The 144,179-nt window shown below is 39.0% G+C and overlaps 1 long non-coding RNA gene across 1 annotated transcript; it reads left to right on the top strand.

Moving 5' to 3' along the window:
- The first annotated feature begins 29,386 nt into the window (after positions 1 to 29,386).
- Positions 29,387 to 136,890, top strand: LOC115264920 (uncharacterized). The gene is made up of 3 exons (XR_009997617.1): positions 29,387 to 30,381; positions 57,511 to 58,027; positions 136,205 to 136,890. It is a non-coding gene; the product is annotated as an uncharacterized LOC115264920 (long non-coding RNA).
- The last annotated feature ends 7,289 nt before the right edge of the window (positions 136,891 to 144,179 follow it).

The raw sequence follows: 144,179 nt of genomic DNA, 5'->3' as shown, positions 1-144,179 counted from the left end.
TAATAAATTTGCGATGCAGAAAAAGATGTTGTGGAAAATTCCACTACAAACATTAAATAACTACCCAAAAAAAGAAAACTCACCATGAATAGCTTGTTATCATATGTTGATGTACCGTTAAGCATATATTATTACAAAGATAATGATTTTTATAGCTAAATTCACTGTGTTTTCCATTCAGTACTCCACAAACTCATTTTTATTTTTAGAATTTGGTAGAAAATCAATGTTTTGATATAAAAATTATATCTGATATATGCCACAAGGCTTTTCTCATCATGTTCATACTCCTAAGATTTCAATCTGTGATTATTTTTTAAGATTGGATGTGTTTTTCATGGCATTATCAAAAAGTTACCCTAAAATGAAAATCTGATTCTCGCTCAAATGAAAAACTTAAAAATATCCAAAATATTTCAGATTATCGAATCTTTCAATTGCAATTGATAACTGATACCCCAGTACCGTAATCCGGGGTCAAATTGATCACTTTAAAACAACTTTTGCGGATAACATCAGTGCCTGTTCAAATATTGCCAAAACAATTTCTGTAAAACCAGTACCCTGTGGATCTCTATGGAACCATGTGACAAAGTTTTGTTCAACAAATTTAAACTTTAAGTTAAAGAACTTCAAATATCAAAATACATATAGGAAATGCCTTTTGGGGCGGGCGAAATTGATCAGTATACAATTAAGCATCGGTTGGAAAGGAAAATTTCCTTCTCCGCTTAATGTTGCTCTTCTAAAACCGAATAACGCATCTAAAATATTACAATTAGTGAATTTAATACTTTAAATGCGAAAATAAATTTTGAAATTTCCTCTGAAACGCCTAAAGGTAGGCAATTTCATTTGAAATAAGTGATTTCTACTACAAAAAATGACTATTTCCTCATAAAATGAACTTCTTATAACTATTTTATGTTCTGATTAGCTGCATAACATCCCAACCAAGGCTCCACAAAAATGTTAAAACAGAGAATTAACGGGAAGTTCTATTAGCAACTGATTGTTTAACAGCAATGATTTCAGCTAAATGACAAATACATTGAAAATTACTTAAAAATAAGGCAAAACTAACTTTTTTCTAAAAAAATAAAAGTCTAGACTCATCTCTAAACATCTACGAATCAGATGACGTAAAAAGTTTAAGATCATTACGACGCTTAAGAGTTTCTAGTATGGAATTACAATGTAGTACCCGAATGATCAATTTCACCCCGCTGAGGGTCCATTCAAATTTTACGTAACACAAAAATTGACAATTTTAGACCCTCTCCCTCCCCCACGCTACAAGTTTTGTATGAGAAATTTTGAAATTTTGTGTGAAGCGTAATTGACACAAATTTGGTAAACGCTTGACACTCCTGGCGGTCATTAATTCTTATAGATATCAACTTTCATTAGACATAACAAACTAAACTGAAGCCATCTAATGAAAAGTCATATTTCCAAATGGCTTATTTTTATCCATGAAAGCTGTGTCGAATGCCATGATTTAAATGCCCAGAGATAATCAACTTTCATTGAGTCTTTTCACTTTGACAGTCTAGTCAGTGCAAATTCCATGAAAGTGCGGCGCTCCAAAGAAAATTAAATCATCACATTTCTAGCTAATCCTCTTTACATTTTCCCAGAGTACTCCTCGCTTGTCTATTCTTTGTCGTGGTTTCTAATTATTACTTATGTATTTATTCGCATTTGTCAATTCCAGCGCACGCTCTTTGCTCGATCTACCGGGCCAGAAGAGCTTATAATGCTTGCTACCACATTGGATCTCTCTTCAATTAGTTCACGTTGAAAGAAACATCATTTGCACCGTGAATATGCCCTTAGCTTGCCAGATGGTGAAAGAGCAGACACAAGTCTAGACCATCAGTGTAAGCTACTTTGGGGCTGTTTATAAACCACGTAGGCCATATTAAGGCTATATCAGACCCCCTCCTCACCTTCGTAGACTTTCATCCACACAAAAAATGAAAATTTGTATGAAAAAAATACACGGACACGTTTAGTACTTCCAGTGTGCTACATATTTGCTCTTTTAAGGAAGCACGACACTAGACAACGGACTAGCATGCAACAACCAGTGACACAGCCGAAAACTTTTTCTGATAGCTGCGGCGGGAATCGAACCCGCGCTCCTAGCACGATGCGACTAAATGCTTGGTGACACTAGCCGCACGACTACGAAGCCACAGTTCTGGGTAAAGCGTAGACCTTGGCCAGAAATCCCCCTCCTCCCCCCAAAAAGTCTACGTAGTTTATGAACGGCCCCTTTACGGTAGTAACCGAAACATCGTATGGAATTAATTTATTGTTTGGATTATATGGAGTGACATTGGGCGACGAAAGGTTTACCATTTATATGATTCACCCAGACTTCTAGGCATTAGTTGCCTTAGCTTAGAATAAGCGGAAAGCCGCGAGTAGGAGCGGATTGTCTTTGAATTCTCTGGTGAATAAATCACATCCTTTGTGACGATAGGGTGACACTGAAATTGCATGGTAGCTTCAACTTAAAGATCGAATCCACAGTAGGAAATTACACAAGTTTACAAAATAAAACGAAAGTCGTGAACTTCTGGCAACGACCAAAATTTTTGAAGCACAATTTAGTGCTGATTTCGAAACCGACCTTCAAAAATTTTTAAGTAGAACAGTTTTTAAGTTTTAGCTTAACATCAAGTTTTGCAACTCTTCAAAATATATAATTTACTAAAATTCAAATATATTGCGTTTTGTTCAACCAATTTCAAATCTTTTTTCATAAATTGAAAGCTGAATACAATACCATTCGATCATCTGAATGCAGGGTTTGCGTCAGATTGTTGAAATTCAAAATATTGGCGAGTTTTAGGGACGATCTTCTCAAATTTTAGCAAAAAAACAACTTAAAAATTCTTTCTCGACGTTTATTTGACATATCATATGTAGGCGAGATACAGTAAAAATTTCAGCTCAATCGGAGCATTGATTACGGAGAATGAGATGTTTGAAGTGAGGGACTTTGCTTAAAAATAGAACAAAAATCGATTTCAAATCATCAACCTTGTATGGAAAGTCGAAAAAATTTCCGCTCTACTGTAATTTTTTTCCTTTGTGTTTTCGAACTCTTGGCATGATTCTACACCAAAAATGATCATCAGCTTACCGAGTTCAAAAATGCTGTAAACTAGTGTTATTAGGCTATTAGGCAACCTTTTGTTTGCTAGGGTGCACTGAATTATATCAATTTTCATTATTTCTCGTGGGAAATAATAAATTTGCGATGCAGAAAAAGATGTTGTGGAAAATTCCACTACAAACATTAAATAACTACCCAAAAAAAGAAAACTCACCATGAATAGCTTGTTATCATATGTTGATGTACCGTTAAGCATATATTATTACAAAGATAATGATTTTTATAGCACTGAACAACACTGAAGTATCTCCAATTTTTTCACAGAGTACAGCTGGAAAAAATCTTACTTATTGTCCAAATTTTGAAGCTTTAAAATAAATGTGATAACATTTGCGATTCTCAGCTTAATTTGCACGATTATACTATTTTTATTCCATTTTATTTTTCAACACCGTTTCACATTTATTAGAACTTGGGAATTTATTCACAACGAATGTCCATTTTTGTAATGTAAACGTTAGTACTTACAGCTTTGACGACGACTGGTTAGTAGACTTTGTTGGGTGTTTTTGTGGCGTTTTAGTCTTTTCGGGGATCAAAAACAACTACATGTTTCCTATTTCCAACGTTTCGATTCTTATTAGATCTTCGCCAGGGAATCTGTAATTTTATGGGACGTTAACATTGGTTTTTAACACGTTACGCAACACGTAACACATACCGTCAAACGGGGTTACTTGCAACATGATGACATACATTAAATGTGAATTATTTTCCCATAATTATGAATGCAAATATGCTCCGCCATTTCGGTTATCAAATATATGTGTAGAGTGGGTCATCGTTTATATGGAAAAATGAAAAATTCAATGGTATCCTATCAGATCAAAGCTTTTTTTATCCCATTTCAGGACCCAAATAAGTGTGCAAAATTTGGGCACGATTGGTTGTGTCTACGATTTGCGCATCGCGTTTGAAGTTTGTATGGGGTTTTACATGGGAAACACACTTTTTTGCATTTCTCTCATAACAAGCTCGAATTTGTCTAAAACCATGTAACCGATAAAGTGAAAACATAGCCTAGAGTGTCCTGAAAAACTTTATCGAAGACCGCCAAGTGATCTGATGCTTATGGAAAAAGTTATAGCGTTGGCATTGCTTGGCGAAACAGCATGATTTTGTTGCTATTGTTATTCCTTTACATGTTAAAACATAAACACATGCATGCGGTTCGTTGGTTATAACTATTTTCACAAGCATCGGATCGCTTTGCGATCTTTAACAAAGTTTTTCAGTGCATCCAGTATTGGTTGAAAAGTTTCAGACCAACTTTTTCAACTTATGACAAAAATGCAAAAAGGTATGTTTTGCCATACAAAATCCCATACAAATTTCAATTACAATGCGCAAAGTGTAGACGCAACGGATCGTGCTCAAATTTTGCACAGATTCTCAGGACCCGAAACGGAACCAAAAAAGCTTTTATCTGAGAAAACGGTTCCGGTGACCCACACTAAACCAAATATCGTTTTTAGTAGAAAAGGCAGTTTTGTTTCTGTGTTTATTGTTAAGGTACACTGTTAAATCGGTTTGCTTATTTTATGCCATAAAAACAAGTATGAAAATCATCCTCTCTCCTATGATAAGTGCGATGACTCTGATGGCCTTTCTGAACTGATAGTGTGCAAGTATTCTTCTTCTTTATGGCTCGACGTTCGCATTGGAACTTAGCCTGCCTCTTAGTGTTCTTTAAGCACTTCCACAGTTATTAATTGAAGGGCTTTCTTTGCCTGCCATTGCATAAATTTGTACATTGTGTGACAAGTACAATGATACATTATGCCCAGGGAATCGAGAAAATTTCCCCGACCGGATCGGGAATCGAAGCCGCCGTCTCCGGATTGGCGATCCATAGCCCTAACCACTAGGCTAACTGGAGACCCAAGTGTGCGAGTATCTTGAGATCAATTTATTTTAAGGCACGAAGCTGTTTTCTTTTGAAGTTTTTACTGGGGAGTTGTATTCTTTTGCACACGTCATATGGCTTATTGGAGAATTACATCTTAGTAACTGGTCTGAATCAACTTAAATGTGATTGATAGACAACAGGAGCGATAACAGAAAAAGAGCAACAATTATTTCACTAACTAACGTGATTATTAAGAGTTTCATTCTAATTTTGATCAATCGTTCATATTCTTTTAATAATGCGATTTATTTTATTCGACAGTCCCATGAAGCATAAATTGCTGTCTGTTTTGATTGATTTCATAAAAAGCGCTGGTTGCGTTTAGTAGTGCTTTGAATTTATGGATCGTTATTAGACGAAATGCGTATGCTCGCGAAAAACGCCATAATTTCGGAGCCCCCAAATATGCCCGAAGAATCACATATGATCTGACTCTCACTGTATTATAATAATCATTAGTGATTCTGTGAACATAAGTGTTAATTGGTTGATTTATAGGGATTATTATGCCAATAATCATCCCTCACCGGACACCCGCCGCCGTGTCGGATGCTTTGAGGCCTATAGAAATTGGAACGGAAACATCAAGACTTAATTAGGGTTCCAAAAAGTTGGAATGGTGAATTTTGCTCGGTCGTAACGAATGTTCTTTTCCCCCCTCAGTAGAAAGGTATGTCTAGTTCATTTAAGTACAAATCGAAAAACATTGTCAGAAAATTTTGAAGCTACCATAATAAAAGAAGAGCAAACGGGCGATAAACATGCGATAACTTTTAACGGCTAGCATGCGTCTTTTATTAAAACACCTAAAATTGGGACCAGTTCAGGCCAAAAAAGTTTCAGTATTTTGTTAAAAAAAAATCAAAATACCAAGATAATGGAAAATAAAGCGTGTTCTGTTTGCAGCCAGTTAAGTTCTTCAAAATTAATTGGATTTTGAAACTACAGTAAGCTCTTTGAGGAAGACTAACAGTCAAGATCTGAAGTGGTAGAATAATCACTTCAGCTATTATGAAAGTCGTATTGATTGCCTGTTCATAGCTTCCCAGCTCGGGCGTATCATGTTGTTCTTCATCGGTGCCTTTTATACGTGTTTTTAACAGGGGTGCTATCTCAGATGCCGAAAAGATGATACCCAAATTGTAAATCAATGCTGAAATCACATAGATAACCGTTCCACGATTAGGCAGCTGCTACTGTTGATGGAATGCAAATCTGGTTTAATGTGATGCTGTAGCGTAGAAGCTCGGTTTTTATTTTTTGAACTTGTGATCGTCTTCTGCGCCGGTGTTATCGATTGAAATGAACGAGTGTTATTTAAACTTATAATCTCCATATGATTTTTAGCTATGATCTTGATTGCATTTCATCCTATTGAATATATAATTCCTGAATGATTAACAATACTTTGCCATTACTCGCACTTACAAAAAAAAATATTAAATAAGTCTCATCACATTTTTCAAAGAATTTAAATTAATATTAGTGTTTGTAAACTTTTGATCTTTTTATTCGTTTTTGCTCTGCTTTTCATTCGTAATTTGGTTTATAATTTAAATTTATCAATTGAAATCTATACCCTGAGATCTTGTGATCTAAATGATGCATGTATCAGGCGGTATGTAAAAGGCAGCAAGCGAAGGGTTCTAAGTAATCTTGACAAAACACGGAGGGGCGTCTAGTATATGAAAGTTCAGTATTGTGACGGCTTCACTTCTTAAAACCCCTCCATTATTGGGCACAGGCTTTACACTTACGCACAATTTGTTAACGCAGCTGCAATAGAAGAGTTTACGTAAGTTATGGAGTCATGACATGACTCATGATTGTTTTGACTAATGCTAAATGCACCTATTATGAAAGTTTATGAAAATGGATAAAAACAAATTTAAAACCATAACTTTGATGCAAAGTGTCTAATATTGGGTAGTAAAACTATCTAAAAGTTCTTGAATTTTCGTGAAAATTTCGTCGCATGCTCTAATATTCGTCTCCTCAGAAGGAAAATATCAATTCATTGAGATGTTCTTACTTACCTTTGCCGATGCCTCATTAGAAGGCAAAAAGACGTAGACTATCGATAGCCACACTCCTTAGCACTGGAAATCAAATAATTATGCTAAATTTCACGTTTCAATTTCACTCCACTTGCGACTTCACATTTTTTTTATCGTTTTGCACACGACGACGGCAACCGCACCAAAGCAGCAGCTAGTCGAGTTGATCTTCAATTTTTACTTTACCAGATGCACTTAAATTCACACCCGACAAAAGCTCTGTAGCACTTCAAAGTTGGATTTAACTGCTGCAGAATGCAGCAAAAGCTGTACAATTAATCAAATAAATCACTTTTTCCCCGTCGGTGGTATGTAAACAACAAGCTTTCATCGTCTAGGGAGGATGCAAGCAAAAGTGTGCGTGGATTTTCTGCATACGGAACATCGTATTTCACAACCACAGAGAATGGTTTCCGCGTTGCACTGTGTTGGCGTATAATGATCTGGAGGGCAAAATTATTAATTGAAATGTTTTGGTCGTTATTCTCAAGCTACATCTACCTTATTTTAAAAGCTTTCCGCTCAATCATACTTTGAAAACATGATTTGCGTTGCGAAGAATTCGATCGACTTTTTGAATAAACACCTACGGTCATATCATAATTTTTGACCATCCTATGTACCATAGTGTCACGGAGAAAGTGTGCCTGGAATTCAATTCAGGTTTCGCCCGCAAAAGACGTGGGCAAGACGGAAACAGAATTCGAGAGACAATTATTCAATCTTATTATTTCAAGGAAATTATAGTTTTTTCACATTATAGTTTTACGTGATATGAAAGCTAACTTTTAAATTAGCAATTGATACCAAATTTGCAATGAGGCATTAGGCGAGGTGCGTTGCGTTGCGTTGCGTTGCGTGGTAACGGAGTAATTCGTAGATTGCATACTGAAAGTTCTCATGTTATATCTTTAATACTCTTATTCTAATTGCTTATGGAATGCTATTAGGGAAGGAACAGCTATCCAATCAGAGGTTGAAGTAAAAAAGACATGAGAACTTCCATTGCCGGCCACGCCCATCTTCTCCGTTACGAGGATAGGAAAGGATGTGATGATATGACACCTACTTTACAAGAGGTCAGCGACTCACCGACCCCCCATAAGTGTCAAGGAGTTGGATATTTGGAATGGGATGATTGGGGAATCACTATAAGCGAGTGATGCGATAAGATTCATATTGGGTAAGTGTATTTGAGTGGATCATGTAGATGTGTTGATGTGAGTGTAAGTGTTTTATTATATTAAACACCAACGTTGGGAGTGACATAGCTAAGAAATTGCGCACTCCATGGGCCTTTTTGCTTCAGGGGTGGGGCACAGGCATTTGGACCATGTGTCCTGGCTAATAAGCCTAGGTTTAAGCGCCATTGCTCGCTCTCTGAAACGATAAGAAACACGTTATGTGGATGGGAGGGGATAATAGGGAAGGGATGCTATCTATTTATCGAGATGCCAGCGACTCACCGACGCTCTCGTAAATAGAAAGGAGATAGGATTTTGGTACGGGAATGGTTTTCAATTCAGTATGATTAAGTTATGCGACTCGATTAGATGTTGTGTAAATAGATGTAAGCATGAAAAACTAAGCATGAAACGTTCTCACCAAATTACCGCCGTCATTCTTTCACTTAAGGAATGAAATCTACAATCAACACGGCATAGAACTGCAAAAGAAAATTATTATGGTGTTCCAAAATAGCATTGAATAAAGAAACCACGGACGATCAATGTAGCAGTGAAACAAAATGTACCTGAAATTATTTATCTTCTAATGTTGATCAGCTTTATGATTAGTTTGCACTTAGTGAGTATATACTGAGCGAAATGACAGGATAAGCACTGCAGCAGCAAAACTATGACTCCACTATGAAAACCAACCGCATAGTTCGCAGACAACAAGACAGGAAAACGCGCGATATTTTACGCATCCATGTGATTCCAATGAAACCTCCCCCTCCCCTTCGCAAAAAAAAACATTACGCTTTACCATTCCGCATAAACCCATTTCAACGAAACGGCTTGAGGATAAAATTAGGGAAACCCTCTAGGGATCCGGAAACTAAGATTAAATAATTTTATGTGTCATGCTTCAAATGAACTTCCTGATTGCCTTACAAAGTAAATGTGGCATACGCAAAGAAAAAAAAATAATTAGAACTCTCTCACCAGCTTTGGGATCCCACGTCGCGTGATGAAGTTGGTCGGTGATCAACCAACGCCGAACGCCTCTCTGCTTCTCTGGGCGCCGTGACTATTCATCACGATCACGATGTCAAAACAAATCCGCTCCAAAACCACCCTTCTCTAAGAATTTCCCTCACAAAAACCACCAGTCGTATTCTCAAATTGGAATATCTCACCAAATTTCTTAAAATAACTCGCTGCCCAGCGATCTTGAACTTTGATCACTAGTATTCCTGCATCTCTAGTGAAAGCCTCGTATCCCAACCGTCGCACTAAATTCAGAACACTTCAAACTCTATCTTGCTTTTCACTTTTTCCCGCCAAACAATTCAAACTAGAATCTTCACCGAAAGATTTCTTATACGGTTCCGCAATCAAAACTCAATGCAGCATTCATATTTTTCTCACGAAATCACTCACACATTACACTATATTCGACCGAATCTAAAATCACACGGAAGCAGAAAAAACTTGACAGCAGACCCAATGAGGCATTAGGCGAGGTGCAAGAATAAACTCGGCCATTATTAGTCGGTGCTTAGGTGCAATTGGTGCAATTGGTTCTAGGTTTACTCCATTTTTCCGCCTAATTTTGGGTGATGCAAAACTTTTTGGCTGCTACAATACTAAGTATTGCAACGATTCCATATTATTGGCGGGTAAAGAATTTACCTTTATTTCAGAGCCTATTGCACAAACTCTTCCATTATTATCGAAACAATTTTATATGCCTCCATTGGCTTGAACTGTTTTTATCTCTAAACATTCCACTCACAGTGCATTGTGCGAAGGCGAATCAAATTCTGCAAAAGATACCTGGCGATAGCAGCAGTTGCAGGCGATTATTTTTTGCTTCCATCACTTACATACAATCCTGCTTCAAGAGTTTTCTCCTCTATGCTGAACGTGTAGCAATGTTGTTCGATTGATCCCATAGTTAACCTTTCCCATATCTTGTCGGAGACGTTCGCTTTAGCTGAAGGCTTAACGATTGCAAGTCGCCAAGTCCAGAGAAAATTGCGATCTAGCTATTATGTAGCCCACACCGCGATTTGTCAGGCCCATAAAATATGGTTCACCGATCGATCGCCCTTAACATTCTAAGCATTCGTCCAAAACCCGTAAGTATGTGCCGTAAGGGTGATAGTGGTTATACATTATTGAGATGCATTCTGCGATTTTGTTGGGTCATCAACAACCGATCTGCTGTATCTGTATACGATAACACAGCGCAACATTTTTTTGTCTCAAGAGCAAACTTATGTGTCTCCGAAGGATTCTGGGCCGCTGAATCCGAATCCGGGCTCAGATTTGCTCTTACACGTCACAATTTTGAGCTATACCTCAATTTATAGGGCAAAATATGCGATTTTGGGCTTTTTTGACTGCAAGCCATTAAGCTTGGAAATATTTTTTATGCAATCAAAAGGTTAGTTGGCCAATTAACATCTAAATTAACGACTAATGCAAAATATTTAATTTTACCAAATCCAATTTGATAGTTTTAAGCATTTTATGTTAGTATGTAAACTTGCATGCAACTTTTGGAGGTTGACTTGTATGGGAAATATCATACCTAACATAAATCGCTTAAAACTATCAAATTCGGTTTGGTAAAACGAAATATTTTGCATGAGTCGTTGATTTAGATGTTAATTGACAAATTAACCTTTTGATTGCTTAAAAAAAAATATTTCCTTGCTTAATGGCTTGCAGTCAAAAAAGCCCAAAATCGCATATTTTTGCCCTATAAATTGAGGTATAGCTCAAAATTGTGACGTGTTAGAGCAAATCTGAGCCCGGATTCGGATTCAGCGGCCCAAAATCTTTCGGAGACATATAAGTTTGCTCTTGAGACAGAGAAAAAGTTAATTTTTGTTACGCTGTGTAATAAGTAGTTGATGGTAGTTGGGCTTTCTTTATGTCGTCGTGGATTGATGTTTCTGTTTTTTTTTCTGTGAAGTTAATGATTATTGATAAAGCGTGAAAGATCGAAGGTTTGCACCGGTTTTCGGTCCAACAGTTGGTGATCGAGAAAACTCGATGAGATATTGATATTTACAATGTAATTCGACATCCGTAACTTACATAAGGGTTGAAGAAGTTCCACCGCCAAGGACTTGCAAACTTTTCTGGCAACATATAGAAGGTATACGATTCGGATAAACTTTTTGAACAAGTACATCAGAGACATGATAATGTCAACCGTTTTACAGGGCCGGATAAGGTAGAGGTGGAGGCAGGTGGTTGCTACACATCAACTATTTTTTTATATTGCTCAAGTATTGTTCAAAAACCAAAGTAAAACTTTATTGCACATCGCATTTGTACCTTCGAGGGGCATCCACATCTGCTCGGGCTCCAGTCCCCCACAATCCTTGATTCGGGCCTGCGTGCTTCACTATTTTTTGTATTCCCCGCTGTAGGCGGTGCAGAGTGTGGTTGCAATTAAGCCCAGAGATGAGAAATGTCATGAAAATGTCATTTTGTTATTAGTATCTCGTTATTACAGGGTGGCCACTAAATTTTAGTTTTTTCTTTTTCCCGGTTTTCCCTGTACGATTACTGAACTTTTCCCGGTTTTTAAAGTACAGTCATAGCACAATTATGGGTCACCCACAATTATGGGTCAGTTGCATATGAATTGCATGGCGAACGGACTGACTAATGATTGTGACAAAGTGACCCATAATTGTGCAATGACTGTACACATTTTTTTAGTAGGTAACGCCTAATTTTCGTTTTATATGAATGATAAGTAGGGTAAAAGCACTAGACTTCGCCACTGCTCTAGTCTTTGCCCCCTCCATACAAATACCATTTTTTATGTACGAAGTGGCGAAGATTAGTGTTGAATTTTAGGGGGGGGGGGCGAAGTCTAGTGTTTTTACCCTACAATGTATAAAATGCACTCGCAATCCTGTGAATACTATGTTCTAGATACTAAATATTTAAAGTTTAACATTATTCTTAACACAATTTTATGGAAAAAATAGAAGTAGTATTCACAAATGATGACATAAAAAACGTATGCGACACAATTATTTACAACACATGGTCATTCAGCTCCAAATAGTGCATAATTCAAGCATTCCCTACCCAACTAGAAAAATATATCAAGTTTATAACACATTCTGTTATGATGTTATGAAATTTTTCTATAACTCATTATGTTATAAACTAGATGCAGGATGATGTTAAAATAACTAAAATCGTAACAAAAAATACACCGGTCTAATCGAAATAATAACCTATTTTTTTATAATTAGATTAAAAGATTAAAATTCTAACACAATATGATATAAATTTTAGCTTCAAGAAAACTAGTTTCTATCATATTTTGATACAATTGTGTAAAATGATGTTCTGAATGTCAAGGAATCAAAACTAAATTATTTCACAATGAGTTATTGAACAACATTTATAACACAATATGATACAATTGAGTTATAATATTTTTAAACACCAAAGATGTTAAACATGATTATATCACAATGAGTTATACATTGCATGGTTTGTTATAATTATGTTATATTTTTGTTAGAATCTTCTAGTCGGGTAACGCATCTTTTTACTTTTTTTCTTGTATGTACTTTAGAAAAAATACAAGTGTCAAAGAGGTAGCTAACTATGATGAATCTGTAATCTGAGATGTACATACACATAAAATCAGCAAAGGTCGGACTCGATTATCCGGGACATGGAGGATAATCGAACCTTTTTTTAATTCAATAGCGTATACTTATAGGTGCCCTAACACAACTTCATTGGTGTTGTTTCCGGGGATACCTCCAGGATGTCCAACTGATTATTCCCCCAAGAACTTTTATCTGGAAATTCTTACAGAGTTTTGTCCGAGTTTTCATCTTTCGATTACTCCAAAAATACTATCTTGGATTCCCTCAGTAACTCTGGTTAGGGATTCCACCTTGTATATATTTTGTGGATTCCTCCAAATTCCTTAACCGTCCATAACTCGCGCGGTTGGCCACCACCGTCAGCACCACGCTAATGCTGAACACAAAAAGTAAGATTTTTTCAACGTGTTATTCTGGAAGTTTCTCCATAGGTCACGACACGACACGACGCGGAACAGGACATAACACTTTTTGTTCTTACAAATAACGAAAAAAGGATATAAATTTACCTTTTTTTAACGACCGGTTTCGGGTTTGTTGTCACCTATCATCAGGACGATGTCCAACTCTCAAAAATATGAGTTCTCCATAGGTTCCTTTAGAGAATTTAGGGTTTCAGTCTGTTGGCAATTAGGGAATAGAAGTTTGGTCTGAGATCATGAATTCGATTTAGAAATTTCTCTAGGAATTCCTGCAGCATTTCCAAAAGAAGCTCCCAAAGTAATCCAATATGTCTAGAAGGTTTCCAATAGAAGGAACCGTTGGAAGATTATTCGAACTCCTGCAGTAGTTTGATTTCGAGGATTCTGGAGCATTTCCAGAAAGTTTTTGTAAGGAATTCCAGGAGGGCTCCCAGAAGAAACTTCTGGATGATTTTCAGAGGGAACTTCTGGAATATTCCCAAAAGCAACTCCTGGAGGGCTCTCATAAGCCAGTCCTGGAAGTTCCCTAAAACAAAATCCTGGAGGATGCCAAAGATCAACTCTTGGAGGAAACGCAGTAAGGAACACTGGAGAAATTCCAAAAGCGAATATGAAATATAAAATGAAATCTCAGGAAGTTTTCAAAATCAAAGTTTCAGAAGTAACTCAAATTTTTTATAGGAATCTGTGAAAAAATGCCTTTCGGAAGGAAACATATGCTTCAAATGTTACGAAATATTTTGTCTCAAAATGTTTTTTTCTGTTTTTGTCAACTGAAAATCGTTGACCGTGTCGACCAAAACGGAACATACATGTTTTTGGGTTTAGCTTTGATTTTGAAGATTATCGATGAGGTGTAAATATTCGAATGCATAACAAGTTACTTTTAACAACAATTTTCCCGGTAATCATCTCAAATTCCCGGCTTTTTCCCGCTTTTTTCCCGGTCGTTTCAAATTCCCGTCTTTTTCCCGGCTTTCCCGTTTTTCGCGGTTCGGTGGCCACATGTTAGTCATTAGTATCTCGACAAAATCGTTTTTCCCATACAAACTTCAAGCGTTTTGAGCGCCCCCTTAGGCTCAACCGATTTTGCTCAAATTTTGAACGTAGCTTCTGGGAGTCCAAAACAACCGATTTAGGAGGTAAGACTTGGCATTTTTCGTAATTTTTGTTTTGTGGGCCACCTTAATGATGATTCTCGCATTTTTTTTTTGGTCTCATGATGTTGAAAATGGCAGCCTATTAATTGCACCCATAAACAAACAGAAACGCTCCATAGAAAATCAAAAAGCGTTCCATAAAGAATAAACACATGTTCCATGAAAATACGCAATGTTACCCATAAATAATTGAAAACGTTCCACACTTTATTGAAAATGCACCGGTAAAACATAAAATTTTCTCATCAAAATTGCAATTTTGTACCAATAAATAATACTGAAATACTCCATAATGAAATACAAATGCTCCATAATAAAATGCACATGCTCCATAGAAAATAAAAACTGTACCCACAGTAAATTGTGTATTTCTACATTGAAAATTGATTTGCACCATAAAAAATTGAAATTGCACCGTAGAAAATAGATAAATGCTCCATAAGTATTATCAAATTGCACCATATAAAATATGAATTACACCATGAAAAATTGAAAATTATCCATACATAGCACATTGTCATAATTTAATTTCGGCAGTGCTGAATTGCTTTACATAACATGAAATTAAACCGAAAAGGTTGAACGAGGATTTAATCCAGGAACCGCTAGATAAACGAAAGTCAGTAACCACTAACATCAAGCGTCTCAATTCAAACGGAATTTCCTTTTAAAGTATATCGTGGGAAGTAAAATAAATGTTCATCAGATTTATTTAACAAATGGAACCAAGATGACATGTTTTCTCTCGAGAGTTCAAGAATTTGATTTCAAAGATTGATTGCATTCATCTAGCATCTCAGATCCATTCTTATTGTGTGACCGACACATACATTTGTCTGGGAGCGTATTTCAACTTGCAGGGGAGCAGATGTTAACATTGAACATTGTGGTAAAAGATGATGTTGACATTGATTTGTATTTATGTGGTGGGAAAAGCATACAATTAGATAGCAAGTGTGTAATAAGCTGGTTTGTATAGTCTTTGGTGAACTGAAACTGTTTCATCTTGATAATCCCACACGTGCAACTGCCAGATTGGCCACATTCTATAGATTTATTTCCATTCGTGAGCTTATTGAAATTTAAACCATTACGAGTCACAAGTCAGTCTATGTACATGAAAATCTCAAAGACGTTTATTGAAGTAGCTGCTTCTCAAAGGTCTGACTTTATGGCAATAATAACATGCGTAATTCGGTAATAAATTATTTTCCGTGATACTGCATTATTTGGTTTCCCTTGGATATACTTTTCTCATTATTTGTAAGCATTTCTCGGGTGCTCTCTTTTCAGAGCGGATGCAGACAAGCTTAAGATAATCTTGCCAACCGTTCAACTTTTTATCAAACCCAATTCATTTCTTCGTTTCGTTTTGAAAGGATTGTGTGGGAATCGGTTGGTGCTTCCCCCATGGCAGGCGCATTTCTCTCGACTTAACCCCAAAGTCGCGAGCGACGGTTGTGAGTCTGTGTGTCGCTAATATAATCACCGCTCCGGTGGTGTGAAACAAGTGAAAACGATCAACGCCTCACCATCGTTTTTCGTGTGTTTTTGGAATGATTTCAACCCATGCTGATATATTTCAACAGTTCACTTATAAAGTTAATGAGAATGTTAAATAGATTTTACAATTGTATGTCGTTGATGAAGTTAATAAATGCCATCACCAAAATATTCGGTCGTTACAAAATGTATGTTCATTTTTTTATAAAGACAAGTTTCTCTTAGGTAAAAAAGGTGTTTTTTTTTCAAAATTTAAATCAAATAAGCAGAAGAGAAACGAAACAATACTTAAGTGTATGCATAAACTAGTAAACAATTGAATAAATGAATGATTAATTGCAGAAACTGGAATTGAAATAATCGATTAAACTGATTGGTTTATACCTCGTTAACTTCAGTACACAGTTTCTTGCGTTTTAACTCGAGGGAAAATGACAGTGGAAGCTCAGTCATGACACATTATTTTTCGGTGAATTGAAAAAGGTGCTGAGATAAATGTCTATGATTTCAAACACTCTGAGCATGTCACTTCCGTTCTTTTTATTCGCGTTTTGCTTTCTCTCGACACGTTTGACCATTAGTTTAGGAAGACGGATTAAGCTGTTGTTATAAATTCAGAAATGACCCCGATGGCGGTCCCATTCAGATCGTGGATTGATAATAATTACAATAATCATGACTGGGCGTAAGTTTGACGGTTTGCCGTAGCCGGCGGCCCAATTTTTCCCATCAATTAACATCGTAGCGGCATTTCCTGCCACTCAGACCAACTATCGCTGCGTAGGAACCCAACAAGCCTACGCTGACGATTTGAATACTTATCGAGGTCCAAGCTTCGGGAACCCAACAAGAAGGTGGGCTGACACGACTATGGTGAGCTTCACATAAAAACAATGTTTCATTGGAGATCGTAAACTTTTCGTCACCCGATGGATAGGAAAATGATGGAAGAGTGCTTGTCGCTTCGACCAGCTCAGTTATGAATTAAGATGGAAAGCGCATCTCAGACTGCCGCAATTAACGTAATCGGTGTGCTACTGACTGAATTAGTTTGTCAAAGTCTAGCACCACGACCGGTTAATAAATTTCCTAGAAATTGCTCTATTAAGTTAAGATTTATGTATGGTCTTGCAAGGGCTGCAAACTACCATGATAAAACATTATTAGAGTATGTTTAAAAGGCCGTTTCTATGAAGATGTAATCAATAACTGATTTTGAAGTTGCATATATTGCATAGCTCAGAAAATGTGGGGATCGGTGTTGTGATCATGTTGCCCTGGTTTACCAACAGATATACTAAATCTTCTGATTAGTATCATTTGTATCACCCTGCAATTATCGATTGCTCTTCATTGAATTTTTCTTCAGATTTTCGCGGGAAATTCGAATAACGCCAATTGGAAACGTATTTAGAGAAATGTTTCGGATCGCGATCTTTTGCCACAACAGCCAGCGTAGTGATTTGTTCTTGTGGGTAATCCAAAAGACTCCACATCGTTGGCTATTATGCACCATGAATCGTACGGATGGAGAACAGTGTATTCATTGTAATGCTCTTGAAACCCTTCAGAACAAGTTCTTCGAACGCCCTAGAGTGCTCGATGCATATAGAAGTCTTCAACAGAAACTGTCAACGGCATTTGTCGGTCAGCGTACATTCCAGTATGCTGATGCACGCTATGTCTGAACCAGCAGATTATAAAAATTGAATGTACATCAGGTTTCTTTCCATAAAACATCAGTATTCAAGCTATATTTTCATTTGCAGATGGTTTCAAAATATTCTATCGGGGAAATTTTGATTTTTTAATCTTTTTGACCGTTTTTCATACAAATTTGCTTGAAATCCTCATTTTCGGTCAATTTCTCTCCCATACAAAATGTATGGAAAAATTTTCACCGATAGAATATTTTGAAACCTTCTGCAAATGAAAATATAGCTTGAATACTGATGTTTTATGGAAAGAAACCCGATGTACATTAAATTTTTATAATCTGCTGGTTCAGACATAGCGTGTGATGTGATGCGGCCATCTCTCAAACGGACTGCAGCCCCAATCAGAAAAATGATTATGAAGATTTTAATTAATTAAACACTTTCATTCAAGAGTGAAATGGTAGAGTATATGTAAATGAATTAAGTTTCAATAATTATGTCGTAGTTTAAGAAGTTATGTGTATAATTTTATATAAACCAGAATGACAAATGAAATGTATAAAAAAAGTTTCATGTGCGATACACGTAGCATAGTATTAGCCGTGCACTTAAATTATGTAATCTAGAATAGAGCTTTACAGCCGTTTGAGATGTTATACTAGAACAACCTACAATTGTTGAATGGGTGGTATTTATTTATACAACACAATGTAAAAAACTTCATAAACCAAGTAAACCAAATCATCGTGGTCATCTCTTTGTGCTGATGACCACAAATTCATCCGTGGCGGCATCTACTGAAAAAAAAAAAACTGGAAATAATCAAACGCATATGAGATTTATTAACCAGTATTAACTTAATTGTGAGAAATATAAACCTTTGTGCTACCTACATGTTTCTTCAAAAAATCTTACGATTTTTTTCAAGGAAATTCTTTGAATTCCTTCGGCAATTTATTTGGACATTTTTTCGGCAATCTGTATATGAACCGCTTACTTAGGAGTTGCTGGATGGATTTCGTTGTGTAGGTGAGTGTGTTCGGGCGTCGGGAGTGTGTTTTGTGCGATGGTTAGACTTGCTTGCAGAGTCAACCATGCTGATGGCGGCCCGTCGCTAGATGGTCATCGTTTATAGTAAATATTGAGCGACTACCGAACACGAGTGGTCAATTGCTTGCTTTCCGCGTGAAGCGAGCAATAGCGCTGCAGTCTGCATGTTATGGTTCAACTTCAAAAGGTCATATAACTTATCAAAGTGAATCCAGACCCAACGAAACCTTCCCGACTATCAAACATTCCATCCTGCAGCCTTTGGTGGAGAGGCAGCGGTAAGCGCGGTCTTTCACAACAAAGATTGCAACTAACATTCCTTCCCTCTCTCAACCTGACTGCAAGGACGTGGTCGGCGCCGATATTGTATCATTAAAAAGAGCCTCTGAAACGTGCACAGTGAGAATGTTTACCACTCCCAGTCAATTATTTAGTTGATTCATTGTGCAACTGTCATTGGTTCGGGTCAATCACGGAGTAGCAACCATAGATATGTGCAGTCAGTCTATGCTAAGCTAAGCTAAGCTTATCTGTATATGAACCGCTTAGGTTATTCCCATAAACATTCCTCTAATAGATCCTTCAATTTTTTATTCTTATTTTTATGAATATCTCCAATAATGCATTTGAAATTTGTTCATTAATTTTTGTTTGAATTTTTCAAAATATATTACCAACTTAATCAGCAGTTTCTTTAGAACTCTTTGTATATTTCTTTGGAATTTTTTTTAATCCCTCAATAATTGAGTTTAGTTTTTTTATTTCTTAATTTAACTACTACTATAAAAAACTACAAATTATAACCACCAGGCAGGGAGGAATCTGAAAATGCCGTGATAATTTCCATTTCCAAAAAACTGCCTGAGGAATTCCCAATGGAATGAGGAATGAATCTGAATGAAATTGGGAAATATTAAAAAAACAATGTGTCTACGAAATTTCAATAGATAGAAAACTTTCCATTTTTCCAAAGAATTTCGAAAAGAATTCCCAAAAGAATTGCACGAGGAATTAAAAAGTAATTTCCGTCAAAGGCAGAGAAATTCTTAAAGGGATGAATAAAGGACTGCTCAAAGGAATAATTAAAGGCGTTTTTTAGTGGATTGCCAAAGAAATCCTGAAAAAAATTCAAATATACATATTCCTGAAAAAACCTCTAAGATATTTAAAAGAGGAAATTTTGATGAAATTCGTAAAGTTTTTTTAGATTCTTATTGAGACTTCTTCAAAGATTCATTTCAATAAAATTTCCACGGAATTGATTGATTGATTGATTTGTCTTTATTAGAGAGACTTTCAGCCCTTGGTTGTTCCACGGAATCCCTTAAACATTTTCATGACTTTTTCAGGAATTCAACCAGAATTTTCTTCAGAAATTTAACCAAGAATTCTTCAAGAAAACCTTCCATGCTTAAGAATTTCCTTCAAGAAGGATTATTTCACAAATGTTACCAGGGTTTCTATCAAAAACCCATCCAAGGATTCCATAAATTCATACAGAGATTATTTTCTCAGAAATTCAAAAAAAACTGTATAATTTATTCTAGGTATTTCTTCAAAATTTCTCCCAAATATTGCTTCAGAAATATTTTTCGAGATGCCTTGAGTTCCTTCTTGAAGGAATTTGTAAAGCGAACTTTCAATGGATTCCTTTCTAAATGGCTCTTTTGATTCAATAAAAAAAAGTCCATCAATTAGGGTAGCGTACCCAGAACTTGCCCACACCCCAGTTTTCGTCCACCTACTAGATCTTTTTTTTTTTTAAACACATTAGGGTAAAGATATGACGAAGCCAAACCTAAAATGTTCAAGAGCACAAATCTTAAGAACCAGATGGCTGCATGCGCTGAGTACTTGATCGATTAGTAACCCGCTAGTGGTGACCAATCGATTAAGTTTGCAGCGCAAATCGATAAACTATAATTAAGATTTGTGCTCTTGAAAATTTGAGGTGTGTCTTCGTCATATCTTCGCCTTAAATCTTTTTCTGGGTGATCAATTCCAATGACAATCAATAGTTTTACATTATTCCTAATCAAAAACATTAAATTGCAACATTTTATTCTGAAATTGATTCATAAATCGTATGTTTAAACAAATCATGCTTGACAAAGCCCTCAGCACATGTTGAATCGCTAGAAAGGCCGTACATGAAAATAGGCATAAATGTATATATAGAAAGTGTTTCTCAATATATTTTCGTTTATAACGTTAAATATCAACTAAATTATGTTTGAAATGCTCTTTTAAGAGGAAATAATGTGATTTACTTCGCGAAAGTCCATTTAAATCAGATGACGAAAACTGGTACTCGAATTAAGACGCTGATCCATAGTTCGCCCGAATGAATTCGCATTGGTAATCAACAAGACCATGCTGAGGATGACGGGTTCAATTCTTGGTCGGTACAATAACTTTTCGGAATGGAGATTTCCTTGGCATCCCTTAGAAAAGACTATTTTTGTATCTGCCACTCGATTAAGAAATGCAAAATGATTATTGTCAGAGAAAAGCTCTTAGTTAGTGACTGTGGAAGAGCATATACAAGCCAAGAAACAGAATTTGTAAATTATCAGAAATATTGACATCTAGCTTCTTGAAGTTTATTCTGCAGATATATTCTATTATGAAATTAATGTAATGAAAAATAAAGTTGTCCATAACAATTTTTAATGCAACTAGGCAACATCTGTAGGTAGGAAACATCTATGTAGATTATTTATGTTGGTTACGAATAACAATAGCTTGTTATTCTGAAGTTTTATACCTATATGTCAGTGCTGCATATGTATAACCATGGTCCTTGTCACATGACAAAGAGTTTGGCCGAACGCCATTTAGCGGAAAGTCATCTGGCCGAAAGGGACGTTCAGCCGAATGCCGTTTGATCAAATTATAATAAACAGATATTAGAGGCGCAGACAAACTCAGGGATAACATTCTAGTTACATCCCGAGCAGAAGAAAATATCAATAAAATATGTTATTATGACTTACTAACTGAATAATGAAATTAGTTATTTTTATGTTATAAGCATAACATATTATGTTATAAACTTGTCTGTCATAAGTGGCAAAATAACAAATATCATAACAAAAAATGTTCCTGGAAGATTAGTTCAATAACATGTTTTGTTAGATCAATTACAACTTAATAACAGGAAGTTTCAGAACTTGTTATTGTTATGTTGTTGTTCATCACATATTTGTACATTCTCTATGGTAGAATAATTACTAAACTTGTTTTACAACAAAATATATTATTCAAATGTTATCATATGGATACATTCCAATAACTTGAACATATTAAAATAAGATTGCTCAACAAAACATGTTATTAAAAAGATATATTTTGATATGTTATCAATAACAAATTATGATATAAAAACATGCTATGTGATTCTGTTGTTATTAATTTGCTATTCTCCTCTGATCGGGATTCCACGCACTTCTACATCACGGTTTTTGAATTTCATTAAACGATATTTCCGGGCTCTTGCTGTCGATTTTGCTTCTTTAGCACCAAATAGTACTCGAAACCTTGGATGTTTTCGATCACCTGGCAATCGTTTGACTCATTTGTCCATAACTCAGTTCAAAAGCCTAACATTGAAATGTTGTGTTCGGCAAAGTTGTAGATTAGTGTTTTTCCTATAATTGCCACTAAGGAAGCCATATTCTAACTCTCATATATACGGCGATAGAGCACTAGTACTACCTACTCATACTAAACAATCGAAATCCGATCGTAGGTGGTATTAACACTTTTACGTCGTAAGTATTAGAGTTGGAATATCGCGTCCTTGGTGATAATAATAGGGAAAACACTAATCTACAACTTTGCCGAACACAACTTTTCAATATTAGGCTTCTGAACTGAGTTATGGAGAAATGAGTCAAACGATTGCCAGGTGATCGAAAACATCCTTGCTCGAAGCTTCAAAAACTGTTTCGAGAAAGTAGCAAATTTCTTGGCGTTCAGCCAAACTTTGTCATTTTTTGCGATGGTTTTCCGCTTCGCTGTATTTCTTGATTTTTCCGAAGTAAAAAGATCCCATCCCTAATTAGTAAGCATAAATTGAATATCTATTCAAATCTGATCGCTTGATTCGCTGGTTAGCGAGTATTTTTAACATAACAATTGTTTAACAAAAGTTTGATTCTCACGCAAAACATAACGCGTGAAATGTGTCCAATATGATACACTGTGGTGCATAATTGATCGGACAAACGCCGATTTTCATACAAAATGGCCAAGTTTGAGATGCTGTACCTATAGTTTGCTTTGGTGGATTGAGCTCAATTTTTGACACGGAACTACGAATATGCTGAATTTTGTGTATACAAAGTATAAAATGTTTTCGTTCACAGGTCTGGGCGTGGCAAGGCGTAGAAAATATTGCAAAAGTGATCGGACAGCGGCACGCGTGTAAATCAAAGGGGTACCGCTGTCCGATCACTTTTGCAATATTTTCAACGCCTTGCCACGCCCAGACCTGTGAACGAAAACATTTTATACTTTGTATACACAAAATTCAGCATATTCGTAGTTCCGTGTCAAAAATTGAGCTCAATCCACCAAAGAAAACCATAGTTACAGCATCTCAAACTTGGCCATTTTGTATGAAAATCGACGTTTGTCCGATCAATTATGCACCACAGTGTATGTAATTAGAAATATTTCCTTCTTTGAATCATAGGCTAACCTTTTTAGTTTTACCATTTAAGCGTTGAAATTGTAAATATTCTTGTCAGTGATTTTCCCTTCTTTTCTGTTCTTTCGAGTTATACTGATTGTGAAAACAGTGTCAAGTTCATCATTCATTTTTCGGTTAAAAGGCGTTCGGCCAAACGGAAATAGACCAAATGTCCCTTACGGCCAAATGACGTTCGGCTAAATGGCATTGTGTAAGAGGCAAGGAATACAAAATGCAACAACGCAAAATCCAGCTCACTACTTCTGATCTAGAACTCCATCGATTGTGCCCTATTTCTGGAAAAAAAAAAGTTTTTTGCTGCACTGGTTCATTTCGATAGTTTTTCAATGGAAGACAAATTTCTGAAGCAAATAAGGCAAACATTGATAAAAAAGATGGAAAATTGACGAAAATATAAGCATTTCTGTCATGTGGGTACTGTGAATCGTGTGTCGGCTATTTATAGTGTATTTTTTAACAATTTCAACACAATAGATAAATTATTTTGACGTCATACATTAATATTTTCGTGCTCCTGCATAAAAATGTTATTATCTTACGCATCAAAACATATGAAGTATGCTAAAACAATATATTATTTAAAGTGAGCGAAAACTGGTTTCAATGATTCCCTTACATTTACCTGGAAACCATTTACCCGAAAGACATTTACCCGAAAACTAATTACCCGAATGTAACATATACCCGAATGCCAAATACCCGAATGTGACATTAACCCGAACGTGACTTTTACCCGAATGCGACACCTTTGATTTTGTGAATAAAATTCATTTGTTTTGTTCAATGCAAAAAGTACATGTATGTACATGTACTGAATAAAACTAATCACTGCAGCTTGATATTTTTTGTGTTTGCTGTTGGCATTCCCTCTAGAGATTTACACTTCTTTGATTCATAAGCTGTTCATTCGATAAGCAAAGAACAGTTTATGATTTTATGAAGAGAAAAACTCTAGTTGAAGGCTGAATGGTCATTAGATCGAATCGATTAGCGAACAGTCCTCGGCAAATCAACATATCATTAGAGAAAAAACTTTGATAAAAAAAATTGTAATTTGTTCACGATAAAGAACATCCTGTTATTAAAAGAAGGGTAGATTCTTAGGTGTAAACCTAGAATCACTCAATCCTGTAAAAATGTAATTTAGAAGAACATCCTATAATCGAAAGAAGAAAAAACTCATATACAGTTAGTAGTTCGAACGCCAAAAAAATATACAGAAGTACAACTCGAAAGAACAGCCTTTGAAGAGAAGAAGGAAAAATCTCCAAAGGATTGCACTAGTTTGGCCACCAAACAATTTAGTGAGGTTAACACTATTTCTGTAAAAGAAACTCTACCAAATTACCCCTAATGCCACGGCCCGAAATCCATAACCCCGAATAGGCCTTTATCTCAAAAGCCATTACAACGAATGGGTCAATACCCCGTTGTACGTAGAGAAATGGATAGTAAGCCCAGCATACTAACCGAGTGGTCATTAGGCCGAAAAAATGATAGATCGATCGATTGGCAGACCTCGAAAGAACAGTCTATTCTAAAAAAAGGATAATATCTGATGAAGTTGCTAATTTGGCCACCAGTCAATTGAGTAAATCTTACCTTGAAAGAACAGCTTATTATTCAAAGAAGGACAAATCTTTCATGGTGTTAGAAGTTCGTCTGTGAATAAATTATATAACATTCCAACTCGAAAAAAATAGCCTCTATTTCCAGTTTGGTCGACCCACTCAGCTACAGTACACAGTTGGACACTGCAAATTCAAAAGAACAGCCTATTTTAAAAAGAAAGCAAATATTAGAAGAAGTGGAGAATATTTGCAGTATGGCTGCTAAATTGTGACCGAGTATATAATTGTATATAAGTAGCTCAAAGCAGTCTGTGTAGTTAAAATGTAATAGCTTGGTAATGAAAAAGTCATTACATTCGAATGTTCAGCTGTGCTAAAAACAGTTCAATTTATCTCAAACTTTTTGGTGACCATTTAGCATTCATCCTCATGACTTTCGGCATGAACGAGTTTTGGCCGAATGGCACGATGTCTTTTCGGGCATTCTCACTTATCAGAAAGCTAGCCATTTGACAAGGTCTGGGGCAAGAATTCGGTACCAAATGAATTATAATGAAAACGAACTTCGTGGGCGTATGGTATAAGATCGTCTATTTGAAAGAACATTCAACATTTAAAACAAGGAAACATTTTAGATTAAACTACTTATAGCTTTCATAGGAATAGCTATAGCTTCGATAGAACAGTCATAGCTTGATATATATAAAAATAATTCTCAAATAAAAACTTCAACAACTATATTGTAACAGCATTTCACAGTTCTAAAGAATAGCCAATAATAAAAAGGGAGATTTATTTATTAAAATATGATTCGGAATTAGCGCCAATAGCAAATGTTTAAGCAAATTTTAAGAGAACACAATAGTTTCAAAAAAGGCCGGTTAGTTAAGCATACCGAACTCTTCAGGATCCATATTTGAATAGACAAAGACATCCTCTTCGGCCATCGGATATGCACACTGAATATCAAGCAAATTGTTTGAATCCTCTCCCTTCGTCACAGTTTTCTTAAATGCATTGCATATGCTTCTTACGCTTCTGTAAACCCTTAATTATTTATTTCTTTTTATTAGGGAATTTTAATTTATGCTAATTCCTCCCTCTAAGTAAACTTTTCATGAATCACAACGTTGTTAAAGATTGCCCAAGGACTATCCATTTCTAACTGATTAAGTTTTATCAACTTCTAATAAATTGTTCACTGTGAACACTTTTTGGACGACCTCCTGAATGGTTCGGGTTGGCGATCGGGCATGTGATGTAGAGACGTTAAAAAAAAACAAAACATTAAAAAATCCTCAAATTACCGCCAGTTACTCATGTACCAGAGTGCTTGATGATCACTTAGCCTGATGATAATTAGGTCTAACGAAAGTCGGCCCGGTGTTATACGCCATAGGGTGTTCCCATCGTTGTGGTAGTACCTAATGTTGGCGTTTGAGCACTTTTTCACTGAAATGTTACCAAAAGGTATTTTAATAGATGTATGGTGCCTAAATTATGAGATTGCACCATTTGTTTGCTGAAGATTTGCCCAAAAACCTATAAAAAATATTCCTAAACGTGTTCGCTGCTGTGTTCCTATTGTTGCGGTAGTGTTCCTAATGTTGCAGTATTCCATATGATTTCAATGGGATACCGCAACATTAGGAACAAATACCGCAACATTAGGAACACAATGTTCTGTCAGATAAAAACGAATAAAATTGTCGTAACAACCTCAAAGTGGCAATATTTCGTTATTTTCCCATAGATAAAGGATAGATTTTATTATTTTCAATTCAATCCATGTAAAAAGTTTGCTTGGGGCGGTACAATTGTGGTTTAAGCATGAACCCAGTGCTTAACTCCTCCATGATCGGATCAATTACCCTAACACATTTATTATTGACAAATCATATGGGGACTATTTTTTTGCATTTTTCGAGTAAGTGTCGCATTCGGGTAAATGTCGCATTCGGGTAAATGTCGCATTCGGGTAAATGTGTTTCGGGTAAATGGTTTTCGGGTAAATTTTATGGAACCAAAAGATTTCACAACATTATTTGTAAATTTTTGTCCCGTAATATATAGAATACATGTGTTTTTACATATTGTTGGAAGAAAATGTAGTTGACATGTCCTAGCAGTATGATTTTTAAGCTGTGGAAGACAAATTCACGCATAAACTGGGCGATTTCTGGGAGCGCTACCCTACGTCACTCACAAATTGTCCATTTTCAACTACAATAGCACACATTTAGTTGGAGGATAAATTAGCTTACGGACGTTCACCCTTTAGAAATTACTCCAGGAATTCCTATCTAAAGTAATCCAAGAAATCTTTTTGGAATTCCTCATAAATTCTGTCAGCGATTCTACAATAAATTTCCTCAAGGGATTTTTTTTCTTATGGAAAACTCTCCAGTGTTTCCATCAAAAATTTCTCCAGTGATGTCTTCAGATATGTATATATAGAGATTTCCAGTATTTCTTCTAGAAGCTCCTCCAGCGGTTTCTTCAATACATCTTCCAGGGATTCCTTCAGTAATGCGTACAGATATTTTTTTTTTGCGTACTCCTCCAGAGATTTCTTCAAGAATTTCTCTAAGGATTCTATTGAAAATTACCGCAGGAAAGTCTCCAGAAATTCTCACAGAAGTTCATTCATGCGTTTCAGTGATTTCACCAGGTATTTCTCAAGAAATTCCTGCCAAAATCCATACAGAGGCTCCTTCAGAAATTCCTCCACGTATTCCTTTATGTATTTACAGAAAAAATCCTCCAGGATTTAAATAAAGTATACCTTTTGGAATTTTTACTAGGATTCGTCAAGAAATTCTGATTTTTTTTTTCAAAAACTTCTACAGAAATTTCTTTGAGAATTCCTCATGAGATTTTTCTATGAATCTCCAGACATTCTTCCAAGGATTTGTTTAAAATTCGTTTACGAATTGCTCCGGGAATTGTACACGCTATGAAAAAGTTAATCCAAAATGAGTAAGATTCACACAAAACTGAGCTTAACTGGAACAGTTCAAAAAATGAGTAAATTGCATTTCCAGCGATATCGCTGACCCAAGTGCAAAAATCCAACCAATTTAAGCCGTATAATATTCTTCACATCAGCAAAATGTGAAAAATATTTATTATTAATTCTTATAGAAATTCCACGAAGGGTTCTCCTTTCTTCAGCATCTTAATATAGAATTCCTTCAAAAGTTGTCCTGGGATTCTTTGGAGTGTCAGCCAGGGATTTCTTTAGAAACATTTCCATAGATTTTTTTTTCATAAATTCATCTAATTTTTTTAATTTTTTTTTTTTGAAAATTCTTCCAAGGCCCAGGGTTCCTCCAGGAATCCCAAGGAAATTTTGTGAGGAGTAATTGAAGAAATCTCTAGGAGATTTCTTTCTGGAATTTCTCTTACATTTCCTTCAGAAAAAAAAACCTCCTGAGAATCTTTCAGATTTTTTACAGAAATATTTGATGAAATTGCTTAAAGAATACTGGAGAGATTTCCCAAGGGGCTTTTGCAGGAATTTCTAAAGAATTCCGTGAAGACAATTGTTTTTTTTTTAAGAAATCCTTGAAAAAATCAACAGCCATTCGTGCAGACATGTGGCGGGCTGGAGAAGAGCATGGCGCTTGATTCTAGCGGCAAATAGTCGCTGTGGCCACCTGGCACGTGGTGGGCCGAAGACGGCGGCGATACTGGCTTCTGGTGACGAATAACCTCCATGATGACGGTGACCGGCTTGGTCGCTACTTTCGGAAACGATCCCACGAGAAGAACAGGTAGGGTTTCGGTGGTTACAAGCCTCCACTTTGCAGCAGCGGTTGTCGGACGGATTCGATTTCAAGTCCTCGGCGTGATAGTAACGTACTTTAACCACCACACCAGCATCGCTCCAGAAAGTGTTTATCCCTTCGGCCTAAGGTGGCATTTCTGTGAGTAATAGTTGATTACGTATGTAATAGTCATGTATTGTTGGGCTTTCTCTTGTTTTTCAGTCAGATTGTGAGATCAAAAACACTCTTATGTCCTATTATTCCGACGTTTCGATCCGTATCGCGTCTTTTTTCAAGTTAACGATTGCTTTTTCGTTATTTAAATTTTATCAATATCTCAACCGTCATTTGATTTTTTTATGGAAACTCGTTTATTTTTATCCAGAAAACCACAATATTAAACTGTGCTATGCCGTAACATCACTGGTGCTGATCCATCCGGCCCCAAAGTCAAAGGTTCAAACGAATTGAATAGCTTCGGCTCGTAAATTTAACCATACTAATATAGGTATGTGCTGATCTACTGATTCTCAATCAAGGTAACTGAAAAGACGAAGGATTTTTCTTGCTCGTGCTAGTGCACGATGTGTGCACGACATAGCGCGTAATAAAGGAGGAAAGCCGAAGCATGGGAAGAACCATCAAGAGACCCTCCATCTCTCCATAAGAGAGTGAGTGTCTGCTCGAATTGAGCTGCCGATGTTTACTTCGTAGACAACAACATGCGCCGAAGCATTTTCCGAGCGATCTGTCTTGAGCCGTGTGCTTCAGATAGTCCCGAGACGTGGATCGATGCGGACGGTTGGCTTTCCGGGAAGGGAGTTTCTTTTGTATCTTGGTTCCAGAATACGCGTTCTATTCATACGGCGACGATGCTGTGAGTTATGCTGTTTGTTTTGTGGTATGCAATATGTGTTTATCGAAAGCCTCATCTCTATAGGGTGTTTTGTATGGGAAAATGTTGTTTTACGTACGTGAAATAATTAAGCAAAGATATGAAGATTTGTGAAGTAAAAATGTGAAATGTGTACAGAAGCGAAGCAAAGAATTGATGCGTGAGCGAAGGTGAGAAAAATGAATCAAACAAAACAAGTGTATCAAAAGGAAATAAAAGTGCTTAAATAAAAAAAAAGTTTCCAAAATGATAAAAGGCAATGTAATAAGAAGAATTTAAATCAAATCGTTGGAGCAGTGGCGGGAAGACCGAGTGCATCGTTTTTTCTCACCATTCGCCTGGGCACGATCAATTGCAACTGCGTGAGAGGTCACGCCGTGAGTGAGTTGGATGGATGTTGGCAGCGTGAACCACTACTGCTGTGGTATATATTTACGTGGTTATCAGTCTTGCAGTTGGAATTGCATCAAATTGGATAATAGCAGATTGGCGGCATAAAATTGAAAGGAGGAATACTGATGCTGATTTGTTGTATGAAGCAAACGAAAGGAAATGTTTACGTTTAAAATGTGTAGTTCTGTAATCAGTTTAGCTTTATCAATGGTTTAAATTAAAACAAATGTTTACGCAATTTTTTTGCACAAAATTGTTGGAGGTAAGTTGTCATTTTTAACTCTGATTATTATGTCATCCAATTATTTAATACTCGAACCACTCAGTTAAAAGGATGCTCTGAAGTAATTTTATTTTCCAGAATATGTCTTGTTTTCTGTGTATTTGGAAGTCATAATTTTATCATATCTTTTGATTTTTTTACATGTGTTTGTTGAACATTAAATTTAGAATTAATAAAATGTGAATAGGTAAATTAAGAAAAGGTGACTGAAACTTTTGTCAATATGTGGTTTTTGATCATTAATAAACCTAGAAGCTTTAAATATATGTAGTAATGCTCAGTGGCTTCTTCATTTAAAAAGATAGGAGTTGCAATTTTTGATTTACATTTAGAAAAGTCACAAATTATGATAAATGATAAAACAAGTTAACCTTGTCTGTTCTTGTACGTTGTACAATCATGTAATATTCGCTGAACCTATAATTTTATGTTGATTTCTCGTAGGGTATCGCGCCACTTGGGCGGTGGCTTCTATATTCGTCTGTTTTCCACTATAACTCAGTCAATTTTGAGCCAATTGACTTGAAATGTTGTTCACGGGTAGATACTATACCTATCTCACCACATTTCAAAAGTTGTGTCAATTGGTTCAAATTTGACTGAGTTATAGCGAAAAACAGACGAATATAGAAGCCACCGCCCAAGTGGCGCGATTTCCTAAATGGATAGCAAAAAGAAACATATATCATGGTATTTAGTCTCAAGTCGTGATATGTGAGAGAAGATAATTCAGCATTATCCCTGAAGCAACCAATGCTATAACGAAGGCTCTCACACTACGCAATACTGCTAGGATTTTCCCTCGAAGAAAAATCAGCTTAACGTTTTCTCCGACAACCTCAAAGTGGTTGCAGTTGGACGGCATTCTGGTGATTTATGGCTTAAACACATAAACGACTTGACGGGATGTGGTTCGTAGTACAAATCACCGTTTCTAGAGACTTAAGAACATGCTTAATAAGTAAACGATTATGGTTGAATATAGCGAATTGGGGATCAGTGTAAAACATAGCAATTTCGGATGCACTGCTGTAACCAATCCCCTTCGTATAGAGATTTGTGTATGTTATTTTAGCATTGTTATTACTTGCGGGACTGGTGGTACGTTTATATTTGCCGCACAAAAGATTTATGATGGGAAAATCATAAATGGAATTACCTATGAGACACCCTCCGCAGCATATCGGCACCTACATTTCAAAAGGGCGTAACTGCATTTGGAAGTAATACCTTCTTTCAAAGCTGTAGGTCGTACTGCCTCCCTTACACTCAAACCACTGTGGTTGTCGGAAAGAGGAGAGTTTTTCCCATCTGGTACCTGTTGTGAAAAACATGGAAATCATAACACATGATCCACAGCTTTAAAAGAAGGTGATGATTCCAAAAGCAGTTACGCCCTTTTAAAATGTTGGTGTCGATATAAACGAACTGCTAGGAACCCGCGGCAATTGGAAAACGTAGGAAACATACCGCTTTATGAGCAGGCGAATCCATGCAACGCGCCATAAATCTTACGACCGTGTTGAACTGCCGCGCCGTCTTTAGCTTTAGCCTTCTGCATGGTGCGAATGTGTGCGGTCGGAAAACGATCATTGCTTCAAGAAAAACCGGCCGATGATAGTTGCTTTTCTCTCTTACCATTCCCTCCCCAACCTTGGAGGTAATTCAAACACGGCTTATGCTCGAACACCCTTCATCATGCTATGGTAATAGATCGCGATACTTGAAGTTCAACCTGAACGTGAACCTTAAACCTTAACCTTGAACTTGAAAGGTATTGATAATTGCTGGACTTATTTTTATGAGGTGATCTTTGCAGTCAGTGCAGATGTATTATAAACGTTAATGTTCGTTGGGCGTATTGCTAGTTTAATGGTGATGAAACACATTACTTTCATTATGAGGGCATTCCACTATTTCTACGTTTACACTTTGGAGAAAATCAGAATACCTACTTAGGGTAGAATAGTTCAGAGCGAAAACTTCCATTTAAGGACAAACGTCTTGAAATCCCGCTTGAACAGTGCATCAGAACTTCAGACGCACAAATCTCAAGAAGTAAGAATCATATAACTGTGCATTTTATTATTCTGTTCTTGCTCACTTGTAATAAGCTTCAAATAAGAAGATCAAGTGCGCTGGTTTTGTTTACGAAAAGATTTGTGCACTCGAGATCGTGAGTAGGTGCCAAAGTCGGCCATTGTGCATCGATAGCTACAGCGTTTCTATCGAAATTCTCATACACTACTATTGAAAATGAGTCTACGTCAATCACTGAATCGGTGAATGCTGAAACTCGAACTGACCTTACCCTGGACGCTTAAGCTTAAGTTGAAAATAATTTTAGCTACTACTTAAAACTCTTACAGTAGTTTGTTATTCGGTGTTGTTTACCTTACCTTTATTTCTTGTTGACAATAAAGTAACTTTATTCTAGCACCGAAGGTATAGTAGAACAATCTTTGTCGGTATTGTGCGATGTTTCTCTAGTTTCCCCGAACGTGTAGGGTACCAAGGTCTTCTTCCACGGCGAGCAGCCAGCACGTAGTCACCGACCTCTGCCATCCTGCTGCTTATTGTTTTCGCTAGTCTTATTTCCAACATTCGCACTACGTGTCCAGCCCACTAAAGTCTGTCGTATTTTACTCGCTTCGCATTATTTGCTTCATTATTGGTTGAAGCGTTTGCATTTCACAACATGGTGGAAGTAGGAGGCATTCTACCCCTCTTTAGTCCCGTTCTTGCGTGCACTCCTCATGTTTACCATTCAACAAATTATCGAAGTGTTTCTTCCACCTGACTGCTACCATTGTTTTGTCCATCAGCAAATTTCCTTCCCGCTAGAGTGTCCATTTCCTGGCCCATTTTCTTGTCCCGGGATTTATAATTTCAATTAGTACCCAGAAAATTGCTCTTGTCCAGCCGATTTTTTTACAGTTTTGGTTATAGGGGAAATTACCTATTCTCGGCCGTTTTGTTCTCTTCGTCTTCGGGGGTTTTTTGAAACCTATTGAACTCAGAGTTGGACTTAAATCCTTCCCAACTTAGCTGAATTATATGGCCAAGTTTCAGACAATTTGGCTGACAAAAAACCCCCATGACGAAGAGAACAAACCTGCCGATAATACCCATTGTCACCCTATTTTGATTCTATAACACGAAGTTTTATACAATTAATATAACTAAACTGCCCATATTCGCATAGTTGACATAAGCGCCACTGTAGTTTTAAACAAACTTTTGAAATTTTAATATTGAATAATGCAAAGTTTGAGATTTTTTCCACGTTGACTAGTGGTTAGATCTTGTGCGCTATTGAATAAAACTGGCCACAATTAAGCACATGCGATAGACATTAGCTTGTGAATGCTGACATTTTCAATGGTGGTTACGTCGACTATGCGAATATGGGCAGTAAAAATGGCTGCTTTGAAATAGACAGATAGCAATACCAGCCTGCTATCAGAATGTTCAAATCCATATACGGTGTCGGTGGCCCAAATACAGCCAGAAAAGTTAATTACAATGATCCATTATTGTACAATGTACTGAACTATTACCACCGACGAACCGACGTGACAGTGGTGTGTCAAAACTTCCCGGCGGGACATCCGGAACTGGTTCCAGAGCATGACCAGTTGTGCCAAATATGGTATGAGTCTACAGTATTGTTCCGATTTTATCACTCCCCTTTCCAAAAATGGTTTTAAATATTTTACAAAATCTATACACATTGTTGCAGCCTGGATCCTACTGCAATAAAAAACACCAATCGAATTATACACTAAAATTTATATTAAAAAACTTTGCTCACATAACACCGTCACTACCACACTTACGTTAATTAATGTTACAGAAATTGAATATTCTGTTAAACCACACACCGAACTCCACAATAAATCAGTTATGTTCAAGCAACCGTACGGAGCAGAACGCTTTCTTGACTTGTCTGAATACCTCTCTCGGTTTGCATCAGTACAACTTACTTTAGTTTCGCCGTCGTTTTACCTCATATCTTTCGTCGTCACACCGGCTAGAATCCGGCCACACACATTTTCAATATTTTTAACGTTGCAGTACTCACCTTCAGCATTCATCTTGAAGAACCCAAGTAACACACATGTTATATAAAAGTTAGGACAGCGCAAGTTTTGGTTGTATAGAAGTTTATTTTACGTAATTCTAACATTGTGTTGAAATAACGTAAAATAAACTTATATACAACCAAAACTTGCGCTGTCGTTACTTTTATATAACATGTGTGTTACTAGGGAAGAGGGGTAACACTTGCTCTCAAATGTAACAGCGGAAGGCGTGATAAAATCGGAACATTACTGTATTTCATTGCTAACTGTTTATCAGTTTAGGGACCATTCATATACCACGTAGACTTTTTGGGGGGAGGGGGGGGGGGGGGGGTGCGTCTGACCAAAGTCTACGCTCCATACAAATTTTAAAATTTTTGTATGGACGAAAGTCTACGAAGGGAGAGGGGGGGGGGGGTTCTGAGATGGCCAGAATTTGGTCTACGTGGTTTATAAACAGCCCCTTATCTAAAAAGCCACGATTGAATGTATCACATGTATGCGTTTGGTTCACTTTTACATTTGACCACTTCCAGTGGGACACCCGGAATCAGTTTCGGGACACTACCGGCTGTCTCAAAAATGGTATGAGACTATGTTCTCACGAAACCTTCATTAGGTTATCGAAAATGCCACGGTTTGACGTGTCGCATGCACGAGTTTGATTCACTTTTATGTTTGGCCACTTCCGGCGGGACATTGGGACAGGATCCGGATCACTACCGGTTCTGATATGATTTGAGACTATTTTCCTGCTTACCGTTCATCAGGTTTTTGAAAATGCCGCTGTTTGATGTGTCGCATGTATGGGTTTGTTGCATTTTCATATCTAGCCCCTTCAACCATTTTCAATAGGAAACAATGAAAACAGATGCCACGTCGAATGAACCATCGATCATTAAAATCAAAATTAAGAATTTCCTTCCGTATGCAGGCGCATTAACATCAGTGCAATTTTTGAAATTCTAGTACTCATGGATGTTTAGATAAGCTCTTAAAAAATGTGATCCACTCCTTGATACACACCTATTTTACCTGTATTTTATTGAAGTCACTTTTGTAGTTGTTCTAAATTTGATAAAGGTTCACCGAAACTCAGCATCGAAGTTAAGCTTTATCACCTTATTGTAATTGGTAAAATGCGCAGATCAGTTTGTAGAAATCACCAACGATGCTTTCCTGTGAAAATGAACTTATCTTTTGCAGAACAAAAGACAAAATTTCAAATTTTACCAGAATCTTAACCCTTCTGAAATTTCAGAACCCATTTCAGATCACAAACATTAGTTACAATATATTCCAAAATAAGACTCGTAATGTCAAAGTTCAAATAGAATTAAGGAGAAACCTGATTTCTAGAAATATATCTGCCGATTCTACAAGAGAGTATTTTGCTTTTTAATTTGATTTTTAGCTTTTTTTGTCTAGATTCCAAAAGGGACTAACAATAAATATTGCCATAAGTTAAGGAAGACGTCTGTATCAGTACTGGTCAAACCATCACGACCCACCGAAATTCAGCACGTGACACACCGTGGGTCGCGACTTATAGTTTGAGAAACACTGGTGTAGAGGAATGAATGACTTAGAGGAATTAAAAGATCGATCTTCAATGGAGTCCGTAATTTAGGTAGATCCCATTTTTGTGTTGCGTTACGGGATCAGATCAATTAAAACTAAACTCCGGTGACATCCAGCTTGTTAAACTAGGGCAATGTGTTTTAGTAACAAGGATTCATAGTACGAAGTCCTTGTTAATAGTGACAGTTTTTTAAAATACATGTTATTTGTCTTGCGGATAGTTAAATACTTGGTTTGCTCCTGCCGAGACTACACTTTCTGTAAGGAAAGCTAACATGCTTTACGTATCTAATTACGTAATAACCTATTAAGGACTGTTAAGTACCGTAAAACGGGGGAACTTTGATAATGCGGGTAATTTTGATAGTGCGACAGGCGTTGTATAGTTTATCTTATAACAATGATTCCTTCAATCAGTTAAGAAAAAGGCAAACGTAGATCAAAACTATACATATGAAAGTCCATCTTAAACGTATTTTCATTAAAACCGAGTCTATATTAAACTTTTTGGTTATTGTTTTGTTTTGTCTTTGTGTCAACTATTTTTTCAATGAATGGTTTCTTGATCTCGGTACATCCATCATAGTAGATTCCAAATCTAGCCTTGATCCTCTTAACGAAGTTTGTTTTTACGAAATGAAATCAATTTTCTGAGTTGATACTAAATCTCAATATACCTATAAACGCCTAAAAGTTTGAAATGCTCTTGTAATTTTATGCAGTTAAATCTGTTGTGTTCAAAATTTGTTTACAAAACATTCAAAAACAACCCTAAAAAAGAGAACTCTCCATGAATAGCATGTAATCCCAGAGACGAACCAGCCAAGGGCTGAAAGTCTCTATAATAAAGCTAAACTAAATCAATCAATGTAATGTGAGTCGGGTGATTGGACGTTACTACGAACCTCTGAGAATCGACCGGATGGAGAAATACGGTCAGAATACATGTTCTTTTGGTGATCAGGACTACAAGCGTGCCGTGTAGTAGAAGCGTTTAAGTGGAACTCAATGCTTCGATCAGGGATGTTGCCAAAAATTTAAATCTGTTTTTCGTTTAGAGAGACAACGATCGGAAAAAGCTGCATACGTACGAAGTACAGAAGGCTCCAAATCGTGACGCACGGTAAAATACGGTGGGAAAGCAACGCGCTCGGGGATTTTTACCCATATACTGATGGAGCCTCGCTGTTTTATCATGATGATGAAACAACGTCTTCTCCAGGAAGCTTACTAGATTTATGAAAGCAACGATGGACGGTATAAAAACTACGTAAGGGTTTTGTCTAGTAGTTCGTTCGAATCTCGCCGGACACTGTGATAAGGTGATTGATACTCGTGCCTGCTGTTCAATATCACACTGGAAGGTGTTATGAGACGAGCCGGAATTAACAGCCGGGGCACGATTTTCACGAAATCCGGCCACTTTGTTTAGCGCATGACATGGACATTATTGCTAGAACATTTGGAACGGTGACAAAACTGTACACCCGGAAGATTTCGTCTATCTCGGATCCTTATTAAAGGCAGACAACAACGTTAGCCGTGAAATACGAAGGCGCATGGAATTCGGGTCTACTATGGGCTCCACATGAACCTGCGGTCGAAAATGATTCACCGTCACACCACCTTTTAAAGACCGCTGGCGCTGATAAGACCAGCGGTTCTCTACAGGCGCGAAACCTGGACTTAGTTTGAGGAGGGCATGCAAGCACTCGAAGTGTTCGAGCATCGGGTGTTAAGGAACATCTTTGGCGGTGTGCAGGAGAACAGTGTGTGATGGCGAAGATTGAACCACGAGCTTGCTGCACTCTTCGTCGAACCTAGCATCCGGTAGGTTGCAAAAGCTAGAAGGATACGATAGACAGGACATTTTGTGAGAATGCCCTACAACAACCCTGCAGTGCTGCTGTTCGCAACAGATCCGGATGGTACAAGAAGACTTGGAGGGCAGCGTGCAAAATGGGTGTACCAAGCGCAGAACAATCTGGCCGAAAATATAGAACTGCAGCCACGAACCGATGAGTGTTGTGGCAAGGAATCGTTGATTTAGTTTTATTGTGGTAACGATGTAATACTTAATAAAACAAATGTTGAATGAATGAAATGATAATGAGACTTACGCTAAGGCGTACTTCATAGAGCTTCCGGGGATACTGCATTCACCGCCCAACACAGTTTTGGTATTCCAGAGTAAGGAAGCAGAAACTTTCAAAGTTTGCGAAGAAATGCATAATTTGTCAATTTGCTCGAGTTACAAAAGGAGTGCGCCATTCGCGACAAACTGTAAAAGTAGGGAAATACCTCAAGGAGCGTCTTAAGAAGCGTCCGCTTTCTCTGCTAAAGCAACACGGAGGCCCTACGATCAGCTTCGTTCCACTATTCTAAGGTTCTTATGGGGTAGTACGAAGTTAATGTGGTCACTTTCGTACCCAAAGACATGACCAAAACGCACCGGAACTAACTCAAAACTCAAAAAATAAGGGGCTATTATGAAGAATACGCAACGGAAGCATCCCAAGGAGGAGGAGGAGGAAGAAACGAAGAAAAGTGAGTTTCATTTCAACATTTCAGTTTTCACAAAACAGAGCTATTGATCATTCACCATTTTCATCACTGCTGTTGCCAATAGTCTGGACGTGTAATGTAAACGTATCAAAAGCAACCACCCAACAACGCTCCTCGGGGTGCCAATTATGGTACGATCATGTACTTCAATTCGGATCGCCTACTGGTCTGTTGGCCTTTCCTTAGCTGTTTGTCAGTTGTTGAGTTTGTGTCCAATTGCAGATAAAAGCGGTGAAACGGAACCCAAGTAGCAGCTGTCTGCATGTTGGCGGCAGTTCATGTTCATTTTTCATTGATGTCTCAATGCACGAGGGTCTCTCGAACAATTTCTAATGATTTACCACAACTGGAGATGGTATTTAAACGCCCAGTTGCTCCAATCTTGTTGACCGATTTGGAACTGTGGAACGACGGCGATGTCCGAACGATTTCGTGCTCGGTCAATTGATTGGCGATATGAGAAATCGACTCACAAATTGCCGGACGGCGACGACGGCCAAACAGGTTGACCATGTTCCGTTGGTAAACTGCAGGCAAGTCAAGTGAACGTGGCGGAGAGTTAATTTAATCCGGCGCGGCAGTTGACGAACCAGCTACGCTGATGAAAGCCTTGCGGGGTTGCCTGCGGTGTATGTATAAACGCATAATCCCACACACCATATTTAAATTGATTGTATTTAACGCACCATTCACTGACTCGGTCATTTTGGGCCGCGCTTGAAGGGTTTGCGTTAATGAGTTGCGCCCTGTATTTTTATCGCTCAATTACTACTCGCATTAAATTAAAATCACTTTTCAACACTTGATATTCAAGGGGTGCGCCTGTTGGGAGGTCTTCAACTAAAAAAATCAATTTTTGCGACAGGCTGAAAATTGAGTATTGAAAAGAAAACAGAAAATAAAGGTAACAACATCGAAAATAACGACTGAAATAGAAAATAATAGAAAGAGGATAGAATATGAAACACAGAAAATAAATTATGAACAAAGAAAATAGAATAAAGAAGCTGGAAGGTAGATGAAAATACTTCTTTACCCATAAATAAAATATTGTTTGCTAAACTGCCATATTAAATAATATATGCTTCTCACATGGTAAGCGACTGGTAATAAAAACAAAAAGTCAGACTGCATATAGTAATGGTACTTATTTTCTGTCTCTATCTAGTCTGATAGCAAGCATCTAAACGATCACAAAAACTTTTGAAAATACTTGGTTCGTCATAAATAGATCAAGGTATTACTTATTCTTAGATAACACATGACAGAAAATTGACATTCTTTATCCGCTGTCGACTTACTTTAATCCGAAAGTATACGGCGTCAAACTTTTCCACCACCTCCATCGCCGATAACTGTCGTCTCGTTTTTTTCCCAATGCATGATTTATCATCCCAATGCGACATCTCTCCTTCAGCTGTTGCCTGGCTATGTCGTTGAATTCGTAAAAATAAACAGGTTTGATGATTGTGTCTGATCCATCATGAGACACAATCATCAAATCTGTCAGACGATTTAATAAGAATTGACAGAAAACGTATTCACGTGTGGAACAAGATGTGACGACGCGTGTGAGTGAACCTGTTGAAATGCTTTGGGTGTCCTTTTGGTCCGGGCTTGTTTACACGAGTGCCGTTGTGCCGTCTTGAAAAGGTATGGCGATGTCGTCTAGTTTTTTTTTAGTTTATCAGATATTTCAGATATCAGATATTTGAATTTCGATATTGTTTTGTCAATCTAAAATAGATAAAAACATAGAAACATGCAAGGTAAATCCAATTAACACAAAAAAATGATCAATTCGGGTTTTCGGTTTGAGTAACACATTGAACGGACTTGTGGTATTTGTACGATGTATTACAATTAGGTATCTTGAAATTAGTTTCATTCAGATTATAGTCTTCATTCAAGAATGAAGTTGGAATAATTTTATTGATAACTAGCTGTCCCGGCAAACTTTGTCTTGCCGGCCGTCTTGTGGTGGTTTGACAACTGTTTAGCTCAAAATAGCACCGCACTCTAGATTGGTTTCAATTCGATCGTGCTGATTTCCTTCCTAGGTCATAAAAAATCAGCATTTTGTCTATATTCTTACATTTTTAGTTCATTTTTCTAACTTTTATTACATATAAACACAGCCACCATGAATACGAATCAAACCATGCCAGAGTCATCCCGTTCGGTTCAGCCGTTCGTGAGTTTTGTTGCCTCAAAGGGACTTCAAACTCATTTTTATATATATAGACTTGTAACATAGAACGAATACTTAAACCTTCTTCGGACATTGAAAAGACTAATAATGCATTATGGCCATTATGACCCAGAAAATCTAACTCTTAAAGAATGATGATTTTTTTACCAAATGATATGACCAATGTTTTATTTGAAAGATAATTTCATCAGTGGTTCCGACCCGGAACATTGGCCACCGAAAACATTGACCATCGTGACACAGGACATCGGACATGCGTAGAATAGCATTATATTTAGAGAGTTGTTGTGGAATATCTCGCATTCTGGGCCATTTAGAAGGATACTTGAAGGTCTTCGGCAAAGTTGTTCATAAGACTGAATGCTTCCAGATAGAAAACAATTCAAGATTCATTTGCTGTGTAGCACTAGTCTGCCGTAATTCTGCAAAGTGACGTAAGCGCCATTCAAAATTCAGATATTTTTTGGTATATTATATATAATGTCTGGTGTAAAAATAACACTGTGGTATGCCTGCTGTATTAGAATGCAAGATCTAGTCGTAATCTATCATCTATGGAAAGAAACTTAGAAGATGAGTAAGAGTTTTATGCATAATAACCAAAAAATGGGCCAAAACCTTCAATGTCGCTTACGTCACTTTGCAGAATTACGGCAGTAGTGTTCCTAAGAGCTACCAGTTTGGTCTCAGCGTCGTATATCTCGCGTTCTGGACCACTCAGAACGATGCAGTCTTCGACAAAAATGCTCAGAAGCCTAAGAACTTTCACATTAAAAAAAAATTAGTTCGAGAATCACACACCACGTAGCACTAGTGTTCTTATGAGCTTTCAGTTTAGTCCAAACGTCGTATATCTCGCGTTTTGGATCACTTAAGCTATTTTAAAAAATATTGGGGAAATTTCAAAGAAACTCACGAAAGTCTCCCTACCAATTTTCTGGGAAATTTCTACAAGAGTTTCCAAATATATTTAAGGCATTGTCCATTTAGAATCCGGACGGACAAAATTGTAATTTTCTGCACTGCAGATTCGGCTGATTGCTGCAACTTACCAAGAAGCCTGTTGTTGTGACACGTGTTGACCGCTCGGTTGCTGCGATGCGAAAGAAAGGACGGTCGTCGGCGGCGTGTTTGCTCGTGCCAGACTAGCTCGAGCCTTCGTGACGCCGATGACCGCTTGCGGTCGCGCGTCGCGACGTCGCAGAGTTGCGATATCTAATGGAGCGCTAATAAGGCAGTCACGGTGTTTAATGGCGCGCGAATACTGACGACTTGCATCTCTGCGCATGGGGTGCTCAACTGGTATGCCACATCTTCCTTCTCCTCTCGACAAAAAACACATAAAAAAGGTTACCATCTCCCCATTTTTTCTCAGCATGCCTTGTTATGTTTTTGGAAATTTCTTTGAAGTTTAATATTTTCGTCAACTTTTTAATCTACCAAATTGAACTATTTAATTTAGTCTTAATTTTAAAAGACGGCTTAATATCAATTGAATTGCTTCTAGAAAAACTCTTTTATCCGGTTACAGGAAAAGTTAATTTGTCAGGGTTTGTGAGAATCGTAAAAGTCATGTGCACACCACGTTGAAAAATTTTACTTGTTATCCGATAGAATTTGCTTCTCCGTGGTTCTGTACAAACTGTTTTGAATAAACCGGAACTTGTTTTCCACTTGTAGAACATCGTAGGGCTCCTTTCGCATGATTAGAACCTCTAGATTCGAAAATAGTGGAACCATATCTCATCATTAACAGGTACGATAAAACATCGACCAACAAAATAGTGTTTACACGTTCAATTCGCATTCAATTGGGCACTTTCCATTGACTTGAGTCAAGTCACTTGTACCATGTAAACCAGGCATTACTCTTCCTTTGCTCTAGATTGGCACTCATTCATACCGATATCTTCGGTCTCTACTTTGGATGCTAAGGTCCCATTCGCCTGTTTTCCCGACCCGCTTAACTTAGCTTTCTGAGCTTTCGTTTTTGACTAGGCGTCGTCATGATCTGCTGGAGCAGTAGGGTGCAGGTACCAGTTTTCACAGCTTTAATCATCATATTACATTAGGATCTACAGTTGACTCTCTACATCTCGATATAAAAGGGACCATCGAGATAGGGAGAGATCGAATTCAAGAACCAATTACACTGTCCGACAAAAAAAAACTTTTGCCGTGATCAGAGATCCCATTAGCAGTGCATAAAAGCACATGGAAAATGTAGAAAAATGCCATTTTAAAACTTGTTGGAGCACCCCCAGAAACTTTTTGAGATGAGTTTGAATTTTATTCATTTTTGAAGGTTCAACACGAGCTTTAGAAATCATCATAAACACTCTTGAAATACAATATCTTTGAAATGCAGTTTTGTGCACCGCTGAAATTTTCACAGATCTGAGAAGCAACTTTGATAAATAACTAGTCAAAATTTCTACCTGTTACGACATTCCGTTTCATTGATACACATCCGCGAAGGCTTAACTCTGACTTATATAGTAAAAATCTTTCAAGTTTTTTTTAATCTAATCCCATAAAGAACGCCCATATTCATATCCATTTGAAACACTTCTATGCATTAATGCCGTGTAGCGTCAGTCTTTCGGATACTTCGAACGCCTAGGAATACTGGATGGATTTCCGCTCCAGTCGGAGAAAACGTTTCTTTACAAGTTCTCTACTAGGTCACTAGATGTGATGTTCGTTTTCTAGTGTTAATGCATTTTTCAGTCTTTGAAGTCTCTGACTGAAGAAGATGAAAATTGTATTTCAAACATCTGGTTTAACTAAGTATGATTCTGGAAATCTATACGAGAAATTTTAGGATATGTTTACAAAGGATCCACAGGAAGAAAGATTAATTCATTGAGGTCAGCATGAGTGTTTTAAGGAAAAACTTTCCCAAATAAATTTAATGTTCTAATTGCAATTTTCAAAAACTTTTTTGTCGCTTATGAAAATGAACAAAGTTGATTGTAACATTTGTCATCAAATGTTACTTTCATAATCATGTTCAAATACCAATGAACTGCGATTTTGTATGCGATGGATTAGGATCACAATTCAGGCAAAATACACTACGTCCACTTAATTCAAGAAAGTATTTTGTTTTGATCGAATTTCGAGTCATTCCCAAATTTAATTATCCATATTCGCATATGGATGAGAATGCTTTTCAATGATTTGGTGTGTACCTAAGTAACCATTCCAGATTGCTTGACCTGGTAGATTTCAAGCAGTTCCATGTGTTTAATATTTTATTTTTATCTGTATTAACGAGATTTTTAGCCCTAGGCTAGTTTATTTCACGTTTTACTTCCCTTCCGAAGAAAGAACTCACATTTTGCAAGTTTGTCGGGAGTGGGATTTGATCCCAGGTCCTCGGCGTGATAGTCAAGTGTTCTAACCATCATACCAGATCCGCTCCACTTCTTAATAATTTAAATACGATGCGAAAATATGTTCAAATTCCAACGACTTCTTTATTGAAACAAATTTGGACTTAAGTAAATAAATTATATTATTTAGCCTTAGTGGTTCTGGATAGATAGTATTTAACACTATATTAACAAATACCTATGCCGCTGGAACTTATAAAGCAATTTCACAATCGTGAGGGACATTATTGAGCTTGAAAATAAGATTGGAAATATTTTACTACATGACAAATTCAATTAATTTCATAAAAGTGTCTTCAACAATGGTAATGCCCAAACATACACATTCTTTTTTGTGAAACTAACTAAAATGTGATGATAACAACATTGCTTGTACGATTACTAATAGTAATGGGAATGTTCTCATTTTGGCTTGCATTTTCTTAGGGTTGCATTTTTTTGAACAGTCGTGAACTTAAACCATGTTTTCTGCACAAAGCCAGCTTCAATTCATTGTATTGAAATAGGTTTGTTTTATTCAATAAAGTTATCAATTTTACCACCTTTTTTTTACATAATCATTTATTTTAGGCTCATGCGCCAACAGGCATAACGGAGCCGAATTCTGTTAAAACTTTTTACAATTTCATGTTTTTGACTTATAAACTATGTTAGTTTTGGGAAACCGTAAAACTCGCGGTTTGGTCGAGGTTAAGGGGAACAAAAGTATTCGAGGAAAGGATAGGATGTTGGGGGCTTTTCGTTGACACGTGGCAGCATGACTAGGACTAGGACGTTCTTCGGAACATTAAGTGAATATAAACAACCCTCAAAAACATTTTTTTGTACTGATCGCAAAATATAAATGTATTAGTTTTTTTTTTTAATTTATACACATGCTTACCACGTTAGTAATTTGAAAAACCGACTGGATTTTCTTCTCGAAAATTTGAATTCAATTATTTAGATCATAAGTGTAGCATTTCGAAGTCAAATCAAGGTAAAATAGATATTTTGTTATGTATAGATAAGGATATAGGGTTGCTTTTTGTGATTGAATTTAGAAAAAAATTCAAGGATTTGTATTATATAATTCATATTTGATTCTTCCCGGATATGTATCAATGAAATGGAATGTCATAATAGGCTGAAAATTTGGCTAGTTATTTATCAAAGTTACTTCTCAGATCTGTGAAAATTTCAGCGGTGCATAAAATTGCATTTCAAAGATATTGTATTTCAAAAGTGTTTATGATGATTTCTAAAGGTCGTGTCAAACCTTTAAAAATGAATAAAATTCAAACACATCTCAAAAAGTTTCTAGGGGTGCCCCAACAGATTTTAAAATGGCATTTTTCTACATTTTCCATGCGCTTTTATGCCCTACTAATGGGGTCTCTGATCACGGCAAAAGTTTTTTTTTGTCGAACAGTGTTAGTAATGCACACTAGATTGAAAAATCGTCCGTAACTAGGAAAAACCGTCAACAAACAGATGTCACTTCGCCTTCCCTGAATGTTTTGCACCTAAAAAACGAAATGTAGCAACCTGTTAAAACGGGCATATCGACATACGGAGAGAAAATCTAGAACAAATACGAACGAGATCGCATCGAGATAGAGAGATATCGAGATAAGGAGATACCCAAGTAACACACTTGTCACCGAAGAGTCACGGCGGCGCAGGTTTTTGTTGCGTAGAAGTCACTGTGACTTATTTCTAACAAATAAATGCTTACTTGTTAGAAGTAAGTAACAGTAACTTCTGCGTAACAAAAACCTGCGCCGCCGTGACTCTTCGGTGAAAAGTGTGTTACTTGGGTATCGACATGTAGAAAGGTAAAATATGTGCAGATTGAAGGGACTGACCAAATCATCGAGATAGGGAGAGATATCGAGATGTAGAACATCGACATATGGAGAGTCGACTGTAGTTGTAAAAAAAACTGGTTCAGATCGCAAAAAGTCGAATGGCCAAACACCCGACTGGCCAAAACTCAAGCTTCTACTCTACACAGAAGTGGAAACCTATGCTGTATCTTGATATCAAAAAGAACTTCTGGAGAAACACCATGTTTCAAAAAATACACTGATACATGCAGTACAGGATTTTGATTTCGATTTTGCTAGTCAATATCAGTTTCAGCTCTATAAGTATTGTATGTACAACTAAACCAAAACTTAACCTTGAATTTTTCATAGTTTCTGAGGCGGAGTTTCTTCTAATTTTAACTTCTGCCCAAACTCGGCCAGGTCGTTCCGTACAGACAAACTACCGGACGCATAACCACTTGTACTGAATTTCTTCCTAAGGAGTTGCAACAAGTATAATTTACCACAACCGCAACATGTATGAAAATGCATACACGGGAGTCTCCTGCAGCTTCTTCTCGAATCAAAGATCAAATTTTCTATATAACTTAGCCGATACTCCAGCCGCGTCTTAAAACTTCGTACACATGTCCATGTGTGGATTAGTAAATTTTGGTGGGAACTTCTCAATCAAATAAACAAGTTTACAATTGCTACTTCTGCTGGCTCAACCAAAAACATATCCACATCACACAAATCTGAGTGGGTTTTTATTGAAGAAAAAAACTATTTCAACTCATTCGCTTTCGATAGTTATACATGGTTACGACGGTTCCGCATGAGCTCAACATTTTTCTAATACCTGCGCTCAACCAGCCGGAATCTCTCATCTCGTCCGGAATATCACACAAGTCCATGTGTTTTTTTATTCTTGCCGGAAGTCCAGTCTCGTCCGGAACTTCACACAAGCCCAATTCTCGAAAGAAAGTCTAAACTAGCCTGGAACCTCACAAAAGTCCATGTGTTTATTTTTTTTTAATTCCCGACGGAAGTTCAATCTCGTCCTGAGCTTCACACAAGTCCATGTGTTTTTTTTAATTCTTGACGGAAGTCCAATCTCGTCCGAAACTTCACACAAGTCCATGTGTGGATTTTTTTAAATTTCTCGACGGAAGTCCAATCTCTTCCGGAACCTCACACAAGTCCATGTGTTTTTTTTTTCAATTTTTTTACGGAAGTCCAATCTCGCCCAGAGCTTCACACAAGTCCATGTGTGGATTTATTTTTAATTCTCGACGGAATCTCTTATCTCGTCCGGAATCTCACACAAGTCCATGTGTTTTTTATTCTTGACGGAAGTCCACTCTCGTCCGGAACTTCACACAAGCCCAATTCTCGACGGAAGTCCAAACTCGCCCGGAACCTCACACAAGTCCATGTGTTTATTTTTTTGAAATTCTAGACGGAAGTTCAATCTCGTCCGGAGCTTCACACAAGTCTATGTGTTTTTTTTAAATCTTATCGGAAGTCCAATCTCGTCCGGAACTTCACACAAGTCCATGTGTGGATTTTTTTTAATTATTTCTCGACGGAAGTTCAACTCGTCCAAATTCACATAACCATATTTGTGCATTTTTCTAAAGAAAAAAAAAATATCCCAATCGTTTCCCGACGGTTTTCCACGGTTTCACGTATAATATCGACGGTTGCCCGTACGCGTCCGAAATTTTTCAATGCATGCATTGTCCAAAAGCTTGCCGGAAGCACAACAATAATCTTGTTTTTTATTTTCATTTCGAACTGTAATACAATCGCTTTGGGAATTTCACACAAGTTCATGTGGAACAATTAATCCGAATCAACCTTTCAAACCTCATTTGTTCACCAGCGTCACCAGCGTTCTATGCACCATCAAACCGCATTACTATTAGAAATCCAAATCACAGCGACCAAATATGTTTAGCTTCTCTTGTCTGAATATGTTTTCGTTTTTCACATGTTTATTTGCTGCTAAAACTTTATGGGTGATACGCAGATCGCAAGAAATATCTTGGCCTATCTCGATGCGTGGAAAATTCAGGCAAGGAATCGCTCAAGAAATAATAAAGCGTCACTTTATTCCGAATCCTAGTACGGAGCTGAAACGAAACGTCAAATCAAATGGGGCTTGCTGTGTTAAATTTTTTGACCATTCCGGTCACGGAAGAATATTGCACTGAACGAAAATTACTTGAGCGATTCCGTTTGAAGTGCATACCTCGCATTAAACAGAAAACCTGGCAAGGAACGCCAATGTAATTTTCTGCACTGCAGATTCGGCTGATTGCTGCAACTTACCAAGAAGCCTGTTGTTGTGACACGTGTTGACCGCTCGGTTGCTGCGATGCGAACGAAAGGACGTCCGTCGGCGGCGTGTTTGTTTGGGCCAGACTTAGGATAGGATGTGACACCTGCAACTTCTCTGTCTAATTTCACAGCTTGCTGTCTTGTTTTTCCGCGTTGCTAAGATTACACTAGTTTACAGCATTTTTGAACTCGGTAAGCTGATGATCATTTTTGGTGTAGAGTCATACCAGCGGCGTCATGGTCGCATTTTTTTCCGCAGTCAAGTTCGCAGATTGTGAACAATCCTCGGTACTCACTTTACGTAATTTATGTTTAGTCCCTTACTGTCAGAGCTGTCAGATCAGTGTAACACGCTAAATAAAATTTACACAAAAGGCAATTTACACGGAAAAAATACACGGTTATGAATATTTATTGGGTACCGGACTGGTCACCGAAAATTTGATCGTTTTCTTTGGTACATCGAGGTCTTGAAATTAGTCTATGGTCATACCCTGAGTTCGAAAACGCGAAGGAAAAAAATTACAGTAGAGCGGAAAATTTTTCGACTTTCCATACAAGGTTGATGATTTGAAATCGATTTTTGTTCTATTTTTAAGCAACGTCGCTCACTTCACACACCTCATTCTCCGTAATCAATGCTCCGATTGAGCTGATTTTTTTACTGTAACTACATATGATATGTCAAATAAACGTCGAGAAAGAATTTTAAAGTTGGTTTTTTCTCATTGGCAAAAATACATTTCTTCAAAAAAAATAGGGAATTTTGCTAAAATTTAAGAAGATCGTCCCTAAAACTCGACAATATCTTGAATTTCATCAATCTGACGCAAAACCTGTATTCAGATGACCGAGTGGTATTGTATTCAGCTTTTAATTTATGGAAAAAGATTTAAAATTGGTTGAACAAAACGCAATATATTTGAATTTTAGTAAATTACATATTTTGAAAAGTTGCAAAACTCGATATTGAGTTAAATCTCAAAAACTGTTCTACTTTAAATTTTTTGAAGGTCGGTTTCGAAATCAGCACTAAATTGTGCTTCAAAAATTTTGGTCCTTGACAGAAGTTCACGACTTTCGTTTTATTTTGTAAACTTGTGTTATTGGTCCCCAAATTGGTCTCTTTTGGGCTGACTAGTTGTCGTATCCTATCCTAGTGCCAGACTAGCTTGAGCCTTCGTGACGCCGATGACCGCTTGCGGTCGCGCGTCGCGACGTCGCAGAGTTGCGATATCTAATGGAGCGCTAATAAGGCAGTCGCGGTGTTCAATGACGCGCGAATGCTGACGACTTGCTTCTTTGCGCATGGGGTGCCTAACTGGTATGCCACAAAAATCACGTTTATCTCAGGGATGGAATAACAAACATAAAAGGTCAAGCCCTCAGAACAAAGATTATTAATAGTACCTTCATTGAAAATATCATTGAAGTTATTTATTTCATTTTTCATATATTTTAACATTTTTTCCGTGTTAACCTCCTTAAAAATCTGCACAACACTAGTAAATTTGAGCATCGACCCCTCCGACTGTCCTATAATCGAGTCATCTATGTAGTGTCCCAAGCTAGGGGCGGGACAGCTCCTAATACCTACGCTAATACTCGCTTATATTTATTAGGTTTCTAATCCTCAACCAAAATTGGAACGAAATTTTTGTAGTATGTCATGACTTTTTGCAAATACATAATCCAATTGACAGTCTTGAAAGTGTGCACTTGGTACCAATGCTAGTAACTTTTCATTTACGATTATTTGATTTGAATTTGATTGTATAGAAACCGTTTAATGGATCAATTGGTGCTCATAGAATATCCTATGGTAGGAGCATGAGTTTCAGCAGCCTTTGCCTTGCACCGATGGGCTAGCCTTGTATAGTAGGTGCACCTTCTCTCAACCTTTACCTGATCCAGGAGGAGCTCACAATATGGCTTTTCTACTACTACTACTAGTGCCACATTCCTGGAGCACGATGCGAATGCACATTCCTGCAGGTGCTAGAAACTGAATCTAAACCGTCGTGTAAAAAGTTACAAGCATTACAATCTTCTACTTCTCCCATCCCTCCTAGTCATATTTCCAGTCATTCATGCTAACTGAAAAAAAGACAATTACACCGTCTTCGACCTTGCAGCCTCTACAGACTGAACATTACAAACATTCGATAACGGACAACACATATAACACCCAGTGGCCCAGTGAAGAAGTTTCCTTTCGACGAAAAGTTTTCCACGACTGGAGCGGGAATCGAACCCGCACTCCGAGGCTTACGAGACACCTAAACGACTGCCGCCGCTAACCGCTCGGCCACGAAGCCCACGAAGCAAACTGCTCAAGTAACTGATCGAGGGTCGTCAGCTTTGTCTGTTGGTTTAGAAAAATTACATGAATAATTAGAAATACGCCGAAGAGGGACGACAAAAGATTCGCAATTGTTGTTCCGCTCTTTTGACCTGATGGTCAAGAAATGTCCAGTTCAGTTACAAACACGTCCACAAACTAGTTTGATTTTAATCAACAATTTCTAGTATAAAATCAGTTTGAATTTCTGCGAGCATTTTGCCATTCGGAGGCTCGCAAGTTTCTTTTCGAATAACACATGTCATATTTGTTTTTCATGGCTTGCTTGTTGATTTTTTTCTCCAAGACGGTATATTTCAGGATTAGAATTTTCTAATACCGCTAATACTACTAATTTTTATCGAAGCTGTCCCGCCCCTAGGTCCCAAGCCACTTGACTAATCTAATTAGGATTCAAGTAAAAAAAATGCCTAACATTTTTCTTACTGTTAAATTAGGGGCAATTCAGTGAATTGAGACGACGCGAAATATGACTGTTTTTTTTTTTGTTGATAAGCTCCACCCATCGGAGAACATGGCCTAGAAAATTTCCGGCTATCGAGGCAGCTCACTAAAATAGTTCAAACCTCTACATATATCTAGTGTGCATTTTTTTAAAAGCAGCACGTGGCCAATAGGGCTGTCACCCTTGTACAATGTGGTACAATCTTGTTGTGAGAAAACGATACCTGGAGTTCAAACTTCTTGCCAAATGTTGGAATTCCAAGCAGATTCAACCATAAATGCAAACTTTATACTTCATGGGACACCCCCTAACAACATCTAAACATATCAAGCCAAAGGGCCTGCAACTCTAAACTATCGATAGTATCCAAATATTCTAGAAAATACTAGGAAATATAAAGAAATACTTGGAGCATAGCAGGCCGGTTGCATTGATGCTATAGGCCACTGCACTGTTTTGAATTTGTATGGAATTTTGACGTTTCTTGGCCTTGTTGTTTACAAAATTTCCGTAAGAGTGAAAGAGAAGGAGAGAATTTCATGCAGTGCCCTATGGATTACTGCACGAATTTATTCTGGCCTGCTTAATCTCACACGAAATTTTCTGTGAGAGTAAGCAAGCCAGCATAAATTCGTGCAGTGGACCATGCGAAAAATGCAAGTCTTGTTGATGAAATGTCACCTGCTTTATCCACCTCTTCGTGAGTGGTAAAGGCAGGTAAAGGCTTGCTTTTGTGAGTACAACTGAGCAGTTCGAATTTTGAGTTTCTGGGCAGGAAATCAAAGTGATTTCGTTTACCTCATCTCCCCTGTGCATCGGCCGTAGCTTCAAATAACGTTGTGGATTACCTATTCCATTCGTATTTTCTAGTTGGAGTTCGTATTCTTAGTAAGACAAAATAGACATGTAAGACCTACCAATTGGTCAGTCACATTTTAATCTAGTTTCTAGTTGAATAGTTCAATAGTTCAATAGTTGACCGGTCCGAATTCCACTGTGGCCGTGGTCTTGCTGGGTTAGTAAATTTCCATTTGCCCAATCAATAACTTGCATACCGATCTCTTCCGTTGCTCATGCATAGATACTTTCAGACCATAATTTTTTACTTATTCGTTTATTTGGAAGGCTCGGACGCCACATGGGCATAACTGAGCCGAAATCTTTTGTTTTTACATTGATTTTACATTTTACAATTTATTACTGCCTCAATACTATGTTAGTGTGGGAAGCCGAAGTAATCGCGGCTGTTTCGAGGTTAGGATTTAAAAAAAATAATAGGAAATTGGGAAGGAGGGATTTATGGGTTTAAAACTCAACTATTTGCTAACTTATACTAAAGGGCGATCACGAAATTACTGCAACACCTTTAATTGTCTTTAAAATTTCATGTACTCATCGGATAAAAACCAGAATTGCAGGGCAGTTTTATACATATACTAGCTGTCCCGGCAAACTTCGTTATGCCTGCCAACTATGTTTTTTGACATGCAGCTCTGTAGAAAAATGCCCCGCAAAATGGAATTTCAAACTTTCTCGTTTTCGGTGCGTTCCCGGTCGATTTTCCCAATTATTTTTTCGTACGAACACGGCGGAACCCTGAACGAATGAAACACTGAAAGAATGGTGTAGATCCGTCGGCCCGTTCCCGAGCCTATTCCTGACATACAAACACCATCCCCTTTTTATTTATATAGATTTACCTCATTTTACATATATTTGAACAGTAATCTATATAAATAAAAATGAAATGGTGTTTGTATATGTCACGCATAGGCTCGGGAACGGGTCAACGGATCTACACCATTCTTTCAGTGTTTCTTTCCGTTAAAATGCCTGAACTTACTTGCAAAAATTTGTGGAATACACACGGAACGAAAAGATTCTGGTATTCCGGTGATCTCATCCTTCATGGAAGGATCAAAATCCACAGAGCAACTGTCGAAGTTTAAGAAGTTGTCACGATTGGTGTTAACCGGAGATGGACTTATCTCCTGCGTCATATTCCAGTAGTACACAGTCATGAAACGAGTTTGAGGGTTCTGTTCGAGCAGCTTTTCGAAGTTTTCTATGACCAATGGATTCACAACCTCGCATCGGATGAGGAACCGGAGCGACAACTCCGCAAAGCGGTCTGTCAGAGGCTGTACACCAGCAAGTACCTCTAAACTCATTGTGTGAGTCGAGTTCATGCAACCAGGGATGGAAAATGATGAAGATTGCAGCTGAGCAGACACAAACCAAAACAAACATACTCGTGAACAACAGGGGCCCGAAAATACTCGCACTTCTTTATTCGTGAGTAAACGAAGCTGTGCAAGTACTCGCATGTGATTCGCGAAGCTTCGTGAGTTTTTTGCATTTTGACGAAAAACACATTTTAACGACTGCACTGTCAGTGCTTTTCAGGAACAGTGAAGCATAAAGCATTAGTTTGTGTTGGATAATCACTGGATTTGCTATTATAACCACAACAAAATGCACTTCCCGCACCTCCACTAGTTCCTCACGAATAAAAACTCATGAGAGTTTCTGTTTTTGATTTGCTTTCAACTCACGAAGCAGGCGGGTGCGAACAGGGTTGCCACTACTTTTTTAAAAATATCTGGCAAATTTGAAAATTATATCAAAATTTGATAAATATTTATTTTTCTAAGTTTCGCAAGTAACACAATTTCAAAACAACAACACTCTTGATATCACAACTGGAATAGTGAACATGAAATCAATCACATATCGTCTTTAATAACCCCTTTGGTTGGGACGACTTTTTTCACCAACCTCGCCGCTGTAGAACTCGTTAGCGAGGTGCAAATGACCCAAACGCCCTGAAAGCGTTAATGGATAACATAATTTATATATAACATTCTTGTTACTGATTCATAGCATTAAGTAAATATGTCAAAATTTTCAAAAATCTGGCAAAACAGCAGGTTTCTCTTTTTGTCTTTTCGGCAATCAAAAATCTGGCTGTGCCAGATAAATCTGGCATAATGGCAACCCTGGGTGCGAATAAACCCATACACCGTTTACTCTCGGAATCGTGAGTAAGCCTGGTGTTGGCTTTACACTCCCGAATTGCTTCATGAGGAGAGTAATTCCATCACTGCATGCAACCTATCGCCACAGACAAACAGACGTAGCACTTGCGAAATTTCCATCGACCACGCTTTTAACGATCATTTTAAATTTTCATAGTTGTGGCTTTCACAACCAGAGGCGCGCGCATCGTTTTTCTATGCGTTTGACGTTCCACACTAGCGCCTTCTGTTGACGATATGGCACAACACAGTGATTCGTGCAACTTTTCCACCAGGTGATGGTAGTGTGAACTGGGCGATGGATATCCATGAAAATCGTTCAAGGTGTTACGTCTGTTTGTCTGTGCTAACGCGATCCGAAGGCAACGGTACTGAACCCGTTGAAGCTTCAGCAAGTGTGTTTTTGCCGCGGATTGAAAACAGAAGCTAAAACCGACAGAATGGTTGTTTGGTACAGCCTGATCAGATCTTCCGGATGCGCTCCCCAGCATGTTCCGGAAATAGTTCGCATAAAGTTGATTCGCTTTTAGCACTTCTGTATCAGATACACAATGTGCTTCACCCAAGTGCATTTGGAGTCGAACCAGACGCCAAGATATTGAGAAGACATGCTATGAGTGATTGACTTACCCATCAGAACGAGCGGAAACTTAGCCGGTTTATGTTTTTTAGAAAAGACAACCATCTCAGTTTTCTCCAGAGAGAACTCGGTACCCAGCTTGAGAGTCCAAGTAGACAAATTGTCCAAAGTATCCTGTAGTGCTCCTTGCAGATCAACTGCTATTGATCCCGTTACAGAAACAACACAGTCATCCGCAAGCTGTCTTAACGTGCAATTTTCTATGAGACAATCATCTATATCTCTAACATAAAGGTTGTAGAGAAGGGGGCTTAGACATGAACCCTGGGGAAGATCTATGTAGCTAATTCGTGAAACTGTCAAGTCGCCATGAGCGAAACTCATCTGCTTCTCAAACAGCAAATTATACAAAAAAGTTGTTCATAATTGGTAAATGGCCACTTTCGTGTAGTTTGTCGGAAAGAACATCGACACAAACTGAATCGAAAGCCCCCTTAATATCCAAAAACACCCCAAAAAGCCCGTTTGTTGCTTTTGAGCAAAAGCAAGCTGAATTTCTGAAGAAATTAAAAAAAAAAGAAACGCAAGACAGTCGTTCGTTCCTTTGCCTCTGCGGAAACCAAATTGTTTATCTGACAACATGCCATTCAATTCAATCCATTTGTCAAGTCAAAAGAGAATCATCTTCTCCAACAGCTTCTGTAGGCAAGACAACATCGCGATTGGACGATACGAGTTATGATCTGACGCGGGTTTCCCGGGTTTTTGAACAGATATCATCCTCACTTGTCTCCAATCATCCGGAACGATGTTGTTATCCAGGAACGAACCACTGTTTTATCATATCAGCATATCTTCAGCATACCATATCTTGGATGGCGAAGTCACTTCACGGCCTTAATCGGGTTTCCGCTATTACAGCTTTGAAAAAAGGCAAGTTTTTTAAATGAGTTCACGCTCTTGCGTTTTAACGAAACTAACTAACGTAACAAAACATGATACTGTTAGCTTTGCGTTTCGAAAATTTAAAACTAATTTAATGAAATAATCATTAGGAATGATTTTGCAAATCAAAGCCCAAATTCGTGTATTCATTAGTAAGTGCTGTTGTTCTAAAATCCGTAGTTTGGAAACCCTAATAAACCAAATAAAGGCGTTAAACGAGTGTTAATTGAACATTTGCCGAAATACAAATGAAACCGCGTGGAAAGCAAAACTAATTCTAATGAAACAATTCAAACATTAGGGAAAAATTAAAAAAAAAAAACTTAAAGCCATACAAGTTTGGTATAGCTCAGCCTTGTAACAACAAGGCATATGTATCTATTATATTGACCCCTCAGTTCGAAAGAGCTGCTCATTTCTCTTCGATGTTGTTACAAAACACTTTCTGTGAGAAACTTAAACGCCCCGTTTCTCAGAACCGCCCAGCAACATTAATGTATCCTTGGAAACAACCGAAACGTACATCGTGAACCGTGTAACTCATAATTTGCCAAATTCTCATCACGATTTCTCATCGTTCACCAGCCCATCTTGAAGGTTTCCAAACCGCACATGTAGGAGGCTCGTGTACCTTTCAGCCTATACTAGATTGCATCTTTTACACGAGCAAAGCCGTGATTTCGTTCTGCGTTTTTCGCTTGCATGAGGATCGGTTTCCTACATCACCTGCGCCGGCGGCTATCTGTTGGCATAAACTTATGCACCACATCCGTATCAGCCGTCGTCGCATCTTGTACTTTGGTTATGCGGGCGCCGGCCGCCACCATTCAGTATACAGTATAGTCGATTATAGAGAGAATAAAAATATGCGTTCCATGCAAATTATTTTACCACACTCCATTAGTGCTGTATGAACAACCGCCGCAAGGAGTTCACACGCCAACGACAACATCATATTTGTGTGTTGTATCGTATCTCCACAAAGATGCCGTGTGCCATTGCCGTATTATGAGTTTTGTTGGGTGGGATGTGGCTTACAAGCAGCTTAAGGAAAAGCCGATGGACTAGAGCAGTGGTCGACAAGCATTTATTTCTAGTTTGATGTTCTTAAAACTGATATACATATTAGATTTTACCTGATTTCAGTGCTAATCCCTGTAGTAGAGATTCAGCTTGTAGTTTTTTTTTGCGAATATAATGTTTATTGAAGAGAATAGCAAATTGTTCCCAAGACACTAAAGAAAATTAATTGACATCCACTGACTACAGGCGGCGCTATCTACATCTATAGGTAGGCAATGTTTCTATCCAAGTGGCATCATGTATACGACATATTGAAAATAATAACTTTATTAATAGCACGATCTGGCACCATCAAATGGTCACATGATATTTGTGTGTTGCAGTATTTTCTGTCTGTACTGCATTAAATTATTCACCTACAGAAAGTAACCACAAGAAGGATGTTCTTATTAAATCAGGCCGAACATTTCAATAGGTCCTATCTGCATTTGAGAGGCTCTCTTTGTTCACTTTCTCTTTCAATTATTGCAATGTAATGATACACTTTCCAACTATTTTTGGAGTACAAATCAAAAGACGATTGTTTTGACCATCGTTCAATGCAAGGAGACAATCATAATACAAATAAACAGCTTAGATATTAACGAAAGAGAGTGAAACCAAAGAGAGCTTCTCTTCTGCAGATAGGACCTTTAGACATGTTTGGCCTGAAATACTGTGTTTTATGTTCAATTTCAGGTTAACTCCATCGCACGACTTGCTGAACGTATCCGTTGGTGGTACATGAGTACCCAATTACACACCCGCGCATCGATTGCCAGCGTCCGTTGATGCGATGCGTGGGGATCAGAAGTGGAGGAAACGTGGCTGCTCTTAAGCCGATTTAGTTAAAAGGATTTGCAACGTTTATTTGTGGTTAGAGTGCGGTGAAAAAGTGCTTATTAAAAAAGAAGAGAAACCAATAGCAGTAAGAAGACGTCGCCGAATGGAATTGTGTCTTACCAAATGCGTAGTCGGTAAAGAATGATGAATGGTGTGAAAGGTTCTAAGGAATTGGCAGAAATGTGGATTGAATCTACGTTTCCACAAAGCGCAGCAATTCAGTTTAATCGAGTGATGCGTTAGCGTGAAGAGATAATTGCGTGCGATAGTTTAAATCGTTCAACGTTGATAGACCAGGAATAAACAAATCAACAAGCATTGCAATTTGGATTAAGACAGTGTCACTCTTGGAATTGTGCAGATGCTAATGCAGGTAGGTAAATTTCATGCCAGCAAACCGTGTTATAACATACTTTATTGGGTGTTACGGAGTTACAGAGTAAAGCCAACTAATTTACACGTATAACGAAATTTACGACCGTTCCATACGTAGAACTAATCTTAAAGGCAGCATCGTTTTTGTTTCACAACCAATGCGGGATAATCCACTCAACAGACACCTGAACAGAGAGGTCCAGATAGTGTGGGGTTGAGGACCGTCTTCTATAACACGAGTAAAAGCCAGGACTACTTCTTCCTTGACCCACTAAACAACATTCACGTGGTCACCAAATCCTTCGTCTCTCCGAAACCAATAAAAAGGCATTGCTTCTGGGAGGGGCTTAGCCAGTTTCCCGAGTGGTCCTTACCATTCCCTTTTTCCTCGGAAGGCAGGCAGTGACGATACCACGCCTGCTTCCATCTGCACAGCAAGTATCAAGAACTGATACCGCGTGCACAGCGATTAGACCTTCTCGTAAGTAACCAGTCAGCACACAGAAGGACGTGCCGAAATGGGGCCTCTACCTGCCTCGATCTTGCCGGTGACACTTTCCAACCGCGGGCTCGGATCCAACCCAGAAGACCAATGCCACAGGGCAGCAGGGATTACAGTCCCGGGGCTGACGAACCTCCCCGCTTGCGAGTCAGTCCGTAGTCGCCGGCTACGAATAGGACTATTAACTCCAATTCAAGGTGTCAAGCGACCTGTGCCGAGGAATGAGTTATCGAGGGGAGAAAATGATGCTGAACGCAAATGGAACAGTATATCGTTATGCCACAAAAGTTTAGCCTATTGGACGCAGTGGCTTAAATTCCCCAACAGGGGAGGAAAAAAATATCGTCCCTTACCGCGTTAATGCAGGGCGCTGGGTGGTGGACCTCTATTCTCGTGCAACTCGTGGAATTAAGTACCTATGAAATCAAATTAAAAAAACCCAAATTCAAACAAGTGGTAGTGGTAGTGGCGAGCTTAACCCCTTCGCAAGAAGTTGGTTGACCAGGTCTCCGTTAAGGAGAAGTGAAGAGTCAGGAGCAGGAAGCTGCGCACGCAGCTTCAGCATGGGAGTTCCGATCTATTCCCCGGCTAGCCTGCCGGATGGAGCATGGTTGATAAGGGCCATCAACCAAATAAGCGATGAGCTGTCTGCAATAGAAGTAGCTGAGCAGCAGCTTGGCAAAATACTCCACTTTGCGTCCACGAAGTCGCAGGTGAAATGCATCATTCTTCGACGAATGAGTATTTAGAAAGGCGCTCCGCCGAGAGTGAAACCTACTTGGCTTAGACGGCGACGAGCTGGTAGCGGTGCATGCGATACGACCTTACCTAAGCAAGTCCATCCTAGAAATAGGAGACCACCTCCTTACTGGTGGGCTCAAGCGATTGCGGATCTGCGCCGCACCTGCCTACGGGCTAGGCGGCGGATGCAGCGAGCATGATCTGAGGAAGATGCATAAGTTTCATGAAATTCTTTTGTCAGTTGACCACTTCGTAACTCCTATTGATGTCATGGTCATAGGAGAAACATGGATTAAAACTGGAAATACGGCGCCATATGCGTTTAAAGGATATAATAGTTCATTTTCTACCAGAGAAAGCTCTTCTGGTGGTTTAGTATTGTATGTTAGAGATGATATTAAATTTAAAATTATTCAAAACATTTGCACTGACGGGTTTCATCATATTCACGCGGAATTAACTTTGTCAGGAGAAGCTTTTGATGTATGCTGTTTATCGTCCACCGTCATATGATTTTAATATGTTTCATGATCGTCTAGAAACATGGTTGAACAATAGCAACAGTAATCGTCCTTGTTTAATTCTTGGAGATATGAATGTTCCCGGTAAATTTATCAAATAATAACGTTGTCCTAAAATATAAAAATCTTTTGCAGTCTTACGGCTTTATTTGTTCAAATACGTTCGTGACGAGACCGTCCAGTTCAAACATTCTTGATCATGTGACAAAATCCAAATAACATACGCTTAGTGGAACTATTGAAACACGTTTCAAAGAAATTGGATGTCGCCAAAAAACAAGCAAAGAGGAAACATTTTGAAGGAATTTTGAATAATACATCTCACTCTAAATTGTGGAAAAATATTAATGCAATCATAGGTAAATCCAGCAAACAAACTAAACTTTCATTAGAAATCAATGGTGAGAGCATTTGTGACAGTAAATTCATGTGCGAAGCATTTAATGAACATTTTTCGACAGCTGGTGAAAAATTAGCTGGGAATATTACTCCAACAGGTTCGAGTCCATTACGATATATAGAACCAAATGCCCATTCAATTTACCTACAACCGGCCTCAGAAAATGAAGTCGTGCTGTTGATAAATAATTTGAAAACAAATAAAAGTCCTGGCCCTGATCAAATCCCTGCAAAAATCATTAAAAACAATTTTTCAACTTTTTCAAGAATTTTGTCTAATGATTCAAGAAGGTTTCTACCCGGATTGTCTTAAAACAGCCAAAGTAACTCCAATAACTACTGGCCTATATCGACTCTTTCGATTTTCAACAAAATTTTTGAAAAATTACTAGTAAACCGCTTAGTAAATTTCCTGGACATCCATAATACTCTGTATTGTATGCAATATGGCTTTCACAATGGGACCAGCACCAGAGTTGCCATAACAGAACTAGTTGATAAAATATAAGAAGAAACTGATTCCAAGAAATACGTTGGTGCCTTATTTTTAGATTTAAAGAAGGCTTTTGACACCTTAAATCATAGTATTTTGTTGCAAAAATTAGAGCAATATGGCATTAGAGGTGTTGCAAACAGAATCATCAGTAGCTACTTAAATAATAGAACTCAGTTTGTTGCGTATGATGGTGTTACCAGTTCAATGAAGCAAATAAATATTGGTGTCCCTCAGGGAAGCAACATTGGGCCGTTATTGTTTTTGATCTACATAAACGACATTAGCAAAATTCGTCTTGTGGGTACTCCAAGGTTATTTGCCGACGATACGGCTTTATTCTATCCCAACGCTGATCCAAGATCGATTATTTCAAGCATGAGTAGTGATTTACAATTTCTTTATGAATATTTTTCCGATAATTTACTTTCACTGAACTTGAAAAAAACAAAATATATGATATTTCGATCCCCCAGGAAAGTGCTTCCAAATCTTCCCGATTTATTGATGGGTACTAACGTCATCGAGAGAGTAGATTATTTTAAATATTTAGGTATAGTTCTTGATTGTTCATTATCATGGGATCAACATATTAAGGAAGTTGAGCAAAAAGCTTCGAAGATGTGTGGAATATTGAGAAGAGTTAGTAGCTTCATTCCTCGAAGAGCTTTGCTTATGTTCTACTACGCTCATATTCATTCTCATTTCAACTATTTGGTTATTGCATGGGGAAGAGCTTGTAAATCAAAACTTAAAAAATTACAAGTATTACAAAATCGATCTATTAAATTAATTTACAATTTACCGTTTCTGTTTCCATCCGTTCGGTTATATTCAGATTTTCCTCATAAAATCTTACCAATACAAGGCATGTGTGAAGAGCAAACATTACTCCTAATCCACAATATGTTACACAACCCTGCGTGCATTCACAATTTGGCGATTAATATGGTACCTCGGCTGCACTACACTAAGCAAGTTAATCATCTCTCACGGCCTCGTGCGTGTCTATTCGAATTTCGGTCAAAAACGATTTACTTTTGTCGGGCCATCTGAATTTAATAAGCTACCCAGAGATATACAGACGATAACTGCTCGTCAGCATTTCAAATTCAAAATTAAATGTTTTTTGTTAAATCAAATACCACAACTCTTGCTATAATCTTCCATCTTTTCTTTATTCTCGTTTATTTATATGTTAACCGTCATAAATAACAGTGACAAGCAGGGCGCGGAGGCTGAAACATGCCGCATTTCGTCGTTCCCGCGTTTTTTGCATTTTTCTTTGTGTTTTTAGTTCGTACTTGAGTGGAACGCTGATGGAAGAGTGAACGGTCGTCGGTCGTCAGTGACAAGCAGGGCGCGGAGGCTGAAACATGCCGCATTTCGTCGTTCCCGCGTTTTTTGCATTTTTCTTTGTGTTTTTAGTTCGTACTTGAGTGGAACGCTGATGGAAGAGTGAACGGTCGTCGGTCGTCAGTGACAAGCAGGGCGCGGAGGCTGAAACATGCCGCATTTCGTCGTTCCCGCGTTTTTTGCATTTTTCTTTGTGTTTTTAGTTCGTACTTAGTGGAACGCTGATGGAAGAGTGAACGGTCGACGGTCGTCAGTGACAAGCAGGGCGCGGAGGCTGAAACATGCCGCATTTCGTCGTTCCCGCGTTTTTTGCATTTTTCTTTGTGTTTTTAGTTCGTACTTGAGTGGAACGCTGATGGAAGAGTGAACGGTCGTCGGTCGTCAGTGACAAGCAGGGCGCGGAGGCTGAAACATGCCGCATTTCGTCGTTCCCGCGTTTTTTGCATTTTTCTTTGTGTTTTTAGTTCGTACTTGAGTGGAACGCTGATGGAAGAGTGAACGGTCGTCGGTCGTCAGTGAGTGGTGTGAACGAGTGCACATTTAATATGGTTGGACCGTTTGCATGCTGAGACCAAAGCCAAACATAGAAAACCAGCTGGTCAGGATTACCCGGTGAGTTCGTTCCTTATTATTCGTTCCTTATTACTTTTTTTTAATTTTGAACATGACATATATGGGGATTTCGGAGGGGTAGCCTAAGGAAGTTAAATGAACTGGTTTCCGGGCAAATGTTCGTGGGGTGGCCAGACTTTGTCACGAGATAACAATTATCATGTTGTTTTCCGAAGGTCTCCAGTGAATTTAGCTTACCCTGCTACAACAAACCATCAGGTAGATCATTCCGTTCCGGTATGACTCTGCAGCCATAGGTAATCCTTGCGCTGATGGTGGGTACAAAATCATCATCATCATCATCATCATCATGTTAACCGTCATAAATAACTTAAAGATAGTTTGTTAATTATATGATATGTTAGATTTAGTAAAACTTTAGTATATAATTCATATTCGTGCTTCTTTAAAAGGACGCTTAGTCCACTAGAAGCACATGAATATTTTCTTTTGCTATTTCGTTCTCTTATTAGATGTCATTTTTTTATTATTCTCAGCCATTTGAATAATTGTTGTTTTGTTATTTTAATTGTTGTGTTGCCTGTTGGCTGAGAACAGAGTGTCCACTACCAGGGAGCTCATACGGAGCTTTTTGGGGGGGTGGGGGGGTGGTGGGGGAGAGCGGAGAGTCACTCTAAAAAAAAAATAAAAAAAAGAGCGAAACGAGCGACGGGTGGTGTTCGCCGCTGCAGAAGCCGCGCTGATGACCGAGATAAGGACATGTAAAAGGCCTGCTTCGAGGGTTTCTGTCAGAGTACCAATGATCCTAGTCCTTGGCTTCCTTTCGTAGGACAGCCGGGGACTGGGGCTGGCGATGAGGAGAGGGTCACCTCACATGCGGAAATAGCAAAGTCCTTCAGCGTAGGTAAGGCCTCCGGTCCGGACGGGAATCCGAACCTGGCCTTAACAGTAGCTATTGCAGAGGCACCCGAGATGTTCAGGTCTGCTATGCAGAAATGCCTGGACGAGGAAGTTTTCCCAAAAGTTTAGAAGAGACAGAGCCTGATTCTTTTGTGCCAAAGGCGGGGAATCAACATGGAGACTAGTTTACATACAGAGCCAAGTAACACACATGTCATATAAGTGATGCGGCGACGATAATTTTGGTTCTATAGAATTTAATCTGACGTTATTCCAGCATCGAGTTAGAATAACGTCAAATTAACTTCAATACAACCAAAACCTGCTCTGTCTTACTTACCTTACCGATCAGGCTAAGGCCGGGGTGGCCTCTGCTGTACATAGTAGCCGCCTCCATTCCACTCGGTCCATGGCTGTTTGTCTCCAGTTCCGCACTATGCGTAGGGTCCGCAGATCGTCCTCCACTTGGTCGACCCACCTAGCTCGCTGCGCTCCACATCTTCTTGTACCGGTCGGATGACTCTCGAGAACCATTTTAGTCGGGTTTCTATCCGATCCTGATGACGCTGGGAATTCGTACCGGGAGACTTTCGGCTTTCAGTCTTTAGAGCGGTCAGAACTAAAGCATGTTTTCTACGCCCGACGTTTCGATTGTATATTCAATCTTCTTCAAGGATTCTATAATAGAATTGGACTGAGTTACACTAAGAAAGATACACATATTCACATTTGCTTATAGAAAAGTTTAGTTCTTTGTCTGGTGGATTGTTTTTGGTCATTCTCGTCAAGCTTTTGGTGTTCATCAATTTCCTAAAATTATTTTCAAAACGAACACATTAGACATCTCACAATATTCAAAATATAACATCCACTAACTACTTTACTGGACAAAACGGGAAATACTTGGCAACGGTTCACTACTTTGTCTTGTTTCTAACTATTCTAACTATTTTACGATTTCAACCGTCATTTTGTAAAACTATTCTATAGAAGCGGGTCAAATATTGAATGCAAGTTTAGTGGGCAAAATGTCTATTGGGTGTCATTGTCATTGTCAGTAGTGTTCGTCAGATTATTACTTGTCTGTCTATCTACATTAAAGTGACCAGACGTCCCGAGTTTCGCGGGACAGTCCCGCATTTTCACCAAATGTCCCGCGACAAATTATGCCCACGAAATGTTCCGCGTTCGTCTCAAATCGTAAAAATGTCCCGTGTTTGAAAAAAAAACATCAACAAGCATTCAAAATATTGTACTAACTTTAAAGTCAAAATAGTCAAACCGGTTTTGTACTAAGCACAAATCACATCAAACATATTAACGGAACATTCAACATCAGAGTTCAAAAACTGAAAGAATTTTGCGAGAAAGTACATGAAGATTCCGGGTTATAGTAAAGTTTGATCTGTTCAAAGCTTTTTTTTATCAAGCGATAGCAGGCAGAAGAAAAAAAAATCGAATATTTGGTTGATTTTTATGCACAGTCAGACAGCATCATTTTACAGTTCGGTGAAGAAAATAGAGAGTGACAAGAGTACAATTACAAAAGTAGTAGACGAAACTGTCTCAAGTTCAAACTTCATGGCAGAAAACTACTTTTATTACTATGTAAGTGCGCACTGCGCACAGTCAGATGAAAAATCTGGAGGGAAATCGTTGCCCGAAGTTAAAATCTTTCCGAGCCCTGTATAGTAAATTTTTATCGGAAATTTATTTCGACTGTGTTATTTTTTTTCAAATGAGTGAATATCAAAACCTTCATTAACTGGCAGGCGGTTCAAACGAGTACGCTCGTAAATTAAATTCATCCAATAAGTTAATCAATGTTGACAGAGAAGCATCCGAGCTACTTAAGGAAATAGTAGGCAAATGACAAAATTAGACAACCAAAAGCTAGATTGGTTAACATTTTCAGCCAATTTGAGGGTAATAATAACCTCAAAAACTTGTAGAGTTCACGTCATGCTTGTCAGCCAAAAATGCTGTAATAAACGATTTTTGTTTCAGTTGTGTACGAATTTTGAACCACCTTCATTTTGATTTTGAAAGCAATTGAGAGTTGAAATATTAAAATAATTTTTGACAGCTACATTTAATTATCAGGTTTCTTTTGGAGACTGTAGAAAAAATGTTTATGAGGTCGTCTCAGTTCTGCGAAGCTCACAACGCAGAAAGATATGCTTGGTAGAAAAAATGAGTGCTTCGTATTCTACGAACAAAAAAAAAATCGTTACGTATTCGTTAACAAAAAAAAAAGATCATGATTTGACCTTACTATGCATCTTTCCAAACTGATGTCCCGCGTTGGAGCTCTGATCATTTGGTCACTTTAATCTACATGATTTGTTTTGATTTTTGTCCTTAGTGTATGTAAAATTCCTGCATATGTTGTACTTAAACTATCACAGTCGCTTCGTTTGTTTACTGTTTTTTTTGTGTTGATTATATGGCACACTTCTAAAACAGGGAGAGCGGAGCACCGTCGATGTGAATCTATTATCTCCGTATGGTCCAAAGCGAAGCGATGGTTGTTGTCGGCCGAATGCAGTAGGAGAGCGGTTCTCTCCTTAAGGCGGCCGAGTTCATAGCTGTTGTATGTGTATCTTTGTTAGTGTAACTCAGTCCAATTCTATTATAGAACCCTTGAAGAAGATTGAATATATAATCGAAACGTCGGGCGTAGAAAATATGCTTTAGTTCTGCGCTCTAAAGACTGAAAGCCGAAAAAGTCTACCGGTACGAACTCCCAGCAGTCGAAAGCATCCAAGTTAATCGTAAGATGGCGCAAACTGACATCCTGATGACGTGACCCGCCTACTGTAACCTCCCGATATTCGCGGTATGGACGATGGTTGGTTCTCTCAGCAGCTGATTCAGCTCGTGGTTCATTCGCCTTCTCCAAGTCCCATCTTCCATCTGCACTCCGCCGTAGATGGTACGCAACACCTTCCGTTCGAAAACTCCAAGGGCGCGTTGGTCCTCTGCACGTAGGGTTCATGTTTCGTGCCCATCGAGGACGACCGATCTAATCAGCGATTTGTAGATGGTTAACTTCGTGTTACGGTGAACTTTATTCGATCGTAGAGTTCTGCGGAGTCCAAAGTAAGAACGATTTCCTGCCACAATGCGCCTCTGAATTTCTCTGCTGATGTCGTTGTCGGCGGTCACCAGTGAGCCCAAGTACACGAATTCTTCAACCGCCTCGATTTCATCACCGTAAATATGAATTCGGGGTGGCGGGCGCGGTGATTCCTCCCTGGAGCCCTTTGCCATCATGTACTTTGTCTTCGACACATTAATGACTAATCCGATTCGCCTGGCTTCACTCTTTAGTCGGATGTACGTTTCCGCCATCGTTTCAAATTTACGAGCAATAATATCAATATCATCGGCGAAACCAAGCAGCTGTACGGACTTCGTGAAAATCGTCCCACTCGTGTTTATCCCCGCTTTCCTTATTACACCCTCCAAAGCAATGTTGAACAGCAAGCACGAAAGACCATCACCTTGCCGTAACCCTCTGCGAGATTCGAAGGGACTCGAGAGTGTCCCTGATACTCGAACTACGCACATCACTCGATCCATCGTCGCCTTGATCAATCGTATCAGTTTATCCGGAAATCCGTATTCGTGCATAATCTGCCATAGCTGTTCTCGATCGATTGTATCATACGCCGATTTGAAATCGATGAACAAGTGATGTGTGGGCACGTTGTATTCGCGGCATTTCTGCAACACCTAGCGGATAGCGAACATCTGGTCCGTTGTAGCGCGTTCACCCATAAATCCAGCCTGATATTGCCCCTCGAACTCTCTTGCAATCGGTGATAAAATTTGAGAGAGTATCTTGTAGGCAGCGCTCATTAGTGTGATGGAGCGGTAGTTCCCGTAATCCAACTTGTCGCCCTTTTTGTAGATGGGACACACGATACCTTTCATCCATTCCTCCGGTAATACTTCCTCCTCCCAAATCTTGGTAATGACCCAGTGTAGTGCTCTCACCAGTGTTTCTCCTCCGTATTTTAGAAGCTCGCTTGGTAGTTGATATGCTCCAGCGGCTTTGTTGTTTTCAACCGGCCAACCTCCTCCTCCTCAATCTCTTGGAGGTCAGGGGCCGGAAGTCTTTCGTCCTGTGCACATACTCCAAGAACTGTTACCACGCCACCTTCGGTACTTGCAACGTCGCCATTGAGGTGCTCATCGTAATGCTGCAGCCACCTCTCGACCACCTCACGCTCGCTCGTGAGAATATTCCCGTTATTATCTCGGCACATGTCGGCTTCCCGGGTAGACGTGAACATCATTATCATATCTTAAAACGATCAAATTTTGATGTCATATCTTAATATGATATTGATGAGATATTCAAAAAGTTGCCAAATATCTGCTCAATATCTCATCGTGATATGATTTCAAAATTAGTACTTAATTTGATCTTTGGAAAGCCTAGTGCAACCCGCTGTATAAATGTCGAAATTTCCCAACATTGAGCATAAAAACTATTTTAAGTTTTCAACTTTCATTATGTGCCGTCCCCAAATAACGTAACGCTTCAGGACATAGGGGTTTAATAAATAAAAAATATATCTTCATGAAACGTAACTTTTCCGGCCATTAAATCTTTTTGACCGTTAGAGGTACGCTCCTAAATATACCGCCAGTCGCACGAACCACTTGGACCCAAAGTACCTCCTGTCCTTGATCCAGAGCTTCGAACTTTCGTTATGGCTAACGCTTTAAACCCGTCACTTTTAGTAGAAGTAACACAGATCTGGTCGGTTTGAGCGTTGGATAGTGAATGGTAAGTTTAATTTCTTGCCCTAATGAACTAACTTATGGTGGCTAAGGTCATCATGGAATACTTGGTACTACCAAAATCCTTTCCTATCTTTATAACAAAAAAGATGAACATAGCCGGCAAAGAGAATTTTCATTGTTTCTATTTTTACCCCCAATTGAATAACTGTGCTCTCTCAGAATTATTGAAATAACAGTTTAAAAAAATGTATTCTGTGAATTATTCCATTATCAACCATACAACGCAATCTCCATAAGATATGAGACTTATTATATTAATCATTTAGTCAAATAGTTGGGTTAAAGAAAACACAAAGATTTCTATTCACTCATTCACTGGTAGCATTGCCCACCTACCAGTTCAGGGCTGCATATCAAAACACACTAAAATCATGCTTGAAAATTGAATACCCACTTTAAAATCAACACTTTATTACTCCCCACTGGTTTTATGAGAAATTAAAAGTTTCATTTTTCATAAAACTGGAATGCAGAGGAGCCGAAGCTGGGTGCTACACGCATGATACCACGCACAAGACTCGAACCATGTGTGTCCGTCCATCGTAAAAGAATCTGGTGGGTAGGACGTACCGATGCAATTCCAACCGAGACTTGTCCAAATGAGTTTTTCGACTGTGACTGCGCTGCGAGCTGCGACACGATGGTCATTGGTTGGTTTATCGATTGCAACTGCAATCGGCCGGCCAATAGACCACCCAAGTTGAGTGCGGGCGATAAATTGAAACTATTATTTTTAATGTGTTTTGATAAATGTGCTGCCGGATTAAAACAATCCTCAAGTGGTAATGAAGTATGGAAGTTTATGTCGGTTTGATTTGGGTCTTGGTTTTTGAACGAGGGGTCAATGTTGTTTACTTTGTGGAAATTATCAACTCAATCAGTACGGACAACCTGACTCAACAATTGAATCTGCCTGATGCTCCAACTGAGAACCTTTCTAATTTAGTTTACACAGTTAAAAATGTTACATCATATCACATGTAACAAAAAGACCCCGTCATATTGCATACATTTTTCCATCAGTTTTCAAATTTACAGCTTGCTCTCAGTATGAAGCTTGCGTTCAATATTCCACACAAGAAATTGTTTAATGTAAAATTCAGTGAGATGGAATATAAATTTATGTATCAAATTTGTTTACGTCTGTTGTTATTTTCGGAAATTTTTGCTATGTACATGTAATTTTGAGCTATTTTGCAATCAATATGGTGAGTGAATTGTTTTTTTTTCGAGCTTTCGTCATTTAAACCAAGTACTTTCTAATGGTTTTGCCAAACAAATTACATTATTCATTAACCTGATCGGTATCGGTACTAAACGCGGTAAATGAATGAATGACGCCTGACAAATCGTTGGTTAAGCTTTAGAGCTTTTGCGTTCTGTTTCTTTAGACAAACGCTCGATTGCACTGGTACAACCGGTCTTTTCGCGACAACGTTGAGAAGAAAGTTATACCTACCTCAATATCATTTATTTCGCACAAGTCGTAGGCCGAGACTCTAAGGAAGATGGGCAATTAAATAATATTCATTAGGTACTGATCATTTACACACATGAGCCTGATTGTAACTAGCAGACTGCGGGGCCCCGATCGGAAAGGCATAACACAATTATATCAGTTATAGCACTGTTATATCAATAACAATGAATTTTGCAGTGAATTTGAGAACATGTTATTGTTGTGTTATAGTTCAATAATAAAACTTGGTCGACAACAAAGTATATTATAGAAATGTTCTGTAGTGGATCAATCTCAATAATTCTATCTTAACAAAATAGGATTGCCCAGCAAAACATGTTATAAAGAAGTAATATTTTCTTTTTATCTAGTTCATTTATTTGGGGGGATAAAGAAGTAATACTTTGATAGGTTTATCATAACAAATCTATATATATATATATATATATATATTAGTTTTGCTGTGTAACTTTTCATCCAAGGAAGGTTTATGAGGCAAAAACATGGAAATATTGAGAGTTTTTGAACATCGGTTTTCCATACATTATGTGACCGGGGACTTCCCGAATAAAACGGTATTTATACAAAAATTGTACGGCTAATCATTGTTTGATTATTTGTGTTATCATAAACTGGATTATAACTCTCTTATACAACGAATCATATCGATGAACGGGTTGTTAAGTATCGTTACCATTCAAAAATGCCTTTTTCATTGAACAAAAATTTTGCGAAATTTTTCGCACTATAGTCGCTTTATCATTCACTTATGTCGTTTTCGTTTTTGCGGCGGTGCTACACCGCTTCGTGTTACACTTTTCACTGCAAAAACGAACATTTTCGGTGCAGTTGCATTGGTGTGCGTGAATAAAAACCAAAATATTTACAACTATGCAAACGCTGATTGGTAGACACAGTGTACACTCGCTACACTCTCGAATTTTTGAGTGCTGCACTATATTGAGCGGTGCAGAAAAAGTGCTGCACCGGTGCAGCACGAAAATCAAAAACGAACACTTTCGGTGCAAAAGTGCTACACCGGTGTAGCACCACCGCAAAAACGAAAACGACATTAATGATACAGTGAATAATAAAAATATTTCAGCATATCTACTTTATCGATGGCAAAAACGTACACACCCCTGCAGCGGACACCCCTGCAGCGGGCACCAGACACTGTCAATTCTGAGTACCATTGAGGGAATCGTTGTTTACTTTTTCGTAAGTTTTTTTTTCTCCATACTTTGGTAAATCTGGGATTGAACTCAGTGATATACAGGTATGCTGCATTTATTCTCGTGCGTTGATTGCGTAGGCCACATTAGATGAGTGATCGCGGTTGGATTGAATACGTTGATGTTCAAAAGATTGATATAGTGTGAGCAAAAACATGGTTCTGGAAGACATGGGAAGAGTCGCATGATGGAATACATATTACTATGGACTGAAACATGGAAGATTTGCTGATCTTCAAGAAGCTCCCCTACTTGAGTGTTATTAGATTGTATATGGAAGGTAAGTTTAATGAAAGCTATTGTCTAGTACCAGTGAGCGGTGATTTTTGTGCTTATTTGTGCCGGATTTCATTCCTGAACCCTCTAAACTATTCTGCAAGTGGCATTTTATCCGAAAGTAACTGGAACCTGCGGCCGCAAGGGCTGTTGTTTTGGTGTTCCATGTAAGCGTAATAGTGTTATGCCCATTTTTGTGCCAAAAATGCTAAACAATGGCACTGAAAATCAGATAGCAATGCAGATTAACGTGATGACCTCTTATTTAAGCCGTTAAATACTAAATATAATAAAAAAAAAGTTTAAGCCATCGTTTTTGTCACTGCAATTTTGTTAAATTCTATTATTGAAAATTATTTAATTATTATTCAACGTATCGTTGTTATATATTTGATGATACTTGAATAATTTTGAATTGTTGAAATTTTTCAAACCCTATCATTTTAGCATTAAACGATGACAACTTGTATAGTTATTATTGCACCAATGGACAACGTATAATATGAATGATGCCATGAATAGTATTTTTCTATGCGGGTTGGTCTTGGATATAAACTTGAAACGTCAAAAAACGCAGTATGCAAGACAAAGTTTGCCGGGTACAGCTAGTTATGACATAAAACAGGTTGTGTGTTTCTTTTGTTATGTATTTGATATTCTCCTCTGCTCGGGTTCGAATATTTTTCATTATTTCTATATTACGATTGAATGGTATGACAATTTCCTTCAATTTCATAAATACAACACTAATGAATTGTTACCATGTCAAACGCTCATTAGAAACTTTCGAAAGTACCATTTAACACTAAAGTGTGTTTAAAGTAAAGTGCGGGGCAAAAGTTCGCACGTAACAGACTTCACAAAATAACTATTAAACGAAAAGAAAACAATATCGTTTTTCTTCGTTAAACGGGTATCTATCATGTTGCCTTCAAAACGTAGTACTAATTATTTTCGCGATGCTTTTGTAGTTTTAGTAATACCATTTTTTATACAAGTACCGTCAAGGCACCATTCACCGTGGATCTAAGAGGATTCGGGGCAAATAAGGGCTGCCATTTGACACCAGTCTTATAAATATTGTAGGTGCCGCTTTTAATTGCCTTCATTAGGTTAAAATCAAAGCAATATCCACAGAAGTAGAAAAGTTTTCACAAAATTTGGTGATATAGAACAATTAGTAAAGGGTAGTAGGGTCGCCTAATTTCGTGGTAGGTCACCATTCACCGTGGTAGTAGGGATCCATTCACCGTGTATGAGAAATTTTATTCTACTTTGTTTAAAAATGATCTACACAACCCAGCCAAGGTAATTTTCTTCGTTTAAAGTCATTTTAAGTAATAACTTGCAAGATTTTATTAGAAAAACGAATGTTCAAATTTTCGATTTTTGCTAGATATATGGGACAATATGGGGCACGGTGAATGGAAACCATTGATTTTTAGGGTACCCATTTACCGTGCCTTTTTGTTTCAATTAAAAAGTACGAGTAATCGTACTTTCTTGTTAAACTTACTTCGGTAATGCAAAATACATACACTGTGGTGCATAATTGATCGGACAAACGCCGATTTTCATACAAAATGGCCAAGTTTGAGATGCTGTAACTATGGTTTGGTTTGGTGGAATGAGCTCAATTTTTGACACGGAACTACGAATATGCTGAATTTTGTGTATACAAAGTATAAAATGTTTTCGTTCACAGGTCTGGGCGTGGCAAGGCGTTGAAAATATTGCAAAAGTGATCGGACAGCGGTACCCCTTTGATTTACACGCGTGCCGCTGTCCGATCACTTTTGCAATATTTTCAACGCCTTCCCACGCCCAGACCTGTGAACGAAAACATTTTATACTTTGTATACACAAAATTCAGCATATTCGTAGTTCCGTGTCAAAAATTGAACTCAATCCACCAAAGCAAACTATAGTTACAGCATCTCAAACTTGGCCATTTTGTATGAAAATCGGCGTTTGTCCGATCAATTATGCACCTCAGTGTATCTGATATGTGAATTCAATTGCTTCTTGGTGAAAAAAAACGTAACTACATTTAGTTTATCACTTAAATCACCTTAGCGCAGTTTTCGTTTTTTCACTATAAATGCAGTGAAAGAGCAGAAACCCGCTTCATGTAAACACACTTTAGTGTCAAAATGATACTTTTAAATGTTTCTAATGAGCGTTTTGACATGGTAACAATACATTAGTGTTGTATTGGTGAAATTAAAGGGAAATTGTCATATCATTCAATCATAATATGGAAATAATGAAAAAATATTCGAAGGCACACGGTGAATGGCGCCTTGACGGTACTTCAATGCGAACTTTTGCCCCATAGTGGGGGTAAAAATTCGCATTATGCGGGGCAAAAGTTCGCACCTTGTACTGTGTAGTTTATAGGTGGGATGTTCATTTATTTCATGTTAATTCATGTTCGTCTTTTCACTCTAGCCATGAAATCTGTTTCTTTTTGTTCTTAGCATTACGGCCCAACTGTAATACGACCTTGTGTTCAGCTTTTGTATAGAATGTGTTATATGAAGACTTCCACAACTATGAACTAAGAGCTGTCTTTTCCAGCGTTACTGAAGTTGTCAAAACACATTGTGGGGTAATCACAGACGTAACACAAAATACATGGAAAAAAAATCAAATATGCCAATTTTGTGCTGAACAATATAAAAATACATGGATTTACTAATTTCCATAACTATTTTTCATTAAACAGTGGAATTTCAACTAAGAATGTTCTAAACTCTTCGGGAACTTGGAAACTAAGTTTGGAATGTTTCATCCCTTAAGAGTAAACAAAACAACCACTGCCGCAGTCTGCAGGCCAACACTAGAAGCCCGTCCTGTTTACTAGTTCAAATTTAGATTACAAATGGTTCAACTTAAGATAACATTCTCCATGTAAGAATTACTCAAATTTGATAATTTAATGTCAAATATAGCGGATTATTATTCGGTTGGTCGATTCTACGATAAATAAGCTTTCATTTGACGTGTTCACATATCGCGTGTGATACAATGCGTGAGCTGTACGAGTGCACCTAAAATGCGCTTTCTCTGGGGGGAAATGGGTGAAATCGCAGTGATTTTTCTATTGGCTGTTTTCCATGACAAAAACGCTTTTTTCAATGCTTTTGAAGTCCATGTTATCAGGTTATATTACGGAAATCTGTTTAACATCTTTTTCGGGACAATGTTTGCCTAAAAAGTACGTCGTTTTAATGAATTTCGAAATGGTTCAAATTAAGATTACAATTTGACTAGTTCAAAGTTTGATTTTTACCCTATTATTATTATTTTTTTTATCTGTATTAACGGGATTTCTAGCCCTAGGCTAGTTCATCTCGGGACCCACGCTTTACTTCCCTTCCGAAGGAAGAACTCACATTTTTGCGAGTTTGTCGGGAGTGGGATTCGATCCCAGGTCCTCGGCGTGATAGTCAAGTGTTCTAACCATCACACCAGGTCCGCTCCAATACACATATTATACATATATAGTAGTTTCTATACGAAATCATCATTGCTTCATAGATTCTGTAATTATATTGATGTACTAGATTCAGAAATCTAGTGCGAAATTTTGCCCCATTGTCGAGGATTGAACAATGTCCCTTTCTGCAAGAAACACTAGTAGTTTATTGTTTATCCGAGTGCACCTTGCGAACTACTATGGAATAACAATTCGCCGACATCAAGAGGCTATGAGATTCTTCTTCTTCCTGTTACTATAAATTCTTATTCCATAAGGTCCAAAAATTCTATCAAAATACCTAGAAACATATTTTTTCGCATAACTCTTGCAAACCATAACGAATTCGTTCAATTTTTTTATTCACGAGTAACTGACCTGATTACGTATCGAACCCATACAGATTTATTTGGGTTCTTAACTCGTGCTCAAAAAAAGTCCCACTGCGAACTTTTGCCCCGCATTACTCTACATGAAGCGGTTTTCTGCTCGTTCACTGCATTCATAGTGAAAAAACGAAAACTGCGCTAAGGTGGTTTAAGCGATTAACTAAATGTAGTAACGTTTTTAATCCACCACGAAGCCATTGAATTCACGTATCAGGCATGTATTTTGCATTATCGAAGTAAGTTTAACAAGAAAGTACGGTTACGCGTACTTTTTAATTGAAACAAAAAGGCACGGTAAATGGGTACCCTAAAAATCAATGGTCTCCATTCACCGTGCCCCATATTGTCCCATATACCTAGAAAAAATTGAAAATTTGAACATTCGTTTTTACAAATTAAACTTGCAAGTTTATTACTTGAAATGAATAAAATCTAAGAAAATTCACTTGGTTGGGAGGTTTTGATCATTTTTTAACAAAATAGAATAAAATTTCCGACACACGGTGAATGGGTCCCTACTACCACGGTGAATGGTGACCTACCACGGAATCAGGCGACCTTACTACTTACTACCCTATACTAATTGTACTATATGTTTCACTAAATTTTGTGAAAAATTTTCTACTTTTGTGGATACATATTACTTTAATTTTAACCTCTTATGAAAGCAGTTAACAGCGGCACCAACAATGTTTATAAGATTGGTAACAAATGACAGCCCTTATTCGCCCCAAATCCTTTTAGATCCACGGTGACCGGTGACTTGACGGTATGTCTCGTTTTGATATTCGCATTAAGCTAACTAATTAACATGTGTCAAGTAATCAATCTATGCAACGAAGCGTGTTCTTCCAGCTAGGTGCAATGAAATTTATAAACTTTAAGACCTTCCCAGATTCTGCCGACCAGATCTCACTGCGTTGCAAGCAGTCACTATTCTGAAATATTTGCCTGTGCGTTAAGGTGGCCCACACTTATATGAAAAACAAAAATTTCGAAAAATGCCAAGTCTTACTTCCGAAATCAGTTGTATTGGACTCCCAGAAGCTACGTTCAAAATTTGAGCAAAATCAATTAAACTTTGCTTAAGGTATATTTTTTTCCACAGCCGTGCGTCGGATCACTTTGCGGTCTTCGACAAAGTTGTTTGGCATATAGTCACCTACAATAATATCCAAGGGTTTATTTATTGAACGCTTACAGCGCCACCTAGCGGCAAGATTCGAAAACATAAAATTTCTGCATGCATTTGGCCAAGTTTTCCCATACAAACTTCAGGCGTTTTGTGCGCCCCCTTAGGCTCAACCGTTATTTCTCAAATTTTGTACGTAGCTTCTGGGAGTCCAAAACAACTGATTCAGGAGGTAAGACTTGGCATTTTTCGAAATTATTGTTTTTCATATAAGTGTGGGCCACCCTAGTGCGTGTATAAAGCACCATAACTGAATAGCAGATGTTCCGAGGTATTACGGGTCGTGTTCAGAAACAACAGATATAACTCTGAATAAGGCCATTATTTTTCACGTGATACCTGCTCGGGCTGTGTCCAGTTACGATCGAACATCGATCGATAGCTATAATAACGTTTGTTATGTTTAGATATATTTGATGGAATTAGTCTGGAAATATGTTTGTGATATACCATAACTATTAAAAGGGCGGCTGTAATCAATTCAAATGTAGGGTGGTCGTCTGCGTTCAATGCGTATGGATTACTGCCCGAATTTATACTCTCACACGAAATTTGACGTTTGAAAAGTGTCGGCACTGCGCATACACTGTGGTGCATAATTGATCGGAAAAACGCCGATTTTCATACAAAATGGCCAAGTTTGAGATACTATAACTATGGTTTGCTTTGGTGAATTGAGCTCAATTTTTGACACGGAACTACAAATATGCTGAATTTTGTGTATACAAAGTATAAAATGTTTTCGTTCACAGGTCTGGGCGTGGCAAGGCGTTGAAAAAATTGCAAAAGTGATCGGACAGCGGCACGCGTGTAAATCAAAGGGGTACCGCTGTCCGATCACTTTTGCAATATTCATGTAGTGGACCATAGTGTTCTTTGTTAAATTCACAAGACGCACAAACATGAAAATACATTTGGCTTATTAAGGTAAAACAACCCAGTCAACCAGTGATCGTATAAGATGTAGAATAAGCCGTTAAAGTGGAGGCGATATGCGTACATTTTATATGCGCCTAAATGGAGGCATGCACGCCTATGGCCTCCACTTAACCATCTTATGCAACATCTTATACGATTACTGGTTGTCTGGGAACGCTGGAGTCAATTTAATGTGAATAACGCGCCTGCTTCAACAAAAAAAAAATCACTATGTTTTCAGCTTAATGCAACCGCCAATTCAAATCAGCATCACGGTGTACAACATTTAGAAGGTGATACCTTCCGGAATTCTGACAGTTTTTTTATGACGTAATTCAAATCGTTCATAGGGCACTGCACTGTTTTGATTTTGTATGGGATTTTGACGTTTCTTGGCCTTGTTGTTTACAAAATTTCTGTAAGAGTGAAAGAGAAGGGGAGAATTTCATGCAGTTCCCTATAGGGCAGTGCATGAAATTATCTCCCTCTCTTTCACTCTTACAGAAATTTTGTGAACAACAAGGCCACGAAACGTCAAAATCCCATACAAAATCAAAACAGTGCAGTGCCCTATAGGCGTTTCCTCAATGATCTAGTTCTCCCCACCAATTTGATCAACGTAAAACGATAAGAACGACGTCACATGTTTACATTTAAAATCTTTGTTTACATATGTTACTAGCCTGCCTTGTGATATTTATGCCGTGATCAGCATCACGTCCAGCAGCAATTTTTTGGCTTCACTTCAGCTGTATGTGGATCACAGCCGTTTCAGGGGGTTGATTTTTACCCTTTGATCCAGACCATCAAGAAAGTTCGTGTCTTCAGAAAAAATGTTCAGCAAGCTAATGCCTCTCAAATGGTGGAAAGTGTGGTAAAGCAATTCGCTACGTGTGACTTTTGTGTATTGTTTTATAGTTTATGACTTCAGCAAAGTTGTCTCAGAAGTCTTGAAGTTCTTAAATGATGTTCAATTTGTTACACTATTGTATTGCTACTTGGCGCTGGAATAGCTTTTCGGCATGTCCGCTTTGATTATCTTGACTCCTTCGAAAGTTCGGGTGTTCACCAAAGTTTGCGAGAAGTCCTTCAATAAAGTAGACTTTGCAAGATTACTAAACTGTCATGTGCTTCTCACAGCCTACTCTTATATATCTAGCTTCACTATACTACATTTTGGACCTTGGGGGAAGTTTGGTATGCAATTAAACCGCAATGTAGCGCTAGTGTGCATTTAAAATATAGGATTTTGTGCATGTCTTGGAAACTGTTAATTGGTCTTGGTCTTGAAGTACTATCCAGGGATAAATACAAGAGATTTTAAATTATTTCTAATGTAATTCTTTACCAGCAGCTCCTCCTGTGATCTTGAGCTCTACCTGAATTTCATTGTAAATCCTCCAAGCAAACATTCGAATATTTCTTTAAGAGTCTTATGATTTCCCCTGGACTTCCTCCAGGTATTACGCTTAGAGTTTCTCCAGAGACCTCACAAATTTCCACAAGAACTTCTTCAAGAAGTTCTTCAAAGATTTCTTCATGAAGTTCAAAAACTCCCTCCGGTAGGCCTCCGAAGATTCATACAGGATATGCTTCAAAGATTTCTTCAGCAACTCCTTCAAGGATTCTTTTTCCAATTTTCGAATTTTTTTTTCCAATAGTTTCTCCCACGTATTTTCCGTGTTAACCTCTGACTCTTTGTATTTTTTCAGCAATTATTACACGAAATTTTTCAGGCTTGCCTCCAAAAATTCTTCGAAGAATTTCTCCAATGATTCCTTAAGGAATTCGTCAAGATATTTCTCCAAGGAATCAATAAGAATTGATGATCCATCAAAATTCCTCCAGATATTTCTTCAAGAATAATTAAAAAAGTTGTTCACCAATTTTTCATCCCATACGAAATTTCCTAAAGTTCAAAATCGACCCAATTTTCTCCGATTTATTGTAATTTTTTCAATCATCGTAAAAATAATCCTAAAACAGTTCCTACAACTTGACATCTGTAGGTTTTTTCGATATGCTCAACTAAAAATCGACAAAATGCTCACTTATACCCCTGTCGCAGTGCTGAAAATGTCATTTCGACACATCTAAATTCATTCACATCCAGCTCATTTTAGAAGCTCAACCTGAGAACAAGATATACACGCAAAACTCGATGTACACAGCGCAACGAGTAACTTTCACGCAGCAACCGAAAAGACAAAAGAATTTTCACGCAGATTTGTGTAACACCGGATCAAAATGTGCTGATCCGGTGTTACACAAATCTGCGTGAAAATTCTTTTGTCTTTTTGCTCGCTGCGTGAAAGTTACTCGTGCGCTGTGTTGTTTCATTTAAGGGTGTAGGAAAAGCTGCTCTTTTTTGAATATTTAGAGTAAATCAGGCCAAACATTTCAATAGGTCCTATCTGCATTTGAGAGGCTCTCTTTATTCACTTTCTCTTTCAATTACAGGTATGTTCCGTTTTTATCAACACGGTCCGCGATTTTCAGTTGACAAAAACGGAATAGTGATAAAAACGGAATAATTTTCTTTGACAAAATATTTTGCAACATTCTAATATGAATTGGCAGTTTTACTGTAGAACACATTCCCAAAGTAAAAATATGCAGTTCGCTATAAAATTTAATCGTTTTTTGATGTCTTTTAGCACATCTTGGTTGCACAGTTCAAATTACAGGTTTTTGAGATTTGAGATTTGAGATCGCATTTTTAGAAATTGAACGCAAGAATGACACATATTACAGTTCCAGTACCCGGATTTACGTTTTAAAATATGACATATTTCCAGGAATGATTAATCTTCAAGAAGGTAATTTCAATATTTTAACAAAAAAGGATTTTTTGATTTCCTTCCGGAAGGCATTTCTCCACGAGTATCATCTTCACAGATTCCTATAAAAGTTTTGTCTAGGATACTTTTAGGAAATCTCCAGGATTTTTTCTAAGCAACCACTTGTAACTTCTCCAGAATATTGGATTCCCCAAGAAGTTCCTCTAGAATTTTTCTAAGTTACTTTGTACCATGCCGCTTGTATATCTTTTGGAATTCGATAAGATTTTTTAAAGAAAAGAGGTTCTGCTCTTTTTGATTTCCTCAGAGATTTATTCTCGGATCAACCTTTGGGGATCCTTTGAAGATTCACCAAGATTTTACATTTGAAATATTTATTGCAGTTTCTCCGTTTCTTCAGAATTTCCTACGGGAATTCTTCCAAGATTACTTTCTGAAATCCCTTCAGTTTTTTTTCTGATATTTCTCCAGGGGTTCTCTAGGGTTCCTCCATATTTTCTTTCTGGAATTCCTTCAACAGTTTTATTTCTAGAATTTCATCAGAAGTTCTTTCTTGGATTCTTTAAAGAGTTTCTTATGATAATGTCCTCCTTATGGAATGTCCTCCATCCAAAAATTTATTTGAAAGATTCCTACAGGTTTTTTTTTGTGTTTTGGTATTTATGCGTAGTTGAAACACCTACACCTACTGGAACTTTTATTATAAATATTTCCAAGAGATTTTGCAAGAGGATTCTATCTTTCATCTTCGTTATTTCCCCATGATTATTAGATGAACCAGCCTGAAAATCTCTTAATAAAGATAATACATAAGACTATTTCCTCAAGTCCTCCAGGGGTTTCTTCAGGGAGTTCTCCTGATGTTCTGTATGGAAATCTCCGAAGAGTTGTTCCTGAGAATCCTCTAGAAGTTCCTTGTGGGAATCCTTGAGACATTTCTTCTAGGAATCCTGTATAAGTTCTTTCAAGAAATCATCCAACTGTTCTTCGAGGGATACTTTCCGAATTGAAGGAATTTCTTCAGAATTTTATGGGAATCCTGAGTTTCTTCGGGAGTTGCTGGAGAAATCCCCAGATCGTTTTCCAAGATCCTAGACTCCTTTTTCCTAGAGAAACTTATTTCTGAAACTTAACTCCTAATTCACCTAGAGGAACTTCTGAATTATTTCCTGATGATTTATCATGAGAAATCCATTAAGGCATCTGGAAAAATACAAGGTAGAATTGCTAGTACAAATTACTGAAGAAACCCAAGATTGCATTTTTAGGCAATTGAAAGATGAAATCCCGGATAAAACTCTATAGGAATCTCCAGTTAGGCTAGTGAATATAGTAGTTTCGGTAGGGAAAATTTGGACAGGGTTATCTCTGGTATAAATTGGAGCCCCGTTGGAAAAAATAGCGACCAGGAGAGAAGAATTCAGCACATCGCGTAATTTCAAGAAAATCGTGTAAAAAATGGCGTGAAACTTATTTCACTTAAAAAAGTCTTGTAAAAAGATTGTAGTATTAGAAAGTAGTAGTTCGCTCGGTGCAAACGCTTTAACTGCAATGCTTTTAACTGCAAGTCCGCTAAGTGCAACCATTTTGCAGTAATCACACCGCTATCCTTCAAAACAAATTTCAACAGCGAGTCGATGCGATGTTTTTCGCATGCACTTTTGATGCAGGGCGATGTTTTCCGAGGGACGAATGACCATAAGGTTAAAGTCCCTCTTCAAAACCAAATACACACACGCGATGTTTTCCAAATTGCAGCAACTGACAGTTCTTTGACATCTGTCAGTTGATGCAGCCAAGCTTGCTATTTGATGAAAACATTCGCGAAATGATGCGATTTGTTTTCGACAGCGAATACGTTTTCACCAGGGTTCGTAATTTTCGTTTCAGCGATACGAAATATGGCTATTCTCACGGCGGCGGGAGAGCTTATTTTCACTATTTTGCTTGCGGAACACTTTTCCCCTCCAGCACTTCTTTCGAGAGTAGCGATTCATGATAACTGAAAATCGCTTCAACCTGCAGATAATTTCTTTTCGTTCTGTTAAATTTTCTCTCACCCAATTTTCACGAAAATCTTTTCAAAGCAGATTAACAAAAATTGTGCCCGCGACGGGATTCGAACCTGGAACATTACTAAAAACATACGCGACACGCGCACTCTATCCACACCACCACACTAACCACACAAAGGGTGTAGAAAATATAATGCATAAAACCAATCATCGTCGGCGTCGTTAGAGTCAAGGAAAGACAACATAATCGGCCGACAAAGGGCAAACGAAATTCTCGCACCTTTGGGAGTGAGTGAAAAAATGTTTTCGCTCTGCTCTTTGTGCGGGAGATTTCTCAAGCCAGATTTTCGCTGAAAATTGACGTGAGGGAGAATTCTATTTTCGTGAGAATGAGCGAAAATTCCGACCGCTGGTTTTCACCCATCCTCGCTTTATTCAATCAACCTCCCATACGAGTAGCACACGAACGGACTCAACACTAATCAGCATAGTTGACTCTTCCTTTTCGCCGTTGAGCCGTTGCGTTCTAGCCAAGCATCTCTTTTCATCGCTTTCGATGCTTTTCGACAGCTTATCGCGAAGCATCGTTGGCTGGAAGCTTTATTAGTATGGTATCGGTACATGCGAATGTTGCTTCTGTGTGCGTGTCGAGCCTTCATGCCGTAGTTTCGCAAACCAACCTATTCGGTATGGTTCGGCTGTTCGGGCGAGCGTGTGACGGCCCAGTCAGATGTGTGCAAAATCGTTTGTGATTTACATCATGTTCGTTTTGCCACCTCTTTGCTGCTGGTCATCGCTGATCAGTGCACAGTTCAATCGCACGCGATAAATATACAGTTGATGAGTTGTGATGAGCACTAGTGAGGTGATCATTTGCATCATTGGTTGCAGCTATCGAATTTCATTCGTTAAGTGAAACGTTAACATGTTGCAGTTAGCGAACGTCTACTGTAGTGTAAAAATTTAGGCAATACCAGGTAAAGAAAGCCTTAAACTGTTTAAGTTCTCAAATAACACTTGAAGAGGCAGGCCAAGTTCCACTTGATACGTAGAGTCATAAAGAAGAAGAAGGAGAAGAAAAAGAAGAAAGGAGAAGAAGGATCTTCAGAAGGAAGCTCTTGGAGTAATCCCCGGAAGGGATATCCTAGCACAATATAAGCTAATGAAATAAAAAAAATGTTCGATTATTCAAGAAGATTTTTTCCTATTGCCGGATAATCGAGTCCGTCCTTTGATCTATCATGATAAGCTTCTTATGTTACACTTAATTGATATTGATATTTATGAAATGTGTTGTAACTGTGGCGTATACGTTTCCTACAGGGTGCGGCAGGAAAAAATGCGAAAAGTTCAAGGCACTATTACACGCTAAATATGGGATATATATGACCATTTTTTATGACATTGTATCAGTCAATGTGTAAATTCTTGCACTGAAAAATAAAAATGAACATATTTGATGTTTAACATGTGATAATGTAAACATAATAAGCGGGTATCAATAAACTGCGCGCCAGTGCTGCAATTTTTCGACAGGCCTTTATGATAGCGATATTTTGCTTTTTTCATTTTCTCTGTTTTGGTTTTCCTGTCAAAGTTGCTTTCCGATCAGCAACACGGGAGCGAAATGAAATAGGTACTCACACTCGCACACTGCGTGCTGAAAGCGAGAGCTGACAGGGCTAAATTTCCATTCAATTTTCTGTAGTTGAGTGTTTTCACCCGTGCTAAAGTATAGGGCACTCACTCTCACAAGCCACCGCTTGAGACGAATGGCCTTTCAGCATGAGTAGTGTGTGGATGATTGGGAATTGATCTTGTTGGGTCGCTCACGAATGGAGCTCTCGGACTCTGTCAGTTCTCACTTCGAGGAACTGAAAACGACCGCCGCAGTCATTCATTTTCGGCTGAAAAACAGGCACTGAGACTGATATTTTGCAGGACTGCTGCGCGCCCAATGGTCATTAAACACAATGACTATAACAGTAACAACATTCACATACTAGATGAAATAAGTACATTTATTTGATGATACTGTAGAGAAAATTAACCATTTTGTTTTATCAGATACGAAATTTAGCGACCTGTGTACTTTTCTGCGGTTTGAAAATTCTGACAGTCTTCAGCTTCAGGCGCTGCCCTGTAAAGGTTAGTGACCAAAATGGGAATTTTTTTAATTAAATTTCCAGAAAACTAGCCTATTAGAGATCATGGAATGTTGAAACATAGATTGGTTAATGTCAAATGGACGAAAATGAGGTTTGAAGTTGAAAAACACTTTCGCATTTTTTCCTGCCGCATACTGTATGTCATCATTGGTGATTGCTTTAAATTCATTCATGGATGCATTGCCTCAAGATTAATGTTAAACTAAAAATAACTCGTGTTCGGGTGAACAAATTTGACGAAAACTTTAGTGTTGATAAAAACGGAATGAAATGTTGACGAAATCGGACAGTGACAAAAACGGATAGTGATAAAAACAAATAGTGACAAAAACGGAACATACCTGTATTGCAATGTAATGGTACAATTTTCTATTTTTGCACTATTTTTGCAGTACATATCCAAAGACGATTGTTTTAACCATCGTTCAATGCAAGGAGACAATCAAAATACAAATAAACAGCTGAGATATTAACTAAAGAGAGAGAAACCAAAGAGAGCCCCTCTTCTGCAGATAGGACCTTTGGACATGTTTGGCCTGAAATGTCACGGGCTACCTTGGGCCTTTTTAGACTGCGAACGAGGGCAAATCTCCCGTTGTGCAAGACGTAGAGAAAAGTTGATCAGAGCCTTCGAACGCAGCGCTGTGAACTCGGTGGTAAACTGGAAAACGGTATCTTGTGGTGTCACATGAACTATGAATTGTACCAAGTATATAACGTGATGGATATTTATAGTGAAGTAAATACAGGCGGCGATGGGCTGGGCACGTAACTCGTAGGCCGGAGGAATGACAAGCACAAACCATATTCAGTAGAGAACCATGAAGAAGCTGTCGGTTTCGTTACAGACCGCGCACACGTTGGCTGTTTCCAGCTGAGGAGAACCTAACGACTCTAAACGTTCAGGGTGACTGGAAGCGATTGGCCCAGGACCAAAACCAGTAGTGGAGGCCAATGTTTCATTGGCGTAGACTCACCGCTACGAGTTATAGCTCATCAAGTAACAAGTAAGTTTTTTAACGCCGGCTAATGTTATAACAAATTTTATTATGATATTATCTTTGAAATAATTACTCCGTCGGTTTGTTATTTCTTTCTGATCGGGGTGGTGCTGCTGAAAACCGGTGATCAAACGTTACTTAATGGCGAGAGGAGTATGCGGAGAATATTTATTTAATGTCACCACATTGGACCTGCAACTGGTGTGGGCGAGATCTACTAACCAAAGATAAGAAAGTAATTTTCGAAGTGGATTCTTCCTTCGTTAAGGTTGAAGGATTCGTCATTGACACAATCGTAGTTATTGAAAATTCGAAAGCAGTTTTCTCGTTCAAAGCTGAAAATTTCGCAGTGAAAATGTATTCACTGCATTGCGGATGCAGAATGGAGTACAGTGAACACATTTTCAATGTAAAAATTCATGTTTTGAGCGAGAAAACTGCTTTTGAATGTTCAATGATGACGATTATGTCAATGACGAATCCTTCAACCTTAATGGATCGCCAATGAAGTCAATTCAATTTAATAAAAATCCAATTAGTCAACAAGTTTCAATGATTACTGATGGGCTCAACGTGTGCGTTTGCCACTAGCTGTAAACCAATCAGGTGTGAATCTTGTTTGTTTTCATTCGAAGTAAATAGTCGTTCTGCCCGTGAGCGGAAAATTAATGGCCCTGAATGTGGGTAACAAGACCACAGACTGCCTAGATTCTAGCGGTTTATTGCGGGTTTTGCAGTTGGCTGGAATAGGCAGTTTTGAAAAACGAGTAACTCAATTATACGAATGTGGTGATAAATGACATTCTGGGCAGCCACCGATGGTGGCATAATAACCGGTTAGTAGCTGACGAAGGAATTGGATCACACCATTTCTGCGGCATCGAATACCCAGAACAGAATCTTTCGATCAAAAAAAGTGTAGATTACGCTGATCCTCATGAGCAACCTGAAACCATTAAGTTGAATGAGAAACACATTTTTCTATCGATTTTCGACCGCTACTGTTATACACTCATTGATGACGATCGCGAATTTTTCCTCAAGCTAATTGAAATAATTTTCACCGCTGTAACACCGCACCGTCTTCAGTTATTTTCGCTTGGAATTTGATCCAGCCTTGGAACAGAATGACCTCTCGCATTCACAAATTATCCAACCAGAGGAGAGGTACCTAGGTACACATCAGAACTGTTTCCATGGTTCATTGGACGGACCGACGACGTACGCGGTCAAAACGTGTCGGCAGCTCATTCTGATGTTGTAAATTTTAGATCTTTTTCTTTAGATCTCTTCATCGATTTCGATTTCATAACAATTTTCAACGGTGTGCGTTGGCTGGCTGGATATCTGCCTAATATGGGTACATCTTCTAGGTACCTACCGCCATACGAGCTCGATCGAAGGAGTTGGGGTTCTATAGTAAAGCATCCAAAAGGGAAACGACAAATTCGGCGTCGAGAGTAAGATTACAGAGGAAGTGTACGCTGTAAATACTGTAGAGTTGAGTCTACTGTAATTAATCGGATTTCTTGCATTCGACCGCGCTGATTTATTTCTTGAATTGTTAAGCGTAACTTAAGTTTACTTCCACTAAAAAAATAATCATCCCATTCGTTAAAAAAACTAAAAACCAACCTTAAGGTTTATGTTAGATCAGAGCGTAATAGGAGACCTAACTGTACATAGCCTAGCGGCGGCACGAAGAGCCACAATTCATCTCCTCGAAAACACGAAAAAGAAATCAATTTCTATCGACGGACGGGCGGCGTTAATGGCTTCCGGTTAGTGCGTTCAAAGCGTGGAAGTGTGGTGTTGTTGCTTCGAGGGCTAAAATCTTGCAACGAATTGGTCGCCCAGCTTCTTTTAATCCCAATGCCAGGGTACAATTAGTTTTTTTTTTCTTCTTAAAAGCATTAACCAACAAGAACACTTTCCGTTCAAACCAGATGAGTTAGCATTTTTTTTATTGGCGATTGTGTTGCCTTCATGGTTACAAAAGGATGAAAGCTCAAAGCTGTCGAGACTTTGAAATTTACTTCTGTTTTTTTTTTTTAACTTGAAAGAACAGTTGCTGATGCCTTTTCAATGTGAATCGTTGATAGATGATTTTAGTGTGAATATATGAAATATAATTATTTTTATTGTCAATTTAGAGAATGAGGATAGAGCGCAGAATACGTTTTGAAGGTATGACCTCAAAAACATTGTTTCTGAAATTAGGATTTTTTTTTCATTAGTTTGGATTTTTTTATCTGTACCCGAGCAGAGGAAAAAAGCTCAATAATAGCATATTTTGATATGGAGAACAAAAAGTGATATTGGTTTGTTTGAGATAAGAGGTAAAAGTACTGAAAATAATATCTCAATTTAACTCCTGGAACATCATCATCATAGCACATTTAGCTCTTGGTAAGATCTAGCCAATAGCAGTGAGCTATTTGATTGATCTTCAAATATCATATTTTGCTATTGGTTAGATGGTTCAAGAACAAATTGTTGCTATTATTTTCAGTACTTTTACCTCTTATCTCAAACAAACCAATATCACATTTTGATCGTCAGTACTTGAACTCTGCTCGGGTATTAACGAAATTGTTAGCCTTAGGCTAGTTCATCTCGGGACCCACGCTTAAATCACATTTTTTGTTTGTTTGTGAGTTTGTCGAGAGTGGGATTCGATTCCAGGTTCTAGTCTGAAAATATGAAAATTTCTAATATGTTTTTCTTTTGAAAACTTTAGCGATCTTATACATGAAAATTACCTCTGAAATTTTACAAATATTTTTTTCCATTTTGTTAGAGAACTTTTTTTTGATACAAGGAAATTTTGATTCTGCCCTTCTGACCATAATAGATAGTACCTCCATACTTAGCTTACCGGTCAGACTAAGGCCTGAGTGTCCTCTGCTGTACGTAGGATTTGTCTACATCATTGGCGAATTTTGCTTTTTCTTTTTTCTTGCTCACTCTTCTAAACAAACACGAGAAAGAGCGGGATGCAAAGAGGTGCCGAGGCAATTCTTCCCTAGAGCCCTTTGCTATCATGTACTTTGTCTTCGACACCTTATCATCAGCAAAACTAAGCAGCTGAACGGACTTAGTGACAATCGTTCCTAAAATCTTCTAAAAATTGCAGAATATTCTACAGAAATTACTTCAGAAATGCTTCCCGTTCTTTCACAAAGTCTTCTAACAAAAATTCATAAATTCAGGGATTGCTTCACGGTTTTTTCAAATGATAAACTTCCAAGGATTTATTTGGATTTCTTTTAGCGATTACTTCACAAATTTCTCTAATTTGTTCAAAAATTTCTCCGGGGTTTCTTTGGAAAATCCTTCAGTTTTTTCAGATTTTTCCCGTTTTTTAAAAGTTCTAAAAGTTCGTAGTGAAATTCATAAATTTTCAGAGAAATTTTGTCACGGATTCTTTCAAAAAACTTTCCTAGGATTCACACGGAAATTTTATTCACAGATTGATTCTAAAATTTCTTAAGGGATTCCTCCCGAAATTTCTCAAAAAAATTACTAACTATATCTCCTTCATGAATTTCTTTAGAAATTTCTCCAAAGCTTTTTTTAGAAACTGTTTCAGAAATTTCTCATATGACTAAATTTCTATACAAAACCTTCCATGGATTTCTTGGGAAATTCCTTCACGAATTTGCTTAGTTTTCATACAGTTTTTTCTTCAGAATTTCTTCCTGAGAGAGATTTAAGAAGTTTTTCAGGGATTTCCAGAGATTGATCTTGAGATTCCAAAATCTTTCCATCGTATTATCTTTTTTTTTTTCTAAATTCTTTATTTGTAGGGCTCAATTGTTTAGCTAAAAACTTTACGGAGCCATAGAGAATACAGAATAATTTGTTTTTTTCTAAGTTTACAATTGGAAAACTAATATCTTGAGCACTTTTTTCTTGATTGCCTGTGGATTTTCCATTGCGACCTGAACAGCTTGCGCTACCTGTGCCAGTGTGGATAGTTTACTCTTCCGTGGTTGATCATCTTTCTCAGAAACTCAGAAACTCTCACGAACATCCGGCTGCGTCGATTCAACACCTTCTTTGGCCGACGATTGATGAAAACTTTCTTCCAGTACTTCTATGACGTCATCCGTGAGTGCTTCCGATGGTGCCCGCTCCACTGATAAATTCTCATTTCCAGCTACAATTCCTGCATAGGAAACTGTCTTTTCTTGCTTCTTTTCCTTTGAGTGGTTCCAATCTTGGCGCTGTGGACACGAGTCCCTCCGATGTCCTGTTCCTTGGCATAGGAAGTACGTATCCCTGAGGCCGCCATAGAAAATATTTTCTTTCCAATCGGCGACATCAAGGCACGGAGGAATAGGTTTCAGAACCTCCATGTACACACCACGTACTCCAGTGCACATGTGGCCAAGTCCTGTTTCACTGGAAAATTTCTCCCGTACGACTCGCTCCACCTTCCCAAAGTCACTGAGTACCAGAGACAGGCTCTAGTCGTTCACCTCCGGTGGCAAACCCAGAGACATCTTGGATTCCTTTGGAAATTCCTGAAGAAATGTGTGGAGGAATCCAGAGATTCTTGCATGTTTTATTTCAGTGATTCAAACGAGAATTTCTCCAGAAATTTATGTAGAATTTTTTTACAGATATCTATTTTTCCAGTATTTTTTTCCAAGATTTCCTCTTTAGAAATATTTTCCTCTGAAGTTTTCTTCAAAAAAAAAAATGCTCCAGGGTTTCTTTAAACATCTCCCTGAAATCTTCTGAAATTCCTCCAGAAAATCCTCCAAGGATTCCTTCAGAAAACCTTCAATGAAATCCTTTTAAATTTGCTTCATGATTTTTTTTTCAAAATTCTTTCAGGGATTCTCTCAGCAAATCTTCCACGGATCTGCTCAAACACTTTTCAACGATTACCTTAGAAAGTCTTCAAAGGATTCCTTCAAAAATTCATCCAGAGATTCGTTCAAAAAAACTCATAGAGATTCTTATAGAGAATTTTCAAAGGATTTCTTGTATTTTTTTTAATTCTTAACCTAATTTACAGCTATTTTGTCCACTAGGGCGCTACGTGAGCGATTCCAATTGGCAGCTGCACTTCCACTTTTGTACAGTGCCTAAATGTATTCTATTATCCTACTATATCGAACTGGTGACTTTTCGCGCTGCTTTCACTTTTACCCTATCATGGTAGAATGATGAGCACGAGGATGTTGATGTGTGGCTGTTGGTTCTTTCATTTTCCAAGTCCAATTAGGGGCCCATTATAAGTTGTCGTTCGCCGATGTCCAATGATCCGGGTCCGTTTGAGCCATGGGCTCAGAAGAGGGTTAGTGTCAGCTGCTCTCAGGGGGAAAGAGCAACTGACGAAAGTACCGGGGCTTTGATCGAACCCACGACCATCTGAAAACGTGTGACCACTTGTACAACGGGATTTTTTTTTCAGGAATTAGCCTAGTGATTCATCAAAGTTTTGCAGATTCGTTCAGAAATTTTCCAAGGATTCCTTAAGAAAGTCTTCAATGGATTCCTTCAGAATTTTCTCCGGATATTCGCTCAGAAAAAAGATTCTTATACATATTTTCCAGGGATTCCTTGTAAATTTTCCCAAAGATACTACCATGGATTCTTTTGGAAATTCCTCTAGTGGTTTCTTTATGAATTCTTCCGGAAATTCTTTCAGAAAGTAATACAGGTATTCTTTCAGGAACTCTGAAAGAAGTTCCTGGTGCTTCTTCAGGAATTTCTCCAGGGATTCTATCTTGGATTTCATTGAAAATTACTGAAGGAATTCAGAGATTATTGCATGATTTCTTCCAGTGATTCAAGCAGGAATTCCTCCAGAAATTCTTACAGAAAGTTATACAGACATTTCCTCATGCATTCTTCCGGATATGAATTTTTCAGATTTTTTTTTGGATTATTTCAAAAATTTATTCATAAATTTCTCCACAATTTTAGGAACTCCGATGGGAACTCCTATAAACATTTTTAGAGACTATTCTACACGCTAAGACCGCTCAGCATCTAGAATGTGTAAGACCTACTCATAAGTGCATACTTTCTAGACTACACCAAAAATGTGTAATATGTAGTAACACATTCACAAAAACAGCTCGTACACTCTTCTAGATGCGAAATGTCAATATTTTTTTGTTTACCAAAGTCACTAGTAAACCTAGCTAGATTGCCGTACATTTTTTTTTGAGAATTTCACGATTTTGTGGACGCAGGAGCAGATTTTGTGAACGTGCAAGGGTTACACATTTTTGGTGTAGTCTGGAAATTATGCACTTTAGTGCTGATCGGTTTTAGGGTGTAGGAAAACGAACAGATAATTATTCATTTGGTGCTCCATATATTTTTCAAAGTACTCCATAAGGAATATCTCCACCGATTCCTCCACGAATTCTATGCGGTAATATTTTATAGAATTCTCCTAAAATATTTCATGTGATTCTATTTGGAATTCACAAGAGTTTATGCAAGTATTCATTCAAGAAATCCCCCCTCGATTTCAGAAATTTCTTACAGGATTCCTTTGGAAAAAACTTCCATGTATTTCTTGAGAAACTCTTCCACGAATTCGTGAAGAAGTTCCCAAAGATTTTTTCCAGATAGGGACCGTTCATAAACCACGTAGACTTTTCTGGAGGAGGGGGGTGGGTCTGGCCAAAGTCTACGCCCTACACAAATTTTAAAATTTTTGCATGGACAAAACTCTACGAGGGGGAAGGGGGGTGGTAGTATTTCTGAGATGGCTAAATTTTGGTCTACGTGGTTTATTAACAGTTCCATAGACATTTAGGAAGTTTTCCAGGGATCTTGTTTTTCTTCTTTTTGGCTCGACGTATCAACACTATGTCCAGGGAAGTCGAGATTCCTGATAGGAACGGGAATCGAACCCGCCGTCTCCGGATTGGCGATCCAAAGCCTTATCCACAAGGCTAACATGAGTTTTCCAGGAATATCTTTTTTAGAAATCTGTTAACCCTTCAGGACGCGCGCTGTTGTAAAAAGTACATAACTACCAAAAAAAACCTCGCTCGTCGTCTACAGCGTGAGCGCGGTGCAGTTTTACAATCAAAAAGGCGCGCGTCATGAAAGGTTAAAAATCCCTTAAGAAATTACTCCAATCATTTCATTGCGTCATCTTCCACAGATTTCCTAAAAAAATCTTCAGGCCATACTTACAGAAACCTTTCGAGGGTTCTCATCAGAAAATCTTCCAGGAATGCATTTAAAAATATTTCAGAGATACATTCGAAAATTTCTTCCTGCGAATTCGTTCAGAAATTTCTGCAAGATTTTCTTCATAAATTGTTCCTGGAATTTCTTTAGAAAAATTCCTAGAAATTCTTCTGAAATTCCTCCAAGAATTAATTTTTATTTTCTCTAAGGAAATCTTTTATGTTTTTTTTTTTTGATTGCTTCTTGAATTTCTTCAGAAATTCCTCCAAGGGTTCTATCAGAAAATTTTCCACGGATTCGTTCAGAAATTTCCCCGGCATGCCTTAGGAATGTCTTCAAAAATTTCCCGGAAATTATGTAGGGATTCTCATAGAACATTTTCCTTGTCATTGTCCACAGGATTTATTTGGAAATTTCTCATGCGGTTTCTTCATAAACTCTTACAGGTGTTTCTTCAGGAACTCCGCCAAGATGTTCATCCTAGAACTCCGTAAAGATTTAGGCCACGAATACCTAGGACTTCTCCAGGAATACTTCTAAAAATATTTCAACAGATTCTCTAAGGGATTCAGCCGAGAGTTTCTTCAGGTATTCTTTTAAGAATTCCTTCAGAAAATCTTCCTTTATTTTTCTTTTCAAAAATTTCTTTTGGATGTCTTTAGATGTGACTCCAGGATTTTTTTTTTCAAAATTCCTCTAGAGATTTCTGCTGTTTCATTAAGATACTCCTTCAGAAATCCATGTAGATATTCTGCAAGAAATTTGTCCTGAAAGTTCTTCAGAAATATTCTGAAACCTTCACAAATTATTAGAATTCTCATTTTTTTTATTTTAGTAGATAATTTTTTACAATTTCTTTCATGTTTTTATCACAAATTTTCCTAGAAAATCCTTCAGGATTTCATTCATTCTTAAAGTTATGTTATTTTTCAAGAAATGGTATAATTTTTATTAAAGCAGTTATAATAGAATATAGTGAACTGTTTTATTTTATCTTTCGACTCAAAAAAGCCACCTGCACTCTCATGCTGCCACAACACGTCAAGATAAGATGAAATTCGCTAATTTTGGCATTGCCTGCTTCCAGTGCATCAAAGGCGGCTCCAACTCCAACAAGCTGAACCTGTTGCAGCCTCGTTGCATACAACACGGTTTAACAATTTATACCTGTGGTTTATGCAAGCGCTCACGTGATCTCGGAGCCCCCCGTTGAACCCATTCCCGCATACGGTGATATATTATAAAGACCATTTTTGATAGTGAAACTTGTTCTCTTATCACATCTGTCAGATCGTGAAATTTATACACGCAAGGCGAGAACAACCTAGCAGCGCAGCAGCAGAAAAGTATCATCCACGGTGCGGTGCATGGTAGGTATCCGCTTAACGTTAACTTTCTTCTTTGATGCGTGCTGCTGGCACAAACCTTCTACTGTGTTGCGCTCTTTTTGGTCGAGAGAGTTTTATGGGCGGGTTCACATGATGAGCAGAACGCCTTGCGAGACGAGCTAGATTTGTTCAACAAATAGAGAAACATGTTTTCGGATGGCAGTGGCGGCGGCCGGCCTGGATGCCATGGATGTACTACATAACATGGTCGGTTGTTTTACTCGGTGCTTGTTTGGTTGAATCATACCTTCATGAGATATGCGCCTTGAATCTCAGGGTACGATCTTGAAGATGGATGGAAGAGATGGCGCACGTGGTTCTTCAGATTATGCTATGTTGTGGATGTAACACGTTTGTCTGCTCTGTACGTGCCATGTTCAACAAATTACGAATAAATTATTGCTACTCCATTGCGCTGAGCGTCCGCTTAAATTATGACGATATACACTCCAGATCAACAGTTTTGGGTCACCTGCACAACAACATGTTAAATTTTCCAGCTCGACACTATCTTAAGGACGAACGGGACGGTTGAGAAAATATCCGCCATTGCTCTGATGCTACTAAGATGGTAATCTCAGATTCTACTTCATATGTATTATGGAACAAAAACCTATCATTGTGTATACTCACTTGCAGTGCTTATGCTTATTGTTTATTTTTTTTTTTTTTTATTTTTTTTTTATTATAGAGGTTTTAAACCTAGGTTCATTCGCCTCTGCTGATTGTTTATGGCTTCTTCTGTGCGATGGAAATCGAGATTACCATCTTCAAAATTGCGAGGAAATTTGTTAGAAAGAGAGGGAAGATAGGAAAATTAACACGGCGTCCCGTATCACCTTAAAGGGTGAGTCGATAATTATTGTGCCATTTTCAAACTAGCGTAACTTTTTTCCTACTTCACCAAAATCAACCAAATTTTGTACAGTTTTTCTTATAGTCTATTGTTTACATAAAATAAATTGAGAAGTTATCAGTGAGATTCCGGTCGATATAGAATAAATTTAGTTAACAGTTCTAAAAAAGGTGTTGTACAATCACATGCTAAAATCAAAAATCATGGTATCGTGCCTTGCAACAATTAATGATTATACATTATCGGATCATCTTAATGTTCGTCAATAGGCTTCAGGAACGGTTGTCAGTGAAACATTAGCTTGGAGCTGGGTGAAAACCAGGCACGATGCACATAAACAAACCAGAGAGCTTCAATTATTTGTTTCAAGTGGAGCCTGAACATGTCCACATGGAGGGCGTTAATTGAAAATGTCGTGAATTTCACTAAAACGCATCCCAAATTTGAACCTATACCAAAAAGTTGAAATACATACATATACTAAACTACTGTTAAAATTTGGTTTCATTCCGTTAACTGTAGACAATTTGCGATTCAGTTGAAGGTAGGGTGGCACAATAATTAACGACTCACCCTTTAAGTTTATTTTTTTTTAATTGTTCTAGTACGTCAAAGTACAAGAAAGTAAAAAAATCTGTAAAACTAACGTATGCCAATCATAACTGTATCTCTGTGTATTTTCACCGGCTCAGTAAATGCTCGACGACCCAGGCAGCCATTAAATCTGAGTAATGCACATCAACTTTCGTTAGACACTGAAATCCTAAACTGGAGCCATCTAATGAAAAGTCATATTTCCAAATGACTTATTCTTCTCCTAGGAAATTATGTCCAATGCAATGATTTGTATGCCCTGAGATAATCAAATTCAATTGAGTCTTTTCATCTTGTCAGTCTAGCGGGGCAGTGCAAATTCCATAAAAATGCAGCATTTTAAAGAAAATGAAATCATCACGTTTGTTAGCTAGTCCTCTTGAAATTTTCTCAACTTACTTCTCGCCAGTCTGTTCTCCACCACGACCTCTCGTAATTTCTTATGTATTTATTCGCATTTGTCAATTGCGGCGCGCGGCCTTGGCTTCACCTATTGAGGCTAGAAAAGCTTGTTAGGGTAAGTGTACCAGTTATCGTCATAGTGGTTCCCTATTTGGCCATAGTGGAAATTTTGAAAGCTTTCGAGCTTTGACCTACTATAAAAGTCTTAGTAGCAAGAATTTAAATGTATCTTGCCATTAAAATCTTTAAAATGATGCAAAATTTTGAATGACCCCCAATACCCACTATGGCCAAATAGGGAACCACTATGGCGATAACTGGTACACTCAGCCTATGCTAGCTTCCACATTGAGACTGTCTCCAATTAGTTCACGTTGAAAGGAACATGGTGCGCGGGAGATAAAGGCTGCCCGATTGTACCTCGGCGTGGTACCTAATTGTACGACGAATGGCGTATGGATGATCGGTTGCTGCTACTTCACAGCAGCAACCCAAGTACAAGTTGTGTGGAATAAAATTGTTAGTTGTAATCTCTGGATTGCCCTAGACTGGGAAGAGTTTACAATATTTATGGACTACCGTGGGTTTTCTTGGTCAAGCATGTCATAGCTAAGGCCGATGGAAGTAATGGAGAGCAGCCGATTAAATTGTCTTTGTTTCCCCTGGTGAATAAATCACAGTCGTCGCGATGCAAGAATCGTAAAGCAGCTCTTCCACCTACAAAAAGAATCCACTGTAGAAAATTGCTCTATTTCGTTTCCAATAATGAGCAGAATTTACCCTAGGGCGAACTGAGTTTTATAAATAAGGGTGCTATTTTCCAAGAGTTCTCAATAAAACTTGAGGGTCAAAACAAAGATAAAATGATTTATCAAAGCGTCTACATACTACAGTATCGTAGCCCATATTAATAAATACATATGTACATTTATTTGCTCAACATCACATTTAAGATAAGACTACGACATTTTGCAAGGATGCTCCAAAAAAATCTTCAAAGGATTCTTTCAAATTTCCTTCAAAGATTTGTTTATAAAATCTTCTAGTAATTCTTATAGAAAATTTTGCATAGATGCTAGAGATAGAAAAATTCTAGAGATCCTTCCAAGGATTCTTCAAATGATTTCTATAACGGTTTATTTATAAATGCTTCCAGGGTTTCCTTCAGGAACTCTACCAGACACTAGACTCTTCTATGGATTTCTCCAGAGATTCCATAATGGATTCTATTGGAAAATTCTGAAGGAATGTGTCTAGGAATCCAAAGATTCTTGCATGATTTCTTTCAGTGGTCCAAACAGGTATTCCTCTCGAAGTTGATGCAGAAATTTATGCGGAGTTTTCTCCGCCTAATACTCATCAAATCACGCTCCACCTGGTACGTCTATCGTGCTCTCTACACTCCACACCTTCTTGGACCAGTCGGACATCAACTTTGCAGGGTTTTTGTCTGGTATTCTTACAACTTCTGGCTTTCGTCACTTTCTGGATGCTGGGTTCGTCGGTCACTCTTGTTCGCCAAAGACCGTGGCCAACCAAAGATCCACGCTGAACCCAACCACCCGACGACACACCGACCAGAACACTTCCTGGCCGGATTAACCAACGTGCCCAACCAGAGACCCACTCAGGCCCTCAGGTGCCTTGCGGAAAACATATCGGGACCCTTCCAGGCAGCTGAACGTCTACGTAATTAACCGTAGGCTCCGCAGAATGTCAAACGTGGCTCTTCTAGCCGCGAGAGGCCTCCGTGTCCAATTCAAGACTCCGCAGGATTCGTCCGCCCAGTAAAACACTACGACACTTCGATGCAGTAGGAAGTTCATGTGCTCAACCGTAGGCGCCGCAAAACGCCAAACGGAGCTCTTCCAGGTCACATGAAGCCTCCGGGTCCAAGCACAAACCCTACCGGATCCCACCGACCAGCGAAACACCCTCCGGGGCACATTCTAGCAGCGGGAAGCCCACGTGCTGAACCATCCCGAACCCAGGCGTCCAGCGAAACGCCACCCGGGATCTATTCAGGCCGCGACTGTCCGCGTGCCCACTCAAACCGTCCGGACCAAGCCGTCGAGAGAAGCTCCAACTGTGACCCTCCCCTACCACGGTACGGAATCCATTTCAGACCCCAGTCATCCAGGAACTGTCATCCGAGACCCATTCAGGTCGAGGGACCAGCACGTGTCCAACTGTAGCTTTCCCAAGTCCAAGCTGTCGGCTGTGGCCCACTCAGGTCACGGGCCGCGCTCGAGATCAACTCTACACCACGTTGGTTGGTCCAACCAATCACCACCTGGCCCAGCCAGGCCGGGAGCAGTCAACAAATACAGCCATGGCCCCAGTCAAGACCTTTCAAGCCGTCGTCGTCTCCAATTGCCCAAAGAGGTCAGGTATGTTCACCAACCTCCCACTCAAGTACATGTACCTTATGGGCCCAAACGGCCGCACCGATACTAACCAAATTAACTCTAAAAAGTGAACTGTAAAATAAATAAGTTAAATGTACAATTTAATAATTTTATTTAAAAGCACGAGGCCTTGCAACTATGACCACCTCTGTGTCGCTTGGTAAGGTGTCCCTGAAGCAGGTATAGTGGCAACCCTGAGAAGGCATCCGAAAGTGAGCTAGCATGGGACGGTGAAACGTCCACGGCCAAGACGTGCGGACGTCACTGGTTGTCGCAGGGTGAATCTTTATAGACCGCAGCTTCTTCTTCGCATGATGCGCCTTCGAATTTCACGACTCACATTGTTGTCATCGTCATACCAGTAAGGATCCGAGATAGACGAATTCATCCACCATCTTGAAGGTATCCCCTTCGATCGTGAAATTACTACCCAGTACTCAGATGGATCCTGTTGTGTTTGGTTCCGCCTATCAGCATATATTTCGAAGAAGCCGATTTGTTAACTTTTCACTAACTCATTCATTTTATATAGGTGAGAGACGACGGCGTTTAATCTGGAATAGCGTTTTTTAGGCGGCGTTCAAATGGTGATCGCTCTGACGTACTCACATTCTTTATCGCCTTTATTGTGGATTGTGTCAGATTACCCCTTTCTTCCACTCCTACGCTAGCTGTTCGGTTCACCAGATCTTGACAATCAACCAGCGCAGATACTATTCGCACCAGCTGCTTTGTTGATTTTGATCGAGTTAAAGGCATTCTTAATATCCTTCAGTGTAGGAGTTGGATCATTTCCATCCTCTGATGCACTGGCGTAGTCGTTTCCTTCGATGCTGTGGTCTCTTATGCCCACGGTCTCCACGCGATCCAGGTGTTCATTGAAGTACTGCTTCCACTTTATGATCACCTCCAGTCTGTCCGTCAAGAGGCCCCAGTCCTTATCTATGCTTAGTTCGACTATGGCTAGACCGAACATGGATGTCGCCAACGTAGGCGACAAAAAAAAAACACGGAGGAAGACGGCCACAGCTGAAGGTCATCGACTGTCATCCGAGATGGCTGACCTCGCACTTCGATAAGTCGGCATATGTGTAGCGATTGCTTATGTAGGGTATCTATCCTGGATCTATCCAGTGATGATCTAGTCGGAACCCTAAGCCGTGTATATGACGCCGCAATGCCAAGGTGATCCCTAGCCAAAACCTGACGCAAACCGGTACTGGTAGTATCCAAAAATTACAGAACTCCGCGCATCCTACCTAGGAGCTACAAGGAGGATGCAAAGAGCTCGCACCGATGAGGGTAGGTAGGAAGGAGCATAGTGGGGCCTACTAGGCGGCTTAATTGGCACTGAACAAATACATCAAAACGCGTAAGCGGGTGTGTTTCGAAAATTTCTGGCCAGGCAGCCAACACGACCTCTTGGGGTGATGCTTACAGAGTAGCCATGACCAAAACGAACAGCGTGTCAGCACCCCCAGAACGCTCCCCCGAGATGCAGCAGAAGATCGTGGAAATGTTGTTCCCGTGCAACGATACAAGAACATTGGCCCCTGTTTCCTTTGGTCAAAGTGAGGTCGCCCCGGTGACGAACGACGAGCTCATCTCAATAACGAAGTCACTTGAGTTAAACAATTGTATTTTAAGGCTCCAGGTCCGGACGATACCCTGACAATAACCATCAAGAACGCCATCGAGGCTAGCCCTGACATGTTCAGAATGGCTATCCCGACGTGCCTAGATAGAGACGAATTTCCGGAGAGGTGGATCGGGGGTTTGGTAGAAAGGCAAATATTGGCTCTACTGCCCAAACTTGGGGAGCCACATGCCAATCCGTCTGCATACAGATTTTTCTGCCTTCTTGGAATGGATCATTCTGTCGAGGCTGCTGGTCTATACCGAGAAACCCGATGACTCTGGCCTCTGGGATAACCAGTTCGGCTTCCGGAAGGTTCGATCAACGGTGGATGCTATTAGGGCTGTAACCAAACGCCGAGGTAGCGCTCCAAAAGAAGCGAACGGGAATTTGCTTCTGCGCATCGCCATTTTAAACGCCGCCTACAAAGTGCTATCCCAGATCATCTTCCGTCGTCTCTCACCTAAAGTAAATGAGTTCGTGGGAAGTTACCAAGCCGGTTTCATCGACGGCCGGTCGACAACGGACCAGATCTTCACCGTACGGCAAATCTTCCAGAAATGCCGTGAATACCAGGTCCCAACGCATCACCTGTTCATCGACTTCAAAGCGGCATACGACAGTATCGACCGCACAGAGCTATGGAAAATTATGGACGAGAACAGCTTTCCCGGGAAGCTGACTAGACTGATAAGAGCAACGATGGACGGTGTGCAGAACAGCGTAAGGATTTCGGGTGAACTATCCAGTTCATTTGAATCTCGACGGGGACTACGACAAGGTGATGGACTTTCCTGCCTACTATTCAACATTGCCCTGGAAGGTGTTATGCGACGAGCCGAGCTCAACAGCCGGGGTACGATCTTCACGAAATCCAGCCAATTTGTCTGTTTTGCGGATGAAATGGATATTATTGCTAGAACATTTGGAACGGTGGCAGAACAGTACACCCGCCTGAAACGTGAAGCAGCAAAGGTCGGACTGGTGGTGAATGCGGCTAAGACAAAGTACATGCTGGTAGGTGGGACTGAGCGAGACAGGACAAGCCTTGGCAGCAATGCTACGATAGACGGGGATACTTTCGAGGTGGTAGAAGAATTCGTCTACCTCGGTTCCTTGCTAACGGCTGACAATAACGTGAGCCGTGAAATACGAAGGCGCATCATCAGTGGAAGTCGTGCCTACTATGGGCTCCAGAAGAAACTGCGGTCAAAAAAGATTCACCCCCGCACCAAATGTACCATGTACAAGACGTTAATAAGACCGGTGGTTCTCTATGGACACGAGACATGGACGATGCTCGAGGAGGACCTGCAAGCACTCGGAGTTTTCGAGCGACGGGTGCTAAGGACGATCTTCGGCGGTGTGCAGGAGAACGGTGTGTGGCGGAGAAGGATGAACCACGAGCTCGCTGCACTCTACGGCGAACCCAGCATCCAGAAAGTGGCCAAAGCCGGAAGGATACGATGGGCAGGGCATGTTGCAAGAATGCCGGACAACAACCCTGCAAAGTTGGTGTTTGCTAACCATCCGGTTGGTACAAGAAGGCGTGGAGCGCAGAGAGCACGATGGGCGGACCAGGTGGAGCGTGATCTGGCGAGTGTTGGGCGTGACCGACGTTGGAGAGCTGCAGCTGCAAATCGAGTATTATGGCGGCAAATTGTTGATTCAGTATTATCATGAATTTGATGTTAACTAAATAAATGAAATGAGAGGAATGGCTCTATCATCACACGGTCGCACATGCTCCTCGGTTTTGCGGACGATATTGATCTCATCGGCATCGATCGTAGGGCAGTGAAGGAAGCTTATGCTCCTCTGAAGAGAGAGACAGCGAGGATAGGCTTGACGATTAACTCTACCAAGACGAAGTACATGATAGCGGGTAGAGACAGAAGCAGGCCTAGTGGTGTTAGTGCTGAGGTAGTGATTGATGGGGAAGTGTTTGAAGTTGTTGAAGAATTTGTTTATCTTGGAACACTTGTGACATGTGACAATGACGTTTCCCGTGAAGTGAAAAGGCGTATTGCAGCTGCGAATAGGGCCTTTTACGGATTGCGTAGCCAGCTTAGGTCCCGTAACTTGCAAACGCAAACAAAATTCGCTCTGTATAAGACGCTGATTCTTCCGGTTGCCCTCTACGGTCACGAAGCGTGGACGTTAAAGGAGGTAGACCGAAAAGCTTTTGGAGTTTTTGAGCGCAAAGTGCTGCGGACAATTCTCGGTGGGAATCAAGAAAATGGAGTGTGGCGCAGACGCATGAATCACGAGTTGTACCAAGTGTACGAAGATGCGAATATTGTGAAACGTATAAAATACGGCAGACTTCAGTGGGCTGGACACGTAGTGCGAATGTCGGAAGAAAGAATAGCGAAAACAATATTCAGCAGAGAACCCGGTAGAGGTAGGCGACTTCGTGGGCGGCCGCGAACTCGCTGGCTGCACGCGGTTGAAGAAGATCTACGATCCCTACACGTTCGGGGAAACTGGAGGAACATCGCCCAAGACCGACGAAGATGGTGCTCTACTATACGCTCGGCATTGGAGTAAAGTTACTTTGTAGCCAACAAGGTATCAAGGTAAATAAATGAAATGAGTCCCGCATAGTCTATGCCGGATGCTCTCTAGAAATAGGGTGCTAATCTATGACACTGAGGAAGGTAAGAGGAGCTACAGCATCACCGCGGGAGCTCAGGGCTCCATCCTGGGCCCGGTACTATGGAAGGCGGCGTATGGTGGCATATTGAGGCTTGAACTTCCACTGGGTGTAAAGCTGATTGGCTTTGCCAATGATATTACGCTCGTGGTAGTTGTGGTCTCCATACTACGGTATGGCACCTTAGGGTGTGCCTTAAGGCACTAGTGGTGGCAAAGGACGACGAAGAGTGCTTCGAGCGTCGCGGTACAAGAGGTGCAGGACAGATTGTCAGAACATCGTCAATGTTGAGATTGGGAATCTCTAGCAAGGGTCAAGGATGGGAACACTCACTACCAAAGAGTTACACTCACTTGGCGCTGTCGATAAACTACGTAGACTTTTTTGGGCCATCTCAGACCCCCCCTCCCCCCTCGTAGACTTTTGTTCATACAAAATTTTCGAAATTTGTATGGAGCGTAGACTTTGGCCAGACCCCCCCCCCGTCCCCCCCTAAGAGTCTACGTAGTTTATGGACAGCCCCCTTGCTATTTTCTCTGCTCAGAAGCGTGCAATCAAGAAACGATGTATGGACGACTTTTGCCTTGTGATTTGATCTAAAACTTTGCCGAAGAGAGTAGGGGTCGGACACGCTTACCAAAGTCGTGACAGAGCTGTGAAAGCGAGTGTAATTTACATTCACCTCGTGGAAAGTTGCTTTCACAGCTTCCTCACGACTTTAGTATGCGTGTGTGACTCCTACTCTATTCGGCAAACTTTTAGACCAATTTACAAAGCAAAAGTCGTCCATACATCGTTTCTTGATTGCATGCTTCTGAGCAGAGAAAATAGAAAGTGAATGTAACTCTTTGCAAGTGAGTGTTCCCATCCCTGGCAAGGGTAGGTGGACACACAGGCTCACACCGAGTCAACGTGGACGAGGAGGCCCCATGACGAGGTGAGTTTACACAATTTACATACGTCAGGTGGTATCTGCACAGATTCGGACACACAGGCTCCCCGCATGTCTGGAGTGTGCAGACTGCGATGAGACCGCGAAGCATGTGCTCTTTGAATGCCCACGTATCGTGAAGCAAAGGTCGAGTATGCAGGAGATGTGCGGTAGAGATATCACTCCGGACAACATTGTTGAAGGGATGTGTACGGGACAAGTGGGATTCAGTTACTTCCACAGTTTCTCGAATCGTACTAGAACTTCAGAGAAAATGGCAAGCCGAACAGCAACTAGTTGAGTTGCCAATCACCCCTCCCTCTCCCAATCCATGAGCTTGAGTTCAACGGGTAGTCTAAGTACTAGCCAGGACCCGAGCCTCCAGGGAACAGTGAACATCTTAAGGTGGTAGCTGGTGGAACGCTCACTATTAGTGTACGGTCCTCCCCTTCTCGAAGTCATCCCTAACACGCGTACCGCGAAGGTAAAGAATAGAGAGAGTGAGTTTTTAGTGGGTCGATCTCCACATAACCCGAGGAACCACCGCTTGGGTATCTGATCTGCAGATTTTCTCATTCTATGAGAAAGAGTACAGCACAGTCATCTGTTCGATACTCTATGTTAACACTTATTGTCTTAATCTTTCGGTTTCACCCTAATGCTTATGAAATCATATCATAGAGTAGTATAAATAAACACGTCATGTGTCGGTATGACCAGTCCTCATTAACTTACTGAAGGCATGCAACCCTCGTTTGGGAACGAGATTGTGTCGAGCAATTGTACAACTTAACCGTACCACTGCTGATCAGACACCCGAACAAACATGCAGTAGGTTCCTTCTGGTTTTGTGATCGTTGTGTCTTGCTGCTTTAGTTTGAACATGACTGGTGCGCTGGCTGTGAGGAAAAAGAACACCGTGCCGCCACTTGACTGGAAGTGGTAGATAGGTACTTGAGTCCACTCGTGTCGGTTCATTGCAGAAGATTGATGACATGATTGAAGCACTCTTCAGATGAATGAGCTAGTGTAACAATCAAGGGGAAGCAAATAAACATAAATAGAGAAGTAGATTTGTAGTGGGGGGAGACTCTTGAGATCAGGTTATTTTATTGCACTTAGCTGACTTCTTTCGAAGGCTGTTCAGAGCTTCTTTTGTGGACGATGGACGGACAGGTGATTAAAAAATTACATTTCTATTTTGTTTTCTACTAAATCGGCTTGTATGTGGAAGAGAAATGTTCCGATACAATTGTTGATCATGAGAAATCAAAGACAACTAGAGTAATTAGAGAACAGGATACAACATAAACATCATCTCAAACCTGAATGGTAGCGGTACCTGATCGTTCATTCCATTGTTCACTAATACTACTTTCAGATTACATTTTCGGAGCAAAACTTTAACAAAACCATAAATAAATAACTTAAACCAAAGTTCTTTCTTAATTTAGTAATGAAAGCAACGCAACCAAATTATTGTGTTATCTTTTTACAGTCACCGTACACAAAATCTTTCTTCCTGTTCGTTCTTTCTGGTTCATACGCAAGCAATGTTGTTGACGTCACTTGATAGATTTGCTATCAAATCAATCTTAAGGAAAAAACTGGATTAAACCTTAGACGAAAATATGCGACAAAATATTTAAATAGTCACATCTGTTTAAATGGTCAGTAATTATTATCATGATCATTATAGACTATGGTTCTAATTAAGCTTTATCGTCTCAATTTCATTAATTGATTGCCACAATTTCTTCAATCTCACCGGCCCCTGATACCCAATTCAAAATTTATCCATGCTAATGATTCTCACAGGAAGCGCTGAATGTGATTCCTCTAGCCATTCTTAGTTGGGACCAAGGGGTAAAATTTATGGTTTGTTATTGGACAAAAATATGTATGCTCGCGAGGAACGGTTCTATACAACCATCGCTGCCAGTAATCGCGTAACTGTCCGATATGAATAAGAAACCTAGCTAAGGTGGATCTAATATGCGACTACAGACAGATTATTCCAAAGACTCAAAAATACCCGAAAAAAAAACACACTGGGTTTGGGCTTCTACTGCACCATAATGATTAAACGCTCAAGTGTTAATTGGTGGATTTATTGGATTTTTATGCCATATTTATAACCTATATTCGTAGGACGCCCGCCGTGTCGAATGCTTATCGCAGGAGGTAGATAGAAATGTGAACGGAAACATAGGGCAGTGCATGAAATTATCTCCTTCTCTTTCACTCTCACAGAAATTTTGTAAACAACAAGGCCACGAAACGTCAAAATCTCATACAAAATCAAAACAGTGCAGTGCCCTATAACGACTTAATTAGTTGTAAGACATTTCCAGTGATACCTACATTGATTCAGTTTGGTACATCCTTTCGTGTTGTTCATGTTGGCTAGAGACTTTTGTATTAGCTATAAGCAATAACATAGAAATAGAAATATGACTCTCTATTCGGTTACTATTGTCGTTTTCGTTTTTGATTCAGTTCCAACCTGGGTTGGAACTGGATGAGATCACAGTTTCAACCCCAACCCGACTTCGGTTTCGCTTGTACTAAAGTTTGTTTGAGTTTGTTTGACGTTTGTTTGTTTACACATTTTCCGCCAATCCAGTTCCAACCCAGGTTCAAAAACGAATTCGACATATGAGATCGTCAAAAATCATGACAAGTAACGGTTACTACATATGCGCATCAAGGTAGAAGTTAGAATGGACGACATCAAAAGCAATGGTGTTATTCTATAATGCCCAATATGCCTAAAAATTCTGCCATAATGCTTCGAATGTAGCTCATCGAAAATGCTAGCGTATAGCAATAGGACGTTCAAAGACTACACTTATCAATAGATTGGTAGTAATAGCAAATGAGGAACCATTCGATATTTCTGCTCAAAGAAGAGGATATCACCCGCCCACTTTAAAAATGAAAATATGATGTACACCAAACGTTACGAGGTCGACGATCCAAACGAAAACAAAAGATATACCTACATCGAGAAAATCTACAGGGACGACTTGAAGGAAGCCTCCAAACTCTACGAGGATGCTTCGACAGAGGTGGCACATGAAATCGTTATTCGATATCATATAGAGAGAAGGGAGATTTTTGAGACATTTTAGGAAGTTTCAGAGCATTTTCGGCGAATTTCCCAACATTACACTGCTGGGAGGGTCTCAGATGCGTAGCAAGGTATCCGACGGGGCTTTAGGGGGATTTCGGTGTCATTTCATGAAGCATCAGAGGTTTTGGCGGTCTTCCGGAAAGTAGGGGGTTGCTGTCAGGCCCTACGAGCCAGCCGTAAAACCCATTGTAATGGAAAATCAGCAATAGAATATTTCGAAACGAGACCAACGGCAACGACCCCAGCGAACAAAAAGGACTTGCGATTGGAAACTCGGTTCGTGGAACTGCCGATCTCTCAACTTCATTGGGGGCACCCGCATACTCGCCGATCTACTGAAGGACCGCGGGTTCGGCATCGTAGCGCTGCAGGAAGTGTCTTGGACAGGATACATGGTGCGAACGTCCAAAAATATGGCCATACGTAGCACCTTTTTCCAACACAGCCTCCCTTATCGTTACACCTGGAGATCACCACAGCAGACGGAATCTCAAATCGACCACGTTCTGATTGACGGACGGCACTTCTTCGACATTATCGACGTCAGGACCTATCATGGCGCCAACATCGACTCCGACCACTATCTGGTGATGGTCAAACTGCGCCCAAAACTCTCCGTCATCAACAATGTACGGTACCGGCGACCGCCACGGTACAACCTAGAGCGACTGAAACAACCGGATGTCGCTTCAGCATACGCGCAGAATCTCGAAGCCGCGTTGCCAGACGAGGGCGAGCTCGATGAGGCCCCTCTAGAGGACAGTGAAAGCAGCCATCAACGACGCAGCCGAGAGCACCATCGGGTACGTGGAACGGATTCGACAGAACGAATGGTTCAACGAAGAGTGCAGAACGGTTTTGGAGGAGAAAAACGCAGCGAGGGCGGTAATGCTGCAGCAAGGGACTCGACAGAACGTGGAACGTTACAAACAGAAGCGGAAACAGCAGACCCGCCTCTTTCGGGAGAAAAAGCGCCGCCTGGAAGAAGCGGAGTGTGAAGAAATGGAACTGCTGTGCCGTTCCCAAGAAACACGGAAGTTCTATCAGAAGCTCAACACATCCCGCAACGGCTTCGTGCCGCGAGCCGAAATATGCAGGGATAAAGACGGAGGCCTCTTGACGGACGGACGTGAGGTGATCGAAAGGTGGAAGCAGCACTTCGATCAGCACCTGAACGGCGTGGAGAACATAGGCACGGGAGCCCACGGCAACGGAAGAAACGACGACACCAGTGCAGCGGAGGACGGAAATGAACCAACTCCCACGTTGAGGGAAGTTAAGGATGCCATTCACCAGCTCAAAACCAACAAAGCAGCTGGTGAGGATGGTATCGCAGCTGAACTCATCAAGATGGGCCTAGAAAAGTTGGCCACCTGTCTGCATCGGCTGATAGTCAGGATCTGGGAAACCGAACAGCTACCGGAGGAGTGGAAGGAAGGGGTATTCTGCCCCATTCACAAGAAAGGCGACCATTTGGAATGTGAGAACTTCAGGGCGATCACTATTTTGAATGCTGCCTACAAAGTGCTATCCAGTGGTGTCATCGTGGTTACTCCAAGTTACTCACTGAGTAACCAGCTCTTCAGTTCAAAAAAAAAAAATTTTTTTTTCAGGATGCAAAATATAATAAAATACCAATTTTGGTCATTTTGGGTGCACACTGTTAACGCCCTGACCACATCAGTTTGAGTGAATATGGATTTTTAAACAATTCGACATTCTGAACCGCCCCCTCAGGAAGCGAAATATAATAAAATACCAATTTTGGTTATTTTGGGTGCACACTGTTAACGCCCTGACCACATCAGTTTGAGTGAATATGGATTTTTAAACAATTCGACATTCTGAACCGCCCCCTCGGGATGCGAAATATTATAAAATGCCAATTTTGGTTATTTTGGGTGCACACTGTTAACGCCCTGACCACATCAGTTTGAGTGAATATGGATTTTTAAACAATTCGACATTCTGAACCGCCCCCTCGGGATGCGAAATATTATAAAATGCCAATTTTGGTTATTTTGGGTGCACACTGTTAACGCCCTGACCACATCAGTTTTAGTGAATATGGATTTTTAAACAATTTGACATTCTGAACCGCCCCCTTGGGCAGTGGTGTCATCGTGGTTACTCCAAGTTACTCACTGAGTAACCAGCTCTTCAGTTCAAAAAAAAAAAAATTTTTTTTCAGGATGCAAAATATAATAAAATACCAATTTTGGTTATTTTGGGTGCACACTGTTAACGCCCTGACCACATCAGTTTGAGTGAATATGGATTTTTAAACAATTCGACATTCTGAACCGCCCCCTCGGGATGCGAAATATTATAAAATGCCAATTTTGGTTATTTTGGGTGCACACTGTTAACGCCCTGACCACATCAGTTTGAGTGAATATGGATTTTTAAACAATTCGACATTCTGAACCGCCCCCTCGGGATGCGAAATATTATAAAATGCCAATTTTGGTTATTTTGGGTGCACACTGTTAACGCCCTGACCACATCAGTTTGAGTGAATATGGATTTTTAAACAATTCGACATTCTGAACCGCCCCCTCGGGATGCGAAATATTATAAAATGCCAATTTTGGTTATTTTGGGTGCACACTGTTAACGCCCTGACCACATCAGTTTTAGTGAATATGGATTTTTAAACAATTCGACATTCTGAACCGCCCCCTTGGGCAGTGGTGTCATCGTGGTTACTCCAAGTTACTCACTGAGTAACCAGCTCTTCAGTTCAAAAAAAAAAATTTTTTTTCAGGATGCAAAATATAATAAAATACCAATTTTGGTCATTTTGGGTGCACACTGTTAACGCCCTGACCACATCAGTTTGAGTGAATATGGATTTTTAAACAATTTGACATTCTGAACCGCCCCCTCGGGATGCGAAATATTATAAAATGCCAATTTTGGTTATTTTGGGTGCACACTGTTAACGCCCTGACCACATCAGTTTGAGTGAATATGGATTTTTAAACAATTTGACATTCTGAACCGCCCCCTCAGGAAGCGAAATATTATAAAATGCCAATTTTGGTTATTTTGGGTGCACACTGTTAACGCCCTGACCACATCAGTTTGAGTGAATATGGATTTTTAAACAATTCGACATTCTGAACCGCCCCCTCGGGATGCGAAATATTATAAAATGCCAATTTTGGTTATTTTGGGTGCACACTGTTAACGCCCTGACCACATCAGTTTGAGTGAATATGGATTTTTAAACAATTCGACATTCTGAACCGCCCCCTTGGGCAGTGGTGTCATCGTGGTTACTCCAAGTTACTCACTGAGTAACCAGCTCTTCAGTTCAAAAAAAAAAAAATTTTTTTTCAGGATGCAAAATATAATAAAATACCAATTTTGGTCATTTTGGGTGCACACTGTTAACGCCCTGACCACATCAGTTTGAGTGAATATGGATTTTTAAACAATTTGACATTCTGAACCGCCCCCTCGGGATGCGAAATATTATAAAATGCCAATTTTGGTTATTTTGGGTGCACACTGTTAACGCCCTGACCACATCAGTTTGAGTGAATATGGATTTTTAAACAATTTGACATTCTGAACCGCCCCCTCGGGATGCGAAATATTATAAAATGCCAATTTTGGTTATTTTGGGTGCACACTGTTAACGCCCTGACCACATCAGTTTGAGTGAATATGGATTTTTAAACAATTCGACATTCTGAACCGCCCCCTTGGGCAGTGGTGTCATCGTGGTTACTCCAAGTTACTCACTGAGTAACCAGCTCTTCAGTTCAAAAAAAAAAAAAATTTTTTTTCAGGATGCAAAATATAATAAAATACCAATTTTGGTTATTTTGGGTGCACACTGTTAACGCCCTGACCACATCAGTTTGAGTGAATATGGATTTTTAAACAATTCGACATTCTGAACCGCCCCCTCGGGATGCGAAATATTATAAAATGCCAATTTTGGTTATTTTGGGTGCACACTGTTAACGCCCTGACCACATCAGTTTGAGTGAATATGGATTTTTAAACAATTCGACATTCTGAACCGCCCCCTCAGGAAGCGAAATATAATAAAATACCAATTTTGGTTATTTTGGGTGCACACTGTTAACGCCCTGACCACATCAGTTTGAGTGAATATGGATTTTTAAACAATTCGACATTCTGAACCGCCCCCTCAGGAAGCGAAATATAATAAAATACCAATTTTGGTTATTTTGGGTGCACACTGTTAACGCCCTGACCACATCAGTTTTAGTGAATATGGATTTTTAAACAATTCGACATTCTGAACCGCCCCCTCAGGAAGCGAAATATAATAAAATACCAATTTTGGTTATTTTGGGTGCACACTGTTAACGCCCTGACCACATCAGTTTGAGTGAATATGGATTTTTAAACAATTCGACATTCTGAACCGCCCCCTTGGGCAGTGGTGTCATCGTGGTTACTCCAAGTTACTCACTGAGTAACCAGCTCTTCAGTTCAAAAAAAAAAAAATTTTTTTTCAGGATGCAAAATATAATAAAATACCAATTTTGGTCATTTTGGGTGCACACTGTTAACGCCCTGACCACATCAGTTCGAGTGAATATGGATTTTTAAACAATTTGACATTCTGAACCGCCCCCTCGGGATGCGAAATATTATAAAATGCCAATTTTGGTTATTTTGGGTGCACACTGTTAACGCCCTGACCACATCAGTTTGAGTGAATATGGATTTTTAAACAATTCGACATTCTGAACCGCCCCCTCGGGATGCGAAATATTATAAAATGCCAATTTTGGTTATTTTGGGTGCACACTGTTAACGCCCTGACCACATCAGTTTGAGTGAATATGGATTTTTAAACAATTCGACATTCTGAACCGCCCCCTTGGGCAGTGGTGTCATCGTGGTTACTCCAAGTTACTCACTGAGTAACCAGCTCTTCAGTTCAAAAAAAAAAAAATTTTTTTTCAGGATGCAAAATATAATAAAATACCAATTTTGGTCATTTTGGGTGCACACTGTTAACGCCCTGACCACATCAGTTTGAGTGAATATGGATTTTTAAACAATTTGACATTCTGAACCGCCCCCTCGGGATGCGAAATATTATAAAATGCCAATTTTGGTTATTTTGGGTGCACACTGTTAACGCCCTGACCACATCAGTTTGAGTGAATATGGATTTTTAAACAATTTGACATTCTGAACCGCCCCCTCGGGATGCGAAATATTATAAAATGCCAATTTTGGTTATTTTGGGTGCACACTGTTAACGCCCTGACCACATCAGTTTGAGTGAATATGGATTTTTAAACAATTCGACATTCTGAACCGCCCCCTCGGGATGCGAAATATTATAAAATGCCAATTTTGGTTATTTTGGGTGCACACTGTTAACGCCCTGACCACATCAGTTTGAGTGAATATGGATTTTTAAACAATTCGACATTCTGAACCGCCCCCTTGGGCAGTGGTGTCATCGTGGTTACTCCAAGTTACTCACTGAGTAACCAGCTCTTCAGTTCAAAAAAAAAAAAAATTTTTTCAGGATGCAAAATATAATAAAATACCAATTTTGGTCATTTTGGGTGCACACTGTTAACGCCCTGACCACATCAGTTTGAGTGAATATGGATTTTTAAACAATTCGACATTCTGAACCGCCCCCTCAGGAAGCGAAATATTATAAAATGCCAATTTTGGTTATTTTGGGTGCACACTGTTAACGCCCTGACCACATCAGTTTGAGTGAATATGGATTTTTAAACAATTCGACATTCTGAACCGCCCCCTCGGGATGCGAAATATTATAAAATGCCAATTTTGGTTATTTTGGGTGCACACTGTTAACGCCCTGACCACATCAGTTTGAGTGAATATGGATTTTTAAACAATTCGACATTCTGAACCGCCCCCTCGGGATGCGAAATATTATAAAATGCCAATTTTGGTTATTTTGGGTGCACACTGTTAACGCCCTGACCACATCAGTTTGAGTGAATATGGATTTTTAAACAATTCGACATTCTGAACCGCCCCCTTGGGCAGTGGTGTCATCGTGGTTACTCCAAGTTACTCACTGAGTAACCAGCTCTTCAGTTCAAAAAAAAAAAAATTTTTTTTCAGGATGCAAAATATAATAAAATACCAATTTTGGTCATTTTGGGTGCACACTGTTAACGCCCTGACCACATCAGTTTGAGTGAATATGGATTTTTAAACAATTTGACATTCTGAACCGCCCCCTCGGGATGCGAAATATTATAAAATGCCAATTTTGGTTATTTTGGGTGCACACTGTTAACGCCCTGACCACATCAGTTTGAGTGAATATGGATTTTTAAACAATTTGACATTCTGAACCGCCCCCTCGGGATGCGAAATATTATAAAATGCCAATTTTGGTTATTTTGGGTGCACACTGTTAACGCCCTGACCACATCAGTTTGAGTGAATATGGATTTTTAAACAATTCGACATTCTGAACCGCCCCCTCGGGATGCGAAATATTATAAAATGCCAATTTTGGTTATTTTGGGTGCACACTGTTAACGCCCTGACCACATCAGTTTGAGTGAATATGGATTTTTAAACAATTCGACATTCTGAACCGCCCCCTTGGGCAGTGGTGTCATCGTGGTTACTCCAAGTTACTCACTGAGTAACCAGCTCTTCAGTTCAAAAAAAAAAAAAATTTTTTCAGGATGCAAAATATAATAAAATACCAATTTTGGTCATTTTGGGTGCACACTGTTAACGCCCTGACCACATCAGTTTGAGTGAATATGGATTTTTAAACAATTCGACATTCTGAACCGCCCCCTCAGGAAGCGAAATATTATAAAATGCCAATTTTGGTTATTTTGGGTGCACACTGTTAACGCCCTGACCACATCAGTTTGAGTGAATATGGATTTTTAAACAATTCGACATTCTGAACCGCCCCCTCGGGATGCGAAATATTATAAAATGCCAATTTTGGTTATTTTGGGTGCACACTGTTAACGCCCTGACCACATCAGTTTGAGTGAATATGGATTTTTAAACAATTCGACATTCTGAACCGCCCCCTCGGGATGCGAAATATTATAAAATGCCAATTTTGGTTATTTTGGGTGCACACTGTTAACGCCCTGACCACATCAGTTTGAGTGAATATGGATTTTTAAACAATTCGACATTCTGAACCGCCCCCTTGGGCAGTGGTGTCATCGTGGTTACTCCAAGTTACTCACTGAGTAACCAGCTCTTCAGTTCAAAAAAAAAAAAAATTTTTTCAGGATGCAAAATATAATAAAATACCAATTTTGGTCATTTTGGGTGCACACTGTTAACGCCCTGACCACATCAGTTTGAGTGAATATGGATTTTTAAACAATTTGACATTCTGAACCGCCCCCTCGGGATGCGAAATATTATAAAATGCCAATTTTGGTTATTTTGGGTGCACACTGTTAACGCCCTGACCACATCAGTTTGAGTGAATATGGATTTTTAAACAATTTGACATTCTGAACCGCCCCCTCGGGATGCGAAATATTATAAAATGCCAATTTTGGTTATTTTGGGTGCACACTGTTAACGCCCTGACCACATCAGTTTGAGTGAATATGGATTTTTAAACAATTCGACATTCTGAACCGCCCCCTTGGGCAGTGGTGTCATCGTGGTTACTCCAAGTTACTCACTGAGTAACCAGCTCTTCAGTTCAAAAAAAAAAAAAAATTTTTTCAGGATGCAAAATATAATAAAATACCAATTTTGGTCATTTTGGGTGCACACTGTTAACGCCCTGACCACATCAGTTTGAGTGAATATGGATTTTTAAACAATTCGACATTCTGAACCGCCCCCTCAGGAAGCGAAATATTATAAAATGCCAATTTTGGTTATTTTGGGTGCACACTGTTAACGCCCTGACCACATCAGTTTGAGTGAATATGGATTTTTAAACAATTCGACATTCTGAACCGCCCCCTCGGGATGCGAAATATTATAAAATGCCAATTTTGGTTATTTTGGGTGCACACTGTTAACGCCCTGACCACATCAGTTTGAGTGAATATGGATTTTTAAACAATTCGACATTCTGAACCGCCCCCTCGGGATGCGAAATATTATAAAATGCCAATTTTGGTTATTTTGGGTGCACACTGTTAACGCCCTGACCACATCAGTTTGAGTGAATATGGATTTTTAAACAATTCGACATTCTGAACCGCCCCCTCGGGATGCGAAGTATTATAAAATGCCAATTTTGGTTATTTTGGGTGCACACTGTTAACGCCCTGACCACATCAGTTTGAGTGAATATGGATTTTTAAACAATTCGACATTCTGAACCGCCCCCTTGGGCAGTGGTGTCATCGTGGTTACTCCAAGTTACTCACTGAGTAACCAGCTCTTCAGTTCAAAAAAAAAAAAAATTTTTTCAGGATGCAAAATATAATAAAATACCAATTTTGGTCATTTTGGGTGCACACTGTTAACGCCCTGACCACATCAGTTTGAGTGAATATGGATTTTTAAACAATTTGACATTCTGAACCGCCCCCTCGGGATGCGAAATATTATAAAATGCCAATTTTGGTTATTTTGGGTGCACACTGTTAACGCCCTGACCACATCAGTTTGAGTGAATATGGATTTTTAAACAATTTGACATTCTGAACCGCCCCCTCGGGATGCGAAATATTATAAAATGCCAATTTTGGTTATTTTGGGTGCACACTGTTAACGCCCTGACCACATCAGTTTGAGTGAATATGGATTTTTAAACAATTCGACATTCTGAACCGCCCCCTCGGGATGCGAAATATTATAAAATGCCAATTTTGGTTATTTTGGGTGCACACTGTTAACGCCCTGACCACATCAGTTTGAGTGAATATGGATTTTTAAACAATTCGACATTCTGAACCGCCCCCTCGGGATGCGAAATATTATAAAATGCCAATTTTGGTTATTTTGGGTGCACACTGTTAACGCCCTGACCACATCAGTTTTAGTGAATATGGATTTTTAAACAATTCGACATTCTGAACCGCCCCCTCAGGAAGCGAAATATAATAAAATACCAATTTTGGTTATTTTGGGTGCACACTGTTAACGCCCTGACCACATCAGTTTGAGTGAATATGGATTTTTAAACAATTCGACATTCTGAACCGCCCCCTCGGGATGCGAAATATTATAAAATGCCAATTTTGGTTATTTTGGGTGCACACTGTTAACGCCCTGACCACATCAGTTTTAGTGAATATGGATTTTTAAACAATTCGACATTCTGAACCGCCCCCTCAGGAAGCGAAATATAATAAAATACCAATTTTGGTTATTTTGGGTGCACACTGTTAACGCCCTGACCACATCAGTTTTAGTGAATATGGATTTTTAAACAATTTGACATTCTGAACCGCCCCCTTGGGCAGTGGTGTCATCGTGGTTACTCCAAGTTACTCACTGAGTAACCAGCTCTTCAGTTCAAAAAAAAAAAAAAATTTTTTTTCAGGATGCAAAATATAATAAAATACCAATTTTGGTTATTTTGGGTGCACACTGTTAACGCCCTGACCACATCAGTTTGAGTGAATATGGATTTTTAAACAATTCGACATTCTGAACCGCCCCCTCGGGATGCGAAATATTATAAAATGCCAATTTTGGTTATTTTGGGTGCACACTGTTAACGCCCTGACCACATCAGTTTGAGTGAATATGGATTTTTAAACAATTTGACATTCTGAACCGCCCCCTTGGGCAGTGGTGTCATCGTGGTTACTCCAAGTTACTCACTGAGTAACCAGCTCTTCAGTTCAAAAAAAAAAAAAATTTTTTTTCAGGATGCAAAATATAATAAAATACCAATTTTGGTTATTTTGGGTGCACACTGTTAACGCCCTGACCACATCAGTTTGAGTGAATATGGATTTTTAAACAATTCGACATTCTGAACCGCCCCCTCGGGATGCGAAATATTATAAAATGCCAATTTTGGTTATTTTGGGTGCACACTGTTAACGCCCTGACCACATCAGTTTGAGTGAATATGGATTTTTAAACAATTCGACATTCTGAACCGCCCCCTCGGGATGCGAAATATTATAAAATGCCAATTTTGGTTATTTTGGGTGCACACTGTTAACGCCCTGACCACATCAGTTTGAGTGAATATGGATTTTTAAACAATTCGACATTCTGAACCGCCCCCTTGGGCAGTGGTGTCATCGTGGTTACTCCAAGTTACTCACTGAGTAACCAGCTCTTCAGTTCAAAAAAAAAAAAAATTTTTTTTCAGGATGCAAAATATAATAAAATACCAATTTTGGTCATTTTGGGTGCACACTGTTAACGCCCTGACCACATCAGTTTGAGTGAATATGGATTTTTAAACAATTCGACATTCTGAACCGCCCCCTCGGGATGCGAAATATTATAAAATGCCAATTTTGGTTATTTTGGGTGCACACTGTTAACGCCCTGACCACATCAGTTTGAGTGAATATGGATTTTTAAACAATTCGACATTCTGAACCGCCCCCTTGGGCAGTGGTGTCATCGTGGTTACTCCAAGTTACTCACTGAGTAACCAGCTCTTCAGTTCAAAAAAAAAAAAATTTTTTTTCAGGATGCAAAATATAATAAAATACCAATTTTGGTCATTTTGGGTGCACACTGTTAACGCCCTGACCACATCAGTTTGAGTGAATATGGATTTTTAAACAATTCGACATTCTGAACCGCCCCCTCGGGATGCGAAATATTATAAAATGCCAATTTTGGTTATTTTGGGTGCACACTGTTAACGCCCTGACCACATCAGTTTGAGTGAATATGGATTTTTAAACAATTCGACATTCTGAACCGCCCCCTCAGGAAGCGAAATATAATAAAATACCAATTTTGGTTATTTTGGGTGCACACTGTTAACGCCCTGACCACATCAGTTTGAGTGAATATGGATTTTTAAACAATTCGACATTCTGAACCGCCCCCTCGGGATGCGAAATATTATAAAATGCCAATTTTGGTTATTTTGGGTGCACACTGTTAACGCCCTGACCACATCAGTTTTAGTGAATATGGATTTTTAAACAATTTGACATTCTGAACCGCCCCCTTGAGCAGTGGTGTCATCGTGGTTACTCCAAGTTACTCACTGAGTAACCAGCTCTTCAGTTCAAAAAAAAAAAAAATTTTTTTTCAGGATGCAAAATATAATAAAATACCAATTTTGGTTATTTTGGGTGCACACTGTTAACGCCCTGACCACATCAGTTTGAGTGAATATGGATTTTTAAACAATTCGACATTCTGAACCGCCCCCTCGGGATGCGAAATATTATAAAATGCCAATTTTGGTTATTTTGGGTGCACACTGTTAACGCCCTGACCACATCAGTTTGAGTGAATATGGATTTTTAAACAATTCGACATTCTGAACCGCCCCCTCAGGAAGCGAAATATAATAAAATACCAATTTTGGTTATTTTGGGTGCACACTGTTAACGCCCTGACCACATCAGTTTGAGTGAATATGGATTTTTAAACAATTCGACATTCTGAACCGCCCCCTCAGGAAGCGAAATATAATAAAATACCAATTTTGGTTATTTTGGGTGCACACTGTTAACGCCCTGACCACATCAGTTTGAGTGAATATGGATTTTTAAACAATTCGACATTCTGAACCGCCCCCTCGGGATGCGAAATATTATAAAATGCCAATTTTGGTTATTTTGGGTGCACACTGTTAACGCCCTGACCACATCAGTTTGAGTGAATATGGATTTTTAAACAATTCGACATTCTGAACCGCCCCCTCAGGAAGCGAAATATAATAAAATACCAATTTTGGTTATTTTGGGTGCACACTGTTAACGCCCTGACCACATCAGTTTGAGTGAATATGGATTTTTAAACAATTCGACATTCTGAACCGCCCCCTCGGGATGCGAAATATTATAAAATGCCAATTTTGGTTATTTTGGGTGCACACTGTTAACGCCCTGACCACATCAGTTTTAGTGAATATGGATTTTTAAACAATTCGACATTCTGAACCGCCCCCTCAGGAAGCGAAATATAATAAAATACCAATTTTGGTTATTTTGGGTGCACACTGTTAACGCCCTGACCACATCAGTTTGAGTGAATATGGATTTTTAAACAATTCGACATTCTGAACCGCCCCCTCGGGATGCGAAATATTATAAAATGCCAATTTTGGTTATTTTGGGTGCACACTGTTAACGCCCTGACCACATCAGTTTTAGTGAATATGGATTTTTAAACAATTTGACATTCTGAACCGCCCCCTTGAGCAGTGGTGTCATCGTGGTTACTCCAAGTTACTCACTGAGTAACCAGCTCTTCAGTTCAAAAAAAAAAAAATTTTTTTTTCAGGATGCAAAATATAATAAAATACCAATTTTGGTTATTTTGGGTGCACACTGTTAACGCCCTGACCACATCAGTTTGAGTGAATATGGATTTTTAAACAATTCGACATTCTGAACCGCCCCCTCGGGATGCGAAATATTATAAAATGCCAATTTTGGTTATTTTGGGTGCACACTGTTAACGCCCTGACCACATCAGTTTGAGTGAATATGGATTTTTAAACAATTCGACATTCTGAACCGCCCCCTCAGGAAGCGAAATATAATAAAATACCAATTTTGGTTATTTTGGGTGCACACTGTTAACGCCCTGACCACATCAGTTTGAGTGAATATGGATTTTTAAACAATTCGACATTCTGAACCGCCCCCTCAGGAAGCGAAATATAATAAAATACCAATTTTGGTTATTTTGGGTGCACACTGTTAACGCCCTGACCACATCAGTTTGAGTGAATATGGATTTTTAAACAATTCGACATTCTGAACCGCCCCCTCAGGAAGCGAAATATAATAAAATACCAATTTTGGTTATTTTGGGTGCACACTGTTAACGCCCTGACCACATCAGTTTGAGTGAATATGGATTTTTAAACAATTCGACATTCTGAACCGCCCCCTCAGGAAGCGAAATATAATAAAATACCAATTTTGGTTATTTTGGGTGCACACTGTTAACGCCCTGACCACATCAGTTTGAGTGAATATGGATTTTTAAACAATTCGACATTCTGAACCGCCCCCTCGGGATGCGAAATATTATAAAATGCCAATTTTGGTTATTTTGGGTGCACACTGTTAACGCCCTGACCACATCAGTTTGAGTGAATATGGATTTTTAAACAATTCGACATTCTGAACCGCCCCCTCGGGATGCGAAATATTATAAAATGCCAATTTTGGTTATTTTGGGTGCACACTGTTAACGCCCTGACCACATCAGTTTTAGTGAATATGGATTTTTAAACAATTTGACATTCTGAACCGCCCCCTTGGGCAGTGGTGTCATCGTGGTTACTCCAAGTTACTCACTGAGTAACCAGCTCTTCAGTTCAAAAAAAAAAAAAAAATTTTTTTTCAGGATGCAAAATATAATAAAATACCAATTTTGGTTATTTTGGGTGCACACTGTTAACGCCCTGACCACATCAGTTTGAGTGAATATGGATTTTTAAACAATTCGACATTCTGAACCGCCCCCTCGGGATGCGAAATATTATAAAATGCCAATTTTGGTTATTTTGGGTGCACACTGTTAACGCCCTGACCACATCAGTTTTAGTGAATATGGATTTTTAAACAATTTGACATTCTGAACCGCCCCCTTGGGCAGTGGTGTCATCGTGGTTACTCCAAGTTACTCACTGGGTAACCAGCTCTTCAGTTCAAAAAAAAAAAAAAAATTTTTTTTCAGGATGCAAAATATAATAAAATACCAATTTTGGTTATTTTGGGTGCACACTGTTAACGCCCTGACCACATCAGTTTGAGTGAATATGGATTTTTAAACAATTCGACATTCTGAACCGCCCCCTCGGGATGCGAAATATTATAAAATGCCAATTTTGGTTATTTTGGGTGCACACTGTTAACGCCCTGACCACATCAGTTTTAGTGAATATGGATTTTTAAACAATTTGACATTCTGAACCGCCCCCTTGGGCAGTGGTGTCATCGTGGTTACTCCAAGTTACTCACTGAGTAACCAGCTCTTCAGTTCAAAAAAAAAAAAAAATTTTTTTCAGGATGCAAAATATAATAAAATACCAATTTTGGTTATTTTGGGTGCACACTGTTAACGCCCTGACCACATCAGTTTGAGTGAATATGGATTTTTAAACAATTCGACATTCTGAACCGCCCCCTCGGGATGCGAAATATTATAAAATGCCAATTTTGGTTATTTTGGGTGCACACTGTTAACGCCCTGACCACATCAATTTGAGTGAATATGGATTTTTAAACAATTCGACATTCTGAACCGCCCCCTCGGGATGCGAAATATTATAAAATGCCAATTTTGGTTATTTTGGGTGCACACTGTTAACGCCCTGACCACATCAGTTTGAGTGAATATGGATTTTTAAACAATTCGACATTCTGAACCGCCCCCTTGGGCAGTGGTGTCATCGTGGTTACTCCAAGTTACTCACTGAGTAACCAGCTCTTCAGTTCAAAAAAAAAAAATTTTTTTTTCAGGATGCAAAATATAATAAAATACCAATTTTGGTCATTTTGGGTGCACACTGTTAACGCCCTGACCACATCAGTTTGAGTGAATATGGATTTTTAAACAATTTGACATTCTGAACCGCCCCCTCGGGATGCGAAATATTATAAAATGCCAATTTTGGTTATTTTGGGTGCACACTGTTAACGCCCTGACCACATCAGTTTGAGTGAATATGGATTTTTAAACAATTCGACATTCTGAACCGCCCCCTCGGGATGCGAAATATTATAAAATGCCAATTTTGGTTATTTTGGGTGCACACTGTTAACGCCCTGACCACATCAGTTTTAGTGAATATGGATTTTTAAACAATTTGACATTCTGAACCGCCCCCTTGGGCAGTGGTGTCATCGTGGTTACTCCAAGTTACTCACTGAGTAACCAGCTCTTCAGTTCAAAAAAAAAAAAAAATTTTTTTTCAGGATGCAAAATATAATAAAATACCAATTTTGGTTATTTTGGGTGCACACTGTTAACGCCCTGACCACATCAGTTTGAGTGAATATGGATTTTTAAACAATTCGACATTCTGAACCGCCCCCTCAGGAAGCGAAATATAATAAAATACCAATTTTGGTTATTTTGGGTGCACACTGTTAACGCCCTGACCACATCAGTTTGAGTGAATATGGATTTTTAAACAATTCGACATTCTGAACCGCCCCCTCAGGAAGCGAAATATAATAAAATACCAATTTTGGTTATTTTGGGTGCACACTGTTAACGCCCTGACCACATCAGTTTTAGTGAATATGGATTTTTAAACAATTCGACATTCTGAACCGCCCCCTCAGGAAGCGAAATATAATAAAATACCAATTTTGGTTATTTTGGGTGCACACTGTTAACGCCCTGACCACATCAGTTTGAGTGAATATGGATTTTTAAACAATTCGACATTCTGAACCGCCCCCTCGGGATGCGAAATATTATAAAATGCCAATTTTGGTTATTTTGGGTGCACACTGTTAACGCCCTGACCACATCAGTTTTAGTGAATATGGATTTTTAAACAATTCGACATTCTGAACCGCCCCCTCAGGAAGCGAAATATAATAAAATACCAATTTTGGTTATTTTGGGTGCACACTGTTAACGCCCTGACCACATCAGTTTTAGTGAATATGGATTTTTAAACAATTTGACATTCTGAACCGCCCCCTTGGGCAGTGGTGTCATCGTGGTTACTCCAAGTTACTCACTGAGTAACCAGCTCTTCAGTTCAAAAAAAAAAAAAAAAAAAATTTTCAGGATGCAAAATATAATAAAATACCAATTTTGGTTATTTTGGGTGCACACTGTTAACGCCCTGACCACATCAGTTTGAGTGAATATGGATTTTTAAACAATTCGACATTCTGAACCGCCCCCTCGGGATGCGAAATATTATAAAATGCCAATTTTGGTTATTTTGGGTGCACACTGTTAACGCCCTGACCACATCAGTTTGAGTGAATATGGATTTTTAAACAATTCGACATTCTGAACCGCCCCCTCGGGATGCGAAATATTATAAAATGCCAATTTTGGTTATTTTGGGTGCACACTGTTAACGCCCTGACCACATCAGTTTGAGTGAATATGGATTTTTAAACAATTCGACATTCTGAACCGCCCCCTCGGGATGCGAAATATTATAAAATGCCAATTTTGGTTATTTTGGGTGCACACTGTTAACGCCCTGACCACATCAGTTTTAGTGAATATGGATTTTTAAACAATTCGACATTCTGAACCGCCCCCTCAGGAAGCGAAATATAATAAAATACCAATTTTGGTTATTTTGGGTGCACACTGTTAACGCCCTGACCACATCAGTTTTAGTGAATATGGATTTTTAAACAATTTGACATTCTGAACCGCCCCCTTGGGCAGTGGTGTCATCGTGGTTACTCCAAGTTACTCACTGAGTAACCAGCTCTTCAGTTCAAAAAAAAAAAAAAAAAAAATTTTTCAGGATGCAAAATATAATAAAATACCAATTTTGGTTATTTTGGGTGCACACTGTTAACGCCCTGACCACATCAGTTTGAGTGAATATGGATTTTTAAACAATTCGACATTCTGAACCGCCCCCTCGGGATGCGAAATATTATAAAATGCCAATTTTGGTTATTTTGGGTGCACACTGTTAACGCCCTGACCACATCAGTTTGAGTGAATATGGATTTTTAAACAATTCGACATTCTGAACCGCCCCCTCGGGATGCGAAATATTATAAAATGCCAATTTTGGTTATTTTGGGTGCACACTGTTAACGCCCTGACCACATCAGTTTGAGTGAATATGGATTTTTAAACAATTCGACATTCTGAACCGCCCCCTCGGGATGCGAAATATTATAAAATGCCAATTTTGGTTATTTTGGGTGCACACTGTTAACGCCCTGACCACATCAGTTTGAGTGAATATGGATTTTTAAACAATTCGACATTCTGAACCGCCCCCTCGGGATGCGAAATATTATAAAATGCCAATTTTGGTTATTTTGGGTGCACACTGTTAACGCCCTGACCACATCAGTTTTAGTGAATATGGATTTTTAAACAATTCGACATTCTGAACCGCCCCCTCAGGAAGCGAAATATAATAAAATACCAATTTTGGTTATTTTGGGTGCACACTGTTAACGCCCTGACCACATCAGTTTTAGTGAATATGGATTTTTAAACAATTTGACATTCTGAACCGCCCCCTTGGGCAGTGGTGTCATCGTGGTTACTCCAAGTTACTCACTGAGTAACCAGCTCTTCAGTTCAAAAAAAAAAAAAATTTTTTTTCAGGATGCAAAATATAATAAAATACCAATTTTGGTTATTTTGGGTGCACACTGTTAACGCCCTGACCACATCAGTTTGAGTGAATATGGATTTTTAAACAATTCGACATTCTGAACCGCCCCCTCGGGATGCGAAATATTATAAAATGCCAATTTTGGTTATTTTGGGTGCACACTGTTAACGCCCTGACCACATCAGTTTGAGTGAATATGGATTTTTAAACAATTCGACATTCTGAACCGCCCCCTCGGGATGCGAAATATTATAAAATGCCAATTTTGGTTATTTTGGGTGCACACTGTTAACGCCCTGACCACATCAGTTTGAGTGAATATGGATTTTTAAACAATTCGACATTCTGAACCGCCCCCTCGGGATGCGAAATATTATAAAATGCCAATTTTGGTTATTTTGGGTGCACACTGTTAACGCCCTGACCACATCAGTTTGAGTGAATATGGATTTTTAAACAATTCGACATTCTGAACCGCCCCCTCGGGATGCGAAATATTATAAAATGCCAATTTTGGTTATTTTGGGTGCACACTGTTAACGCCCTGACCACATCAGTTTTAGTGAATATGGATTTTTAAACAATTCGACATTCTGAACCGCCCCCTCAGGAAGCGAAATATAATAAAATACCAATTTTGGTTATTTTGGGTGCACACTGTTAACGCCCTGACCACATTAGTTTGAGTGAATATGGATTTTTAAACAATTCGACATTCTGAACCGCCCCCTCGGGATGCGAAATATTATAAAATGCCAATTTTGGTTATTTTGGGTGCACACTGTTAACGCCCTGACCACATCAGTTTTAGTGAATATGGATTTTTAAACAATTCGACATTCTGAACCGCCCCCTCAGGAAGCGAAATATAATAAAATACCAATTTTGGTTATTTTGGGTGCACACTGTTAACGCCCTGACCACATTAGTTTGAGTGAATATGGATTTTTAAACAATTCGACATTCTGAACCGCCCCCTCGGGATGCGAAATATTATAAAATGCCAATTTTGGTTATTTTGGGTGCACACTGTTAACGCCCTGACCACATCAGTTTGAGTGAATATGGATTTTTAAACAATTCGACATTCTGAACCGCCCCCTCGGGATGCGAAATATTATAAAATGCCAATTTTGGTTATTTTGGGTGCACACTGTTAACGCCCTGACCACATCAGTTTTAGTGAATATGGATTTTTAAACAATTCGACATTCTGAACCGCCCCCTCAGGAAGCGAAATATAATAAAATACCAATTTTGGTTATTTTGGGTGCACACTGTTAACGCCCTGACCACATTAGTTTGAGTGAATATGGATTTTTAAACAATTCGACATTCTGAACCGCCCCCTCGGGATGCGAAATATTATAAAATGCCAATTTTGGTTATTTTGGGTGCACACTGTTAACGCCCTGACCACATCAGTTTTAGTGAATATGGATTTTTAAACAATTCGACATTCTGAACCGCCCCCTCAGGAAGCGAAATATAATAAAATACCAATTTTGGTTATTTTGGGTGCACACTGTTAACGCCCTGACCACATCAGTTTTAGTGAATATGGATTTTTAAACAATTTGACATTCTGAACCGCCCCCTTGGGCAGTGGTGTCATCGTGGTTACTCCAAGTTACTCACTGGGTAACCAGCTCTTCAGTTCAAAAAAAAAAAAAAATTTTTTTTCAGGATGCAAAATATAATAAAATACCAATTTTGGTTATTTTGGGTGCACACTGTTAACGCCCTGACCACATCAGTTTGAGTGAATATGGATTTTTAAACAATTCGACATTCTGAACCGCCCCCTCGGGATGCGAAATATTATAAAATGCCAATTTTGGTTATTTTGGGTGCACACTGTTAACGCCCTGACCACATCAGTTTTAGTGAATATGGATTTTTAAACAATTTGACATTCTGAACCGCCCCCTTGGGCAGTGGTGTCATCGTGGTTACTCCAAGTTACTCACTGAGTAACCAGCTCTTCAGTTCAAAAAAAAAAAAAATTTTTTTCAGGATGCAAAATATAATAAAATACCAATTTTGGTTATTTTGGGTGCACACTGTTAACGCCCTGACCACATTAGTTTGAGTGAATATGGATTTTTAAACAATTCGACATTCTGAACCGCCCCCTCGGGATGCGAAATATTATAAAATGCCAATTTTGGTTATTTTGGGTGCACACTGTTAACGCCCTGACCACATCAGTTTGAGTGAATATGGATTTTTAAACAATTCGACATTCTGAACCGCCCCCTCGGGATGCGAAATATTATAAAATGCCAATTTTGGTTATTTTGGGTGCACACTGTTAACGCCCTGACCACATCAGTTTGAGTGAATATGGATTTTTAAACAATTCGACATTCTGAACCGCCCCCTCGGGATGCGAAATATTATAAAATGCCAATTTTGGTTATTTTGGGTGCACACTGTTAACGCCCTGACCACATCAATTTGAGTGAATATGGATTTTTAAACAATTCGACATTCTGAACCGCCCCCTCGGGATGCGAAATATTATAAAATGCCAATTTTGGTTATTTTGGGTGCACACTGTTAACGCCCTGACCACATCAGTTTTAGTGAATATGGATTTTTAAACAATTTGACATTCTGAACCGCCCCCTTGGGCAGTGGTGTCATCGTGGTTACTCCAAGTTACTCACTGAGTAACCAGCTCTTCAGTTCAAAAAAAAAAAAAAATTTTTTTTCAGGATGCAAAATATAATAAAATACCAATTTTGGTTATTTTGGGTGCACACTGTTAACGCCCTGACCACATCAGTTTGAGTGAATATGGATTTTTAAACAATTCGACATTCTGAACCGCCCCCTCAGGAAGCGAAATATAATAAAATACCAATTTTGGTTATTTTGGGTGCACACTGTTAACGCCCTGACCACATCAGTTTGAGTGAATATGGATTTTTAAACAATTCGACATTCTGAACCGCCCCCTCAGGAAGCGAAATATAATAAAATACCAATTTTGGTTATTTTGGGTGCACACTGTTAACGCCCTGACCACATCAGTTTTAGTGAATATGGATTTTTAAACAATTCGACATTCTGAACCGCCCCCTCAGGAAGCGAAATATAATAAAATACCAATTTTGGTTATTTTGGGTGCACACTGTTAACGCCCTGACCACATCAGTTTGAGTGAATATGGATTTTTAAACAATTCGACATTCTGAACCGCCCCCTCGGGATGCGAAATATTATAAAATGCCAATTTTGGTTATTTTGGGTGCACACTGTTAACGCCCTGACCACATCAGTTTTAGTGAATATGGATTTTTAAACAATTCGACATTCTGAACCGCCCCCTCAGGAAGCGAAATATAATAAAATACCAATTTTGGTTATTTTGGGTGCACACTGTTAACGCCCTGACCACATCAGTTTTAGTGAATATGGATTTTTAAACAATTTGACATTCTGAACCGCCCCCTTGGGCAGTGGTGTCATCGTGGTTACTCCAAGTTACTCACTGAGTAACCAGCTCTTCAGTTCAAAAAAAAAAAAAAAAAAATTTTTCAGGATGCAAAATATAATAAAATACCAATTTTGGTTATTTTGGGTGCACACTGTTAACGCCCTGACCACATCAGTTTGAGTGAATATGGATTTTTAAACAATTCGACATTCTGAACCGCCCCCTCGGGATGCGAAATATTATAAAATGCCAATTTTGGTTATTTTGGGTGCACACTGTTAACGCCCTGACCACATCAGTTTGAGTGAATATGGATTTTTAAACAATTCGACATTCTGAACCGCCCCCTCGGGATGCGAAATATTATAAAATGCCAATTTTGGTTATTTTGGGTGCACACTGTTAACGCCCTGACCACATCAGTTTGAGTGAATATGGATTTTTAAACAATTCGACATTCTGAACCGCCCCCTCGGGATGCGAAATATTATAAAATGCCAATTTTGGTTATTTTGGGTGCACACTGTTAACGCCCTGACCACATCAGTTTTAGTGAATATGGATTTTTAAACAATTCGACATTCTGAACCGCCCCCTCAGGAAGCGAAATATAATAAAATACCAATTTTGGTTATTTTGGGTGCACACTGTTAACGCCCTGACCACATCAGTTTTAGTGAATATGGATTTTTAAACAATTTGACATTCTGAACCGCCCCCTTGGGCAGTGGTGTCATCGTGGTTACTCCAAGTTACTCACTGAGTAACCAGCTCTTCAGTTCAAAAAAAAAAAAAAAAAATTTTTCAGGATGCAAAATATAATAAAATACCAATTTTGGTTATTTTGGGTGCACACTGTTAACGCCCTGACCACATCAGTTTGAGTGAATATGGATTTTTAAACAATTCGACATTCTGAACCGCCCCCTCGGGATGCGAAATATTATAAAATGCCAATTTTGGTTATTTTGGGTGCACACTGTTAACGCCCTGACCACATCAGTTTGAGTGAATATGGATTTTTAAACAATTCGACATTCTGAACCGCCCCCTCGGGATGCGAAATATTATAAAATGCCAATTTTGGTTATTTTGGGTGCACACTGTTAACGCCCTGACCACATCAGTTTGAGTGAATATGGATTTTTAAACAATTCGACATTCTGAACCGCCCCCTCGGGATGCGAAATATTATAAAATGCCAATTTTGGTTATTTTGGGTGCACACTGTTAACGCCCTGACCACATCAGTTTGAGTGAATATGGATTTTTAAACAATTCGACATTCTGAACCGCCCCCTCGGGATGCGAAATATTATAAAATGCCAATTTTGGTTATTTTGGGTGCACACTGTTAACGCCCTGACCACATCAGTTTTAGTGAATATGGATTTTTAAACAATTCGACATTCTGAACCGCCCCCTCAGGAAGCGAAATATAATAAAATACCAATTTTGGTTATTTTGGGTGCACACTGTTAACGCCCTGACCACATCAGTTTTAGTGAATATGGATTTTTAAACAATTTGACATTCTGAACCGCCCCCTTGGGCAGTGGTGTCATCGTGGTTACTCCAAGTTACTCACTGAGTAACCAGCTCTTCAGTTCAAAAAAAAAAAAAATTTTTTTTCAGGATGCAAAATATAATAAAATACCAATTTTGGTTATTTTGGGTGCACACTGTTAACGCCCTGACCACATCAGTTTGAGTGAATATGGATTTTTAAACAATTCGACATTCTGAACCGCCCCCTCGGGATGCGAAATATTATAAAATGCCAATTTTGGTTATTTTGGGTGCACACTGTTAACGCCCTGACCACATCAGTTTGAGTGAATATGGATTTTTAAACAATTCGACATTCTGAACCGCCCCCTCGGGATGCGAAATATTATAAAATGCCAATTTTGGTTATTTTGGGTGCACACTGTTAACGCCCTGACCACATCAGTTTTAGTGAATATGGATTTTTAAACAATTCGACATTCTGAACCGCCCCCTCAGGAAGCGAAATATAATAAAATACCAATTTTGGTTATTTTGGGTGCACACTGTTAACGCCCTGACCACATTAGTTTGAGTGAATATGGATTTTTAAACAATTCGACATTCTGAACCGCCCCCTCGGGATGCGAAATATTATAAAATGCCAATTTTGGTTATTTTGGGTGCACACTGTTAACGCCCTGACCACATCAGTTTTAGTGAATATGGATTTTTAAACAATTCGACATTCTGAACCGCCCCCTCAGGAAGCGAAATATAATAAAATACCAATTTTGGTTATTTTGGGTGCACACTGTTAACGCCCTGACCACATTAGTTTGAGTGAATATGGATTTTTAAACAATTCGACATTCTGAACCGCCCCCTCGGGATGCGAAATATTATAAAATGCCAATTTTGGTTATTTTGGGTGCACACTGTTAACGCCCTGACCACATCAGTTTGAGTGAATATGGATTTTTAAACAATTCGACATTCTGAACCGCCCCCTCGGGATGCGAAATATTATAAAATGCCAATTTTGGTTATTTTGGGTGCACACTGTTAACGCCCTGACCACATCAGTTTTAGTGAATATGGATTTTTAAACAATTCGACATTCTGAACCGCCCCCTCAGGAAGCGAAATATAATAAAATACCAATTTTGGTTATTTTGGGTGCACACTGTTAACGCCCTGACCACATTAGTTTGAGTGAATATGGATTTTTAAACAATTCGACATTCTGAACCGCCCCCTCGGGATGCGAAATATTATAAAATGCCAATTTTGGTTATTTTGGGTGCACACTGTTAACGCCCTGACCACATCAGTTTTAGTGAATATGGATTTTTAAACAATTCGACATTCTGAACCGCCCCCTCAGGAAGCGAAATATAATAAAATACCAATTTTGGTTATTTTGGGTGCACACTGTTAACGCCCTGACCACATCAGTTTTAGTGAATATGGATTTTTAAACAATTTGACATTCTGAACCGCCCCCTTGGGCAGTGGTGTCATCGTGGTTACTCCAAGTTACTCACTGGGTAACCAGCTCTTCAGTTCAAAAAAAAAAAAAAATTTTTTTTCAGGATGCAAAATATAATAAAATACCAATTTTGGTTATTTTGGGTGCACACTGTTAACGCCCTGACCACATCAGTTTGAGTGAATATGGATTTTTAAACAATTCGACATTCTGAACCGCCCCCTCGGGATGCGAAATATTATAAAATGCCAATTTTGGTTATTTTGGGTGCACACTGTTAACGCCCTGACCACATCAGTTTTAGTGAATATGGATTTTTAAACAATTTGACATTCTGAACCGCCCCCTTGGGCAGTGGTGTCATCGTGGTTACTCCAAGTTACTCACTGAGTAACCAGCTCTTCAGTTCAAAAAAAAAAAAAATTTTTTTCAGGATGCAAAATATAATAAAATACCAATTTTGGTTATTTTGGGTGCACACTGTTAACGCCCTGACCACATCAGTTTGAGTGAATATGGATTTTTAAACAATTCGACATTCTGAACCGCCCCCTCGGGATGCGAAATATTATAAAATGCCAATTTTGGTTATTTTGGGTGCACACTGTTAACGCCCTGACCACATCAGTTTTAGTGAATATGGATTTTTAAACAATTTGACATTCTGAACCGCCCCCTTGGGCAGTGGTGTCATCGTGGTTACTCCAAGTTACTCACTGGGTAACCAGCTCTTCAGTTCAAAAAAAAAAAAAATTTTTTTTCAGGATGCAAAATATAATAAAATACCAATTTTGGTTATTTTGGGTGCACACTGTTAACGCCCTGACCACATCAGTTTGAGTGAATATGGATTTTTAAACAATTCGACATTCTGAACCGCCCCCTCGGGATGCGAAATATTATAAAATGCCAATTTTGGTTATTTTGGGTGCACACTGTTAACGCCCTGACCACATCAGTTTTAGTGAATATGGATTTTTAAACAATTTGACATTCTGAACCGCCCCCTTGGGCAGTGGTGTCATCGTGGTTACTCCAAGTTACTCACTGAGTAACCAGCTCTTCAGTTCAAAAAAAAAAAAAAATTTTTTTCAGGATGCAAAATATAATAAAATACCAATTTTGGTTATTTTGGGTGCACACTGTTAACGCCCTGACCACATTAGTTTGAGTGAATATGGATTTTTAAACAATTCGACATTCTGAACCGCCCCCTCGGGATGCGAAATATTATAAAATGCCAATTTTGGTTATTTTGGGTGCACACTGTTAACGCCCTGACCACATCAGTTTGAGTGAATATGGATTTTTAAACAATTCGACATTCTGAACCGCCCCCTCGGGATGCGAAATATTATAAAATGCCAATTTTGGTTATTTTGGGTGCACACTGTTAACGCCCTGACCACATCAGTTTGAGTGAATATGGATTTTTAAACAATTCGACATTCTGAACCGCCCCCTCGGGATGCGAAATATTATAAAATGCCAATTTTGGTTATTTTGGGTGCACACTGTTAACGCCCTGACCACATCAATTTGAGTGAATATGGATTTTTAAACAATTCGACATTCTGAACCGCCCCCTCGGGATGCGAAATATTATAAAATGCCAATTTTGGTTATTTTGGGTGCACACTGTTAACGCCCTGACCACATCAGTTTTAGTGAATATGGATTTTTAAACAATTTGACATTCTGAACCGCCCCCTTGGGCAGTGGTGTCATCGTGGTTACTCCAAGTTACTCACTGAGTAACCAGCTCTTCAGTTCAAAAAAAAAAAAAAATTTTTTTTCAGGATGCAAAATATAATAAAATACCAATTTTGGTTATTTTGGGTGCACACTGTTAACGCCCTGACCACATCAGTTTGAGTGAATATGGATTTTTAAACAATTCGACATTCTGAACCGCCCCCTCAGGAAGCGAAATATAATAAAATACCAATTTTGGTTATTTTGGGTGCACACTGTTAACGCCCTGACCACATCAGTTTGAGTGAATATGGATTTTTAAACAATTCGACATTCTGAACCGCCCCCTCAGGAAGCGAAATATAATAAAATACCAATTTTGGTTATTTTGGGTGCACACTGTTAACGCCCTGACCACATCAGTTTTAGTGAATATGGATTTTTAAACAATTCGACATTCTGAACCGCCCCCTCAGGAAGCGAAATATAATAAAATACCAATTTTGGTTATTTTGGGTGCACACTGTTAACGCCCTGACCACATCAGTTTGAGTGAATATGGATTTTTAAACAATTCGACATTCTGAACCGCCCCCTCGGGATGCGAAATATTATAAAATGCCAATTTTGGTTATTTTGGGTGCACACTGTTAACGCCCTGACCACATCAGTTTTAGTGAATATGGATTTTTAAACAATTCGACATTCTGAACCGCCCCCTCAGGAAGCGAAATATAATAAAATACCAATTTTGGTTATTTTGGGTGCACACTGTTAACGCCCTGACCACATCAGTTTTAGTGAATATGGATTTTTAAACAATTTGACATTCTGAACCGCCCCCTTGGGCAGTGGTGTCATCGTGGTTACTCCAAGTTACTCACTGAGTAACCAGCTCTTCAGTTCAAAAAAAAAAAAAAAAAAAAAATTTTTCAGGATGCAAAATATAATAAAATACCAATTTTGGTTATTTTGGGTGCACACTGTTAACGCCCTGACCACATCAGTTTGAGTGAATATGGATTTTTAAACAATTCGACATTCTGAACCGCCCCCTCGGGATGCGAAATATTATAAAATGCCAATTTTGGTTATTTTGGGTGCACACTGTTAACGCCCTGACCACATCAGTTTGAGTGAATATGGATTTTTAAACAATTCGACATTCTGAACCGCCCCCTCGGGATGCGAAATATTATAAAATGCCAATTTTGGTTATTTTGGGTGCACACTGTTAACGCCCTGACCACATCAGTTTGAGTGAATATGGATTTTTAAACAATTCGACATTCTGAACCGCCCCCTCGGGATGCGAAATATTATAAAATGCCAATTTTGGTTATTTTGGGTGCACACTGTTAACGCCCTGACCACATCAGTTTTAGTGAATATGGATTTTTAAACAATTCGACATTCTGAACCGCCCCCTCAGGAAGCGAAATATAATAAAATACCAATTTTGGTTATTTTGGGTGCACACTGTTAACGCCCTGACCACATCAGTTTGAGTGAATATGGATTTTTAAACAATTCGACATTCTGAACCGCCCCCTCGGGATGCGAAATATTATAAAATGCCAATTTTGGTTATTTTGGGTGCACACTGTTAACGCCCTGACCACATCAGTTTTAGTGAATATGGATTTTTAAACAATTTGACATTTTGAACCGCCCCCTTGGGCAGTGGTGTCATCGTGGTTACTCCAAGTTACTCACTGAGTAACCAGCTCTTCAGTTCAAAAAAAAAAAAAATTTTTTTTCAGGATGCAAAATATAATAAAATACCAATTTTGGTTATTTTGGGTGCACACTGTTAACGCCCTGACCACATCAGTTTGAGTGAATATGGATTTTTAAACAATTCGACATTCTGAACCGCCCCCTCGGGATGCGAAATATTATAAAATGCCAATTTTGGTTATTTTGGGTGCACACTGTTAACGCCCTGACCACATCAGTTTGAGTGAATATGGATTTTTAAACAATTCGACATTCTGAACCGCCCCCTCGGGATGCGAAATATTATAAAATGCCAATTTTGGTTATTTTGGGTGCACACTGTTAACGCCCTGACCACATCAGTTTGAGTGAATATGGATTTTTAAACAATTCGACATTCTGAACCGCCCCCTCGGGATGCGAAATATTATAAAATGCCAATTTTGGTTATTTTGGGTGCACACTGTTAACGCCCTGACCACATCAGTTTGAGTGAATATGGATTTTTAAACAATTCGACATTCTGAACCGCCCCCTCAGGAAGCGAAATATAATAAAATACCAATTTTGGTTATTTTGGGTGCACACTGTTAACGCCCTGACCACATCAGTTTGAGTGAATATGGATTTTTAAACAATTCGACATTCTGAACCGCCCCCTCGGGATGCGAAATATTATAAAATGCCAATTTTGGTTATTTTGGGTGCACACTGTTAACGCCCTGACCACATCAGTTTTAGTGAATATGGATTTTTAAACAATTTGACATTCTGAACCGCCCCCTTCTATCCCAGATCATCTTCCGTCGTCTGTCACCTAAAATGAATGAGTTCGTGGGAAGTTATCAAGCCGGCTTCATCGACGGCCGGTCGACAACGGATCAGATCTTTACCATACTTCAAATCCTCCAGAAATGCCGTGAATACCAGGTCCCAACGCATCACCTGTTCATCGACTTCAAAGCGGCATACGACAGTATCGACCGCGCAGAGCTATGGAGAATCATGGACGAAAACGGCTTACCTGGGAAGCTGACTAGACTGATTAAAGCAACGATGGACGGTGTGCAAAACTAGGTAAGGGTTTCGGGTGAACTATCGAGTTCATTCGAATCTCGCCGGGGACTGAGACAAGGTGATGGACTCTCATGCCTACTCTTCAACATCGCTCTGAAAGGTGTGATGCGACAAGTTGGGCTCAACAGCCGGGGAATGATTTTCTCAAAATCTGGTCAATTTGTGTGCTTTACGAATGACATGGACATTATTGCCAGAACATTTGGAACGGTGGCAGAACTGTACCCCCACCTGAAACGCGAAGCAGCAAAGGTCGGACTGGTGATGAATGCCTCAAAAACAAAGTACATGCTGGTAGGCGGAACCGAACACGACCGGATTCGTCTGGGTAGCAATGTTACGATAGATGGGGATACTTTCGAGGTGGTGGAGGAATTCGTCTACCTCGGATTCTTACTGACGGCTGACAACAACGTGAGCCATGAAATTCGGAGGCGCATCATCAGCGGAAGTCGGGCCTACTACGGGCTCCAGAAGCAGCTGCAGTCGAAAAAGATTCACCCACGCACCAAATGCACCATGTACAAAACGCTAATAAGACCGGTGGTCCTCTACGGGCACGAGACATGGACCATGCTCGAAGAGGACCTACAAGCACTCGGAGTTTTCGAGCGACGCGTGCTAAGGACGATCTTCGGCGGTGTGCAGGAGAACGGTGTGGGGCGGAGAAGGATGAAGCACGAGCTCGCTGCACTTTACGGCGAACCCAGCATCCAGAAGGTGGCCAAAGCCGGAAGGATACGGTGGGCAGGGCATGTTGCAAGAATGCCTGACAACAACCCTGCAAAGCTGGTGTTTGCAACTGATCCGGTTGGCACAAGAAGGCGTGGAGCGCAGAGAGCACGATGGGCGGACCAGGTGGATCGTGACCTGGCGAACATTGGGCGCGACCGAGGATGGAGAGCAGCAGCCACAAACCGAGTATTGTGGCGTACTTTTGTTGATTATGTCTTGTCTTAAATGTGATGTTGAACAAATAAATGTTTGTATGTATGTACGGTGGTATTTTCGGGGTTTTCTGAGGGTCTCAGGTGGAGTCCGAGGTGGTTTTAGGAATACTTTGGAAGCATTTCAGATAGTTGAAATCTTCATACTTCCATTGAAACTTCTTTACACAACAAGATGGCAAGTTACGTAGCGGGCAAGATAAGATGACCAGGGAGTACTTGATCTGGTACGCATCGGACATCATCGATAATTGATTATTTGTTATCTTAAATGCGATGTAGGGAAAATAAACGTACTAACCGAGAACTCATTCAGTCGAATCCGTGTCAAGATGAGCGTTACTTTTTTGAACATCAAAGAAAGGCTATAAATAGCAAAAAAAGTTTTTCATTAATATTATGCATGACAGTCGTATCATGTTGCTCCCTAGCGGCTTCTTTCATTCGTTGAAGTTTATTTATTTTTTTTTATTAATTACAGATGCCGAAAGGATGATCACCGGCTCGTAAATCAGCGACGAAATCACACAGGTAACCGTTGAACGATACGACAGATGACGCTATTAAAAGACTGTAAATCTAGTTTTACGTGGTGCTTCAATCGTAAATGGAAGCTAAAGTTTTTTTTTCTTGAATTTCTAATCCTCATCTTCGCTGGTGGCATCATCTGTAGAGATGGAAAAGGAAAAGTTGAAAGTGTTGATATGCAGAGATGCAAATTATTTTGAATAATATTCGTTAAATAGAATCGTGATGGTGAACGTTCATGACAAAGATGCATTTGTCAGTTCAACTGAATGGTCTTACTAAATACTTGCTGATAGTCTACCGTTACTTGGTGGTAAAAATACCTACCACGGAAACAGTCTGACCACATCTAGTCGATGTCAAATACGTCGAATACAAACCCTGAAGACAGCTATCAGATACAAAGTATCAATTCTGCACACATAACCTGTTCTCAGGTCGTCATTCTGATGTGAGTTCAACCGGCATCCAGCCTCTCACCAGGAATCTTGATTTCATCGGCACGGCACTGAATCGGATGATGACCACCGCGTGCGATTGAACTCGGCAATCATCATTTAATTTCCATGAAATTTCGATTCTGGTGATAATTTATAGCGATTAACGTTTTGGAAGTAATTTGTGAGTCCCAACCCAAAACAAATCTGATCTCTCTGACTTGTGCCGCCACGTATGAAGGTGATCTGGATCAGAGTGTTTTTGTCGTACAGAACACTTATGGTTTTATTGTTGGTGAAACAAAGAATGCTGAATATGCCTACTTCGAAGGCTGGAAAGAAGAGCAGTGCATGTACAGTACGAGAAGATACTTTCCAAATAATGTTTTTTTCCTTCTAAACTATAGAGGAAAAATCTGCTCAACAGACACCCGAACAAGAAGGTCTGGTTAGTGTGGGGTTATGGCCGCCCCCTACAACAAAAGTAAAAGCCAGGACTACTTCCCTTGACCCACTAAACACATTCCTATGGTCGCCAACCCTTTGTCTTTCCGGAACCACCAAGAAGGCATTGCTTCAGAGAGGGGCTAGTGCATATTGCACCCTCAAGGTTAGATGCGTAGCCTGCAGCAACGAACATCGATGCTCGCTTTGGAGAGTCCATCATGATATCATGCTGGAGCTTAGCCAGTTTCCCGAGTGGCCATCACCACTCCCTTTTTTCTCGGAAAGCGGGCAGGGTCAACCCCACGCCCGGGCACGCCCGCTCCCAACTGTTTTGCAGATATCAGGAACAGATGCCTACGTACAACCAGATCTGACCTGCTGAAGGCAATGGTATCCCTCCCCTAAGGTTCTATCAGCTGCACCAGAAGGTTGCTGATAGTAGGGTCTCCTCCTGCCCCGGCCAAATATTGTTCAAAAAAAAAGTTAATTTGCAATCCTGTGGCTGTACAGTGTACAAAGAGTCTATATAGCTTAGGCGGGAACTACAATTCAACAAAAGTTCTGAAATTCTGTTTCGTTTAGCATGATCTTTGCATTGCTCTATCTTCTCGCATTCTTCTGTTTTAAACTTTTATCTTCTTCACTTTATTCATCGCCCGTTTGTTTCTCATCACTTTTGTTTCAGTTATTTGTAATTGGCTACTGTTTTTGTTTTCATCACTTCAACTGTTTGTTCGTTTTATTGTATTGTCATTCACTTTTCCATTTTTCTAACACGTTTTTCATTCTTCTGGCCTGTTATCCTTGTTTTAATAACACGGACACGTTTAAGGGTTCCTGTGAGGTATTCGCTTTTTGAAGGAAGCACTACACTAGACAACGGACTAGCATGCAATGCCAAGTGGCACAACCGAAAACATATCCTGACAGCTGCGGAGCTAAAGAAATTTCCAAAGAAATCTATAGTCGACATCTCCGGGGAATTTCTTGAAAAACCCTCTTAGTAAACATCTTGGGAAACTCCAGGTAGAATTTCTTAATTTGTATGCGAATTCCTGGAGAAATCCCCAAATAAAATTTCAGGAAATTTTCTAAGAGAATTCCTCAAGCAATATCAGAAAAAAAAAAACAAATTGATACACCACTGCTAATATTCCCAGAAACATCTCTTGAGAAATTGTATGGAAATTAGTGAGAACGTTTTGACTCACGTGGTAATCGTTTGTCTCATTTGTCTATAACTCAGCTCTGAAATTTATTATTACAATATGATGCTCGGCAATCTTGTAGGGTAGTGTTTTCCTACAATTCTCATCAAGAACAGTGTAGTCTAATAAATTTACCGATCGTTTAATATGAGTCGGCAATACTAGCGCTGTCATGCCGTAAATGTAAGAGTTAGAATATGGCGTCATTGGTAATAATTATAGGAAAAACAGTACCCTACAAGCTAGTTGAACATCACATTTTAATATGATGATCAAAAGTTAGTTATGTACAAACATGTCAAACGACTGTCATGTCAAAACATCGTTAAGAAATTTGTGAAGGTACCCTTTGAGGAAATCCTAGAATAGTTTAAAACTTTTACAGTTTTTGGCATTGCAGTTTAACCATAAGACAACATAATTTTTCGAATCCTTGAAAAAGTCTAATAAAGACCGAAACGTCGGGTTAAGAAAACATTGTAGATGCTTTTAATTGAAACAAATCAGACTGAAGTGTCAAAAAACACAAACATATCATCCAAAGTACAGTCGAACATTCAAAGGAAACAAGGAAAGGAAGGAAAGAACCATTGAAAAACCCTCTGGACAAATCACTGGAAATATTTTTGAAGGTTTTCCTGGTGAAATTTTCTAAATTTTATAAACAAATCACTTGAGGATTTTATTATGTAATTTACGGAACAATTTCTAAATAAAACATTGGAGGAATTTAAAAGACAAGATTTTATTAGAGAATCCCTAGAAAAGTTTTTGAATGAATTTCTTAAGTTTTCCTGGAAGAAATTTTTGAAAGAATCCTTGAGTAGATATAGTTTGTGATTTTCTGGAGAATATTCTGTGGGAATTAATGGTAGGATTTTAGAGGATTCCTGGGAAAGATTTTCGAATGATTCTCTTTCTAAAGGAAGAATCTGGAGAAATATTTAGAAGAATTTCAGATAGGAACTCTAAATGAAAATCTAAGGAAAACTCTGGAAAAAATTCTAAAAAATAATATTGGAAGAGCTTAATGAGAAGGATGAGTTGCTGCAGAAATTAAACGAACAAGAGACAATTTTCGGATAAGTGGTTGAATGATATGTTGAAAGGGGCTGTTCACCACGTAGACCAAGATTTGGTCATCTCAGAACCCCCCTCCCCCCTCGTAGACTTTTGTCCATACAAAATTTTTGAAATTTGTATAGAGCGTAGACTTTGGTCAGAGCCAACCCCCCCCCCCCACCAAAAGTCTACGTGGTTTATGGACGGCCCCAAAGAATTTATGAAGAATATTCTAATGGAAAACTTGGAAACACTTCTGGACTAATCGGTTTCTAGAGACATGCTTAGAAAACTTCCTGAAAGCCTCCCTGGATGATTGTTTTGAAGAAACCTTTGTAGTATTTTAAAAGAAGTCTACAAAAAAAATCCGAAAGAATCCTTCGATAGATTCCTTGTAAAATCTCCAGAAGAATTTCAAAATGAGTGACTTGTGAATTTTCTGAAGCAATCCGTACAAAATTTGCTAAAAGAATTTTACGAGGAAATTTCTGAAAAAAAAAAATCTGAGTGAAATTTGTGATGGAAGGATTCTTAAGCAATTCGTAGAAAATTTCCAAATGAATCCATACAATAATTTGTGGAGGAGTCTTTGGAGAAATGTCAATAGGAATCAGTGGAGGAATTCCTGAAGGAAATTTGGAAAAAAGAAACAATCCGAGGAGGATTGTGAAAGCAATTCCTGCACATTTTTTCAACAGCTTTCTTTGTCCAATTTCTGAAGTATTCCTTATATGCGAAAAATTCCCATGGGGAACTTCGATAGGAACCGATAGAGGCCTTTTTGAAGCAATTTTCTGGGGGAATCCCTGGGGAAATTTATGAGTAAATATCAATTGTATGGAGGGCGCACTAGTACTCCATGTCTCTCGTCATATAAATGTCAGGTCAGGAAACTATTAACCTTCACGTACCCGACCCCCGACAATTCATTTTCAAAAAGCTGTCATTTTGTTGATTCTCATCCGATTATTTTGAAGTCGCCCTCAATCGATCATAAATTAGTGCCAGTTTACTATACTCAAGTGGCCATGCAATATCTGGAACATTGCCGGGGATATTCCGGTTTGTGCTGGAGTTAGAGGGGCTTCCAAAATTGCTAAAAGGTATTATTTCGTTGGTTATTGTGTTTGAACCATCGATTTTCAGCGAAATGTTTGTTGCGAACAGTGAAACACAACTGCGCGCTGCGATAACCAGATTTGAGTAAGATGACCCATTCGGATCCCCGTGACAGGTTTCACGGGGCCTCATTGGGAACACTCCTGATTTTCAAACTAAACATGCAGTGCGATATATCAATCTTCTTGATTTCGAATGACTGAGATAAAAACAATAGCCTGAAGTCTGTATCAATTTATATGGCCACCCCGGAGCATCTAGCACAGGTTCCATGGGGGTGTCATCAGGGACATTTCTGGTTTGCAAGAAAAACATGCCGTGCAATGCATCAATCTACATGATTTCGAGGGAATGAGGTTGAAAAAAAATGACTGAAGTATGTGTCAACTGATATGGCCACACCGGGACACCTGGAACAGGTTACGAGGGGGCCTCTCAAACACAATTACACACGAAATACAGTCGAGTCTCTTACTAAACGAATTCCTATTAAACGGACTCCTATTAAACGAACTCCTACTAGACAGGGGTGAGCGTTATAGGAGACTAAGAGCTTATGGGATTTCGGCATTTTGGGGGTGTGGCCTATTATCTCGGGTGTGTTAAGAGTTAACGCAATACTTTCTTCGGCAAAGTTTTAGGGCTTGATAAGATCTACCATTTAGAGCTTTGGTTCATATGATTAGTTGGCAATTTGGCCGCTAGAGGGACAATCAACAATTTGATGCTAAATTGCACTACGGGAGCCATATCAGGTTGTCAAGCAAACGTTACGATATGCGACAGCTCAAGACCCTGATAATTTGGAAGGATAGTGTCTTCGGGAAAGTTGTTGGGTACGCCAATAACTTACTGACGATGAGTTGCGAAGTTCGAAATTCCTCCACTGGGCGGCGCTAGTGAGCAAGTAAAATTTCAAAACCTCATATCTCAGAATCCCGATAACTTAGGAAGATGGTGTTTTCGACAAAGTTGATCAGTAAGACATGAAATTACATAAAAATAAACACTTGTTTCGCAATTCTGCCACCAGGCGGCGCTAATAAACATGCAAATTTTAGAAATCTCATAGCTCAGAATCCTGATAACTTAGAAAGTTGGTGTCTTCGGCAAAGTTGATCAGTATAACATAAACTTACATAAAAATAAACACTTGTTTTGCAATTCTGCCACTAGGCGGCGTTTACCGGGTTTTTTCGTCTTTTTTCGATTTTTTTTGACGGTTTTTCGGTTTGGCAAAACTAGTGTCGCTCCCCCCGATAACTTAGAAAGGTGGTGTCTTCGGAAAAGTCTATCAGAATGACATGAACTTACATAAAAATAAACACTTGTTTCAAAATTCTGCCACTAGGAGGCGCTAGTGAACATGCAAATTTTAGAAATCTCATAGCTCAGAATTCTGATAACTTAGGAAGTTGGTGTTTTCGGCAAAGTTGGTCAGTATGACATAAACTTACATAAAAATAAACACTTGTTTCGCAATTCTGCCACTAGGCGGCGCTAATAAACATGCAAATTTTAGAAATCTCATAGCTCAGAATCCTGATAACTTAGAAAGTTGGTGTCTTCGGCAAAGTTGATCAGTATAACATAAACTTACATAAAAATAAACACTTGTTTTGCAATTCTGTCACTAGGCGGCGTTTACCGGGTTTTTTTTTGTCTTTTTTCGATTTTTTGACGGTTTTTCGGCTTGGCAAAACTAGTGTCGCTCCCCCCGATAACTTAGAAAGGTGGTGTCTTCGGAAAATTCTATCAGAATGACATGAACTTACATAAAAATAAACACTTGTTTCAAAATTCTGCCACTAGGAGGCGCTAGTGAACATGCAAATTTTAGAAATCTAATAGCTCAGAATTCTGATAACTTAGGAAGTTGGTGTTTTCGGCAAAGTTGGTCAGTATGACATAAACTTACATAAAAATAAACACTTGTTTCGCAATTCTGCCACTAGATGGCGTTTACCGGGTTTTTTCTTCTTTTTTCGATTTTTTCGCGGTTTTTCGGCTCAGCAAAACTAGTGTCGCTCCCCCCGATAACTTAGAAAGATGGTGTCTTTGGCAAAGTTGATCAGAATGACATTAACTTGCATAAAAATAAACAATTATTTCGCAATTCTGCCACTAGTCGGCGCTAGTGAACATACAAATTTTAGAAATCTCATAGCTCAGAATCCTGATAACTTAGAAAGTTGGTGTCTTTGGAAAAGTTGATCAGAGTGACATAAACTTACACAAAAATAAACACTTGTTTCGCAATTCTGCCACTAGGCGGCGCTAGTGAACATGCAAAGCCGCGCTAGTGAACATGCAAAAACCGCCAAAAAAGTCGAAAAAAGACGAAAAAACCCGGTAAATGCCGCCTAGTGGCAGAATTGTTAAACAAATGTTTATTTTTATGTAAGTTCATGTCATACTGATCAACTTTGCCGAAAACACCAACTTCCTAAGTTATCAGAATTCTGAGCTATGAGATTTCTAAAAATTGCAAGTTCACTAGCGCCTCCTAGTGGCAGAATTTTGAAACAAGTGTTTATTTTTATGTAAGTTTATGTCATACTGATCAACTTTGCCGAAGACACCAACTGAGCTATGAGATTTCTAAAATTTGCATGTTCATAAGCGCCGCCTAGTGGCAGAATTGCGAAACAAGTGTTTATTTTTATGTAATTTCATGTCATACTGATCAACTTTGCCGAAGACACCATCTTCCTAAGTTATCGGGATTCTGAGATATGAGGTTTTGAAATTTTACTTGCTCACTAGCGCCGCCCAGTGGAGGAATTTCGAACTTCGCAACTCATCGTCAGTAAGTTATTGGCGTACCCAACAACTTTCCCGAAGACACTATCCTTCCAAATTATCAGGGTCTTGAGCTGTCGCATATCGTAACGTTTGCTTGACAACCTGATATGGCTCCCGTAGTGCAATTTAGCATCAAATTGTTGATTGTCCCTCTAGCGGCCAAATTGCCAACTAATCATATGAACCAAAGTTCTGAATGGTAGATCTTATCAAGCCCTAAAACTTTGCCGAAGAAAGTATTGCGTTAACTCTTAACACACCCGAGATAATAGGCCACACCCCCAAAATGCCGAAATCCCATAAGCTCTTAGTCTCCTATTAAGCGGATTCCTATTGCGCCCCCCGACCAGTGATCTTATAAGAGTCTCGACTGTAATCACTTTTAGTCATTTGGCAAAACATAATCCTTCCCCCACCGCTTGACCCCAGTACAATCCTGCATATCTGCAGAATGGCTCCGGATATTACATGGCAACTTGAGTGTGATAAACTTGCACTAATGATCGATTGAAGGTGACTTAAAAAAAATCGGATGAAAATTGACGACATGCCAGCATTTTGAAAATGAGTTGTCGGGGGTCGGGTACGTGAAAACGTATCGGCACTGTCTCATTTTACATAATAGGGTGGGGCGGGGCAAGATAGGTCACGGGGCAAGATGGGGCAGTGCCGTTTCCGGGCGCATTACTCATGTTTTTATTATGTTAATAATTTTGTTAGATGACCAGCATGAATACAATGTACAAAAGTTTGGAGCATTGATTGAAAAATTATTCACTCTCATTGGAAATAAAAAATAAAATGGTTTTAAGCCATTTTTCTTATGCGATACATTCCATATAATCTCCAT

Source organism: Aedes albopictus, chromosome 2 (genome assembly GCF_035046485.1).
Source record: "Aedes albopictus strain Foshan chromosome 2, AalbF5, whole genome shotgun sequence".
NCBI classification, from domain to species: Eukaryota; Metazoa; Arthropoda; class Insecta; order Diptera; family Culicidae; genus Aedes; species Aedes albopictus.
This window is presented reverse-complemented; position numbering and strand designations above follow the sequence as displayed.